The sequence below is a fragment of the Lepidothrix coronata genome, unplaced genomic scaffold (genome assembly GCF_001604755.1).
Source record: "Lepidothrix coronata isolate B3197 unplaced genomic scaffold, Lepidothrix_coronata-1.0 Scaffold46, whole genome shotgun sequence".
Classification (NCBI taxonomy): domain Eukaryota; kingdom Metazoa; phylum Chordata; class Aves; order Passeriformes; family Pipridae; genus Lepidothrix; species Lepidothrix coronata.
The window spans coordinates 2,294,780-2,437,943 of NW_016690226.1; the positions used below are offsets into that span (position 1 = coordinate 2,294,780).

Sequence of the window (143,164 nt, forward strand, 5' to 3'; positions counted from 1 at the left end):
TTGTTCCTACCACAAATACAGCTCAGACATGAATCTGAACCTCTGTGCTGGCAAGCTACTTAGCAACCTGAACTCTTAACATAAATTAGACTGACTGCACTGGTGAGCAGCACTTACAATAAAAATCACGTTAGCTTCCCTTTCTGGCTTCCCATCCAGACAACGTGGCAGCCTGGGAGTCATGTTAGGTCAAGAGGTGTAGAAGTCTGAACTAGCTGCAGCTGCCTCAAACAGCTCTGGAAGGATCTTTTTGTCTTTGTTCAGTTTTGATAGGCAAGAGTAACTGGTTTAAAGCAGCATGCAGAGTCCCTGGGAAACCCACTGCTAAAGCAGACACTTGGCTTTGTCCGGTGCCTGGGCACCTCATGCAGAATGGGGACTTTGTATTTGCTTTTAGAAGATAACCAATTCATATAGGAGGTTCATGAATATTCAGCTTGTGCTTAGCGTTGGGGAGAACAATCCCTAAAACAAAGAGGCAAATTCTTTTACCCTTCATTTGGGGGAATTAATTTTTCAGCCCAAGGGCTGCGAGTAGCCTGCGGTCCCTTTCTGTCACAGTAAGATCCATTAATGATCCATGGTTTTCTAAGCCTGATCCTGCATCACTTGTGAAAAATGGATGCAGTCAGTGAGGGCTTGGGGTTAATGTTTCTGGATGAAGGAGAGTTTGGAGGTGAGTCCAAGAGCATAAGGACCCAGTCTGAGAGACCCAGGCCAGTCAATCAGCTAGTCAGTTTAGCTGTTGTAGCCTCTCTGGCTTTGTCCCCTTTCTGTGGCTGTACTTTCTGCCCTGGGAATCTGTAGCAGAGAAGTCTCCCAGCACTTGTGGACATGGCTTTCTCTGCATAGCTACCATAGTTACTCCTCTGTGCAGTGAAAAACAACCAGTGAAGACTTAGTCTTCCCCGAAGAGGTTTGTCAGTAGCATGCTATTCCCAAAATTGCATATGGCCTCCTCCCCCATTTTCCTTGCACAGCACACATTTTAGAACTTAGACACACTGTCCAAGTATGGTAACAAACTACTAATAAATAATGATTGTACCTTGTTTGTCTATCTGCAATGCCCCTGCACACGTTGGGAACTCGGATGTTCCATCCCAGGCAACATGCAGCTGACGAGCAGGAGTTTGCCACGCCACAGTGATCTGGGTGCATATCCAGTCTCTTGTATATATACTTCTCCATACAAAACAGTTGTTGATGTTGTTTACAGGAACTTCCAAGTGAAATAAGCTTTCCTGTTAAAAGCGCTCCTTTGCAGTATAACTGTACCCATATTAGGGTTGTTACTGCTCTGACAGAGTGCTGTCTTCCCGCCCCTTCCCGGCCCCCTTCCAGAATGATTACACTGGTAACACTTGTAAGTACAGCCTTGTTTTCCTTGTCCTTATCCTCATGGGAACTCTCCTGTAACTGTTCAGTGTTGTACAACCAAAGCAGCAGAACAAGTTGGGTGACTACGGTGTGACTGATCACCACTCTACAATGGGGAAGGCAAACAGTTGTGGCTGGAGCTGGGCAAAGTGGGCACTGCTTGCACCAAATGAAGGTGGTGTCACCTTTGTGGATCTCTGATCTGGTCCCAAAATTCTCCTCCAGCAGTGGCAGGTGAAGACGGTTGCTAACTGGGCACATCAGTGTCCTAGGTGTCCAAGGCACCTGCCTGGAGATGAGTTCTGGGAAAGAAGCTCTGTGTGACCTGTTATCTTTTCCCACTTGCCAGGAAATGTATGCAACACCAGGTCCTACTGGCAGGCCCTCCTCCATACTTCCACCTGTTGTTTTTCTTTTGCAAGCATTTCTGTGTGCTCCTGTCCAGCTCCAGATTTTTCATTCCACCCCTTGCTGCAACCCTTCATTCCCCCTGCCTTCCTTCAACCTTGCCCTACCCCTCTACCACCATTCCTCTTTTTGTTTTCCCAGGTAAGAGGCTGCTCAGTTTGGCCACCTGCTGACCAAGGAGGAGGAACAGGGCCTAAGGAAAGACACAGTCCATGGGCAGCAGGACCTGGTGCAGCATAGCTGCTTTAGCCCCGAGTATTGATGGAGAGGGCTGTCAATGTTATTGTTGTGTTGGCATGGCAAAGGTAGGAGGAAGGAGGCAGGGGATGAAGGGGGAAGGGATTTGAAACTTCAACTGCCCCTTTGTCTTTTCACCTCCTCCAGTTTATCTGGTGCCCTGTGGAATTTATGATCCTCCCCCCTGCAAAGAGCTGTTGCATTTCAAGTCACAGAGTGTCTTCCAGCTGAGTGATAGACTAGCTACCCTGCTCTTTTAACAACTCCAAAGGGCAGAATGAGCAAAAACAAACTTTCTCCCAGCAACAGTTTGGGGAAAATTAATTATGTCTCTTTTACAAGAGGGGAAACAGTGTCAATCCAGTTCAAATTTCTGAGGCAGAGCTGAGTGATGGATACAGCATATGATTTCTCATATGTTTTTCTATGGCTGCTGACAATCCCTTGTCCTTTCTCCCTCTCCATGCTCAGTTGGATATTTGCCTAACTTAGGGAGAATAAGGATATTGACTCATAATTTGAAGAGGCACAGAACAGGTAAAGCAGAGGAGAATGGGACCAAATGTAGAAGTCAGCCAGAAAAATCTCATCTCAGCAGCAGGAGTTGCCATCTAGATATTGCTTTTCAGGTAACCCTAGTGAGAGACTTAAGGAACCTCAGCCTTACTTGTTTCTTGTCTCATTGCTATGGGGTGTTACCAAGAGGACAAGAGGCACAGTTTGGAAGGATGCAGTCCGTGTGACATGCAATTGGAAAACCACAGCTCCCAGAGCAGCTCTGCCAGCAGTGGATTTTACAAACAGTGCAGTGAGACCCCAGTGCTAGCAAGCATGAGGGTCAGCCCCCCCACTCCATCACCCCATGTAGGTGCAGGGTCCACTTCCCCTCTCCTCCAGACAAGATCCTATGTGGGATGGGCCCCAGCACAGGGCAGCCCAGCAGCAGAATCTTTCTGACCACAGCGGCCTTTTCTGATTAAGGGACACACATCTGAGAGGCACAGGGAACTAGAGATATGCCCCAGCACCGGGAGCATGTCTTCTGACAGCCCTGGTGGGAGAGACAGATGAGTGCAGAGATGTGAATTTCACAAGCCCTGTAGTAGGTTTGAGGCACACCCAGCTCTGGAGGATGGAGGTGAGCTCTGAGCAGCTGGGCATGTGGTAGGCTGACCAGAAGCCCTCTGAGGACATGGGTAGTGCTGATGCAGCCACTCACATGCTGGGTGAAGCACCAGGTGCCCCAGCTCCTGAAGCAGGTGCAGGGCTGCAAGGTATCACATGTGTCTGGTGGCTCCACACCCTTTGCCAGCTCAGCCGGGGATGGAAGGACAGAGAGACCTCAGAAAAGCAGGATGCCTGACAGATATTGCTTTCTTCAAACACTACCAGCCCAGTCTGCTTTGCCTGGGTACCTGGGGCAGTTTTACTACAGTGGTACAAAATGCAGCTGCACCGCTGCTGTGTGCTCCCTGAGAGCCCTTCCCAACTACAGAGCACATCAGACATCCGGTAACCCTCCCTTTCTCTACCTACACAGCAGCCTGAGGGCCCATCAATCCATCCCTCCTCTCTGCCTAGGCATGTACTGTGCCTTCAGGCTGTAGTAGGTAGCTGCAAGACTGTTAACGCCCTCCTTTCTGTCCCAAGAGATAAATGCACAGATGCATTCAAGCCAGGCAAAGCTTCTGTGCAGCTGACACCCAGACTGTCTACTTGACAGGAGTGGCCTCCTCTGTGGAGGCATTATAGATGTGTCAGTCTTCCTCCTAGATGCTAAACTTCAGAGGTCAAGCTGCTACCTGTGAGATTCAGCTCTTGCTGTTGCTTTGCTACACATGCTCTCTCAGGTTCTCAGTGACTGAGACAGGGACACGGAAGATGGAAACTCGGGTTTGAATTTATTTTTATATTTATAAAATGTGAAAGGCCTGTTTTCAATAATCTCTGATACAGTGGTACTGATGTCCTCTCAGTGGGATTTGCAACAGGATAGCTGATGGATTGCACGTTTATTGGATCGATTTCAGCTTGCCTTCCTTATGGCTCTACCATGGCTTCTCTGGTTACCACATGTAGATGTGCTGAAACCTAAATCAGTAATGCACACCATGCCTTCTGCTGTCCGTGCTGGTGGGACAGGGAGAAGGAACACCACCTGCAAAGGCTCCTCCACCTCTGCTGCCACAGAGGTCATGCAAGCCTCAGTGCTGAGACCTGTAACTCAATCCGTGGACATGACCTTTTTGGTAAATCAAGCTGAGTGTCCCAAGTTTCTAATTCTCCTGCATTATTAATGTTTTGCCCAGGAATTAATATGGATTGGGTTCTGCTTATGGGCCCATGTGCGCATTTCAAGTGGAAGCTTAACCAGAGTTTAGAGATGGCTAAAGGCAGGATTTTGGTTCAATCTTTTTTTTTTTTTTTTTACAAAAGACTCTGTGAAGTTATGACCCAGTCACAAGGATCCTCACTAAGAGAAGTCCTGCGAAGGAGGATTTGGGGATTCTCGTAGATGAAAAGCTGATTATGACCTGGCAATGTGTGCTTGCAGCCCAGAAAACCATTTGCATTCTGGGCTGCTTCTGAAGAACCATGGCCAACAGGTCGAGGGAAGGTATTCTGCTCCTTTACTCCACTCTGCTGACATCTCACCTGGAACTGCCTTCAGCTCTGGGGCCACCAACATAAGAAGGACATAGACCTGTCAGAGTAAGTCCAGAGGAGGGCCACAAAGATGATCAAAGGTCTGGAGCACCTCTCCTATGAAGACAGGCTGAGAGAGTTGGGGCTATTCAGCCTTGAGAAGAGAAGGCCTTATAGGAATCTTCCAGTACCTAAAGGGGGCCTACAAAAAACCTAGAGAGGAACTTTTCACAAGGGCACATAATGATAGGACAAGGGAGAATGGCTTTAAACTGAAAGAGGGTAGGTTTAGATTAGATATTCAGAAGAAATTTTTCACTATGAGAGTGGTGAGGCACTGGAAGAGGTTACCTAGAGAAGTTGTGGGTGCCCCATCCCTGAAGGTGTTCAAGGCCAGGCTGGATGGGGGTCTGAGCAACCTGGCCTAGTGGAAGGTGTACCTGCCCATGGCAGAGGGGTTGGAACTGATTCATCTTTAAGATCCCTTCCAACCCAAACCATTCTATGATAGATAAATAGGAACCCATGTTTGAGTTTTGTTTCTATTCCCTCAACAGGGAAATTATTCACTTAGGGTCACAAGGAATGTTATGTTGGGGTCAGAATTCAGAAAAAGTTTGCATTATATCAGGTTAAAGGCTTGGAGAGCTTAGTAAAAATTCTAAGAGAAAGCAGCAAGCTGGGCAAAGGGCTCAGAAAACATGACCTATGAGGAAGATGTGATAGACTCCAGAGTGTTTTCCTCTAGATGCAACAACTGAGAGATACCAGAAAACCTGCCCTTTTGTAAAAATTGTGATGCATTTTTCTCCATGTCCACAGAGGCAAGGCAGGCCTGGCTTGATTTACAGTCAGGATGATTTATGGTAGGCATAGGGACAATATTTTCTTGTTTTTAAGGATTGCTAGTCTTCCAGTAAGTACCCACAGACTGTGCTGCTGGGCTACCACCCATCAGTCCTTAACAGTCTGTCTCCAACAATTTGGGCAGGGTGAGGTATCTTTGATCCTGTCTCAGAGCATCGAGTGTCTTAGATGACCATGAGCTAATCGGTGAGGCAATTGGGTATGGCCCATGACCTTTTTCCAAGGAAGATGTCTTTCGGAGAATGCATTCAGTCAGCATCCCCTTCATTCAGCTGGGTGGGGCTGGATGACAAGAACCAGAGATCTCCCAGCTAAGCCATAGGAGAACTGTGGGAGAAAATGTGGAAGGCACCTTGTATATAAATGCATAGTGCAGTGGGGAAATTCAGTTTTCCATTTAGGATGTACTTGGAGTTTCCTAAGTTCCATCATGAATCCTCACCAATTAGCACATGGTGTTTTAGACTTAAATATGGCTAGAAGTGGGGTGATGTCTATGCAGTGAAGCTTACAGCTTAATCTCCTTCTTGGTTCAGCTCTAAACCCTATCCTTTGGATCAAACTTTTCTTTCTCTTTCAGATTTAAGAGTAGGAATCTAGTCTTGCAATCAAACTGGTATAAAGGTCTAGTAAGAGTGAGTAACAGCTACACAGTGCTAAGCACAAAATTAAGTAGTTGGATTACCTTTTTTATTACACTTCAATCTTCCTTCAAGGCATTCCTTTTTATAGTGGCAATAACCTAGTTGATACTCATTAACTTAGATGGACTGACAGTAAGGAGCTTGGCTTTCCTGCCCCAACCACATCAAACAAACAAAAACTAATCCTGCATCAACAGAGACACAAACACTACTTGCCAGCAGGAACCAGAGGTGTAACCTGCATCCACTTGCATGGTTTTTTCCACCCCAGCCTTCTCTGATCATTACATTTGCTAATGGCGTTGCATCTGCATCTGCACTGTTCCTGGGCAGAGGAAATGAGTCTCCACATGGCACAACAGGAGAGCGGAAATTTAAAAAGTTAACAGCACGAGATGGAGTACCATTTATGGCCTGGTCCCTCTGCAAGCCTGAAGACCTTCAGGTGAAGAAAGGGAGCTGACATCTTTCCACTGTGCTCCAGCTTGCCACACCTGCCTCATGGCACCTTGCCTGGAGTCCCCATATCTGATCACACACCCATCATTGTGCTGGGATTTTTTTTTCCTTGCCATAATATAAGCTGATTTGAGGCTTGCTAGATATCCACGGATCAAGAAGGCACCTGTGTTTTGCTATCAAGGACTCTGGAAGCATTGCTAAAATCTAGCTGACCCCTCCACTGCTGCCTGTGTTGGCAATATTGACAAAAAGGATTTCCAAACCTCAAACACAGAGCAGGCTCCCTCATTGGAAGAGCAATAAATAAATGTCCCCTCCTCTTTTACCCAAACAACTTTTTTTTCTTTTTTCCCCCCTCCTACTTCTCAAAGGGTTATGCCTTTTTACCACTCTTCCTGTTCTCTTTCTCCTGGAAGAGGCAGAAACCTCAGCATGACAGATCCATCTTTCTTAGGGTGGAAGCTGTCCCAAAAGCCTCAGCGTACTGACGAAATCCAATACCTCAGAGAACCACCCACCCCCACTTCACTCATGCTAAAACCATTTCGTGAAAGATCACATAAAACAACCTGTTACGCAACTCTCAGAACATCAAATAACCCCCTTATTTATAGTATATACACTTGCAACAATAAACCTCCCTTCTGAACTGCATTGGTCAATATAGATTTAAAAGGCTTTTCCTTTTTCAATCAACATCTCAATTTGTTGTTTAAGCATTCAGTGCTTTGGCTTGAGAGGAGCTGATCTCGTGACTTGCTGTAGGACTAGGTGATCAGGTTTGCAAAAACTTCTGTTTCCTCCACCGTAGTTCTCTGAAAAAAGGTGGTACCGCTCCAATTTTGTAATGCCAGGTTCTTGCTCAGCTTACATCAGGAAGCCTGTGTTTTGCGCTTGGAAGAATATCTGGGAAATGTTGTCCCAAAAATTAAGGAAGAGGAAAAAGGATATTTCTTCAAGCTGTTAAGAAAGATTTAAAAATATCTGTAAAATTCAAGAGACCTTTTCTGCAATAGCTCAAGCCTGTAAAGCATCAACCACTTGTAAGTAGTCCCCTCCATGCCCACCACAGCTCCTTTGGTCAGTCAGCAGAAATAATGTCTTTCTGCCAGTGCCCTGGGCACTAAGCCAGCCCCCAGAAGTCACATATTTCTCTAGGTTCCCTGCACGATGGCCAAGAGAGCCAGACAAGCCCAAGCTCAGGCACAGCGCTTGAGCCACCCCAGTCCTGCCAGTCAGCAGCTGGTCACCAGCACCCTGAGCCCATCCAAGGGCCACCACAGCTGACCAGCTCAGGGTGCACTGAGCCAGGAGGGGAGGCCTCTACCCCATTCCCTGGTCCTGCTGGCCAGCATGGTGGTTTGGGCTTCTCCATCACTCAGCTTGTTTCAGCCTCCTGTTATTTCAGCTAGGGAAGAGCTGATCCCCTCCAGTTCTTCCCCAGTCTTTTCCATCTCTTCTCTTCATTGCCAGTGACTTCCTCAGGGCAAGGAAATATTTTCTTTTACACGTTGGTACAATACTTAGGGAATTATTTGCATACTTTTATGGGCAGTTCATGCCCTTGCCTGGAGACGCAGGAAAAGAGGATTGGATGGGTGTGACGTGCATTAGCTCTTCAGAACATACCTCGGGAAGGCTGTCTGGTGAGTTAGGCAATGCCCTTGGAGAGGTTTGTGTGCACACTCTAAAGGTAATAAGCTTCAAAGAATGAAGACAAGGCTGCTGGTGTTTGTTACTGTTGTCTTCCTACTCATCGGGGTGTAAGCACGAGAGAGGAAGCTCCATCTGTTTATGTAGGAACTGGAAGTTTTCTCATCTGTCCATTGGGATAGACTGGAGATGACTCAGACTGTTTTCCTCATCACTTGTTCGCAATATATATATTTCTATGTATTTACTTCAGTGATGTCTTAGTCTTAAAATTTCCAGGTGTAGGTATTGCAAAAGAGACATCCAAGCAAACCTTCCTTGTGAGAGTACTGCTTTTGCTGTCACAAGAGAGTTCTGTTGGTTTAACTGACTTCAGTAAGTGAAACAAAAATGATTATATATTGGCAAAACGACTTACAAGTGGATTCAACTGCATTGCACTATGGTTCTTGTCATTATGGAAATTTCAACATCTCTGCCAAAAAAAAAAAAAAGGTGGAAATAAAAAAAAAGATGTTCCTTAATAATATTGCTATGCTGGCACAAAAAAACCTTTCACAGACATGCCTTAAAATTAATTTTCCCAGGTATTCACTTAACTTATGATTAGCCTCTACCCACTAAATACTTTCAATTTAGCTAAAGACTGGGCTTGAAACAAGTTAGTGCATCCAGCATCCTTCTGAACATTCGTATATATATGAGAACAAGATCTGAACTCTGACACTGAGCCCTCAAACAAAAATAAAATCCTCAGACTCTTTAGAACTGAGAAAATTCAGCTTTGGAAATGCTGGCTTTGGGTTTTGGTTTTTTTCCTCTTTTATCTGCAACAGAGGAATCTTCTGGATTTGAGCATTAGGTCAGAACATCTTGAGGCTTAAGGGTGGATCTCAATTATCCAGCCCAGGTCTATCACTAACCATAATGGGCTCTCTGAATCGTTTCTTGAGGACATGCCCATGCAGACAATAGCTATGTGCTGGCAAGCCAAGGTCTAAATGTATCTAAACACCATATAATTATTAAAAAACCACACTAGGGGATAGGGAGCTGGGCTGCTGTACTGCATGTACTCAGCTGATACCTGGGCACTGTACAGAGCAATGTCATTGCAGGAGAAAAGCATGTTCTCCTGGGACATGCTATTCCTCAGAGCTGGTCTCCTGGTCTGCCACAGTAATTGCCTCTTGGAGTGCTAGATGTAAACGTTATGGCCCCAGGGAATGCTGCTTTTCAGCAGCCTGTGGGAAAGAACAAAGAGGACAACAAGAGAGTGCCTGGAGCAAAGCACAGGGCTAGACATCTCATTCTTCATCAGGGGAAAACCCAAGCTACAAGTCAGCAGATTTACCACAATTTTAGGTGCTGTTAACCCAGCCTTTAAAGTCCTGGTGCATGTATGTGTTGCATGAAAGTAAATCTGCACTTGCCCAAAAGCAGCCTGTGCCAGAAGGACATTGAAAACAACCATCAGCATTCTGGTGAAGAGCTGATTGATAACCACCTTAAGAGAGGCTGGGCTTTCAGGTTTGCCTGGAACTGTGTGATCCCAAGCAGAATATGGGCAGATCTTTGCCATGAACTTTCCAAGGAGCTGTGGCAAGACTAGTTTTTGTGCAATTCACTGCCCCCAACTTTAGCTTATTGAAAAGTTTGGGTCTTTGAACAGGGCCAAAGTCAGTGGAGAAACATGGGGTCTTCTGACACCTCACTCTAGGATCAGTGGCAGATGTCAGCAGAATGAGTTGCTCTTTGAAGAGGTGCTCTCTAGTGAGTGTGGAAACAGCACAAATCCCACCCTGGCTCCTTTGTGCTGATATCTTTGTCCCTCCAGTACAATGTAGGTAATGAAACTATGAGGTTCTTAGTATGGGACTACAACTGGGAGAGTCAGTTTGCCAGATGGGTAAATCCAAAAGTGGCTAATGCATTGCAACAAAGCAGCTATGAGAGCACAAGTGAGCTCTCAAAAGGGTGTACACGTGCACCTCTTCCTACTCATGGCAAATGGACAGCATCCTGTCCTCAGCCCTGAGCAGCCATGGGAACTGATGCTTTATAATTCATATGATCTTCCCCAGCATGATCTTCTTCCTGTGTGCATTGTATGTGCCTCATCAGCTGCCAGTTTGTACTTTTGCTAATTTGATTAAACACAGGACCACTTTTTTTTAATCTGGGTGTAATCCCTCCGACAGAGCTATTACTGCCTCTGGTCGATGTGCAACTCTTTTATCTAGGACAGCCAGAAGAGTGTGACAGTTGCATGATTGTCTGCCTGGTACAATGGGTGGTCCCTGGTCAGGAAGAAAGGACCTGCCACCCTGTTCCCCTCAGATGCACGGAGGGACTACTGAGGTGCCTTGGTGGTACAGGGGAGTGCCTGAAGCAGCCTGAAAGTTATAACTCACAGGCATATTTGGATAGATAACTTGGAGTGGCCTCCTGCACATCTTAGTGCAGGGCTGTAAATCCCCTTGGCCTGCAAAGCCCCAAGGTCAGAGAGGGTGGAAGAAGAAATGGAGCAGCATCCTCCCCAGAGGTTGCCTTTGAAAGCTGGCTCTGTTCTGCCAGCAGGGACTATGTGACATGCACTCCAAGAGGAGATAATGCAGGTCCTTCCCTGGTTTTAGTCTGAGCCACCGTTGCTCTGCACTAACTTTTGGGAATGTGATGAGCTCCCTGCTGTTCTGCTCTGCTGTCAGACCAAGGCTATGCTCAGCACAAGGTCACGATGGGGTGCTAGGCTAGCAGTGTCAAAACATGCTCCTGTGAGTATGTCATACACCAGTGCCCATTGCCCATTCAAGCCCTTTCTTTGCAACACATGCTGAAGCTGATTAAAGTACAAGAACCTCCATGTCCTCTGGTCTTTACGCAGAGTAAGCAGCAATAGTCAACACTTTGCTAGGACTTTGCTCTAATCTTCACGGATCCAGTGAACTTCATCCACAGGTGAAGCTGCAAGTTTATGCAGGTTCTTTCTGAAACTATAGGAGAACTATATTTTGTCCTTCCCATTGCAGTAAGCAACCATCCTGGTTTATTTAAAATATAAAGCAAACATATATGCATGCATTTGTGTAAAACTCTGCTGGAAAAACTCTGGGCTAGCACTTGTCCTTGTCGACACCAGAAATTCCAAGTAACACCAGTGACAGATAGGGAGTTAGGCAGAGCTCTTTAGCAAAGGACAGAATGGATTTCTAAGTATTTGCTTTTAAGTAGATACTATACCTCTCCACAACACAGAGAAACCCTTCTCAAGATCTCAGTTACTGCTAGCAGAGGCTGCTTTTTAAGATCTCTTATTTGGGTTCTAAACATACAGGCACAAAATTTTTAAAATTACATTTTTGTAAAAGCCAGCAACCTTGTCAGCCATGCCTGTCATCTGAGTTCTCTCTCATTCAGCAATTCTGTTCCTGTAATTAATTTTCTTACTTTTTCCATGGGATAATATTACAGAGTGTTGATAAGAAGCTCTTGTATTTTGCCCCAGAACAGTGATCAGTGCAAACTGGTAGGTTTTAAAAACCTAGAGGAGAAAGATATTCTGCAAACAGGACTTGTTACTGAATTAAAATTGTGTTGCAAGTAAGGAAGACTTGAAGCAAAAATCTATAGCTGGTCAGTACTTTGCTTGCTCATGCCTATTTGAGTTTCTCTGGGCAGTAAACAGTGGGAATATAACACATCCTTGGGCTATAGCCCATCCTCACAGAAAATTCTGCTGCTGAATATGCACTTCTTAATAAGGGTAACTGCTCATCTCAAGACTATAATGATACCAATGCACTCATGCCATGGACTGCAACCCACCGTTCTGGCAGTTCTCTTGTTTTATTTTCCCACCGCAAAAGCTGGAATGAATTGTATTTGTTGGTGAGGCTTATTTTTGCTGGCTTTCCATCTCAGGCAGTGGAAGATTTTATGGAGCTATCTTGTCTGTTTCAAAACCTTTTTTTAATCATCCTTTTTCCCGGCAGTTACATTGTCCTGAAATAGCCCTGTATACAAACATCAATCATGCATATGTGCTTCATGTTTCCCAGGGTACAAAACTCTCTCTGCAAACACCATTTAGGAAAACTACAGTGAGATGTACCTTCTGGCCACCAACTTGGCTGGCTTTGGCTAGTGTAGGTGACATGCTTGCTCTTTCCTAGACTTCTTGTGCATCTCAGCTAAGATGACAAGCAATTTATCTGCATGTAAACTCCAGAAGCCAGGAATACTTCTGAGCATCAAGGATTAGGACCATACTCAGGTTGCCCCAAATCCAGACTGGGGTGAGGCTTGCATGTTTCGTAGCCCCTTCCCCAGCTTTGTCACGTCTGCAGGACCCCAGGGGCATCCTACTTGAGGCCCTACCTCTATGCCTCAGGAAGACATTTCCTTTCTAATTCCAAGTGCTTTTCCTAACTGCTGTGAAGCTCTTGGCCATTATAAGCTATAGAGGAACTACACTTGATTACTAGCAAATCGGGGGGCTCCTGTCTCCCATGTTGGGCTGGCAATGTCGGTTTATGGCAATGCTGCCTTGTGCTGGCACTGCTGTTACTGTGGATCTGGTGCGAGAGCAGATCTCCAAATAAAAGACTCCAAGGAAATAAAATGGGGGATGCTTTCTGCACATTTGTTTCAAGTGGGACCAGTTCTCCAATCTGTTTAACAGTGTTTGTCCATAGCACTTGAGCCCATATAGCTGCTGGGAGAGATGGGAAGTGCCAGGGCAGCTAAAAGAAAGGACAGAGGATTATGGTGGTGAGGCAAAGCTTTTGCCCTCCTAGAGCTGATGGATGTTTCGAGACACCCAGACACAGTCTCAGACCCCTGAATGATGAGATTACCCTCTTTTTCTTACTGAGATGTACCTGGGGGATACGCCTTTTCTCATTTTGGTTTACTCCTTACCACAGGCTGCTTTTTAAAAAATTACATAAAGGCAACAATAAAATGTCTGCTCTGTAGTGTTTGCCTTATCACAATACCTGGCTTTATAGCTTTTTGCAAAAGTCTTCATTGGGGCTGGATTATTCCAAAAGTGAACCTGCACAATGACTGTCTCCATTTCAGAGCCCACTACTTTTCTCTGTTATCCTGAGGCTGTATAGAAGAATTTTGCTGGTTCAGGTAAAAAAAAACAAAACACAAAAAATCAATTGTTCAACAACCAGTGCCTTCCCATAGCTCAAGCACTACCATGACAGTTTGATAACCAGCTGAAAAATGTGTCTGGTGGAAGACCCAGAGTGAGAGTCTGGGCCTTGAGAACAGGGTCCTGATCCATAATCTATTACTGTACACAGTACTTGCCAAGAGAGCCCACACAGTGAGGTAACGTTGCACCATGCTCTCTCCTTCCTTGAATAAAAAGTGCCTGCTCTAATGAGAAGCAAGCCCCTGATTCAGCAAAGCACTTAAGTGTTTTGATGAACCAGGGCCAAACTGAACATCTTGTGCAGAACTCAGCTGTCTAGTGAACAATATCAAATATTTTATTGATGGATGCAGACTTAAATGAAAATTAAAGATGTGGCTATTTAAGGCCTTAGGTGCCCAAACTCATATTGTTCATTTTTTATTGTATTAAAGTAATCATTTGTACGGGAACAGAAGAAACCACCTCCAGAAAATCCATCCCTGTCATGCTGGGAAGAATATTCTCAGTCCTCCCCCAGAACCCTGTCAATTTGATGGCTTATGTAGCTTGCTTAGAAACTGGCCACATTCAAGCTATCTCAGATCCACAAGTTCCAGCCGTATCTTCTCTTTTCCTACCGGGAACACCTAAACTGTAGTACCCCTATTGGCTGCATAAGGCATGGGGAAGTGAGGCACAGCCTCCTGTAGGCCAGGTCAGATATTAGAAGGTATGATTGACACGGTGTAGCACCACTAGACAGGTCTTAATATTCCGCTGCCACCCTTACTTGGCCGTCAGTCAACAGGAAGGGCACTGAGCTCTGTGCTGACCTTGGTCTCTGAGGCTGCAGCCAGCAAGGGTCCCTGTCAGGCTGCTCTCCTCTCCCCCAAAACCTCCGGCCGTCCTGCTAAAAGGGTCTCTCCAATTCACAGAAAATCAGTCTTGGAAAATGAAGCATTTAGCAAGTGAACACAAACCTCAGTCTGTTAAAGCTGGCTCCCTCTCATTCCTTGCGCATTCCTGAAATGCTGGATGCAGCACTGTGCTGTAATTGAAGGCTACACCGCAGTGTATGCAAACAGGTGGAGAGAGCAGAGGTTGGACTTTGCATATCCTGACTTCTCTCAGGGTGTTTCTCTTTGGAAATGTTGTCTTTTTCCAATGAAAATTTTTAGTGGAAAGTTATCAGTGCCTTTTGTATGTTTGAAAATGTATCTGCAGCACAGTAATATGCCAAACAGAGCTGTTTCTAATATGGCAACACATACTTTATTTTTTTCTCCTTGTCCACCCTAGAGCAAAAATATTCAACTCCCTTTTACTTATCAACAATACACCCACTTGTCCTCTCAGTTAGGTAGAAAACATCAAAGTATGGCTTAAAAAAAAGAAATCTGTCACTTTTTCACCAGCTTGTATATACTTAGATGCAACCACCTCCCTGCCATGAAATACAGGCAAATGCAAATGGAAGGAAAATTTAGAAAAAAAAAAAAAAAAAGGAGTACATGGAGACATTTTTGGCTAAATCTTATTCTCTCTTAGATTTATTCCCATACAGCTACTAGTGCTCAAATGATTTCCAGAGCAAGTACAAGTTACATGGCACTCAGTTTATCTGCTCTGGAATGGCAAAGTGCACACATAGATATACACTGTGGTTCCAGGGAGTCTAGGGATTTCAAAGCTGCTTTATCTCCCAGATAACTCACTGGCAAAGAAGGGTGAATTAAAAACAGTGTTGGTATCTAAAAACGGAATGATAGGTTATTAGTATGGGCTTTAAAAAAGAAGTGTAATTTAAGGACATGTTACAGATTTGTTCAGAGCAAGAGCTTAACCCTCTACTTTTTATTTGTGGATTCTTAAACATTTTTCCCGAAGAAGCACAAATACTTAAATTGTGTATTTCAATGTATTGGCTATAGCTTCGCTTTTTGTGCTCTCACAGCATCCCCTCCCTCCAAGTAGTCTTTGGGGATCTGTGAACCCGTAGTAAAACCCCATGTCCTAGCAGTTGGACAGGAACCACACTCTCCTAAATCCCACACATTGATCTGATTCACTGCATGACTCTAGTAAGCCTCCATCCACCTCCTCTCAGGTGAAACACAAAAAAATCCAGAGTTTGTAAGTTCTCGGGCTGAGGCACTTCACGCTTACTACAGAGAAAGGCTGAGCAGCCGAAGTTCCCGCTTATGGAAGTGCCAAGTGCCCAGGAATTTTGTACAGGCATTGCACTGAGGCACTTGAAATCAAGGGAATGCTCTGTATTTGTGCCCTTTGCCTTTGCAGCCCGCAAAGCCATCGCTCTAAAGGAAGGTAATACTATTTATAAGCAATGGCAGAGGCCAGAGCTCTCATTTACACAGGGCCTTTGAGAAGCCTTTGTCATGTTTTTGCAACAGTATTTTAATGACTTGGAGGGCTTCAGAAAAATGCAAAATACTGTCAAAAATGCAAAATGTTTGTATACCTCAGCCAGGGGGAGTAAAAGAAGCACTGGAAGAAGCTTAGCCAAGCCTGACGGGGTATAGTGGATCTTGATCTTTGCTCACACTGTAGTTAGATATTGTTCCCCCCCCCTTTAATCGTCAGTACCTTATCTCTTAAAGTGATCTCATAATAGGCTGGAGACAAGACAGAAGAGGGTGTGACACCTGTACTTACAAAATAGTTTCATACACCTAGTTTTTGTGTTTTCTATCTGAAGGGGGGTGGCCTTCAAAAAGCATGAATCCCTTTTGACCAGTTTTCTGAACCACACTGACAGAGACCTCATGGTGGAGCACATCTCGCTTTATCCACACTGCTGCTGCTTTTGTTGCCTGCTGTAGTTTGCTGTGGGTAACCACGTCCTCTGGAGACTCTTAAGATAAGGTACAAGTGGATGAGGGAAAACAGCTTATTTGGGCCCAACTCCCTTTTTTTGCTAAGTAGGAGCTGCAGGAGCTTTTCTTCTCTGCTGGTAAGGGCACTGTAGTATCCATAGGCAAACTGCCCCAACATGTACGTTGCCGCTGAAGAAGCTGCTGTGGTTTTCAAGGTGAAGGCTTGAAGTGTGGCTCTTGTTGCAACACATCTAAAAGCCTGGTGAACATGGGAGAGGTCACAGAAAGTAAAAACAGGTGGGAGATCACATTCTTTCCTATTCTGGGTACTATCCACTGCTGGCATCTTAGTTTTCTCAGCCAATGCAACCCTAGGCAGTGGCAGTTGTAAAGGGATAAAGAAGATTTGCTTCTCTGTGTCGAGCTACATGTCGTCTGTTACTGGAAGCAGGAATATGCCTGAGTGGAAGCTATCATATCTAGCAGCAAGAGCAAACGGCTTTCAGACCCTTGGACTCTTAAGTGGAACCTCCTAAAGCTTTTCTGCATGCATGCTTCCCTCTCTGTTTTCCTGTTCCTAAAATGGCCATAATAAAACTCCCTGCTGTAAAACAATCCCAGCTTTTTGAAGTAAAAAATGTGGCAGATGGGCCTTGTGATGTCCACAGGTGCAGGCATTCACATAACACTCTGCACTGTTTTAGCTAAGGCCCAGACTTCTCATTTCAACGCATCCCATGCTACCTACTCCTGGAATTCAAATACCATTCAGCAGCCCACAACCACACCAGTGAGTGGTCTGAAGGTAAAAACAATGTATTGATGCAGATCTGCAAAATAACAATTCATGATTATTCCTGGGATGAAGTGAGAGGGAGAAACAGCCAAAGAGGAGTTTTCAGGTATTAAAACCTGATTTGGATCTCACCCGCTGGCAGGAGGTGAAGTTCCCTGTAGGTTATCTCTGTTTGTCTTAGTCACCCTGCCAAGGTATCAAAGAGTTCGTAATTGCTTGTAGATACTGAAAACAGAGCTCTCCTGATTTTTCTTAAAGGTAATCTCACTGATACCTATTACGGAGGGAGAACACAAGCATTTCTAATATGGAATATTACTCTATCCTCTGTGCCTGGTTTGATGTAATAAAATTTCCTTTGATCCGTATGGATTTGCTCTCTGTTTAAATCACTGTCAGTAACAGAACTGAGACACATTTGTCTCCTGAAAGAGACACTAATCTGAGTTTACAGCACCACAGTGGCACGCTACAGTTTCACATGATGAAGAAATGGCAACACATAACTATCCCAAGGCAAAAGATGGATCAAACTGATAGTGTGCCAAATCAACTACGCTGGTTAGGTGGAACTTCAAGGGGCAATATAGTGCAGAAGTCATCTGAAGGTCTTCTTTCAGTGTCCTATTGATGATACTTCACTGCCACAGAGAAAGAGACCCAAGTTTGGTATGCTGAATTGCTCTTAGGGAGTGAAATGCTTTTAAGGAGTGAAAATGAAATAAATAGGTGATTTAAAGTTCTGAAACTTCTACTCAGTTCCTAATGCCTATCCCCTTCTCCCCACCTGCTGGCAAGAGGCAAGCCATTCCTGGGAAGTCTTAAAAGAAAATCTCAAAGGTAATCAATGAGAGCTATCTGAAAGCATTGCCTTGGGGTTAAATCAGTGCAGCTTGGTAGGGAGATGGCTGCCCAGGTGCCATGTTTTTGTAGGTGAACCAAAAGCTTCAGTCTCTCAGTCTGCCAGCACAGTGCCAGATCCCATAAAGACCATCAGAGGCACAAAATGGTGCTTATGCAGAAAACTGAAAAAGCGTCTCTGAAATGCTGGCCTGCTGTCTAAAATTGCATCTGATCTCACTGCTGGTTTTTATTTTCAAGTTCAGTGTGTTCTGTTGCAGAAGCACCTCAGAACTGAGCGGTCAAGCTGTTTGTAAGTCCAGCTGGAGTCACAAAGATGGAGCATCCTGCATGTCTGCAAGTGGCAGATCTTTTAGAAGCTAAAAGCTGGTCTAGGAGGCAGTGATAGGACCAAGCTCCCTGGCCACTATGGTGCCTCCACACACAACTATCTAAAAAAACATGATGGTTGTAGTGGCAAACATTCCTTTTACATACACGGGTCAAACACTTTGATGAGCAAGCTCTTGTGCAGCATGTTTAAGGCTTGAATTCAGTTCTCTTCTCCTGTGGAGGGGAGTTTCAAGCCTTGCTTAGCAGGGAAGTGCTGTAACCATGTTCCTTCTCTGCAAGAAAGTTCACAGCTAATTTTTTCAGCAGGTAAAGACTCCTGAAACACTTGCTCATTTCCAAGTTCATACAGGGTTACTAAGCCATCAAAAGTGAAAAGGAGCATCAGCTGATTTTCTTTGCCAGAGAATCTACACAGAAGTAAAAGCTAAAGTGAACAAACTTTTGCAGGAAAAAAAAAAAAAAACAACAAAATGAGCAAACACAGATTCAGAACTTCTGCATTCCTCTTTCCCAGAATGGAAGGATGGCCCTAACCAGGCTAGGTTCCGTGGCTAAGCTCCCTGAGCAGCGGAGGGCACAGAAAGCTGCCCTGTTACTGCTCAATCACCAAGATCAGTTTCTGGCAAATACACGCACATTTCGCAGCGAACGGAGCGGGCTGTGGCTCCGGCAGGTTTGCAGCTTGGCAGGCGCCATGCCCCCCACAGCTCACCAGCGGGAAGCGTTTGGGTGGAAGGGGACCCCAGGGGGACTTGTGCCTGTCCGTGAGAGGCGGCAGCGACGGCAAGACCCGCGGGAAACCGACAGGCCGGGCCTTGGGGCGGCCACGGGGGACACAGGGCCGAGGCCCCGCAGGGGCAGCGGGGCGGGAGGCGGGCAGGGCGCCCAGCGCGCCCCGGCATGGCGGCGCCGGGGCCCGGGAGGAGCTCTCCCTGGCCGCCGCGGAAGGAGCCCTCGCTCCGGCGCTGAACGGCCGGGGCAGCCGGGGTGAACCCCAAGGTGAACCCCAAGATGCACCCGGGGCATTACTCCCGCCCACAGCCCCTCCCTCCTCCTCCCCCCGCTGCCCCGGTCCCGTCCCCTCCGCGCCTCCCCCGCCGGGATGGGCGGGCGCGGCTCGGCGGGCTTGGGCGGGGCTGTTGGAGCGAGGCTTCTTTATGCGGCGGGAAGCCGGCGGCGCTCGGAGCTTCGGGCGGTTGCGACGACTGAGAGGAGCTACCCCGGCGGGGGTAGAGCGGGGCGAGGCGAAGGAGAGGAGCCGCGAAGGAGGAGGAAGAGGAAGGCGAGCGGCGGCCGGGGCGCTGCTATTGTTCCGCACCTGCCGCCGGCCGGGACACGTGGCGCCGCTGAGCCCCGCTCCTCGCCCCCCGCCGCTTGACCCGCACGCAGTCGCCCGGCACCATGGGCAAGGGGGTGAGCGGCGGGGGCCGGGACGGGGCGGGAGGTGGGAAATCCAGTGGCCGGTGCCCCTTTCCCTTCGACGGGGCTGCGCTTTGTCTGTCCCGGGCTGAGGCGGCCACGTCGGGTGCGAGGGCGGCAGCGGCCGTTCGAGGGCGGCGCCGGTGCCGCCTGTCCCGAGCAACGTGCCCTGGCGGCCGCCACGGTCCCGCCGCCGCCCGAGGGAGGAAGAACCGGGTCGAGGGCGGGGCGGAGCCCAGGGCAAGAGGAGGGTGGCTCAAACCCCCTGGCTCCCCCTTAAGGCCGTGTCCCCCACGGCGAGGGGCCTCCCGCTTGCCCGCCCGCAGCCCCCGGGCTGGTGTTATCTGGTGGCCTTGTGGAGCTGGGGAGGAAGCGTGGCTGCTGCCTTGGCTCCTAAGGGTACTTTAGACTTCTTGAGACACGAGGGCCCCGGTGGGGGGGAAGGCGGGGGAAGGGGAACCGTCAGGATTATTAGGCTAATTTGCCTGTTGGTAGCAGTAAGGATGTGATGGGAGATGGTAGCAGGAGGAAGGTGGGCGCCCCTGACGTTATCCTGTTCATTGGAGTGATAAATCCTCGCAGAAGGCTGTGCGGCAGTTTCTGCCCTGTATCAGCCCTTTATCTACCTTAAAGCCCACGAGGAGAAGTCCTTAATTTAGATTGTATGTTTTAACTAAATAAAGCATATGTGGAGGCTGTTGGAAACGGACAGTAGTGGAAAGCTGTTGGAAACGAACAGTAGTGGCTGTTAAAAGTGGACGGTAGTGGAAGGCTGTTGGAAACGAACAGTAGTGAACACTTTTTAAAGCTGGATGTTGTGATCAAGCACACACGTGTGTGAAGAAGAAACACCTCTTGACTTGCTCCTATTTCATTTTATGTTTAAAAACTAGAGGCAAGTTTCTAGGTTGTATTGTTTGGATGTTTATTTTTTCCTCTTTGAATACTTCCCTGTGTATCTTGTATAGTTGGAGGTGTGTGGACTTATGTTTACAGAACATTCTGAGTTGGAAGGGACCTACAAGGATCAAGTCCAGCTCTTAAGTGAATGGCCCATACAGGGATCGAACCCACAACCTTGCTGTTCTGAGCACCATGCTCTAACCAACTGAGCTAATCTCAGGCTTTACTGAGGTTTAGACACATTCCTGTAAAATTCCCTAATTTCTCTGCTTCTCGAGGAGAAGGTGACTGTGTGGGGTCACGAGACAAAGCGGTGTTAGTGTGTTCCCTGCCTACAGGTGTTCTGTGCTTCCTAAGCGCTGTTCAAACACTGACTTGACTTTGTATTGTCCTCATCTGTGCAGTACAACAGTGGCAATGTTGACATAACCGCATGAATAGGAGGGGAGCTGCAAGAAAGAACACGGCTGTTACTCGGAAAAGGGGATTGAGGAGAGTGTGGTGTGGGTTTTCAGCCTGTGTGTGCGCGTGTTTTTGTTGGGATTTTTTTTAGTGGTATCCTTTTGATGCTTAGCAGCCCAGCCTGATGTGTTTCAGTCCAGTAGACAACAGGCATTGTGCACAATAAGAGTTCACCCAGGAGATGAAACACTGAAGGTGTTGGGGGTGTTGGCAGTATTATGAATCTTCTTTAAAGCGTCAAAGAAGCCTTAGAGTAGTTTATGTGTGTGTGTGTGTTTAGGACTGTAGTGCAAAAGGCTTCAGGGACTTAGTCTGCCTTGGCAGGACTAATAGGAGGTACCAACGCTTTCTTATGTAGAGAGTTGTTAGCTGTCTTGCTTCCATTTCAGATTTCGTAGGTTGCATTGATAATAAAGCAATTAGCCCAGAACTGAAGTACCAACACAAGAGATAATTCAGCAGGGATAACATGGCTGCCTCGTGCTTTCTGGTAGCAAGTCACAAGATTTGTTCATTTAGCAGTGAGAATGCATGCGGATAATTAGGGACCCCCTGAAAAATGGGGATGTGAGAGAGCAAGGCTATGAAAAAGGTGGTGTGTGGATACAACACTGAACAGTATGTGCCTGCCCTGAGTTAGGGTGACCTAAAAGGAAACTTCTTTCCCATGGGAGCATGGGATGGAAGAGAAAATAAGAGCATAAGTGTGACAGGACAATTTTCTTCTCTCTGTGGCTGTGAGGAGAAACTGAGCAGAGCGTCTGTTTTACTTTAAATGGTAACGGGACAAGAGGAGGGCCGTCAGCTGCCTGGGTATGGTGTTCAGCCCAAAAAGCAGATTATCCAAGGGGGTGTGTGTAGTGGAGAAAAGCACTGAGGATTTAATTTCTGTTCAGAGCTGCCTGGAAACTACATGTCTGTAGACAGCAGCATGTTTCACTCCATCTCCCTCACTGCACAGACATAGCTCACAGTCGTTGGTCCATGCTTTGGGTTGCTTCTGGAGATCTGTCCTACCTTATAGCCCACAAAGAGAAGTCCTTAATTCAGATCGTACCTTTTAACTAAAGGAAAGCGTATGTGAAGGCTTTTGGAAACAGTAGTGAAGGCTTTTTGATACTGAATGTTGTGATCAAGCAGCCTATGCGGAGGAGAAACACCTCTTGGCTTGCTCTGATTTCCCTGAATCCCAGTAAAGGGTTTTTTCCCTGTCAGAAACTAGGAAGGCTTATTGCATAATGGACCAACTGAGTGGCAGTTATGCAAATCAAAGCAATCCTTATCTTGGTGCAATTAAAAAAAATTAATATATTATTCTCCCCTCATTTTTTCATTCCTTTATTACTATGGCTATTTTATTACCTTGACTTTTTATTACAGTGGTTAGAGGATAGTCCTTTTGCCAAAGAAAACCCTGGGCCTAGTCAACGCACATTTTTGCAAAAGCAGTGTAACAGGGTGAGGGGTCTCTGGCAAGTGGTATGTACAACCCACAACAATCCTGACCTGCTGAAAGCTGCAGGTCATGCTTCACCCAGGCCTTTCCAAGGGGAAACCCGTCACCATGTCATATTGGGTAAACTCGGTCCAGTCCACTCATCTTCATGTGTTTGTCAACTACTAGAGATGTCTGGATTTACAGTAAAGATGCGCTAATATTACAGGCAAAGAAGTGAGGGAGGTGACTTTCCATAGCTGGGACAGCATGAAAAAAACAGGATGGGCTGCTGAGCTGTGCAGCAGTGGCATTTGGAAAGCCCGCTCTGCACTTGATTCAGCTCCCTGACAAGTAGAGATGTTTGTCATAATACCCAGAGAACGCTTAAGATGTGTGGGTGGTCCTGTTTTTATCTTGGTGATGAAAACCCTCATAGGGTTTAGATCCTTTCTCGTGGGAGAAGAGCTTGTCCATCTGTGATTTGGGAAGCAGCAATCTTGCACAATAAGCAATTACTAGCTATGGAGTAAAAACTGCCTTGTACTGTCCTTGATGTTGAGAGACTGTTCAATTGATGCAGTTGATTAAATTTTTGATTCAGGATAGGAGATTGAACACAGCTCTTGGGAGGGAGTAAGAAGGATCCAAAGAAGCCATTCGCATCCCTTGCTAAGATTACATAGGATCATGGAGTGGAGTTTTCAGTCAATAGGCATAGTCCATTTTATGACACATCTGGTTAATATATTTGCTGAAAACTGTCTCATGAGGCAGCAGGAGAGTAACTTTTCTGTTTTCTCTGCACAATTGATTATAATGACATAAGTAGTAGAACAGACCAGCCCTCCAGGGACGGCATAATTTATTTTGGCTCTTACTTGACATTTCTTGTTGGATTAAGTGATCATAGAATAGGGTACTTCTGAGCTTGTCTGCTGATTTGTACCCTTCCCGTTTCCTGGTCAATCATGGCTTGTGTCGAGAACATCAGGTATGAATGGCTCAATTAGTCCAGAGCGGAAAAGCATAAGCTGTATCTGAAAGACAATAGGATTTTCTGGAGGCTGTATAAAACTTCTTACGCTGGTGTGTACAAATGTTGTGCTTAAGCCAGTGGAAAAAAAAATAAATCTTGCATGGAAAAAAAAAGAAGCTGCGCTGTTTTATTTCTCTGGCAGTTTTGATGAGTCACATGGGTTAAGTCAAGTAACAGGGGTGACATTTCTGATGAGACAGACCTTCCTTTGTGTTCAGGCTCAGTGATTAAATCACGGTAAGATGTGATTCTGGAGTACCGTAGGCCAAGGAGGGGAAAGCAGGGAAATCCTACAGCGCTGAGGTGGGATGAAACTCTCTTTCCCTGGCAACCCAGCCAGCACAAACCTTTGTTGAACAGATTGGGCTCATCTTGCTGGAAGAGAGGCGATGGCCCTGGAGGCACAGAACAGGGGCAGGACTTTGACTCTGATCTGTGTGTCAAGTTCAGATTTGAACGATGGAGCAGGAAGTTCAGACTCTGCATGAAATGATCCTGTATCAAGAGCTGAAACTGATTCTCCTTACTTTTCTGTAAGGTTGAGATGTGGTACTAAAGAAACAGAAGGGAAGATACTATGCTTTTCTCTCTCTTTTTTTTTTTTTTTTTTTTTTAAGCTGAGGAATGCTGAGCTCCTCGGTAAGATGGACTCCATTAAGACCCAAATACTTGGGTGCTTAAAGAAACAAGTAATTCTGTCAGCTCTTTGTTCTGACTGCAGCTGATTGCTGGGGTTTTTTGTTCTTTTTTTTTTTTAAAGCAAATCATGCTTGAACAAGGGCAGTGAGCCTTTTCATGTTTGCCCACTTGTAGATTGTTTCAGCTGCAACTGAAAAAGCTTAAACATTCTTATATTTTTGGTTGTTTACCATTGTCCCAGATAAGCTGAGTGACTCCTCACAGAAGTTTCAAAGAACCGGGAGGTTTTTATATTCACCTGCAAGAGCTTGCCAAGCTTTTCTGAGGAGAAGGGTGAAGCTGAAGGTGATAGACTCCTAGTCAAGCAAGAAGGCACTGGCTCCTTCACCTTTATTAAAAATCATTTCTCATCTCAAGCAGTAATCAGGAAGCATGTGTTTTGTGCAGGGCTGTGTTTGGACTTGTCTGCTATAGCTCTAGAAGAAGTCAAAAGTCGTTTCTTTCAAAGACTGAAGGAGAGTGATGCTTCATGGTGGCTTTTTGTGAATTGCCCTGTGGCAAATTCTTGTGATGCTGGAATGTGAGGACTGTGCTTGTTTAAGTATGCTTTTTAAAGAAGGGAAATGGGAGTTTAGGTGCAGGGAAAAAAATGCCAGGAATGCTGACAGTCTGTAGCACTGTCCTTTTCCTATACCAGTGGAGGCAAATAGCTCGGCTCTGCTCCACTTATTAAAATCTGTTTACATTGCACAGTTCTGTAGTTGCATGCAAGGATATGGGACATGCAAAGCCTGCCTTTACTGAATAGGGTGAGAGAACTGTGCATGACAAACGTGTGACTGGCTGCAGAGTGTTGCACACAGCTTTCTTAAAAACCCATGTCTAGATGTGACTGACAGGTTCTTTTAGATAAGTAAAGATTTTTTTTCTTTTTTTGTGTAGTTTCACTTTTGGTTTCGGTTTCTACTTCTCTCGGAGTTGATAATAAAAATTTCTTGTGCTTGCTGCTGAACAGGACAGTTCTTGGATCCTAACAATAGTTCCTGTTATATAGATCTGTGTCCAGATCGCTCTCAGGAATCCAGTTCCTGGTTTGAGATGCTCATTCAAAGATGGAGCAAGGCAATGCCTTTGAAACCTTTTCTTAATCTTGTTAAAGGTTTGACTCTGGTGCCACTAACTTCTGTTTCATCTCAAAGTTCTTCTCAGGGATCTTATTGGGTGAAAATCTCATCACCTAAAACTTGGCAGGGTGTAGGGAAGTAATAGGCTTTACACAGAAGGGAAGAGAGAGTTGTCTTTTTAAGTGATGTTTATGTGCACTAAGTCATGATTTGTTTGTCCTTAGATGCTTGTTTACTCCATTATGACAAGATCTAAATCTTTACATAATTTCATGTAGAATTAACCATAAAAAAAGTGAATGAAAATCCTACTGAATAAAGGGGTTGTGAGCAAATAATTTGCTCTGTGAAGTGTGAGCGGGACTGAGCACAGATAGAATCTGCGAAAGTGTACTGCTGCTTTGTATACCATTCTTGCTGGTCATACTGCCATAAATTGAAAGCAGATTTGTTGCATAACCAGCCAACTAGTGTGCCAAACTGAGAATGAAAGTGTTGGAACTTAGCCCCCAGATTCGACCAGCCAGAGATACCACCTCGTACTTATCTTCAGTTGATAGGCTGCTCCTCCTTGCCAGGGGATGTGGAGGACTCAGAGGGGGGAGGAGAAGTTAATGCCTTGGAGAAAAAATACGTATGCACTCAGGAATTGGTTTCTTCTGCTCTTCATCACTTTTTCAGCTTGAGCTGGGGCTTGAGCGTCAAGACAGCCTGAATAGCTTGCTTTCCTCCTAGCTAGACTTGCACAATGTCTGGCTATAATCTGTGTATTGGGGATGATGTTGAGCAGAATTGTCTGCTCACTAGCTCATTTTTTTAATTTATTGAAGTGGCATAACATTCATAGAATCATTTAGGCTGGAAAAGACCATTAGAATAATTGAGTCCAAGTATTAACCCATCACTGCCAAATCTATCGCTAAACCATGTCTCCGAGTGCCACACCTACGCATCTTTTAAATACTGCCAGGGGTGATGACTCAACCACTTCCCTGGGCATAGTGTTCCAAGGTTTGACGGCCCTTTCTGTGAAGAAATTTTTCCCAATGTTCAGTCTAAACCTCCCCTGGCACAACTTGAGGCCATTTCCTCTTGGCCTGCCACTTCTTACTTGGAAGAAGAGACCAACCCTCAGCTGGCTACAGCCTCCTTTCAGGTAGTTGTAGAGAGCAATAAGATCCACCCTGAGTCTCCCTTTCTCCAGACACCCCCAGCTCCCTCAGCTGCTCCTCATAGGACTTGTACTCTGGAACCTTCACCAGCTTCATTGCCCTTCTCTGGACAGTCTGCAGCACCTCAGTGTCTGTCTTGTAGTGAAGGGCCCAAAACTGAACACAGGATTGGAGGCGTGGCCTCACCAGTGCCCAGTACAGAGGGACAATCACTTCCCCGGTCCTACTGGCCATGCTTTTTCTGATACAGGCCAGGATGCCACTGGCCTTCTTGGCCACCTGGGCACACTGCTGGCTCGTGTTCAGCCACTGTTGACCAGCACCCCCAGGTTCTTTTCCGCTGGGCAGCTTTCCAGCTACTTTGCCCCAAGCCTGTAGTGCTGCATGGGGTTGTTGTGACCCAAGTGCAGGACCCAGCACTTGGCCTTATTGAACCTCGTACTGTTGGCCTTGGCCCATTGATCCAACCTGTCCAGATCCCTCTGCAGAGCTTTCTACTCTCCAGCAGATTCAACACTCCTGCCCAACTTGGTGTGCCTGAATACTGGCTAAGGGTACACTCAATCCCCTTGTCCAGATCATAGATCAAAATATTTAACAGGACCAGCACCAATACTGAGCCTTGGGGAACACCACGTATGACCGGCCAACAGCTGGATGTAACTCTCTTCACCACTGCTCTCTGGGTCCAACCATCCAGCTGGTTTTGTACCCAGAAAAGAGTGTACCTATCCAAGCTACAAGCAACCTGTTTCCCCAAGAGAATATTGTAGGAAACAGCTCAAAAGCTTTACTAAAGTTTAGGTAGACAACTTTTATAAACTATTATAATTTTGTCTGTCTGGCAGTCTTGTGTGCATACTTCATGTCTACTGCTGTAGAATTTGACAGTGAGATGTTTCTAATGATGCTGTGTCTTCTCTTGCAGGCTGGAAGAGACAAGTATGAGCCCACTGCTACATCAGAGCATGGCGGAAAGAAGAAGAAGGGGAAGAAGGAGAGGGACATGGATGAGCTTAAAAAGGAAGTTACAATGGTAAGAGTGTAGGGCACAGAAAGAGCAGCCTAAAGAACATTTGCTTTGCCCAAAGCCCTGTGCCTTATGAGACTAAAAGAAAAGAGTTGGTGTGCTGTAACTAAAGGCACTGATCGCCCTTTTCCTCCCTTTCCCTCTGTCCCCAAGCCCAACATGCTGCAAGTGTTTGAGCATCAGGATGACCACAGAGTAGACCCTGGAAACATGACTTCTCAAAAGGCACTTCACACAGAACCTGCGTTTCTGCTTGCCTGTATTGCCTGTAGCACAGTATAGTTGTATTTCCTCACCAGGCAAGCGCTATCTGGATAGCAGCATTACAAGCTTTATTGTGCTGTCATGTGAGTGGCACTGCTGTTTTCATTCCAGCTGAGGAGTTGAGGCTGTACAGCTCCATTTACTGCTGGCCTCTGCTCAGAGTGACCTCAGTATTATTCCTTCTAATCATGTTTGAAGCTGTGGGAGGTGTCTCCCATCCTTATCTCTGAATGCTGGATGATGCTATACATCTGTCTGTGAGCATCTGGCTTAGATCTGCTCTCCTTGAAGGCGATGTGGGTTTTGTTTCTGTTCTGTGGATTTGAGACTGTGCTTTCACAGAGGGGTTACTAAAGATTGCTCCAAGATGAGATTTTGCATTCAGTAGTGATATGAACTTAAAGCATCTGCTCCTCCAGTAAAACCTTCTAAGTGAGGCACTGCTCTGCACCGAGTCGATCCAACTGAAAAATAGCCTTTCTGTGAAAAGAAACCTCTCTGGGGGACAACACACTTCTCCCAAAGTAGTGCTTAATCTGGCAGCACTACTTAAAAATGTGTGAAATTGCAGGCTTAATCTTCTGTACATTCCTACCTTCCTTCCCAACTCCTTTTCTTTCCCCTCCTCTCTCACCCCCCCAAAAAAACCCCCACCTGTTGAGGCTTCACAGAATCTGCTGGGGGTGTAAAGACTGCACCGAGATATACTAAGACATTTTTAAAAAAGCTGTCACGTTGTATGCAAATAGTCACAAGAACACTAAAGGTGAGACTGTGCTGAATTCCAGAATGCGCTTGAGATTCTCTTCACAGGGAAGAGGAGCTGGAGTCTTGCTATCTCACCAAGCTGTTACAGATAGGAAACCTGGGGTGTGGGGTGGAATTACTGAGCTCTTGCTGATGAGCCTACAGGTACCGATCATTTCTCTCCCAACTATTTCTTGTCTTTCAGGATGACCACAAGCTGAGCCTTGATGAACTTCATCGTAAATATGGAACAGACTTGAGTCGGGTAGGTAGACGTTGTTTTCCTGCCCCCCTTGCCCTCCTCTGAAAAGAAACATTCTTGGCTCAGAGCATTTCACAAAAGGAGGTCTGGGTGGTCTGGTTGTGTGTTTTTTTGGGTTTTTTTCTCTTTAATCTCCCCTCCTCCAGTTGTTTCCCAGGCTTCCCAGAACTGTTGAATTCACAAATACTTCTCTTCATACTCCCACTGTACAACCTGACTGCAATACTGTTGTGACTTTGCTTCTAACAAAGTCACTGTTATCTGCCTCTGAATTGTTCAAGGTCAAATTGATTCTTGGATTTATTTTTTTTTTCCTGAGGGGCATGTAATGAAGACAAATGCTTGTTCTGTTGCAAATATAGCCTAGTGAGCTAGCACATGCCCAGAGACTTAATGATGGCTAATAGCAGTTATAATTTTGCCTTCCTGTAGTTAGAGGTATGCAAATGTCCAAGGCTACCTCCAAGCCCGGTGCAGAAGCACTGCAGTGATGTTACACCTTTGCTGTTGTTTGCTTTGCTTAATGCATTTTTTGCATGAGTGCACATAGCATCAAGTTTGCTCTTTACAACAGCACAGAGATTTGCATTTTTGTGTCAAAGACCTTGGCTTCTGAAAGCTGAACTTCCTGGAAGGTTGTTCCAAAGTGTCATCACGGTTATGGCCCCCAGCTTTCACGCTTGTTCCGTAATTTGATAGGATGGATTGTGCTGTGCTGTTCCTCAGAGCTCAAAGTCTGCTGCTGTAGCTTTCTTGTCCTGTCCTTCTTCAGTTTTGTAGCCCCATGGCCTGCAGGCTCCTCGAGTAGCATTCAGCATCCTGTAGCTCCTCTTTTGGCATTCAGCTTTCACACCCAGCTCTTGTGTTGTGGAACCCTGGCAGCTGTGGACGTCTGTTAGCAGCTCCTTGTTGCTGTGGTACACCTTGAACAAATTCAGAGCTACCTTCTGTGGTCAGTCTTGCCACAATGCCTAAAAAAAGAAACCTCTCTTGTAGGGTTTGACTTCTGCACGTGCAGCTGAGATTTTGGCTCGTGACGGCCCAAATGCCCTCACCCCTCCACCCACCACTCCTGAATGGGTAAAGTTCTGTCGGCAGCTCTTTGGAGGATTCTCACTCCTGTTGTGGATTGGTGCTATTCTATGTTTTCTGGCTTACGGCATACAAAGTTTGATGGAGGAGGAGGCCAACAAAGATAATGTAAGTAAAAATGTCGGTTTTTACCTCAAAGGCAGGCCGAGCAGCCTGTTTAGCTCAAAGCAGATTAACTTCCTCTAAGCATTCCGTCCAGAAGCTTTTCCCATAAGCACGGGAAATTCAGTGTGAGAGCTTAACATGTCTTGGAGTGCTTCCACATAATGAAATGAACAGCCAACTTCCTTTGTGTTGTGTTAACAACACTAGCTTGTGGATGGCCTTTGTGTACAAAATGTACAGAGACTGCAAGTACCTTCATGCTTGTAATGGGGCACTTAAATGCCAAGCAATTTATCTGGACAAGCTGGAAACCTTTCAGGCAGATCGTCCTCTGACTCATTTTCTCTGCTCTTTGTAGCTGTACCTGGGTGTCGTGTTGGCAGCTGTGGTTATCATTACTGGCTGTTTCTCTTATTACCAAGAAGCAAAAAGTTCCAAGATCATGGAGTCCTTCAAGAACTTGGTGCCTCAGGTATGGAAGAACTCATTTTCCTCAGGTCTGCCAAACCATAGCTTTCTCAAGGTTATTAACAGTTTTAAATATTGGCTTCAGTTGCAAAAGTCCAGGCTGTTACTGTGGGTTACTAGCTCTTAATTTCTGTGGGTCTATAAGACTCCTTCCCCTTTATGCTCCAAGTAATTATGCTAATAGGCCAAAGTAGTTTCTGAAGCCCTGTGAGTTCCACCAGCTTATTAACGATCATAGGACACTTTCTTAATAGTCTGGGGAGCTCAGTAACTGGTGTGATAAGCATTATAACTTGGATTCCTTCATGGACAGTCTATAACATACCTAACTATCAAACTGTCACCTGGGGAGCAAGGAGCTTTAATATCAAAAAAAAACAAAAAATAGCTATTTTTCTTAAATAACATACATATCAGATAAAAACATTTTAGTCCAAGTAGAAACCTTGTGGAACCATATCACAACTATTTTAAGGTACTCAGATCTTCTGAACCCTTTCTTTTGACTTGCTTTTGACCTAGATTGTTTCTTCGCTGTCTTTCAGCAAGCACTTGTAATCAGAAATGGTGAGAAGATGAGCATAAATGCTGAAGGAGTTGTAGTTGGAGATCTAGTGGAGGTGAAAGGAGGAGACAGAATTCCAGCTGACCTTCGGATCATATCTGCACATGGTTGCAAGGTACAGCAATGACAGTGTCTGGAAACTTCATTCTGAAGGAGAATGAATTAGTCTGGCTTTGAAATGTCATAGAATGTCTTCTGTGCAATGAATGGGTGGGGGAGTGAAAGAGAAGGGTGGGGGACGTGCCTAGTGTTTCATCTACTGTCATTGCTGAAGGCATCTGCCTGCTTGTATATGACAAAGTACTCTCTTTCATGTAGGTGGATAACTCCTCACTTACTGGTGAATCAGAGCCTCAGACCAGGTCTCCTGACTTCTCCCATGAGAACCCACTGGAGACCAGGAACATTGCCTTCTTTTCCACCAACTGTGTGGAAGGTATGTGACTCTCCTACTTCCCTGATGTATTAGCAGTGGTAGAGGTTGAACTGTATAGGTAAACAATGCGAATACACCATGAGTTCAGTGTATCAGTTGGTAGCCTACTTCTACCATGCAAAAACAGGCTTGAAGTTCCTAGCAAAGTCTTTGCCTGTTCCAACTGCACTACTGTAGAATCATCAAAGACTCCACAGCACTACTGTTTTTTTTTTTTTAGTTTCTTGCTTCTCCTAGAGGAGCAGCTATGTAGTGTGTCTTTGAGCCTGCCTGCCTTATTACAGCTGTGTTAAAGTGCAGATAACATAATGTAAACCAAAATGGTTAGGCAGAGCTATAAGAAATACTAAGCTGCTGCAGAAAGCAGGAACATAAGTCATATCTGGCAGAACTTTTGTTGCAGCTCTGAGAATGGTGGTAAGCAGTCTTTGCGCTGAAGCCCACCCAGAGCATCTCTTCACCACCCTCACCAGCTGTGACTGGTTTTGTTTTCTAAAACCTGTCTTCTTTTCTAGGCACTGCCCGTGGCATTGTCATTAGCACTGGGGATCGCACTGTGATGGGCCGTATTGCCAGTCTGGCTTCTGGACTGGAAGGGGGGAAAACTCCAATTGCCATGGAGATCGAGCACTTTATCCACCTCATCACTGGTGTGGCTGTGTTCCTGGGTGTTTCCTTCTTCATCCTTTCACTCATCCTTGAGTACACATGGCTGGAGGCTGTCATCTTCCTCATTGGGATCATTGTTGCCAATGTTCCTGAAGGGCTGCTTGCAACGGTTACGGTGAGTGAAGTTGGAAAAAAAGATTGTATTTGTTACATATATGGTTCTTAAAGAAGTGGAGTGCTTCATGCTCAGTGTGCACTCACAGAGGTAAACACTGTGAGTGTGTAGGGCTCAGCTTTGAGTTCAGCATACTCGGACTAGTTGCTGAAATAAGTGTCAAGTTCTGCAGCAATTTACTCAATAAAGATTCTTCCCTAAGTCAGACCTGCACAGAGGCTTGGCAATGTACAGCTGAAGTGAGCAAGACCAAAAGTTCCGGACTTGTCTTGCCTTTTTCTGTGGCAAGAAAGGGCCCTCCTGTTACAACTCCATGCAGCTTTAGGAAGCAGAGCAGCAACTGAGCCAGGCAATGGACAGTTGGAAGCTGGAACTAGATAAGAGCTTCTGGCAAGAAAGGGGTAGCTGGAGCTGCTCACTTCCTACACCAGTAAGTTGCAGCCCTATCACAAGAGCTATTTTGGGTCATCTCATATGTGGCCTGCCTTCACCTATTTTGAGAGTTCCTCTGATTAGGAGGTGGCAACTTGAACTGAAATGTTAGTCTGGGACTTGTCATTTCCTTCCTAATGCACTGAGAAGCAGAAGACTGAAGCCTTATGAGTCCTTTTCTGAAGGTTTTATGATGAGGAAAGTATGTTATTTAAACCTACCACCTGGGCCTAAGTGTTGCTGTTTATTTTGGAGTGGCAGGGTGAGCAAGAGGTTAGGGAATCACTGCAGGGCATGTAAGCTGGTTGTAATTCCGTGTGCACGCTAACTTGGATAGCAGTATTATTACTGCACAACTACATCTAACCTGTCATCTTCTTTCTTGTCTCCAGGTATGTCTGACACTAACAGCCAAGCGTATGGCTCGTAAGAACTGCTTGGTGAAGAACCTCGAAGCTGTGGAAACCCTGGGTTCCACATCCACCATCTGCTCTGACAAAACAGGCACTCTGACACAGAATCGCATGACAGTTGCGCACATGTGGTTTGACAATCAGATTCATGAGGCCGATACTACAGAGAACCAGAGTGGTAAGACCATATCTTTGCACTTGAGGCATTTCATTAAAAAATGGCTTTTTCTGGAACTGCCTGTGTGCTGGTATTTCTAAGAACCTGCATTTATAACTCTCCAGCCCGAGTGAAGTTCACAGTGCAAGGACTTCTAACATATGATCTACAGTGAGCATAAAAACCCTTGAAATGACACATAGAAAGCTTTTCACAGTGCCACATTTCTGTTTGATCCTTTAATTCCATGTAGCCTGCTTTTTGCTCAAAATTACTCCATTGGAATTTGAGCCTCTTGAATGTTCAGCCCCGTATGTTTGTTCTGTACGTAGAAATACTTGCAACGTACTTGACTATCTTTGCCGAAATGTATCTGATTAAATTGCTCCATCTGAAGTCTGCTGAAAGTGTGGACAGCAGAGGTGTTGGCCCTGATAATAATTACTTGAGGCTGGACATAGATGAAAAGTTCCATGTGGAACTAGATGGCTGCCTTTGGACAAGGGTTTTCCTGAAACATCCAGGTGGTGTTTGCAGAGCAGTAGCATGAATGTAAGACCTTAGCAGGAAGTGTCTCCTTGATATTGATAAAAATCTGAAATCTCAGTATGCTATGCAACTGGGAGAGTTACTTACCTCTGCAGAACTCTTCAATCCAACCAAACTCAGGAGTTTCCTAGCTGTCATCTACCTTGTGAAATGTTGTGCTTGCAACACATTGTTAGCATAAACGTTTTACCAGTGGTGCTGTTGCACCCTGTCCCAGACACTCCAAAACACTGTGCTTGTCTGAACCACTTTAAAAAGGTGCTTTGCTTAACACTAGTGCCAAGCAACAAGCTATAAATAGCTCTTTGGAAGCCCTCAGACCGGCAATGATTGAATAAACTTAGAAGATGTCTCTTCGTGGAAAGTATATTAGCTTGTCAGTTAACAGTCGGTTCAATTCATCTCCCTTGAAGCCAACTTAAGAGCTGCCATGAGAGAAGTAGTATCTTTATTGTAACTTTGTTCTTTTGGGAACTATTTCATCCAGTTCCTGTGTTGGTGGATAAAGTGAGACAAGCTGGAGGTAGAACCCAGCATTCCTTACTCAACCCGCTCTGAATGAATGTTAACCTGTCCAAAATTCTGTAGCTTTATCAGCAAGTCTTCTGCTACTGCTGGATGCAGCCATTACTGGAATCTTGAAAGCAAAGTGTTGTCTTGCACTGTTGCTATTTCACCCTCTGGTCTTAAAATAATCAGCTATTCATCGAGTACCTGGGAAGGGAGAAGGAATGAAAGAGATGTACTGTGCTAACATGCTCTAAGTGTTTCCTGTTTCTGAGCTAAAGGCTTCTTGCTTTTAAGTGTGTGGGATTTTGCACTTATGTGTTTGGTTGTTTGAGTTTTTTTCAAGGGGAAGGCTTTTTGACATTTTCCCTCTGCTTTCAGGTGCTTCCTTTGACAAGAGCTCGGCCACTTGGAGTGCTTTGTCCAGAATTGCAGGTCTCTGTAACCGTGCTGTATTTCAGGCCAACCAGGAAAATGTACCAATTCTTAAGGTGAGTTTCTAAAAAAGATTTTTGTCCTGTTCCTCACCACTGCTCTCTCATAGTGAGACTACATCCTGTGGGTCACAGGAACCTGCAAAGTAGAGGTATCTGCCACTTTTCATCTTTTCTACAGTCTAGCACTCTTAGAGAAGGTATGCTCTGAGCAGCAGAGATGAGACTGGGAAGACATTTCTCCTACAGCAGACTCCCTGCCATCCACGGGCATCTACACTCTCTTTGGGAGGTCAGATACTTCAGACAGGGCTAGGAAAGACCAGAAGGCTTTCCTAGGCATTTCCCAATATCTGGTTGTTCCAAGAATTGCTATCTCTGGCATTTGTGCACTTAAAAGCTACAAGCACCTGGTGCTGAGATAAGTAGACATCAGAGCTGGGAGAGCAGCAGTTGTAGGAGAGTGTCTCTAGCCAGTCTGTTCTCACTGGCAAGTCTTTTTAAGCTTTTGCTGGTTCAGTACTGGTGCAAATACTGGCATAAAACCAGTTCACATTCCTGATTCTGAACTGTGACCCAACCAGGGCTGAAATTAATTGTACAGTGCTTATAATCTGTCAAATATTAGTCATGTTGCTTAGTAAACTTCTTCCCGAGGGTGTTCTGATGCTGTGGTAATAGAGATGATGGAAGAAGCTATTTTTTCCCAGCACTCCTCTGACTGTATCTTAGGTCTACAAAACAGGACCTGAAGTTAGAGAGCTCAAGTTCTTCCTGTCTGAGGAAGGCCTGGGGAGAGGAGGAGTTTTGAGAAGTCTTTAGATGCCAAAAAACAGCATAGAAATGAAAAAAAAATAAATTCTAATAGACAAAGAGACCAGAAGGGCAAGAAATACTTGACTTTAGTTGCAGCAGAGGAAACTCCAACAGGACATTGAGCACACACAGATCTCCAGGGCTGAGAACCCCCATCTCCAATCTCTATTAGTGCTAACCTTATGGGGAAGGGAAGTATGGACAAATCAAATCCCTGCCAAAGGCTCAATAAGCTGATCTTTTACTGTAGCAGGAGAGCACATACAAGTGTTTCTGGGTTCATGTCATAAGTCTTCATCTTGTATTTGCTGTTCTTCATAGCAAGCAACTTACATTAGTCCTTCTGAAAGTTTACCCTCTAGCCTCACTTAGGCTGACTGTACCTGTTTGTTACTTTCTCTGCCCTTTGAAAGGGCTTCTTGTCTTTGGCACCAGAAGACCACTGCTCTCTCAGGCTGGAAGGCCTGGTGTTCTGAAATGCAGTGTTTGTCAGTACTAGATAATAGAATTATTTATTCTTTACTGCTATATCATGTCATGTAGAAGCTGGAACTGGGCTGAGATGAATACACTTTTTTTTTTCTTTCAATATCTGATCTTCTGTGGTGAGTCCACTGGGATGCATGTTTTGATAGTTGTCTCTTTCCTTAGAGAGCAGTGGCAGGAGATGCCTCTGAGTCTGCACTTCTGAAATGCATTGAATTGTGCTGTGGTTCTGTCAAGGAGATGAGAGAAAGGAATCCCAAAGTGGTGGAAATACCATTTAATTCTACCAACAAGTACCAGGTGAGCATGTATCCTCTTGAAGGAGAGCTGCTGTGTGAAGCACCTGTGTAAATTTGCACACAGTGTGCCTGAAAACTTGTTTTGGCACCAAAATCTTGTCTAGCTATTACTTGTTTGAACTCTGCTCAAGACTATAAATTTAAGTTAACAGACCATGCTTTGTTATACTACGTAAGAGCTTCTGGAGCTGCACTGACACTGAGGTGTCAGCTGCTAACAAAAGACCAGATGTGCGTCTGACCTGTATACCAGCAGTGCATGGAGAGTGGAATAACTTAAATCTTGGAATAGGAAAGAACTGCTGGGAAATTACCTTAACAGGTGCAACGTGGATTCAAAAAAGACCACTGTGGTTATATGTTAGTGTTACAGAACACATGGATTCCTTAGTTTGTGAACCTCTTTAAGGTGTGGGTAAATGAAAACTAGAGCAGAATATCACAAAGCGTCCTGAGCTACTGTAGTCACAAAACACTGAGTGCTTGTGACCTTCACAGCAGATGTCTATAGCAGATGTTCCATTTCTTCCACCCATAGCTGTCTATCCACAAAAATGCAAATCCGTCAGAATCCCGTTACTTGCTGGTGATGAAGGGAGCTCCAGAGAGGATCTTAGATCGCTGCAGCACCATTCTCATTCATGGCAAAGAGCAACCACTGGATGAGGAAATGAAAGATGCTTTTCAGAATGCCTACCTTGAATTGGGAGGCCTCGGGGAGAGAGTGTTAGGTAAGGAAAAGCAGCCTTAATACATTGAAAAAGGTTTGTCCCTCATGTTCCTAAGCAGTCCCCACAGATTAAGTAGAGGGTTACTCTGTTCCTGCACTGTAATCATAATGCTGAGTCAAGGTCACTTCAGCAATTCATATAGGAACAGTCCTACCTTTAATCTTTAATGCAAAAGGGAGCCTGCAGGGTCTTGTCATGCCCAGCATCTGGGTCACCAAGATGAAAATGCAGCAAAGCATTTGGGACCTTCGGTCTCCATGGACCACATGTGGTATTAGATTTGCTCCACTGCATGTGAACCAAACTGTGTCTGGGCACCTAGCAACAGCTATTAGTTATCAGAATACAAGCGTAACTCCTGCCTCAATAGCGCTGGCTAAACCTCTGATGCTGCCCTGTTATTCTTGTGTAGTTGTTTGCAGAAGCAGTAAGTGTTCACTTTCTCTGCCTCCTGATAAGTAGGAACAGACTAAATGTGAGTTTTGTGTGTTACAGGATTCTGTCACTTGGCTCTGCCTGATGATCAGTTCCCTGAAGGCTTCCAGTTCGATACTGATGACCTGAACTTTCCTGTAGACAAACTCTGCTTTGTAGGACTCATGTCTATGATTGACCCTCCTCGTGCTGCTGTGCCAGATGCTGTTGGCAAATGCAGAAGTGCTGGGATCAAGGTAGTTTACTCCTGGACTGCAAATTGCCTCACTCTATTCCCAGGCATATAAAGGATTTCCCTTTACTCTTTGTATTGCTGTAATGTGGGTGGATGAAGCATCAATCAGGATTTAAGTAGTACTACTCCAGGCTTAATTTCTAACCTAAATACAAATGACTGTATGTTAATGGACTGAAAAACGAGTTAAACTCCAAACTGCTAGGGCACTGACAGGTGCAGACAGCATGGTGTCCCAAAGCAAGTGATTTGGCTCAGGGTGTGTTCTGCATGTCCCACAATACTAAGATAAGAATGAAGCACAGCTGGAAAGGGAGCTGGCTCCGTTAACTCAGGATTAACAATTTTCCTTGTCTTCTATCCCACTCAATCCATTGCATACTGGTGGTAGGTTACTGCCTGTACCTCAGACTTGTTCTGTGCCAGTGCTCACGTGGCCTTTTCAGTCTAAGAGACCGTGCCTTTGGGGCAGTGTTGCTCTGCAGTAAAGGCAAGGCTTTCATAGCAGTCTGTTTGCACTTCAGGTTATCATGGTTACTGGAGACCATCCGATCACAGCCAAAGCCATTGCCAAGGGTGTCGGCATCATCTCTGAGGGCAATGAAACGGTAGAAGATATTGCTGCTCGACTCAACATTCCTGTCAGCCAGGTCAACCCTAGGTAACGACTGGTGGGAAAAGCTAGAGCTGCTCAAAGAATTAAGCATTTGCCTCTCTCCTCGCCTTGGATAATCCCTCATCATCTTTCCCTGGACATGAAAAGCTTGGCATTTACTTAGCTCAGCATATTGTGGCTCTTTAATGATCATGAATTATGTGAAGAATGCACTAGGCTGTCTTAAATGTGCATCTCCTGTGTGTGGGAAGTAGTTAAGAGTAAGACTGTAGGTGGGCAAAGGGAGCAGCACTTAGGCTACGTAGAGGAGTTGACACTAGTCCATAGCTACAAGCAGAATAAATGTAAAAATAGAACTCCTTCCTCTTAAGGGTTAATGTTTGCCTTCATAGCCTAGTGCAGAATTGAGGCATCCTCAGAAAATGTGCTTTGGCATAAGCAGGCTGTTTGCAGAATGGCTGGGCTGTCTACATTGCTTAGCTTGACCCAGCCTGTGTTTGGGCTGGAGGGTAGCCATGTAGCTTATGAACTGTGAATAGAGACACCCTGTGAAATGAAATTGCTTGGGGAAGACAAGTACTGTGACTGAATTCCTTTTTTCTTTTTTTTTTTTTTTTTGTAATTTTTTGTTTGAGGGTAACTTCACAACCCAGCAGTGTAGGCTGGGAATTGCTGGGCTGTGTGACTGAGCAGCTCAGCAGCTGGCTCTAAGGGTGGGGAAGGAATTTCCCTGTCTAAACTGGATGATGTCAAGGGCTGTGTGGATAGTCTCCTAGACCTATAAGGGATGGTATGCTGGGTTAGAGAGATGGTATTTTGTTGTAGCATGCAGGGTACCAAACCAGTCTAAATATAACATTGTGTGCTTTTGTTGCCAAAGAATGTAAATTAGTCTGAACTGGCATAGTGTGAGCACTCTCTGTGAAGGGCCACATGTAGATCATCAGTCTGTTACAGAAAGGATTGCCTGCAGAAGACTGCAGCACCTCTTTCAGTGTTGGAAGCTAACCACAGAGAGGCCAAGAGCTGTAGAAACAACTAGTCTTTGCCTTGATGCACTTTAGAAAGCTATAGAAAGAATTGGTTTGCTCATGAGGCATTTTGTCAGTTACTTGGCTCTGTTTGTCTTTTCTTTGTGTTCCCCATTTACCTTTTAAATTTTGAGCATCAAACTTTTGTGGAGAGGCTGGCTGGATTAGTATTTGGTCACATCAGGAGTTGGTCTTTCCCAAGAGCACTGAAGAGCCATAGTTTTATAAGGCAAATACAGCTAATGAGAAACTTGTTGTGAAGTAAAACATATTATTGTCTCTTGTTTGCAGGGATGCCAAAGCTTGTGTTGTTCATGGCTCAGATTTGAAGGACATGACTAGTGAGCAACTGGATGACATCCTGATTCATCATACAGAAATTGTCTTTGCCAGGACATCTCCTCAGCAGAAGCTTATAATTGTGGAAGGCTGTCAGCGACAGGTAAAGAGAGGGATGTAATATTGGAAAAATCCCCAGACAGATATATATAAACTACTAGCCAGTTCTGCTTCTGAAGAGGCAAGGCTTAAAACTAAGTGCCCTCACGTAAAGGGCCAGACTAGATCTCAATCTGTGAACAGCCTTCAGGTGCTGATGTCAGGCTGGTTTACAGTACATAAATATAAGGGTTTGGCAGGAAAACATCTTCAGTTTGTACTGAGGCTTTCTTATCCTAGGAAGTGTGTTAGCACACTTAATTCTTAAATGCTCTGGATGTGCTTGGGAGAGGAGGATTCAACATGTTTACATGTTGTCCAGCATCTCCTTTGGAGAGAGCAGCATGATTTGCCTTATCAGAACAGGAAAAGGGTGAGCGGAGAACAAGGAAGAACTGAGGTCTCTTTATAGCAAAGTGAAATAGTTTTTTGTGCTTCATCTCCTGAAAGATAGGAGGAAGCTTTTCTGCTCAAAACCTCTTACATGATGATTTCAGTCTTGCTGTTCCTCTCTTTGTGACTAGGGTGCCATTGTAGCAGTCACAGGTGATGGTGTGAATGATTCCCCAGCCCTGAAGAAGGCTGACATTGGTGTCGCTATGGGTATTGCTGGCTCAGACGTCTCCAAGCAGGCAGCTGACATGATTCTGCTGGATGACAACTTTGCCTCCATTGTCACTGGGGTTGAAGAAGGTGAGTTTATAACTTGGGTGCAATGGTGATGAAATAATATGCTTCAGCAATGTTACTTACTGACTCCCTCTGAAATAGTGGCATCTGGAGGACTCTCTTCTATTTGAGCTTGTCTCCGTGTCAAGTGTTTTCAAGGAGAGCAGCACTTTTCTTCTCCCTTCAGAGTCTTGTTCCTTCCATGGGTTCAGCATGACCCTTTGGGATGGATAACAGTAGGAAGCCGCTGAGTAACAAAAGCTACTTTGTCCTTTTGCCTAACACGTGACCCTATAGTCATCTTTGCCAGCTGAGTCTGACACATTTTCTTCCCTGATGGAGCAATAGCTCTCAAAGAGGAGCAGAACAGAGGGTATCTCCAGGGGCTCTTGATCTCCAGGAACCAGGGCTTAGTATCCTGCTGCTGTATGCAGTGAGCTCTGATTGCTGTGACCAAAAATGTTGCTCTCTTTAGGTGATGCTGTGCACGGAGCACAGTCTCACCCTTACATGCAAGAGAACTCCTTCATTTGCTGCACTAGCATTTTGGTTTCCAGTGTTACCTCTGAAGCTGTCTATGAGCTACTTGGCTGCCTTGTGCTGATAAGTGAGAGTTACCTCGTTCTCTCTTCCTTGCCCCAGGGCGTCTGATCTTTGATAACCTGAAGAAGTCTATTGCTTACACCTTGACCAGTAACATTCCTGAAATCACGCCGTTCCTGATCTTCATCATTGCAAACATACCCCTTCCACTGGGAACAGTAACCATCCTCTGCATTGACTTGGGCACTGATATGGTGAATGTCTTTTTTTTTTTTTGTCTCAAGAAGAAATGAGAGTGTTCTTAGGTACCCTAGAGAAAGGACAGATGGAAGGAAAATGCTTAAATACAGTTTTTTCTAATGTTTGCATTTAAAATAAGCAACCATTTGATATTCCCTTAATCTACACTCTCCATCTCACAGCTCTCTCAAGTCTGAGGATCCTTCAGTTCTATATAAGGACAAATTGGGGATGGGGAGGTCCTTTCTGAATACTACAGCTAGGGCTTTTGGGCAGTGCTGTTTCTCAAACTGAAAACGGGGCAGGGAAGACTCTATACAGTGGAAAATTGAAACGGTTCTAACAGCAGTCCTGCCACCTCCAAAGGTCCCTGCAATCTCCCTGGCCTATGAGCAAGCAGAGAGTGACATCATGAAGAGACAGCCCAGAAATCCCAAAACAGACAAGCTGGTGAATGAGCGGCTGATCAGCATGGCCTATGGGCAGATTGGTAAGCTGCTGTTTTCTCTGGCACCAATTTGAACTCAGTGGTAGCAGGGTTGTACACCATCCTGAGTCAGTGACTGCTCTGCTTATTTTGGTAGGATTGAGGTTTGGGGTGTGTAAACCAGAACCTCAGGCTGTTAAGAACTTGCCATGATTCTTCCCCTATGGCTTATAGTGGTGGCTTATGCAGCTTGGTCCATTGAATCGCTTTCACAGTAATTTTGTTTAATTGCACAGTGCTGTAAAGGAACTGGCTGACAACCAGCTCTCCTCTGGTTCAGACTTGTTCAGCAAGAACATAGATCCCATTGTTAGTTTAATTAGAAGTAAAGGATTCTCTCCAGCGTATCCCTAAACACACAGTATTAGGAGCCGTGATTAAAGGCAGCTACAGAGACGTGCCCAATTCACAGGATGGGAGCTCATGCTTAATTGCAGCAGACCTTGGGAACCTTCTTGACTGTATTTTGCAAAGGTTGGGGGTGGGCAAGGCTAATGATAATACAAAGGGAGTTTTATCTTGTGTCCTTGAGTACAGTGCCATCACAGCACAGGGCAGAACAGAAGTAACTCTGTACAAAGTTGGGAGCAGAAGCTGCTCAACAAAAAGGCTGAAGCTGAGTTTGATGTTAGTGTGAACTATTTCTATAGCTGCTGCTTGGGACACTGAGCCCCATGAGGACTAATTTTTAAGGTGGTTGGGGTTTCCTGCAAACTGCTCTCTGTTATGATTGCTCTCTGCAGTAGCTTCAGTAGCTTCATTAGTTTTATCATTCTTTCTTATCTGTTCAGGTATGATCCAGGCCCTTGGAGGTTTCTTCACCTACTTTGTAATCATGGCAGAAAATGGATGGTGGCCTTCTGGCTTGTTAGGGCTCAGAATTCAGTGGGATGACCGATGGGTTAATGATGTGGAAGACAGCTATGGACAGCAGTGGGTAAGTTTTGAGGCACAGCGTAGATAGAGGCTGGCAGTCAGAATACTAATGCCTGCTGGACTGGGTGTGAGCACCAGAGAACCAAAGGCAGTGTGTCTGAATGAATGCTCTCTGCTTTCCTTCCTAGACCTACGAACAGAGGAAAATAGTGGAGTTCACTTGCCATACAGCCTTCTTTGTCAGCATTGTGGTTGTGCAGTGGGCAGACTTGATTATTTGTAAGACCCGAAGAAACTCTGTCTTCCAGCAGGGGATGAAGTAAGTCAGGCTGTCCATGGAAGATGTAGAATTGGACTCTGTGTTCTCCAGCACATAGCATTCTAGTTCTTCATCCCAGCAGTGTCTGAGCATCATAAGTCCTGAACAGTCTGGTGCCTTAGTAATGGATAAAAAAGGTGTGGGTGCTCTTTTTCTTGTAGTACTTGCTACAGTCATAGGCTGAGACAAAGAGAAATGCTGGCTTCTGTTGGCGATGTCTGTGGGAGCTAGCCCACTTCAAAGGACACTGACGTACTCCAGCACACAGCCTTGGTTTCCGGATCTCATACATCAAGAGATCTGGTGGCATGAACCCCCCAGCCTCCTTCTGAATTTGTGATGAAAGCAATTGCTGATTGACTTAGTCATGAACTGGTGTATCTCCATCTAGAGACATAAAAGACCCTCATGGCAACTGTGCCTGATAGTTCCCACCTGACAAACTTCTGGGCTAGACTGGAATGCCTGTTTTCCATTCACTCCCATGTGGCAACTAGGTGTTTTTTAGGATCTCATCTCTGAAGGTACTTTGTCCCTGACTGTGTTCCTGTTTCTTCTAGGAACAAGATCTTGATATTTGGTCTCTTTGAGGAGACTGCTCTGGCTGCCTTCCTGTCCTACTGCCCTGGGATGGATGTTGCTCTAAGGATGTATCCTCTAAAGTAGGTTGCATTATGCTTTTTGTGCACGGACTGTACCATAGAACAATAGTGCTTAGATTGGGAGATGGTTAAAAGTAGTTGGTGAGCTTGTGGAGCATGAGACCTGGTCTTAACCCAGAAGAGTTCAGACTGGAGGGTGTGAATGATCCTTGGCTGAAGTGTGGCATACCAGGGTTTTCTTCACTGTATAGGGAATGTTTATGGGGAGCCTGCAGTTCAGTGCCCCACAAAAAATTATCAATACAACTTCAGTACCAGTGTGCTCTAGTACAGCTGCCTCTTGTACTTACTTTCATGGAGTATTTTTATGGGTGGGGGACTGCATCTGCAAAGAAAGCCAGTTGAAATGCTCTAAATCATAGGCCAGATAATTCTTCTGTACTAAAGAACTGCTGATGACATCTTGTGCCTTTTCTTGCCTTTCTCAGAAACAGCCCAAGTAGTAGTCTTTTCCTAACAGTTGGGAGGGTGCCAACATCTCAGGCTTGCTCAACAGCATTGCAACATTTCATGGCAGGGTTTAAACTTTGAACAGTTTGGAGCGTCATGAAATTTTCATGGCAAAAAAGTCCTGGTACATCTTGTGTTCCATTCAGAAATGTTGTCTGGAGTTTGGTGCTGAAGTGTGAGCATTTCCTAACAAGAAGGCTGGCCTCTGCCCAGTGCCTGGAGCAGCTGGATGTTAGCACGTGTAAATTATAAGGGAAACATTGCAGTTCCAGTGGGCAAGGCTGTGGGCACAAAGGTTATGTGTACTTAGAGCAAATACTGCCAGATTAATAGGTGGGGAGGGGTTGGCACAGAGATGAGCAAAGGTGGTATGACACACCTTTGTGTTGGAATTATTATACAAAAGTGGATTGACCTATTGCAGAAGAAAACCTGGTGGTAACTCTTGGCTTGGAGGGTTTTTGACTGAACTGCAGCCATGTGGGAGGTGTCACACTGGCAAGCTGGGACATGCCAGCCTTCCTGCACTTGTATGTGCCATCAAGTCAGAGCTCTGCCAAGCAAAGAGCATCTCTTCAGCTTGTGTCCTCACTGTCTTCTCTCCCAAACAGGCCGAGTTGGTGGTTCTGTGCTTTCCCATACTCCCTCCTCATATTCGTGTATGATGAAGTCAGGAAGCTCATTATCAGACACAACCCTGGTGGTAAGAATATGCTGCTCATCTGTGTTTCCTTCCCCACCTCTTCATGCTACTGAGTTCTCTAGAAGCCTTGACAAAGCTTGAGGACCTCCAAGTACTGTGCAGGGGTGTATTTTGCTGTGTTTTCCCTTCCTCAACATTAATAGTGCAGTTAGTTCAAATTAAGGACTTCTTGCTGTTCCTTCATTCTCTCCCAGTATATGAAAGTACCAATGTGCTGAAGTAGGTGGAAAAGACTGAGTAATGCCTGGGCAGTTCTAGAAAGATGGAAGAGATTCTATACTGAAAGCCATAGAACATCAACAGTTTGTCAGGATTTTTTCATTGTGAAAGGTTACTTATTAGCTCAGGTGCTACAGCGCAAGTTTTCAGAGCCTAAAAGCAACTGTCGTGAACATCATAATCATACTTGGTCTGCCTTAAGACTAACTCTGCTTTCTCCCTCCTTTTCCTTTTAGGCTGGGTGGAAAGAGAGACCTACTACTAAAAAGCGCCTGTAAAACATTCCACGCACAGCCCATGCCACCTCTCCACCATCTCCCCTGTGTGCATACTTCCATCTTTGCAAGAGCAGAACTGTGCCTGGGCAGGAGTGAGCTGAAACTAAAGGAAACATGAAGAAACATGGACTGGAGGAGAAAGCAAGGGGGAGGTTGGGGTGGGGGGGAGTGTCCGACCATCAGTCCAGGGGGATGAGAGTTTGAGTAGTTTTATGTGCCTTTATGTTTTTGTAAAAGGAAACCGAAGATTTTATATGTGGATTTTTACAAATAAAGATGGATTATAAGAGGATGCCCCCACATGGTCTTAGGTGGATGTTTTTCTCAAGGCAAAAACTGGTTCAGGGCAGCTTCCCCCATGGCTTAGGGTGTGGATGTGAGTGCAAGGATTAGTCCCTGGCTTCCAATTTTTGTAGCAGGGAAGCTGAGTTGCTTGACCTGCAGACAACAGCATGTGTGAAAGTGCATCTTACTCTATAGCTCAGCGCTTAATGTGACAAACTACTTGCAAAGACTTGCATTTCAAAGCCTAAAGCTCAGGAATGCTTCCTGGCTTCCACTGACTGGCACTGGGATCCAAGCAGACTTTTCTCAAAATTCTGAGACTGATTTTCCTTCTTGCTTTCCCAAGTGAAGGGATAGTGTTTCCTAGTGTCCTCTGTGCATGCACATACTTGTTACAGCATGGCACTTGCATCCTGATACTGGCTTGTGCCTCCTGTGGAGTGAGGTCATAGGCTCATCATGGATTCTACATCCTCCACTTTTGAGGAAGGCATTGCTGTTGTCTGGGGTCCAAGCTGTCTCTGGGCTGAAGTGAGTCATGCTGCTTCCCTCTGAATATCTAGCCATTTTCTGTATGTTTTAATTTACTGTTAATGCCTGTATGGCTTGCTTCTGTGAGGACTTGCTGAGAGAGTTGGCCCTTTGCATGTGGACAGTCACCATGAAGTCCTGACTATTCATTGCTCCTAGTGCTGTTGTGCTAAAGATATCTGGAGATGCTTGTTCAAGCCCTTGGTCCTATTCCTGAACTACTGGTCTGTGTCGCTCTTAAGATATGTGTCTACCTCTGCAAAGGAACACTAAACCACAGCACTGAAAGGCTCTGCAATTAAAACTCCATCTTGTCATCCCTCCTTCCTCATTAACTTTTGTTTTTTTAAGGTGTTTGAAAGCCGGGTCACTTCATTCATGTACCTCATGTACTGAACAATATAAGCTCAAATAGCAAAGAGAGCACAAGGAAGGGAAAAAATGAGAGGCTGAAACTGGTGACTGTTTTAATTTGTCTTGGATACTCTAATGTGGAACCCCCAATCGGAGATAATTAAAAAATAAAGTCTTCCAAGTGTTGGAGTCTGCCCATGCTAACAGTTACGTGATACAACCGGACTTGAGGTGATCCTAGTTGGGAAAGGGAAATGAGGAATTGCATTAAGGGAGGAAGGAAAAAAGAAGGTGGGATGCATTTTACTGTATCTGATGATGACTGAGGAAGAGTGATGCAGAAATGGCAGTTAGTCCACCCAGGCATGACCCTTAGTTGAACTTTTTGATTAGTGCCTGAGTCCCGCTGCAATGAAGTTGCAAAATCAGTATTTTCTGATGCAGGAAGTAAAAAAAAAAAAAAAAAAAAGGGTCCCTGTCATTTCAGCTTTAAACAGCCTTAGCAGTGGGCTTCTTGCTAGGATAAAAGATGTAGGTGAGGAGAGAAGATCCTGAAGATCCAGCTGCCTGCTCAGAATGCAGCCATTTTCAAAGCGTGGTCAGGTTGCTGATGGCCTGGTTGAGCTTAGATCTAAATATTGGCAGGGAGGACTGGGGTTCCGTGCCTCTGAGCATCTAGGCCAGAGCTGAACCCATGCCCTGTGAGTTTACAGTGCTCCTCTTTGGGCTGTCCCTCTGCTGTAGTGTAGCTGAGGCTCCTTTGCAGCCAGGTCCAACCACATCTTCCAGGAATGCTTTTTGGCTACAGCTGCTGCTCAGGAGTAACACCTCACCTGGACATCTCACACCAGACCAGGAGCATTTCTTGCATTTCATGCTGTGACTCAGTAGTGCATCTTCCAAAAGAAAATACTCTGAAGCCATGACTGGAGCAAGCACTGAATAATGTTAAAGGAAAGTTTCACCCCACTGTGACAGCTTTAACATCCTTGTCTGGATAAGGGACTGAGGGAGCTGTGACTGGGATGAATGAGGCTCTGATACTTGGGGAAGGGAGCAGGTAACCAGGGTGGTGAAAACAACGTAAGATGTTTTATATTGGCCCTAGATGTTTGATATTCACAGGGTAGGTAATATGCAGTAATTAGAGACAGCATTTACAGCAGCTTCTCCTTAGCGCAATGAGCTCTTGTCACATGGTGAACTCATCCTGACTTTTTTTTCCACCCTCAAAGGGCAGGATGTGCTGGTGGCAACAGCGTCTCCTTTAACCTAAAATTACAAGGAAGATTTTGCATGAGGGGCCCATGACTCACCTCCACGTGGCCAGCAAAGGGACCTGAAATAGCATCAGTCCCTGAGCAGATGGGCACAGAAGGGCTCCCAGAAGAGAAAGTTCACAGGGGATGGATGGACACCAGACATGTGTGCCCAATTCATGCATATCCTTTGCTGGAGGTGGGGGCCTGAGTTAGAAGGATAAGGTCAGGACATAGGACCAGCTGGGGATGGTACCCATTAGGATTTGGGAGCCTCAGCAGACCTCTACAGAGCAGTTACCTCAGTGCTAGGCTCTTGCAGAGGTGTTTTTTTCCCCGGTAATCCTTCATTTTCATGAGACCTGCCAATTAGCAAGAAGAAAGGCACTGGTCTCTCCTGGAGACCTGCTCTCCAGCACCATTCCTCAAGGGATAAAGCACTTTTCTGCCAGATTTGACAGCAGGCAACTCTGAGCCCCTCCACAGTGCTCACTCGCCCCTGACTTCATGGCCTGAAAACAGGAGGAGGGCAAAACATCCCCCTCCAACCTATTAGGCCTCTGAACCAGCTGATTAGCCAAAGCAGAAAGCAGATTAACCCCAATTAGGTGGAAATGTATAAACAAATATATTCAGTAAAGCCTTTTGGATAGGTTCCCCAGGAGACTGGCTTTGAACATACCTCCCAGGGACCTTCCATAGCTTACACTCACAGCTTCATACTCCATCAGCTCCTAAATTGTGCCAGTGCTTGGGGCCCCTTCTGTGCTCTCACAGAGCTCCTGCTGCACTTGCTTCAGATATTGCTGTGCTCCTGTCCCTCATGCTCTGCCTCACCTCCAGCCTCTGCAGTCCTTCTCCTTCTCTCTCCCCGTCACTTCATGCACCATCCCAAGAGTGTCTGGACTCCTGGGCTTTGCTGATGAAAAGTATGGCAGAAGGTCTGTATCCATGGAAAGTTTTACTTCCTACATGGAATGATAGAAACCCCTCTCATCACACTCATCTTTGCTCCCATGAGGTCATTCATCTCCCTGCTTCTTTCATCTGGCTTCCCAAGCACAATAACATCTTCACTTGTGTTAATCTTTGAACCCTCTTGCTCTCCAGAAGTCTGGAAAATGGCTGGTTTGCTCAGCTTTGGTAACAGCAGCCATAGGATCCTGTATTTCTATGCTCTCTTTCACTTCAGAAGGCCCCAAATTTCCCATATGGTACACAAAAAATTCTCTCTGCCTCTGGGAGGCCTGTGCTGCTGTCAGGCAAACAGCCAGTTCAAACAGCCCAGAGGGGAGATCTGATCAGGAAGGAGATACCGAAAAACTCTCCAGTGAAATGCCACTGGAACTTTCCTACTATAGCTTGAAAACAGCTGTGCTTCCTAAGCATGCCTGGGAAGGTTGGTGTCACCTCCCAGAGGTTTGCCCAGCCAGCGCCCCTATGTCCTGTGCACTTGCTGAAATGGATCCCTGATGCACAGAAACAGCCAGAAAGTGAAGGATGGTTAGAAAATCTTCAGCCATGAGGAATGGGAAACCTTTCCACAGGCAGAGCAGTTCAGCTTCTCCCCTTACTGCTTCAGAGAGGAGGTTGAACAGCCAGCAGAAAAAAACTCTCACAGTAGTTTTTCTAAATGTTAAAGGAAAAAAAAAAAGGGATCCTTGACAGCGTGTCACATGCATGGACTGGGACCCGCAGCTGACAGGAATGAGAGCTAAAAATAGATATCAGTGCTAATGGGCTCAGAGCTGCCTTCGGTGAATGAGTCCCAAGGTGAATTATGAAATCTAATACACGTTCTCTCCCTAACAAGTGTGGTTTCTATCAAGGCTTATTTACTTTGGTCTTCATTCCTGCCGGACATAGGATACTACTCTCAGGTTTCACAACGAAACAGATCTGGGCCTGATGGGGAGACAGCCAAGAAGTCAACAGGAGCACTGTTATGGAGGATCCAGCTCCACACATCTCAGCAACAGCACTGGCCAAAGGAGCTTCTGGTTGTGACCCTTGCCTAGACAAACTGACCCAGCTAAATTGTGATGCCCCTCGGTGACCTGGCTTTCAAATAATCTCCTGAAATCCTGTATTCGAACAACACCTGCAAGTCTATACCCATGCTTATATTGGTGATATATATTCGGGGGTGAGGATCTGATTGCTTTCATCCAACCGATGCCCACCTGCATCCCTATAAATCTGGTCTGGCTGAGGCATGGTAACAGAGCTCACTTCTGTTGAATGGTGCTTATTATGGCTTTGTCCCATGTGTTGGGAGGATGGACAGCACCTGATCCAGAAGAAAAAACAGAGCAGCACAGGCATGAAGCCTGACTGTGCATGAATTGTTGTCTCAAAAATTCACTAAATATTTTGAAAGAACAAGTTTATACTTACCTACTCTGTGCATGGCATGGCCAGGGTGTGTTTGATCTGATGGCAGGAGCCCTACTGTGAGGTTTACCACATCATCCAGCTACAGCCTGAAATGGCTGGGAATAGTCTCCCCACAGCTCAGTGCTGCCCCAGCAGACAAAGTTGGGCCTATGGGTAAAGGAGTGGAGGAAGGGGGTGCCTTAATAGGCAATTGGAGTTTTTCTCTCCAGCTAGGATATTTTCTCCTGTTGTTTTCAGCTGTAACTACAGCTTGTTATCCAGGAACATTTTTTCTGTTCCTCCCCCCTCCGCTTCTTAAAAAATGCTTTCAGAAAGCAAATCTGTGCAACAGCCAGTCTGAAACACAGTTGTCCCCAGCCTACTTCTTATCACACGTGCTTGCCTGCATGCTGTTACTTCTCTGCTCTTCCAGGGTTTTTTTAGGAGGCAATTAATCCCCAGAGGGATTAAAATAGAAATGAAGAGTGTTTTTCCTTGGAGAGAACATTTCCGAATGACCTTCCTTCTCCTCTGCAGTGAAAACTGACCATCTTGGATGAATCGCTCCCAAAGCAACAGATTCCCCTTGAAGGTTTCCGGCAAAGTCTTCTCATTATCATAGGCCAAGGATCAGGAACAGCTCAGCTGCACTGTCGGCATCCAGCACGAGTTAATGGAAACAGCGTGATCACCTGGAAATAATGAAGGTATGATAGGAAAGAAAACTTAATACTGGGATGAGCACCCTCAGGATCTGCTGGGGAAGGTCTATTTTTGTCACATACAGAGCAGTCAGGGTAGGATCCTCACTAACTCCTCTGGAAGCAGTAAGATAGCTACAGTTTGCTCAATCCTTCCTCTTTTTTATTCTGGGTTTCAATGTGTTTTTGTAACCAGCTGTCTGAAGTCATCAACATCCGTAAACTCCCATGTGCCATTACTGGAATCAAGGAACTTGCACTGGTGTCAGCAGGGTCCCTTCTCATGCCTGCATGTGAAATTCCCAAATTACTACCAAATTTGGAAGAAGCACTAAGAACCTCTTCTTCCTCTCTATGCCTTATCTTTGAGTTACTCCCTTGCGTGAAGCTCTCCACTCATACTGCTGTATTCACATGGTTGCTGGATCCTCAGCCAACATACATGAATCCATCTCCCCAACACACACACATGGGGTATGTAACAACCACGTTAGGGCTCTTCTATTCATATTATCCTTAACGATTGTCCTGTCTTCACTCATATCAGTGGAATATTAACATCTGGACAATCAGGCAAGATCTAGATGTTTAAATATATGACCACAGATATCTTACAGCTGTATAAATACAGCTACATAAATACTCTTTTGCCTGACCACCTTTCAGGCTTGAATAGGCTTGTCCTGCTGTCTAAGGAGAGCTCAGCAACACTATTGCTCCCAGGGTGTCTCTGGGGCTTGAGCTGTGCCCTAAAGAAGAGTAGGGAGCTGGCTCTGGATGCTCTCCAGCAGCAGACTGGGAAGGGTGCAGCAGCCCCCAGGTACAGGGCTTGGATGCTATGCTCAACAACACAGGGAGAGGCATGTATTTGCCCAAGGTTTAGTGGAGATTAACTGAATAGCCAGCAGATCTGGGGAGCAGTTTAGGACATGCCTTGTGGTGCCATAAGTATGTGATGGTTCAAAATGGATGAGAGAAGCAAAGCCTCCCAGGCCAGCTTTGAGAAAGGCACCCTGCTAGAGTCAAGCTTGAGGAAGGAAGGAGTAAAGAAAAGCCTTTTTTTCACAGTTTCACTCCTAGAGCCTTGAGCAGGAAAAGGGAGGTCAGTCCCTCTCTGAATTTCAGGCTAACGTCTGTGATCCCACCCTAACAAGGCCTATCCCACCTTACTGAGGAATAAAGGTGTCCTCAGATGCCATGTGTTGTGTTGCTGTTAAACAAACAGCTCTTCACAGGTCTGTGGGATGAATTTCTGCACCCACTGAGTATGGTAGTAACACAACTCTCCAGTCCCACAGAGGTGAGGTGGGAGTTGTACACTCCCAGGAGGGCACGGTCAGAGAGGTAGGTTTGATGGAACGGGATATGGCATGGCAGGAGAAGAAAAGCCCTTGAGCCCTGTATGGTGTGTCCCACCTCAGCCCATTGGTTTCCCTTGAAGCTGTTCCTCTTCCTGGTGCCTGTCCCTGACAGCTGGTAGGACATCACCACTGTATCTTGGACAGTTGTGGCATAGACGGAGACTGTTCAGCAACCCACAGCTTGCATCCCCTTTCTTGCCAGAATAAATGAGAAAGGGGATTTTTGCTTCCCTTCACTGTAAAGCACTTGGAGGCAGAAAGATTTTGCTATAAATGGGAACTTTTTGGTGCTCTGTGGGGAAAACTATGTCACCCTTGGAACAGGAGTGCAGAGCTAGCCAAATCAGAGGTATTCCTCTGTATTCACATCATTCCCAGCTCCTTAAACTTCCCATCACCAGCCAAGGCTATGAGTTAGGGAACATAGGACGGGGGGTGAGAGGCAGGAGGAGAAGGGGTTCTTAGGAGAAGATCAAATCTCAAAACATCATATTTGCACTCATTGGAAGGCAGTAAAGAAGCTAGGCAAGCAGGACAATTAGAGATAAGGGTAAGCAACACAGTGTTCCCAGCCTGATGTCCTGCCTGCTGGTAAAAGTGGGGGTGCAGCCCAATGCATTCTTGACATTTTGTTCTCCCAACTGATGCCAGCTCAGTTCTTATCAGATATCTCCATGGCCAATGATTTTTCACAGTGGATAACACCACTGCATAGGAAACAGTCATAAACCTCTGTCCAGGCAGCTGAGCAGAATGTTCCCTTCCTGGCCTTCATATGGGGATATTTGTGGCTTTACCTTTTCCCCTCTTCCTCACTTAGCCTCTGCCTTGCACATTCACAGCTCTGACCCACCCTGAGTTACACAAAGGCAGTGAACCTCAGACCAGATCTTTCCTCCACTCTTTGGATCCAGTACGACTTCCTCTTCCACAAACAATGCAGACTTACCTCTAAGATTGAACATACTCTTTGGCTGTTCCCTGTTGGCCAAACCAATCTTAAATTGCAGGGACAGTACGGCCAGGATGCAGACTCAGAGCTGGGGCAGGATGGCACATCTGGAGCAAGGCTGCCATCAGGAACCAGCACGGCAGCAGGAGAGGCTATGCTTTGCTCCAGATTCCTCAACTCTCCACAGCAAGAGGATGCCCCTGTCCACCCTCCCCACTGAGGAAAGTAATTTCCATGCTCAAGGATGCTCCCAGCTTTATAGTTTCCATGAGGAAAAATTCCATAATCTTTGCAGTACCGGACAAGGTGGAGGTGCATCAGCTGACCAACACCACTTCAGGCTTAACATGGGAATCACCTTGCAGCCAACAGAGCCACCTCTGACAGAAATCTGACCTTGAGCATGCTGGCCTGACTTTGCAGCTGAAGTGGCACCTGAGTTTCCCTCTAAAGCAGATTTTTGGCCAAATCTCAAGGATGCTTTGGCTGCTGTTCTTCTTTATGCTGAACTGTGTGAAACTGGGCTTGGTGTCACAGCACTGTGCAAGAGAGACACTCTCCTTGTTCTGCTCTGTGTCCAACTCTCTGCTAAAGCAATGTTTGGGGAGCTCAGTTATGTGTGCCAAAGCCAGGGGAGCTGAGGATGCAATCCAGCTGCTTCCCTTTAGATTTTGTAATCCAGGATAAGAAAGCTTTCCATTAAGCACTCACACCCTAGTGATAATGGTGACAAAAGCACGCCCTTGCCTAGGTTAACACATGATGATACTGTTAACGTGCGCACCACAGCTTGAGACTTTTTCAGGACTCTCTGGGATGAGTCCTCACAGATTAGGCAACAAGGAGTATGTTAATTTTGGCCAAGCAGAGCTAACTTTGATTTACCTTGGGCTGCTCTGCCCTTGGCTATGTGTCCCAGGGGCTCCCACTTTGCAGTGCCCTCACTCCCAGGGCACAGAGCCTGTCCCTCTGGGGCTATCAGAAACCCTGGGGCTGTTCAGAGCCTCAGGCTCTTTGCAAGAGATTTCTGCAAGGCATACATACATATACAAATACACATATGTTAACACATATCTCTGTGCTATATGTCTGTTTTTACACACGTGACACTATACTTGCACATCACTAGTGGTTCTGCAGCGCTTTGCAATGGAAGGATTCTTGAAACTGCGAGAGCAGAGTTTCTGGGAGATGAGCTCTGTGGCTAGTTCCTGAGCCAGTTTAGGCCCTTTCTGAGGTATTTTTCAGAATAAGCAGGATAATTTTCCATTTTTTTCATTCCTCCATTGTACTGGCAATGATAGGTATCAACAGCCATCAGTCTGAATCTCTTTTGTGCAGACTGCTTTACCACAGACCCACAGAACTGTAGTCACTCTCATGCACTATCATATTATGGCATCAGCTGTATCCAGCCATGTTAAGATTTTCATGGCTCATGTGGCTTGCCTAGAGCCTACAGGTCTGTGTGCAGTAATCCTTTACCCACACACCTTGCTCTGACAGATCCTAGCTCCTTTTCTTCCAGTGTTGTGGATTCCCAGCTCTGCAAACCATTTCAGGACACTATTCACCCAGTCATAGCCATGGTTTTGGAGGGGATGTGCTGTGTTGCTTGGCACAGGCAGAGTTAGTCCTGGCTCTCCAGCAGTCCTTGTTTTCAGTTCCAGCCATGGGCTGGTCTCCTCTAAAGGAGTTGGCTATGCTCCTCTTTTCCTTTCTCCTCTCCTAAAACTACCAAACCTATCAAGCACATCAGAGCCAGCTGGTGTAAAAAGTAGGACTGTTTCTCAAGGTCTTCTTATTTGCTCACACCTTGTGCAGGCACTGAGTGAAACAGTCTTTGACTTTCTTCTGCTGCTTCTCATGGCCCCAGAGCTCCAGTGGAGCTTTAAGTGCTCCATTCTTCTGCTCTGAAGTCTTCTTGGTATGTCTGGCACTGTGTGACCATTAGAGATTACTCAGTAATTCAGGTATTAATTTGCAGGACAGAGGCCTGCCTGTGGTCAATAAGGCGGTGCCCTTCTGTTTATTATATGAAAACCGTGCCCCTTCTCTGTCCCAAGAAATGCTTACCACCACCTATAACTGATGGGAACCTTTCCAAACAAAAGCCTGTTAGCACAGAACTGCCAGTTCCCAGCTCCTTGCAATAGTAGGACTATATCTGCCAGATGAAATCCTGGAGGACCAAATCAGATGCCCACAATTCTTGCCCACTGGACTAGAAAAAAGATCTTTTCCTAGCTTTGATCTGGACACTGGCTCACTTTTGAATTCATGAACAAGACACACCACAGAGATCCTTGAGAGGTTTTCCAGGTCAACCTGTACACATCCCAGCTGGTCCCTCTATCTGTGGCCAGTCTCTAGCACTTCAGAGAGTCAGCTAGAACTGTCCTGATTTTACAGGAATATGCAGGAATGGGGGGCAGTTAAGCAAGTGGCTTGCAGACAGAGACAAAATCTAGCCAAACAGCATGCCTTCCTCCTGACCATGCAGACAGTAAGCACATCTACGGTGGATTAGTGGGATCTGGGGAGACCTCCAGGCCTTAGGATGCTGGCCCCATAACCTGCGAGGTGAATGCCCTTCCCCCTGCCCCTGCACGTGGCCCGGCGACCCCGCAAGGAGCACACAAACCACCAGGGAGGGAAGGACGGACGAAAGAGAGAGTTTATTGTGGGGAAGGGGTTTATAAAGCTTTTAGGAGGGTCAAAGGGGACCAATCAGAAGTTCAGGGTCACACAGAAAAAACCATCAGGTAAAGGGTCAACAACCAATAGAAAGGGGTTAACAAGGGACCAATGAGAAACACCTCAGGACACCTTCCCAGGACACCTTGTGTGAGACAATAGCTTCACAGGGGGTGTCGGGAAGAGGGAGACAGTGACACTGCAGAAAATACAAAAAGCCATTTTGAAACATGTTTAAACCACAGTAAAAACTTCTGTCTCCATAACGTTTGAGCTGTTTTCCTCACCAATCCATCTCTGACAGGACTTTTTCCACCCTGCATATGGCAAATCCATTGCCACACACATCTGTGATGGGGAAGGAAACTTTAGAGAGTGCTCTTTGCACCTGGATCACAGCTCAAGAGAAAAGAGAATCTGTAGCTCAGCACCTGCTTCAGGGCACCAAGCATGCACTGCTATAGGTGCCACAAAGTGTGAGCATACCAGCAGTCAGATGGTTCTGCGACCTGGCCCCTCTCCCTCACTCCACCAGCTGCATGGGGCCCTGCCGGTGTAAGCCACGTGGTCAGGATTTCCTTTTTCAGCAGATAGGGGAAGGCAGCCTATTGCCAAGAGTGGGTGGGTGGTGAGGGCAGGGACAGCTCACCTAGGCTAGCTGCTGCACATGGAGCTCCCAGCTGGCTCTTGTTCCAGGGGTTATCTACTGACAACACAAGGTCATCAGCCAGCAGCCAAGCTACATTGCTCCACAACCTTGCTTCCTTGTCTGTGTTCTCTGCTGAGACCAACCCCCAGCAGGGACTGGCTGTGGCCTCTCTCCCAATCTCAGATGAAACTTGCTGGAAGACCCTGATCCAGTGTCTACCCAGGATACTGGCAAAGGCAGCCTGAAAGAGTAAGGGGCACCATCCCACTCTTTTGGATGGACATGACACTGCTGGTGCACACCGATGCTGATTTCAATGGTTAACACTGTTTGCTTCTCTGAGGGCTGTTTTGGCAAAAACATTTCATCTCCCTAGTGATATAAATACACAGCTGCTTCCTCCAAAATAGGAGGTAAATGGAAGTGTGAAGAGTGAAAGTGTGTGCGGCATCTGTGGTGTTTGTGCTACAAAGAAAAAAGGGAGAGGAAATGAGGCTTAGTGCAAAATACAGGAAGTGGGAGAAAAACAGCACAAAGCAAATGCTACATCCATTGAATGGGACTTGAATTGGTATCTTGGCTGCTGTTTGACTAACTTATGGTATCACTAAATCCCATTCTCCTCACAGGGAAAGAAACCCTGCAACTGTGCATTGTCAGTGTGACGGAAGAAACAACGGCAGCTGATGCTGGTTGGGTCAGTATTACTGTCTGTCTCACAGACCAGTCTTTGTTCTCAGAGTGGTGACAAAGGGCTCCCTTCTTTCCTTCACCTCCCTCGTCTTGTTCATAGGCGTGTTGGAACAGTGAATGTTTTAAGACTATATCAGCTATGGGTGACATGCCTTGGCAAGCTCCCATCAGGACCTCTGCCACCCCTGCCCCCTGGGAGGTGTCCCTCTCATGCTCCGGTGCCCTCCATGGACTGTGCTGGAAAAGGCTCATTCCCTTATCGCCTGGTGGAGCTTGGAGCTGCGTGCTGCTGGAGTCTGTTAGTAGTAAACATGACTACAAGCTCTGAGCCAGCAGGTCCACAGGATATCAGGAGCACGCATGGTGCTTCTATCACTTTCTTGTTCACCTCTGTTACTCTCAGAGCCTCCTAAACTTGTTACTTGGGCACTCTGCTTCCTGTCTCTCTTGGAAGATGAGTGCAGGGGAAAGGGAGCTGATGTTGGTGAGTCTTAGCTGGCATCACCAGGGTAATCTCTGTCTCCCTCTGCATGGAAAAAGAGACTTCAGAAGGTTTGGCCAGTTCCTGAGAAGGGGCAAGTTACTGCTGCTGGTATAATCCCAACCTGTAGTGCATGCTTTTCCAAGAAGAGGTAGCCTCTCAGCCAGTGACTTTTGACAAGTGGCTGTGCCCAGTATCTGGCAGAAGGAGAGAGTTTGCAGGGCATTGCGGTGAGTGGCAGAGCTCTTCCAGAAAAGGGACTCAACTGGAAGACACACTTCCCACATTCAGCCATCCTCTGACTGATGCTCTCTGCCACCCCACTGCCAGGCAGTGAAAGGCTCCTCTCCCAGCATCTGCATGTTGCAAATGGAGACGGCGCATAGCAGGGCAATATCTAAGAGAAGACCTAAGAGTGCACCTTCAAGGCCCTTTGATATCATCCCAGTATTCCCAGTCTACGCACTCTGAACAGTTCTTGTCTTAGCTATCAGAGTGGCAGAATTATTTCAGCCACTTTTCTAGTGCTCTTTATCTTGGCAGCCTAAGGACTTCACCTTCGTTACATTTCTCGTATTCTTGGTACAGAGGGTTGAACCTGCACAGAGACATACAGAGTTACAAAATAGGGCCCATGCCTTGATGCACACAGGTCCTAACATAAAAAAAGACACATTCAGAGGCATAAACACAGACATCCACTTGCCAAATGATCCTGTGACCTTGCACGGACAAGTGGAACAGTACATCGAGATCATGACAGTGCTCTACAAGAAATCCTAAGTGTTACTGTCCCCTATGGGAACCTGGAAAAAGCAGCATAGTACATTAGGTTAGAATGGATGTTTCAGTGTTTCCCTTTCAGAAAACAGGGAAATAATTTTCAACTTCTGAGAGCATCAAACAGCAGTGTGTGGAAGAGTCAACATAGGAGCCACTGCCTCTGCCGTACTTTTGATGCATGAAAGGACCTCAGCAGGAACATCACATGCTGGCCACCATGTCTGCACACAGGTCTCACCACTGGGAGATGCCTGCAGTCAAGCAATCCCAAATCTGTCTTTGGAAGGTGTGTTTCCAGGTCCAATTTTTACAGGCCAGCACAACTACAAGGAGTGGTCTTCCTTGAACAAAAGATGAACATTTCTGAGTGGAAGTCAAACAGGTGGAGTTGACCACATCAGCCACAACAAAGGGTTCATGACCAATGTTCTCCTCCTCTCTCCTTATGCTTCCCTGGAGCTAATTTTTCCCCTTAGGCTTCCCCTGTCTGATGCCAGGCAACACAACTCTGTCACGAGGCCTCCACAGGCAGCCCAGGAACACAGCTCAGACTCTCCTGTGGAGTTCGGGTCTCGGGTCCTGGATCATTGTTTTTTTATAGTAGGGATAAGCCAGATGACTCTTTATTAAAGTAAGTTCAAGAGAAAACTGAAAAGGGAAGATAAAGATGCTTTGGGATGCAAGACATCTTATGCTGTGTTTATTTCCCTTCCCCCCCATCCCGTAATACGGTTCAGAGCAACATGAGGAGCTGTGGTAACATGGATGTGGTAACTTGTATCAGAGGGTGCCCAACGGCAAAAACTGTGCAAATATGCACATTTTTGGGGAGGTCAGCAACAAAGCTTCTTTATGCTAATATCAGCCAACTATGCATCCAGATCTCAGGAGCAATGAGACCAGGGACTGTACTTCATAGTTCAAGTGAAGCTGGGCAAAAACCCATGACCTTGAGTCTATGGCGTTTGAGGAGGAGGGGGGGGAATTGACCTGCAGCAGAAATTACGAGTTGCCTACAGCATGGCTTAGCTAACATTTCCCACAGCAGAGCAGGGGGAAGAGCTTAAGCTTGTTTGAGATTGTTTGAGGAAGAGACAGAGTTTGTCTCCAGAGTTGTTTTTTATGGCATGCATCTGAAAACAGTTTACAGGTGGCTAGAAGGAAGCCTCTTTGTTATTGTGGTTAAAATGACCTCTCAGTACCTAGCCTCTATTTTAAGCAGGTGATGCATACATGTTCTCATGCCAGTACTCTTCAGTATTTTAGCTGAAATAGCAGTTCTCTTTCATTGGGGTTTACCCATCTGGTGTATTAATAGGCAGCAATCATATGCCCTCTTAACATTCCTTTTGCTAGGCTAAAAAAAGCAAAGACCGTCTAGACTTCTACAATCACCTCTCTCTTTTTGTCGGGATCACTCTAGTGCCATTCTTTCCACTTGTTAGAATTTTCTCTTTTCCAACTCTTCTGGAAGGTACTTTTCTCCTCCATACTGGCAGCGCTTCCTTGTTTTGTCTCTTCAGCTAACATTTACGTTTTTCCTCCAAGGTCATCAGTGAAGATATGAAATTCGCTGGTGCCAAAACCAGTCTCTAAGGAATTTCATTAGCAATTGCCTACTACTTTGAGTTTCAGGGTCTTTTTATTAAGCAGTTTGTTACCCACTTTTCAGTTCAAGTGTGAATCCCTGCACTCCCCTGCTTTCACAGCTTCTCAACCATCCTCTGTAAAACCCAAATATCTTTCATATACCACATAACCAATGTTTTAAAAAATATTTATTCTCCTCCCCAAGTATAAAAATAATAAAAAATACTCTATCTTTCATACAGCCACATTGAATTTTGTCTAATTATCTGTGCACTTCCATATCTCTAATTATTCTCATTTTGTTCTAGGACAAAAAGAAAAGCTGTTCTAAACTCTTGGGCTGTAAATAACTACATCCCTTTTTTTGTTCCTTAATTAAATTTAGGTAAAATTGTTGATACTAGGCAACTCTCTGGTCCCCATCCAACCTCCATTTGCACAGGTTGATTGTATATCAGTGCTATTGGATTTACTACTTGATCTGTCTCCAGGCACCTTCTGATCTAAATAAACCTTGTGAATTTTGCCTTGAGCTCTGATGGGATTTCCAGACACTTTTAGCCATCAACTTGTAATCCCCTTCTTCTGCACCATCTTTCCTGCAAAATGAGGCAAAACTTCTGGTTTATAGAGCATGCCTTGATCTTAGCTGCACTGCGCAGAGGTCTGATATCTTGCCTTGTTCTTTTTACCTTTACAAAGAACTTTATTCAGCACCTCTGCCAGATCTATCTCACCTTGATTTCTGGTGACTGACATGTCTATTTTTCTAAACTTTGTGACCTCTGCCATGTAGATTTCTTTGCTGACCACTCCCATCTTTCCAGGAGGATTATTTTTCAACAGTAAGTCAATTTTCTATATGTTCTCTGTTGCCATGCTGAGTCTGAATGCCTTCCACATACAAATACTTAAGACTTTTAACTCAAGTTGTTCATCACTTCAGTTCCATAACTTCTCTGACCACTAACGTTTTGAGGCTGAAAAATCTTAGCTGTGGCCCCATGGTATTTACTCTTCCATTTAATTTAAACAGAATCAGCCTCTGTACAGTCAAGGTTAAAAGTTATCTTCAGCCACATTACTCTGCAATGTCTCACTGGTTAACAAGACCAGGTCAAACACAATGGCAGCTGTGGTTAGGTTGCTGCCTCTTTAGTGAAGAAACATAAGCCAGTGCATCCCAGAATACCTGGGCCCAGCCTATGGTAGTAGCACTTTATTCTCCATGTAAAAAGTTAAAACCTGTAGTAATGACAATCCCTGGTTATGCATATCATTCTAAAACCATGAAAGAAAGTCATCAACATCAAGGCACAACCTTGGATAACCACAGCAGAACTACAGCTGTCTTTCCTCAAGGTAATTTGAACACAGACAGAATCTGCTTATCACCTCTGTTCCTGCTTGTTTCTTCACACTCAACAATATCATGAACAGGCAATACTACCACAGGCCCCACTTGTCTTTGCTCTTCTGAGCAGCATAAATCTTTCAGTCTCAGTGGTCCAGCCATGCCAGCTGTCCATCCTGACTCTGAAAGTCCTGGCATACACAGCCTGCATATTGCTCATGAGGTCCTTGCCTTAGCAATCAGGCACTTCCATTGTTTCTCCTAGTTTCCCATATATACTGGCTATATAATCTTGGATGGAGTTTCAGTTTTCTGCTCTAATAACTATTACGCTCCTGCTCTCTTATGTTCCTTTAGTCATTGCTGTATTTTAATATCTATGCTCCTCCTTCAACTACACATCAAAAACCAGTATGGAAACCACACGAGTCCCTACTAAAAATCCCACACAAAATACCAAGTCCTCCACCCTATATCTTAGTCTAAAGCCTGTCTCGGGTGTCTCGCTGTGTTCTTCCACACCCGTACTCAAGCTGCCAAGGAGAGTCCTCTTTCTTTGGATGCCTTCAAAGAGACAACACACTGCTGGCAGGAGTTCCCAAGGAATCTGTAATGTCTGGACCATGGATTTGCCCTTCTCTTAGGACATGTTTCACTGAGGTATGTAAAGTGCCTTGAGCAGTATCTGTAGTCATCCTTCTTCCATTTCAGTGGGAATCTAGCTCCCTCATTTGTCTCAACATGAAGGGAATCGCTGGATTATTCTCTTTTCCTGAAGACACATTTTCAATTCAGATCCCCTTTTGTAACAGGAATTGTCTTAAAGTGTTCCCATTCACACAGACCTATCTTTCCTGGTACTTCTGGTAGTCTCTTCCCCTTGCCCTTTGCAGTACTTCCTCCAGCCTCTTCTCCTTTCCAGGTTCTTGGACTCATGTTTCCATGGCCTCTGACCTCAAGCCGTCCCCATCTCTTCTCTTCATTCTCTGCTGGGTTCACTTTTTCCTTTTCTGTTCTTGTTGCTTTTCCTTCTCATTTCCAGTCCACAAGCTTTTTCTCAAACTTCAAATGAAGCAGAAGCAGGGAAGAACTTGCACGTGCCTGATAAACTCTGCTCTGATCCTTGCTCAGAAGTTATGGTAGGGATGACCGGAGTGCATTCCTCTCTATGCTGAAAACTTGAACTCATGAAAAGGGCTGAGAGATTTCAGCAGCACAGAAACTGTAATCCTAATTCAAGTTTACCCAGATCCCACCTCTGAAATGGCCTGATGATTCAAAGCAGCAGACTGCAGCAGCATGAGGCCAGAACACACAACAGCCTTACCTCCAGACAGCAATTCCCATTACAAGTGTGAGTTGAGAATCTCATTTCCCCAGGAGGTAGGCAGCTACTACTCCTCACATCACACATCATGGTGACAGATAGAGGTTAAGTAACCTGTTTCTTGCTATTGACAACTAGAAGACAGCTCTAGACACTGCTGTTGCCTGCCCCTTGGCACTGGGTGAGAGTTGCCAGGGAGGTGGGGGACTCAGGCAATGTGCCTCTATGGTAGATATCTCCATCTGACTGTGTTGCCTAGAATCCATTAAACAGCACAGGTGGAGGCAGAAATGATGGATATATCTTCAGCACCCTAGTCCAAGTGCCATTACCTCCTGCTCCATTCTGCTAACATCTGAACCACAGTTTGGGTACTGCACTGTTCAGCACAGCACCACTGGGTAGCATTGCTCAGGTGGAATATGTGTGTTTCCTCCACTAACTTTATATCCCGGATATAAAGAGGGTTGTGTTGTCTAAGGTGACTGACATGATGCTCCCTCTTGCTGAGTTGAGAAGCAAACTGTCATAGCACAGCAAAGGATGTTGTCACAGAACCATCTCCCCTCACCTCCCATTGGCCTTGCTCAAGGTCATTCTGTATGGCAGCAACAGGAATAGAGCGTGTGAATTCCACCTCCTTATCCCGCTTGACCCAGGGCTAGGATCAGCTGGGAAAAAGCAATATCTGTCCAAGCATGACAGCAGTGCTCGGGTGTTGTTGTGCAGCTCGAGAACTCGTGCTGAAGCCCCTGCCACACACACAGTAGGCATCAAGAGGTGCCAGCTCTGGAAGCTGGAGGCCTGGGGACATGTTGTGCTGGAAACACTGGGGCCCCATCCAGCTGCACCAGCACTCCCTCGCCCGTGGGACTGTGAGTTCCTCCCTGGGAAAGCAGCAACGCCCAACTGACTGCACTCCAGCCCCGGCAGGAAAAGGCTAACTACGGACAATGCCCAGACGGGGTGATTAAGCCCCGATCAGCGAAGCATGGTCCCACGCATGATCTGTGTGTGCCCCACGGAGCACACCTCCACTCCAGGCTGTATTTTGGGCTTCTTTTTTGGAACATTCTGCACATTAGGGATGCTTTCTCCCACAGAGACAAGAGAGTAGCAAGATGTTTCCCCCTGCCTGCCAGGCAGTTTTAGCTCTGTCCCAGAGGCATCCTGAAAGAGGATGTGAGGTTGTTTACCCTCAATGAGACAGCTATCAAATCGGATAGCATGGACCCTAGAGGTTAAAGGATTTGGGCACCAAATCACTAGGGAGTAAAATGTGCTGCTCTGACTTTGTAAAATGTGCTGCTTTGACTGCGGTGGAAAAGGTCACACATCACAGGTTACTGCCAGCTAATGAGAAATGAGTCTGGACAATTAATCGATACATAATCTCCTCCGCTAATCATATTGATGGAAGATGAGCTCCTTCCCCCAGGAAGGGCAAAGGCCATTGAGCTAAGCCATTTAGAGGCATTTATTTATATCCTTGGTGGCTCAATAATTTGAGTCTTTCCCCTGAGGGCTAGGCAATATTGTCCAGGTGAAAAAAAAAAATCCAACACAACAGGTATTACTTAGCAGAAAAATAGTCTTTTAATAGAAATGAACACTTTCAAAGGAAAATGCATTCCTTTTCTTTACATTTTCAACCACACACATGTGAGGACAAAAACCCTTCTGAAATATTCTATGTAAATGGTCATAAAAATATCATTTTCTAAGGGGAATACTCAAAGAAATTGTCAAGATCTCAGGGCGCGTGCTACTCTCAGTTGCATCAGAATGCTTTTCTTCAGCAGCCTACAATGAAGCATTAAAAGAGAATTTGTCCTTCACTCATCCTAAAACCATGCCTTTCGTCTGGCAGGCACAAACTGCTTTTTAAGAAACCTGGCCCTGTGGGTAAGGTGAGTTCATGCTTGTGTAATTAAAGCCTATGTTGAAACACATACGCACCAAGGGACAAAGATGATGTCATGGCACAGCTGTTTCTGCAACACAGCTGGTTTCCTGGCTCCCTGACACAAATCCCGCTCTTGCTGAGCTGCAGCAAAGCAGGTGGTAAAACTGTCAATTGGAAGTTGCAGGTCATCCCTGCCAGTTGTGTGTGGTGCTCAGACTGCCCCTGCAAAAGCTAACAGAGCCCTTCCGTTGCACTACGTAAACTGTGGAGAAAGGCAGTGGTGCTCACAAAGAAGCTGTTTACTTACACAGTTGCCTGCTGGGACTTATTTACAGAGTACTACTGACAGCCACCAAATCTGCTTGTATAGCTCTGGAGACGGTTCAAATCCTCTGTTCCCAGACAAGTGATTAATGCTGTATGGAGAGAAGTTCGGACTGAGGATAAAACTGAGCTTTCAAAACAAGAGCCTCTGATCTCAAACTGAACAAACATTTTCCCTTGCCTGTGTCAGCTAGTTTGATTTCCAACAAAAGAGCAGATTGCTTGGGAAACCACAGTCACACCAGTGAATTACTTTCCTACTAGCCAGAGAGAGCTCCCTCAAGCATCCTGTCCTGCTCTCTCAAATCAAGCTGAAGGCAGAACTTCCTCTGCAAGCAGCTAGTGAAAATGAAGCTCAGAGGTGAGTCTCCCAGCTCAGCCCTTGTAAGGAACAAGACTACACTCCTTAGAGCCCCAGCTCCTTATTAACCCTCATTTACAAGTAGCCATAGGGCCAATGTGTGCTCAGAAGATGTACTTGATCCTGCCAGCAGCAGATCTAAACACAAAGGCATCAGTGGAACAGTTAACTCATCTGTTGAAAGGACTGCAGAAGTGAGAGCGGGATTTTCTCACAGTTTGAAAACCTCTCTGAACAGGAAAGACTTAATGGCATTGACAAAGGTGTGCTCCATGCAAACAGATCTCTGGCAGCAACACACTGAGCGAGCGCTCTGATAGCAACAGCTCAAGCCACAGTATCTGGATAGTATGGTCTTCCATAAGACAAGACCAGCCCTCCCCTGTGCCCCATCCACAGAATGTATAAAAAGTAGTGAATGATTGTTAACAGCTATTAGAGTCTATGGCTTTTAACCTACACATAACAGAATTTGCATGCAATTATATATATGCATGCACATACCATCATGCATATATTTGTGCTGTGGAAAGCCCATTCAACATGCAGTCATTGCCTCGGGCATTGCCAATGACTGATGAGTTCTTGCTGAAAAGTGCTCTAAGCCTGCCTGCACTCAGGTTTAACTTCGTGCAAGCCTCTCCCAGCTGAGCCCACGGAGAATGCCGCTATTGTGAGGGCCAGAGCCTTTCTGCCATGCCAGCACACGCAAAGGCTGACGTTTCATAAGCTGCCTGCCATCATGAGGACAAAGTCCCGTTGAGTGGGCATTGGCTCTGCCTTCCCTTGCAGATAGCAAGGGATCAGCTGAACTCAAGTTTGGCAGCCTCCCAGGGTATGGCACAAGGCTAGCCAATCATGTGAGGCAGAGCCATTATCGGTGCCCTGTTCCTAACAAAGTGAAGACATTCTCTTTCATCTCAAACTAATATTTGTTCCTGCTCTTTCCAAGCAGAGGAAGACAGACATACACTGTGCCAGATCCCCTGCTGTGATATGTATCTACTAATCTCTAGCTTGTATGGTTGCAGGGAGGCTGCAAGCATGGGAAAACACTTAAACATCCAAATTCAGGATAACATCCTGAAGTCATGGTGTAAAGTAAAAACAATAAATAAAGGTTCTTTGGGAAGGAGGGAAGACAAAATTACTTAATTTTATGTGTTTTCCCATCACAGTAGTTAAAGAAGCTAAGGTTTACAGAGGGCAAGTGAAAAAGGCCTGTCCAGTCCACTTTAGAAGGAAGAAGGTGTTGGCTGCCCAGAACCAGTATCCAGAGCCCTGCTATCTCCTCAATCACCTTTAACACCAGAGGCAGGGAAGATGAAGTTCTCAGAGCTTTCTTGCCACTGTAGTCCTGATTTAGGGCACAGACAAGTCAGACTCATGAGTTAGCCAAGGTCCTGAGCACCTGAAGGCACTTCTCTCTGCAAAGAGTTATCCTAATTCAGAATGACATCTGTGTATTTTCTTTATAACTTACCCTATCCATGAACTACGTTCACTTGCATTTCTAATTAAAAATAATCCGTTTGTTAACAGTGACTTCTGGCTAAGCTTAACCCAAGTGATATGACATGTGATATGACACCTTGCTCCTGCTGGGATGCTGAATATTTTATGCAGAGCTGCCCTGAGAAGATGCTTGGCCATGACGTAGTGAAGATACTGAGTCCACAATGCACTGAGTTGCGAGGTCCTGGTTCTAGGTAGTCAAGACAGGCTGTCTGGCTACAAAGGGGTGTCTATCCCTCTGCAAGGGTTAGACTGAGACTCTGACAAGCAGGGAGGCAGGGGAGAGGCACAGCTCAGAGGGTCACTGAGAACCAGTCCAGAATGACCTGAGAGCGACCAGCCTGCTCTCCTCAGCCAGCTGAACTACCAAGAAATCCCAATGGGGAAGGCACTAAAGGGGATTTTCCTGTGTGTACTTGCAGCTTTTTGGATCAGCCGATTTTGGAAATAGAGGACTAACATTCATTTAACACAATTTGCAGTTAGGTCTTGTCCAGAACTGGTTGGTGACACATGACCTCTGTGTTGTTCAGAGGGAGACAGAGAGGAAAAAGAGATGAAAGCTCCTTTATGTCTCATGCTAACAGTAAAGATAGGGAATCAGAAAGCAAGTGGACTACAGAAACCAAGAGGCAGGGTTCAGCTCAGTCACAGGTCTTTTGCACCTATATCTCCCCTGAACTGGAGCTATTTCACATCCAGTCAACTCAGAGCACAGGCAAGGAAGTGGGCTTTGCCCCTGCTTCCTGTGAAGGGATATTCCCTTGCTTGCTTCAGGGAGGAATGAAAGAGTGCAGTGACCCTGAAGCAGGTCAGACTTTCAGCTGTGCCTTTTATTCATGTCCAGGCTTTTCCCAGTCTTTGCAGATACGGGTCTCTTCATGCCATCTCCCTGTGATGCTGTCTGGAAAAGGGGGCGGGAGAGCAGAGTGAAGGAGAGTCGGTGATAAAATGGACCACACAGCCCTGGAGTGCCAGGTGTCAGCTCCTTTTCTCACCAGCTTTTCTTTTCTCAGCAGCCCGCTGAACATTCTTTTCAGGTTACTTCAGAGCTCTCACACAGCATCTGCATCCCTGAAGCAAAGGCAGTGTATGGTTGGGTGGCTCTGGAGGTGAGAGCCATCAGTGAAGCAGGTGCCTCATCAGGCACACAGCAACAGCCAGCACCACACAGGGGATGAAGCCCAACATCACAGCCAAGAGGTTACCGGGCAAGCTGGGCCACCATGTGCAGCCCGTGGATCACAGATGAGGGAGTTGGACACAGCACAGCACTGCTAAAGTGTGCAAGATGTGCAAGGAGTGGGATAGGACCTCATTGCATGCCTCACATCCAGTCATGGCTGGGCATCAGCGGGCCTGCAAGCACAGCTAGCCAGTTCCGGAGCGTGCACATTTCTTGACTCCTCAGTCTACTCCAGGCGCTCCTTCTGCATCCAGGGGACAAGGGTCACTGCAGTCCTTTCACAGGGTGCCAGTGAAGCAGTAGGGAAAGAGCCAAGGTAAACTCTTGAAGAAAAGCAAGAGCCACCACAAACACAGCTGACTGAGCCCAGCAGGAGCAACCGTGTGCTCTGTGTTGTCCCTTTAAACAACATTCAGAGAAGTAATATTGTAAGCCAGTGGCTGTTTCCCAAGAGGCAGGAGTCCTGGCTGCCATGGTCAGCCTTGCCAATCCCTTTGCTTTTTGGCTTTGCCTAGGCCACAGAACCTCTATGTTTCTGTTTCCCTGCTATTACAGCATGTGGCAAAGGGGAGGGACTCCTTCCAAAGCATCTGCTGTTTTTGACTAGAGCAGCAAAGGACCAACTCAGCTTGGCACTGGCCAGCGAAGAGAGGGACAGCATAATGCCTTGAGTCAAGTACAGAGGCTGCCTGCAAAAGTGCTTGGAGCACAGATCCTCGGGAATTAAATTCCCAGGGAAACGGCCAGTGTTGCCCATGTGTTTCCTCCCAGCCACCCTGCCCTGCTCTGTCTCCACAGGGCCATTATGCCAAGTGGTGAAAGGTGGACACTCAGGCCTCTGTCTCCACATAGTACCCGAACACCACATTATGGGCACAAGCCAAATATCTAAGATACACCTGTGTCCCTTGGCCTGACCCACCCCACTGTCAGCATCTCCACTCCTACCCCTCAACCAGGGCCTTCCTGCAGCCTGTGGACACATCAGAAGTCTGCTGGAGACTCAGACCTTACACTCTTTTTACCACAGCACATGCCCTTCCTAGGTCTCCCAAGCCTGCCAGGCTTAGCAGCCACAGAGGAGAGACCCTTCCCCCACTGTGTAATAGAAGGAGTTTCAGAGAGGCTTCACAGCAGAGAAACCAGAATGGCTCTCTACTATCCCCTTCCAGAGCTGAGGTGACCAGCTATTTCAGCTAAGAGGACTCCTTCCCTGGCTGTTGGCATCTGTGGATCTTACCTCTAAGTCTTCGTTTTTTCTTGTGTGTCAGTCAAGTGAAACTAATCACAGATGAGTTTTAAAGTATTGGATGTTATCTCACCATCTCTGTCCCAGAGTCTGTCTCCTTAACTGTGTTACTGTTTGACAGCCTGCAGGGCCTCTACACCTCGTCCAGGAGTTAATATTTTATCTAGACGTTCAAGGGAAGCTTGGTGGATATTGTGCTAGCCTTGAAATGCCAAAGGTAACTTTAAAATATTTCTTTCCGGACTCTGAAATGTTGCTAGTAGAAATGTATTCTCTAAAAGGAAATAGCTCCAAACCTAGGCTAACAGCTGGGGAGATTATTCATGGAAATCAGTGCCCTGAGGCTCTGTATCACTTTCATTTGTCTTTCCCAAACCCCCCACCTTTATGGAGGCCAAGTGCATCACTCTTCTAGCTCCAGGGAGGTGAAGTGGAAGCAGCTCTCCAGCAGAGGAAAATGTGTTCATCCTGAAAACATTTCTTTGTTCTCATTGCACAGGATCATTTATCTACCGTGCAGCAGATTTATGTGAGGAACAGCAGTGACACAGGGCATAATGACTCCATTTTGTTTAATAATTAACTCACATGTTCTCCTGGTGCCACACGTTCCAGCAGACACTGTAAGGCAGTCAGGCTGTGCTGGCTGGAGAGCTAAGCAGCAGGTGGGCAGTAAGGAAAAACTGATTTCTCCTTCTGCTCACTGATGTTGTGCCCTAACTAGTGCTGGGGTCTTCTTACCTGAGGTGTGCTGTCCCAACAGCTCTTCAAACGCTGCAGACTCTGCACGCTCTGAGTATTTTACCAAAACAACAGGCACTGTGGTGTATTATTTCGACAGGGGTCATATAGGACCTATTTCAAAGAGCAAACCTGAACTATGTAGCAAGAATGAGAATGGAAGCCAAAATTCATCTGAGTTCTCCCACTACCAACAAGAAGCTCCATCTTGCAACCCGCCACTGTTTGGTTTGCAAATGGCCAGGAATTGTTTTACAGGTTTTAGGAGAATTTGCTGGAAACTTTTCGCCAAATTTTTCTCAAATTTTAACGACTGTTCCTCACAATCAAATAATTTCTGGGGAAGAGATGCTTTCAAAGAACTTGTCACCTTGAAATACTGCTGAGGGCATCCCTTTTCTAAGTATTTAGACTTTTTTTTTAAGAAAAAAAATTTCACCACAATTTACAATACTCAGTCGTTCAAATACAGAAGGTTAGATATATTGAAAAGGTTCTAAATACATCATTTTAAGGTTACTGAAATAAAATATTTCAAAAATATTTCAAAAAGGGCTTTTTTCCCCACTAGCAAGATATCAATTCTTTGAAAAGTTAGAGACTAGCTTTTTTTCCAAATTCAAGATACATCTCTTTCCACAATATCTCAAATCTTTGGGAAAGGGCGAATCTATTACTCCCTTAGCTTGTTTTTTAGAGAGGTAGAAAACAATAAAACAGAAAGGAATTTATCAGGAAAAAAAAATCTCAACTAGAATCCTTTGCTTAAGTGAAAACAACCCTAGATTTATCAGGGACACTTGTAGTCAAGGCTGAGGCAGTTGCAGTTTTAGCAGCACTTCCCTTCCTGAACAAACGCCTGAGATGCCATCAAGTTCTCTCTGCCTCCGACCTGAACTCTGTTTCTATATCTCTGTCTATTTTAAGGCATATCCCATACACAGTCCTTTCAGCTCCTCACAGTCAGGAATGTGGCTCTTCCTGGAAACCATCTGCTCAGGGAGACAGCTGAGCTTTTACTGAGGACTGAATCTGTACCCTGCACTGCAGCACCACCCCAATGGGTTAGGGTGTCCTCCTCGCAGCATGTTTCCATGGTTTCAGGTGGGTTAGGGTGTCCTCTCCACAGCAGGTTTCCAGGGTTTCACGATTTCAGCACTCAGGGAAGACCAGCAAATGTGGGAGGGACTTTGGTTTGCAGGATTACACCTTATCACCAGTCCTCAGGCATCGAACTATGATTTGGGTGCAACCTGACAGCCACATTCTCCCTACCTGCCCCACATGAGTTTTCTTTCCAGGCCTCCTCTGCACTCATCAGGCCATGAGTCCTACTGATAGCTTGTGCCAGATGACTGCTGCTCCATGTCCCGTGGAGGCTGCCAACCAAGCCTTGCTGCCCTGCTAGTCCAATGGTCTGAAATGACCTTCAAGAGATTGGCTGCAAGGTGAAAGTACACAAGCAGGTTGAAGCTGGTTATTCAGCATCCAGGGATTAGAGCAAACAAGAGCAAACAAAGCTGATTTCATTGTCTTCTGCAAGACATCATTGTCTAAGTCAGATCTGCAAGCCCCAAAGCAGAAGCTGAGAAGAGCCAAGGGGCCAAGGTAACCCAGATTCAGGGGACTGGAGGACTCCTGATTGGGCTACAGGGGGAGAGGATGAGATCCAGTGAGAACTGGGAGAATATTATTCCAGATCACATCTAACTGAGTACTGAAGTGCGGATCCCAATCAGTGCCCTATCTTTTCTCCTACAGTCAGTCCCAGTGAAATTCTGTATGATGGCATCATCTTTGATTCAAAGTGGGAGAGACAACAGTCCAAACCACTTTGGTAATGGGCAAGTTTCAGAAGGGATCCTTGAAAATCTTCCCCCAGCTGAATGTCCTACTAACATTCTAGTAGTTCCTGAGAGCCCTAATACAGATTTTTATCTTCCCTGTCACTATTGAATTGTATTATGTTCTTTTACTTACCCTCTGAGTGCTTCCGGAGCAGATGAGCTGGGGGGATGCACAACAGCACATTTGCACCCTAAAATCATCAGGTGGTTGCTTAATTCCTTCAGAGGAGGGTTGAGTAATTTGGGAAGAGGAAGGTGGGGAGGACCTCAACAGACTTCAACTCCCTATTTTCTGGTTAACATCACCAGATGCCTCCTGCAATGCCTAGTCTGTAAAGGGGGTGCCGAAGCTCAGGGGGTAGTGAGGAATTACGGCTAAAGTTCTCCCTCTTCAGTCCTTGAACACACAAAGAGTGGCTCCACATTTCCTCCCAGGGCCATCCAGCTCAATGATGTGTGACTAACTCTTTCATTGACCAAAGACCAACCACTTTCCTCACATGACCTTACATAACTGCTCATCTATTTTGTTAATGAATGGAGCTTGAGAAAATTTCCATTGCCTAAGGCCCTTGGGGGAAAATGCATGAGCACCATCTCCACCTTTTGTGTGCTGATTTGGGATTTTCCTATGGATTAACTGAGTACAGTAGTATTATTTTTTGGTTGCTGTCATTGGTGACTGAAATGTTAAGCTAATAGCAGGGTGCCATGGGGGTGAAGAAAAAAAAGAAAAGGAGCCCCTGCCTGAGCCAGAGGAAGCAGGAGACTCCTTCTGCCAGGAGGAGCAACAGGGACATCACTGCCATCAGTACCTTAGTCAGGGACTACACCTATTCCCAGGAAAAAGCTGTTGTGTTTACTCAGCCTGGAACGGAGCCAAAACACCTCCTGGCTTCTCTTCACTCCCCGCCACAGATCCAGCAGTGCCAACCTGCTGGTGTCCCAGGGGCCAGACCCAGTGCTGGGGCTGGCAAACAGTTCTCTCTGGCCTGCCATGGTCAGGATGGAGCAGTCTGACACTGAGCAGCAGTGGAGAGGGGTGATATGTAGCTGTTGGGTATATTGGCATGTCAGAGGTACACCCCCCAGCATTTACAGCAGGTAGGAACTGGTGGGAAGGTAGGTATATCCCAGTATTTCTAAAAGCTCCTATCAGTGTTTCAGATTTTCTCATTTCAACCACTTCACTGCAGTGCTAAGATAGAAATTACTTTTACCATAAAACTCCTTCTGCCAGTGGAAGACTGGGGAGGGAGGAGCTCGACCTCTCAGAAAGCAATGCCATGCAAAGGCATTTGTAAGTGCTAGAGACACATTATTTTCAGAAATGGGATTTATGCCATGTCCTTGGAACCGAAGAATCTGTTGGATGTGCAATGTGGGCTCCCCGTGGTGCGGGCTACAAATCTCATGGTTTAGGAATGTTGCTGAAGCTAACAGGATAGCGAAGTTGAACAGGGCATGACTGGACTACCACCAAGGATGGAAGTGGCAGCACTAAAATACTAGAGGATGATCCTTTTAATTTCAATTGATGGGAAGAAAATGCAAATGCTGCCCAGGCTTCTGTAATGCCTGGTCTATGCGCAGTGATGAGTAAATATTTAACTGCAGAAAGAACATTCCCTTCCAGAGATTGAAGGAACCAAGTTAATCAGTTCCAGACTATATTCAAGTCATGGGTGTCAAGAGGACAACACAAGTTCAAAACCTTGAGGATGTTCAAAGTCTGCTACTACACCTGGGCAGTTGCCATGTCTTCCCTGGGATGCTAAAAACGAGGATCTTTTCATCTGCTGAGAAAGCAGGATAGTTAACTGACTCAAAGACATGCTTCACAGAGAGGGGGAAGGGTTGGAGATGTGGCAAACAGAGTTTGAAAATCTTCCTGTTGCATCCAGATGGTGCTTCAGAAACTCAGGAGATGAGGCTGCTGCAGCAACTAGGCTGGGCAAGTCCTCAGGCAGGTCTGGAGATGTTCCCTGCCCTGGCAGACCACTGGGCGTTCACTGGCAGGGCTGATGACAGAATTCACCACTGATAGTAGCTCCCAGGCTTTAGAAAGTGCTCAATTTCTGTCAGACCCTCCTCTTACACAACAACATATTTCCAGTTGTTCTTTTACCCCAGTACAGTTAATTTGCCCTCAGTGTGGTTAATTTGCCTTCATCTGTCTCTCCCTTACAAAGCCAGTCTGTTCTCTTCAGAGATTACGGAGTGATGTTGTTAGTACTCATGTCTATAATAAAGCAAGTTCCTCCAGGCATGATATAGTTCATATTTTCATATAATGTCTGTAGGGCTTGCACTGCACTCCCTGAGCATTGGAAAGAGACTCAGGTATCGGCATAGTTTCTACCACGAGTAGGAGTGGCTGACCAGCTGATGAGCTGGGGTCTTGGCTGCTTGTGGCTGCTCATTCATCTCTGACTTTTCCTGGTGCCTTGGAGTAGAGATGTCTCTCTGTGGAGAAAAAAAACACTCCAAGAATACATGTCTCTTTAGATCCAACTTCCTCTGATATCTCCCCAACAAAACCCCCAGAGGTTCAAGACAAATATTTCTAGTCTCCTGCACTATACACTATTCTCTCCCCTACAGCCCATTTTGTTTGAAAGGACCTCATTTAGAGCTCAGAGGAGAAAGGAGGGAAGTGATTCAGTGTCCGAGTCCATTTGGATGACTGAACATCTCTTAAGTTCTTCAGCCAAAGCACTCATCATTTACTATCTAGGGTGTTTTTTTGTTAAGAGTCAAAAGAGTCAAATATTTTACCATGCAACTGAAACTTTTGCCTGTTATTCAAAGCGCAACTCCTCCTAGAGAAATCACAAATCAGAATAATGGTAAACTGAGTTCTGGCTACAAAATAAAAAAGCAAAAGTCTGTGTTGCTATTTCTCACTTTGGATTTAAATCCTCTGGACTGAACAGCCCTTACCAGGCACTGTGTAAAGTCTTCTCCTAAAATAAGATGACAGGGGTCAGGGGCCCAAGCTAAGCTGATTAGCACAACTAAAGCTGTATCACATTGCTACAGTAGGGTCATATGATTGATCACTGGGATAAATATTTAGGAAGCTTCCCAAGGGAAGTGGAATAGATGGGACTGACCATAGAAGCCAGGGAAAATGGGCAGCTGGGATGTGGCTAACACAGGGTCTGATACCATTCACTTGTCATAATACAGATCAAAAAAGCAGGAGTTGTTTTGCAATGGAATTTGCATCTCCCATCAGCTTACCCTCTGAGTATGTGTTCTGCTCCACAGCATTCTGGATCACCTTCACTGAAAGGCAGCATTTTTAGCAGGCAGACCATGTCACTCTGCAACCACATGCCACCATTCTGCCAGGCTTTGCTGGCACAGGTCAGTCCTGCTCCTGTCTCCCAGCAGCTAGGAACAACACAGTGCCCACTGCAGAAGGGCAGCATGCTCATCAGTGAATCAAATGGGCTTTCCATGGGCTTTGACTTTCCCAGAGGCAGCGTGGAATCCTCCCTTGAAGGGGCTCTGAGCAGCCAACAAACCGTGACAGTATGTGAGTGGTGTGTGTGGGAGTAGTACTCAGCTTGACTCAGACCCTGAGTTCTCCTCTATGGGCAAGTTGCACCCCTCGTTCTGCTGGGGCTCTGTTAGCAGGGTGCTGACTGGCCTCAGGAGCTTTGTCCCCGTTCAGCAGGGACAGAGAGTCCTCTGGACCTCCTCTTCCCACCACAAATGATGGACGATATCGTGGGCTGGATTCCAGCCTTCATAAGCAAGGCCAGAGTCTGGCTCAGCCACCAACCCACTCACCCTGAGGCACCCAGAGCCACGACGTGAAAGTTCCTGAGCTCCATACAAAACTCACGGCAACCAAAGTGGTCACTGGGAGGGCTGAGGGGCAGGCAGGAGGGAGGTACTGCCCCAGTGACCACCCTGGGGTCCCACTGCAGCACCCAGGGAGGCTCCTTTGTCCTGCTGAGACCTGGGTGCTTGGGGAGCAAAGGCGAAGCCCAAGGATTTAAAAGGATAAGCATGAAGGCAAGGAGGCTGTGAGCGACGGAAAATGAGCGCACAGCCATTCTGGAGAACCTGTATTATTAAACAGGTTGTGAATGCCAGCTGCCACCTGCCCTCGAGGGGGTGGAGGGAGTGTGCTTTCCACACATGCAGTGCCTATACAAAACCTTTCTCACGTCAAACTCAGCGGTGAAAAAAAGAAGCCACCAGAAGTTAACCTTCTCCTCTAACCCCAGCTTTACTAGCTCTCATTTCTTCACTGTTTGTCTTTCCTGCCTTGTTGCAGACTGAGGTTGTTTGCCAGAAAATAAGACAAAGGCTTGTTGGTGCCAGAATCTGCCCTTCCAACAACAAGGAATAGCAGTAAGTGAGCAAGTAGGGGCACACAGAGCTGTACAGAGAGCAGAAGAGAATAGCTCCTATTATTTTGGTAAGTTGCTGTTGACTTTGAGGCAGGACTCTCAGGGAAAGGTAACAGCTGGTGTTAGACAAATGATACGGCTAGAAAAAAAACAGAAGAGCTTTTAGACACACAAATCCTTTTGAGCTGAAGCAAAGGGCTATAAACGTCAGCCTAAGCACATATTGGAAAAGTTACCTCTAAATCTCTCTCTTTGGTGAAAAATAAGGCTTCATGGGGAAAGAACTTGCCCCTCCTCAGGGAGCAAAATAGAGGCATGACTGGATCACTAATCCCAGCTCTTCTACAATAAGATGGTGTTTCTCTACCTGTAGAAGCCACTGCTGTTGCTGAATCCACCAAACAAATCCTGTTATGTTACTGCAATAGCACCCTAGTACTTGTGGGCACTGGCAGATGCTCTGCCCCACTACATTGCTGCACATGAGCAGTTTGCAAGTGCCACTCAGACACAGCCTTGTGATGTTGAGCTCTGGTTTGTGATTTACATTGACCTCAGAGATGTCAGGTCAGTTTATGCAACTGCTCAACTCAGTCTTTGCTGCAAACATTCATTGTATTTTGGAAAAAAAAAAAGGACCAGTGTGCAGGCCCTGGGGAGAGGCAGAGAGGCAGCAGGGTTGAGCAGAGCTCAAAAACTGCATTAGCACTAAAAGAAGTGGGTAAATTAGAAGAGACACAGCATGAAAATGCTGTTGAGCTGAGGCACGGTGATGGTCAGTGAAGCAAACTACGCTCTGCTAAGTTGCAGGGTCAAGCAGAAGTAGTATATTGTTTAGTGATGTCAAAGAAGACTGGTCTCAGATACAGCAGACAGTTCACATTGCATTGCGGGTACTGTATGTCTGCTTGATTTGAACAGCAGTGCCATTTGTCCTTGGACAGATGCCTTGGCTTTGATATAGCACAACGAGGTTTGCACAAGAGACTGCATTCAAGTATAACCTCAGTAAGTGTCACAGGAGAAACCCAGACTACGGGTGGCAAACTCTGTTCCTGTGACTGGCGCTCAGCGACGCAATTTCCTATTGCATGGTGTGGAAGTTTTCCTACTTGCTGTCTCAGACCAGCCTCACCCTCTGCTTTCCCCCTGTTATGAAACTCTAGAGATGCTTCCCCAGCAACAACACTATTTTGTTCAGGAGGGAAAAACCTAGGCCTGATCTACCCTGCTATCAACAAGCAGGTGTCTCAGATAGCAACAAAAGAACCAGCATCAATAATGGAGAGGGGAGAGAGAGATAGAGATGCAATGAAGTGGAGAGAGGGAAGCCAATCAACTTAATGAAATAAGGTGCAAGGTTAGCGAAGGGCTATTTATAGACTCCAGCTGGTTCAGCCCTGTGCACTTAGAGGCTGGTTCAAACTGGCTCCTTAACAGCAGTAATAATCATTACCGAAAAGAAAGAGAAAAAAAAGTGAAAGCTTGGAAAATTCACTGCCGGAGGTAAAGCTTTAGAGCCGGGTCTGGCTGGAGTCAGAAGTAACTGCATTACTGAGAGATTGAAAGGTTAATAGGAAACCAGCTGACACTGAAAGAGAACAATTAGAGAGGTTAAGGGGCTTAATATTAGATTAATGGTTGCCTGGAGGAGCAAAAGCAGAGATTTCAGGAAAATGGGAGAATGGTGAGCAGAAGGCTGGGTTTTTTTCATGGATGGAGAGCCCCAGGTCTGCTTCTGCCACTCCCTGGATAAACCCGAAGAAGATGGCTCTGCCATTCCTTGCCTGTCTTGCTCAGTCTCCTGTTTCCATCTTTCTTCCTCTTCTCCCATTTGTTTGTCTCTGGAAGTCTCTTTGGGTTTGTACTCTCCACCTTAAGCACTGTCCATGTGGTTTTATATTGTCTTGCTTGTGTTCCTCCTCCATTCTCCCACTGTCTCTGTAAAGGTCATAATAAAATGATGCTTAGTATTCCCAATGGCCCTTCATTCCTCTTCAGTGTGCTGCTTTCCAGAGACAGGGATGGTGGGAATGGACACTTTTATCTGCATTAACCATAACCAAGACTCAAAGCTTCAAAAGAAAGGGTTGTCAAAGATCAGATGACAGGTCTGTTTCCTAATGTATTCTCCCCAGCTAGATGGACAATATTGACATTGAGGTCCCTGACTATCAGCAGCCATTTAAAAGACTTTTTAGCAAGAAAATATTGGACATACTGCAAAGAGGACTGATTCAGCAACATATGAACTAGCATGGATCAGTGTCATCTCCTAACCTTAAAGGGAGGTTGAAAATACTAAGGAGGGGACATTCAGCACCAGGAATGCATTCCTACCAGATGAAGAGCCTTCTGTGTGGCTGAGAACTGAGCAGACAGAAGATTAGGTCATGCCTTTTACATGAAGACTACAAAAGACCAGAGGATGTTCTGTAGAGGTGCTGGATGTTCTGAAACCTTGTACAGCAGAGAGGAGATATGCTGCGCTCCCTTCCCCCACAGTAGCAAAGTATTTGGTATGAGTAGCAAAGGATTTGGGATAGACTCGCTGTATCTGTTCAGTTAAGATCCGTCAGCATAACATGCCCTCCATTTTCCCATGGCCACTGCAGTTGCTAACATAGTCAGTACCCTGACAGTCCCTGTACCTCAGTGTCAGGAGAGCCTTGTCACACAGCACCACCAGCTGCTGCTCTGGACAATGCTGGGAGCCTTGAACTGCTCCCCGCACCACTCCAAGGGACTTCTGTGACCCAGAGAGAGATTCTTCCCTCCTGCACCATTAGTGGCTGCTGCACTCAAGGATCATTACAAATGCACATGCTTCTCCCATGGGACAGGGAGAACTTTCCCCAAGTACCTGGCCCTTGACAGCTGCTTGTGTAGTCAGACAAGTGAAAGCTGGCTGGATCCTTCTGTATCTTATACTGTCTCCCAGAGCACAGCTTCCCCACTAAAAATCTCTGCAGCAAGATTAGAAAACAATACATTTGGCACTTCCTTCTAGAGCTGTAAAAGCCAGGCTGGGACTCCAACACTTTGCAGGCACCCGACAGAAAAGTTTCCTCACTCATGATAATGATAGCAAATGTCCCAGCTCAGAGAAGCTGAGGTCGTTCATGGCATATTAGCCCCAAAACACCTGAAATGCGGTGCTCTGGCTTAATGCAAATGGGGTCCTCAGGAGAAAAGTCCGAGGAAACTCTGGCTGGCATCAGAAGGCAGCTCAAGCTGTTTTCTTCTTACATCTGTGACAGCTGAGCACTGACTTCTTACCAGCTGGGACACTGCTGATCAACAGAAAGACCAGAAAGATGGCTAGAGAAACATTCACGGGATGTATTATTCCTTGGGTCTCTCTTTCAAACAGGCACATCTGCTTAAAAGCAGTGAGCCTGAAGGGACAGGCTCTCCACATTACCTTCCCATTCTACATAGGAGCATTTCTCAGGTCTAAAATAAGCCTCCCCCATGAGTCTGGCCATCCACATTCCTGGAGCTGCATGTCTGCTTCAAAAGATCTGATATCCTCTGAGTGTTGACCTCTGCCAGACCCTGGGGGTACCCATCACCTGCAGCCTGAAATGCCCAGAGTTCAAAGCACATTTCAGCTAAGCATCTTGAAGTGCTGTACAAACAGCCATTAATCCTCAAACCATTCCTAGGAGCCAGGCTGTAATTATTTGGCTGACCATTTATCTCTGGAACTCACTGTACCCGTTCCCCCGGCCTGGGGATGAAGGAAGGTAAAACAATACCTACCATTTCATAACAAATTGCAAATTAAATCGACTTCAGCTCAGCCGTTAAGGGAAATGTTACCTTTTCCATAATCACCTCCTGCAGGCAAGTGCAACAGCTATACTTTAACAGTTAGGTAAACTTTGACAAAAACATGTAAGTGACAAGCTCCGAGTGAGACAACCAACAAGTGGCAGAAGATTTTCAAGAGCAGAAATCAGGAATCCTACCTCTTGGTTTCTTGATTTATCAACTGAATTGTCTCTGCTCCCCCTCTCGCCACCCTTAAAGATGACCATCAAAGGAAAAGAAATGCCACTTATGCCCTCTATGTGCCTTTGTAATAGATTAAGGAACCTGTAGGATTTCAATGGAAAAAGATTAAGCATTTTTCCACTTGTTTTCTTACATTAGAAATGCAGGTCTTCAGGAGCCTAAAAGTCTCCAGTCTGTCTAGATCATGACAAAACCAGGACCAAACAAAGACAAGAGGGCAAGAACAGGGCGGCGGAGGATTGGAGAGGGGAGGGGAAATGGAGCCAAACTCACAACGTGCTGTTTGCAAGCAACAACTGCATAAACACAGTAACAAAATGACGCACAAAATATCAGTAAGAAATTATGTGCTATTCAAGAGCTGATTTTCCCCCAGCTCCAGCCAGGGTGTGAGAATCCACAGAGGTCAAACTCTGAGTACCCCAGGAGATATGCACAGGAAGAAGAAAAGAAAAAAAGATCCTCGTACCTTTTTCATCTTCTCAAACAGAAGCCGTAAGTGGCATGAGATTTGAAATAAGACAGACCCAACCTACAGGAATGGGGAGGACTAGGCAACAAAAGCAGAGGAATGGCTGTTCTTTCTGTGTCTCCTGAGTTGGCCAGATTCATGCAGAGGAATCCCTAGAGAGGAGATGCTGAAGGGAAGAAGGATGGGGAGGGGTGGAGTAAACCAACAAAACAAAAGGCAGTTACAAAGTGAAGCAGAGGTGAAGAAAGCAGCAGAAGGACAAGGCTGTAGCAAATGTCAGCACATAGAGGAAATGGTCCCACTTCAGTCCAAAAAGCAGAAAGGTCACTCAGTTTCTAGCTGACAAAATTGTCCCTTCTCTGCCCTCTTCCTACAGCTCCCTCTCCTACCTGCTCCAGGGAGGCAGCAGCACTCCTGCTCTGGTCTAAGACCAGAAGGCAGTAAAGAAAAATTTCAGTAATTTCCAGCTGTACCTGTTTAAACTAATTCTGTGACTGGGAGGTTTAATTACAGCTAGACTGCAATATGCAGGCTTTGCATTGCCTTAATAGCCTGGGATCAAAACCTGTATGATGAGAAGGTGGAGGGAAGGGTGACAGGGAGTGGGAGGGGGGAACAGGGGGTCAGGGTGTTGTTGCAGCTGTACTGAAAGACATGTAATCGAAAAGGTCATGTCTACATGTGGCTGAGGGGTACACAAACCATGTTTGCACAAGGGTTGCAAGTCGCTGGATACTTCAAGGGCTAAATCCAATTCAGTAAGCAAAAGCCTTTCCTCAGGAAATCTGTTTTCCTAATTCTTAGGAGGTAGCTCCTCCAGAAATCTCCAAGCACCAAGATTGGAGATTAATTAATAATCTGTTAAGATTAAATTTTTTAAAGATTAAATAGTAATCTATTAAAATTACCTCCCTCCTGTCAAACTGTCTGCCAGCAATGCTTCATTGCCATATCTGGGTGTCCTGAAACCCAGCAGAAGCCCAAGAACTGCTTGCAGTAACCAAGCTTAAATCTTGTGGCAACCTCTTCCCTGTATCAGGAAGCAGGTAAATACACACACTCCCCAGCTCACAGCCCCCTGAGGCCTTGCCTGAACTTTCTAGGCCAGGTGAACTGGTGCCTTGAGGTTGCCTTGAACTATCACAACACCATTCACCCGTAAAAGGGAGTGGGAAGGGACTGCAAGGAGCTTTGTCAGATTCCACAGCAGCCAAGCAATTGCTGATCCTAGAGCGGTGCCTGCTGGCTGGTCATATCATAAGCACTTGGAAATATTTCCACAGGCATTGAAGTTCCAGTCAAGTTCAGGAAAACATTTCGAGGGAAGAGCTGCGTGTCCAGCTCTGCCATGTTTCTGCCAGGGAGCTGTCATCCAAGCTCCCACCCACTGCAAACAAGCTGCCCTAATTTTGTGAATCAGTCTGGTATTTATTTCTATCAAATCTCCAGCCCCCTGCTGTTTCTCATCTTTCTTTACTCTTTGAGGTTTTATGATTTTTAAGCCAATCTCAAGGTAATTGATGACTTTATTACTTTGGTATAACTGATGCTGTCTTGATAATGCAATTCCCTGTGAAAGTTAAGCTTCTTTACAGTGTATTCCTATCAAGATCCTTAACATGTCTAATGTTGGATGCTAAGAACATAAGGCACCTCTAATCACTTAGAACTTTTGAAAAGTCTGACATTTTACATACTTTTGACATATAGAATCATGCTCGAAATTCTAACAGCCTGTTGTGCAGGCTGGGGGAAATGGCTGCTAAAACCACTGTTCTTTTATTGTCCTTATGATGTGCTGGAGAAAGAAATGATGCTATGGATGAAACAGTTCTCATCACAGAGGCAGTGTCTTGCATGCTCACAAGCTGATGAATACAAAAAAGATGAAATCACAAAGAAATTATCTTCAGAGATAAAATGTAGCACTCTTAGGCCATGCCACAGATGTATAACAAAGTATTATACTGGAATTCATCATCATCCTGAGGGTCTGGAGACAATTTAGATATGAACAATAGAAAATAGGTAGTGTATTTTGTATGCCTGAATTTAGAGAGTGAAAGAAAATAGAGTTCTATCAGAAGATAGGAATTATGTCCCCTCAAGCCCACAGCTCTTCATGTAACAACACACACTTATCTATATACAAACACATACACACAGCCCTGCTTCTAAGGCAGGAGTTTAAAATGGCTAAGACTGGTAATGGCAAAGGGTTGCATCCATTGTCATGGGTCTTCCAGAGGCTGAAACAGTATAGCAAACTCTCTTTTGGATCCATATTTTCTCAGTGATGGAAGGTGGTGCCATGTTAGGCAGCCTCAGATGGAGATTTCCCATTATTCACATTTTTTTGGTATTTTGCCACATTTGAACTGTCAGGTTGACATTTTACATCCTCAGCATAAACAAGGCAGATGTAGGTGGGAGGTGGGCAGGCAGACAGAAACAATGGTAAAGCTGTTAAATGCCTTTCTGAAAAACTGAATGTTATCTGTAAAGCTGTTTGAGCTCCCCCATGCTGTACATAAACCAAAACATTCAGTTGAATATGTATTTAAGGTAGACACCAGCCAAATGTCTGTGTTGAACCAGCAGCAACTGAAGGTGAACAGAGCTCCACCTTAGCCGTATGAAGGCCCCAGGACTACACAAACATGTGGGGAAGCCAAGGCTCGGTCATGAATACTCCCTAATCAGTGAATACATCTGACAGACTTGGCCATAACCTCACTGTGCACCAGTTTGCCCATCTGTAAGAAGGGGATAGTACCACTGCCTGCCTTAGGCCACAGAAAATTTGTTTGGGAAATGGTCAGATGCTATGGTGTGGACATTATAACATCTGAAAGAAAGTGAATTATTCAAAAGTAAATCTCGGGTTATACTCAAAATAGAACGCCAGGGGGCCACACAAAGTTAATGCAAAAAAATTAAAAAAAAAATGTTGAAGCAGAAACTATTTACTACCAGTTACAGGATCTGCTGGAAAGTCTTATTTTGAGAATGGGGGAATAAGGGAAGACTGTGCAGAAAGTATTGAATTCAGCAATCTCTAGCCTTTCATTGTTTGATTTTGCTGCTACAAAGAACTTCTGCCATAATTTATTTGGCTTCAGAAAGAAGGAATTGAAAAACAACCGGATAATAACCGTAGTTACCACTGTGCTACTATACTGATTAGAAGAAGCATATTAAATGAGTTCTGGTTAATATATGGCAGAGTTGACCAGAGGACTTTCTTATTTAACCAGCGCTGTTGGGCAAAACTCGTGATTCAGAGCCATGACAGAACCTAAGAACAGTAGTCAGGCTGCATTCCATGCACTGATTTATCTGGGGATCATATAACAGTGGTCCCAAATTAGGTATTATTTTCCATGACCTTCTTGCCTGCTAGGTTGGCCACAGGAACCAAACAGGTCCACACCATTGGAAGCCAGCAAAACTTCTCAGGATGCTGGCATGCTTCAGAGTAGATGTAATTTATCAACTGTGAAAGGACATTGAGCAATAAAGCGCTGCATGGAACCTGCTCAACTCCTCAGTGGCAAAATTGTGGTGCCTTGGTAAAGATTTTCTCTTCTTGCTCTTGAGGAGGAAAAGAAAAGCAGTGGAGATGGGAAACAGAAGGGTCCTCAGAGCCCAGCACAGAAGCACAGGACACTATCAGTCTATGTGTAAAGGGAAATGTGATCCACAGCATCCCTGAGTCCCAACATCTTTTTACAGGTAACAAGTACCCCACCCCCATGGGCTGGCCCTCAGCCATGAAGGCCTTCAAACTCAAAGTCCCACTGCCACTTACTTATAGTTTTCTTATTAAATCCAAATTTTGGGCCATCCTGCCTGCTGGCTTTGCATTACCCTAAATCATAATGATTGCTGAGATCTTTTCCCCCAAGGGTCCAAGCTCCTGTTTATAATGTCCTAAAGATATGATAAGATGTTGCATGTCTTAGCCAATTTCTAATTTCTTTAGGAAAAAAAATATTGGCCCTTGGAAACATCTACAATAAACCAATCCACAGTGCAAGTCACCCCCACACTCCCCAAATGCCCTTTCTCTGAGTAAGTGGGCAGCAACCTGCCTCCGACAGCTCTTAACGCAAAAAATGCAAAACAGCTAATCCATAGGTGATTCACCTTCAGGAGCCTTTTTCTCTCCCTCCCCTTCCTTGGAAAACTTCCCACTCCACACAGCAGAAAGAACCTGGGAGTAATTCCCTGCACTGCTGGATCTAAGTCCTGCCCCAGCAGAGCAATGCCACCCAGACACACAGAGTTTCAGGCTGCCATTTGGACATCTAAAGCTCCTTGCCTCTTTTAAGTATTGTCTCCCTAAGACAGTCCTCCAGCTTAAATAGCAGGTACCATCATCACCAAGGACTTCTTTTTTATTAGTTTAGTTAAATTAGTTATTTAGTTTAGCTTAACACTCAAAACTAAGAACTTGCAACTGGAAGTGAAACCTCTGAAAATGTATTTCTCAACCAGACCTAGCAGGGAAATGCTGATATCAATGGAAAGGCACGGCTCCTCTGTTGCCAAGACTGCAAGACACAACCTACTGCATAAGGCAAGCATTTCAAAAGATTGTTCTGGTATTAATTTATCCTGGTAGCCCTAAAATAGTCTGTTTTGCAGTACGCTGCACAGAATTTCTGCACCTTCTTTGCCCTTATCCACCTACCATTCATCACTCAGTCTCCCTCCATTCTGTCCACCTCTACACTCTTTTCCCCCCCTCTTCCCCAGGAACCAAACAAATATCCAAAATGCATATTCAAAGCATCCTGATTCTCCCCAGTGAAAAGGAATGGTAAACAAACACAACTGGACATGATAGAAGAGGAAAACACATTCTAAATGGGAAAGAAACTTGCGATTTATAAGGCTAGGAATTATTTTTTCTAGGTAGCGAGGCACAGCTGCTAGAAAAAATTGACATGTTTTGGGATCACAGGCATATCCTCAGATACCCAACAGGAATGAAGAAGAAGCTGTATTATACTCAAGTTTTGACCCAAGTTTTATACGTGACTGAGTAGAAACCTGGATGAATCCCCGGGCACAAGATGCACTGATTTTTCCCATGGCTAAACTAGTTAAGCCACAGTGGTTAACACGGTGCCCCACAGTCAAGTCCACCCATCATCTTTTAAGGAGGAAAGTTCTCTTGAGGTCAACTGTATAGCAAAGTTCCTCCAAATTTTGTTCATATTCTCATTGGGGTGCACAGAAATGTTTCATGTCCTTGTAACTACACCACAGTGCAAACTGCACCCAGAGGTAGTCGAGCAAACAAGTTCACATCCCCCATGCTGCTTCAGGTGTCAGTAAATTAACCTGCTGGGGGCCTCTAGTGGTCTAGTGGTTAGGGTGCAGGACTCTCACCGCTGCGACCCGGGTTCGATTCCCAGCCCCCCGGGCAGATGGAGCTCGTTAGCCCTGTAAGGCAATCCATCTAAGAGAAGGTCACTCTAAACAAACCTACGTCCTGAGACCCTCACTGCCACTGTCCAAGCTTGCTCGGCCCCGGCAGATGAACCTCAGGATTAAAGGGTGGGCTCAGTTCAGCGCACGCTGTGTCTCACCTAAAAAATCCACTGCGCAGGCTCGAAGGGTCAATGACCTTTCCCAAATCTTCGCTCGCGAAGACTGGCCATTATTAAATTAACCTGCTACTGCTTGGAGTGTTGCAAACCTAGGTTGCAGCAGCAGCATGACACATAGGGTGTGTGTCAACTTCCTGCAGACTGCCTGGCGTAATCAATACCTTCGTTTAAGGCACAGCTAAGTCTGCTCAAAGACAAGATATTGCCTGTTGGTGTTCCTGCTGTCCCTAGCTTTCTGCTCCTGGAAGCCAGTCTTCACAACTCTGTCTGTGTAGCTACATATGAAGTTAGCTCTTGGGCACTGATGAAGGCTCTTACAACTCACAGGACTGCTTTCACACTGTAATCTGTTAGAGATCATTCCCAACAATTGCACAGCCAATGATTAAGTGTGGAAAGTGCAACTTTTCAACCAGCACTGCTAAATCCAGCACAGGGAGCTTGCAAACAACTGAAAGCTAGCCTGAGCATGTCAGCACAACACAAAGCTGCCTGAACAACTGTGGTTTGAGTTTGATGCCCTAAATTCATACAATCAGTTCTACAGTATAATCGAGCTCTGATCCCACTTATTCTGGGATTAATGAAGAGCAACATCTCCTGCAGGCACTGCTTTCATAGGTAAAGCTAGAATAGAGAAAAGAGATTCAGGACCAAGAAATTAATCAGGATGTGTCTTGTGAGCACAAGCACTTGTAAGGGTCTAATAAAGCTATCACAATCCCAGCTATGGGAGCAAAAAATGGAATGATTTATTGAACACACGAATGCTATTTAAGGGTCTTGGGGGCTTAACATGCTAATGAGGAGTCAGGGTTATTCCAAACAGGGGTTTCCACAATCCATTAGAATAACGGGGGTGATATAAGGGGAAACATGGATTTACATTTCTCAGATCCAGTATTTACATTTGGGGAAAAAGCAAGATTATACTGGGGAAGGGTGGTCAGCTTTTCCTGAAATAAGGATTTACACAGGGAGGGAGAAAACAATGAGATAGCTGATAGCATCATGCAAAGTCTCTCTACTTCCTGCTGGGGGAGATCAGGACAATCCACATGAAATGAATGTCAATGGATCTTGTCTGGTCTTTTAGACAATTTTTTTTCCCCAGTCCCTGTGGCCCAAGGTTTCCTGTTTAATCCTAGCAGTTCCTTTCCTGTTGGTATTCAAATTTTGGACCGCAACAAGCACTTAGCAACAGCTTCTACTCCCTGTGAGTTTTTCTTACTGGCAAAAATGCGGTCTCAACATCAGCATGTGCTGGGACTCAGGGACGTCAGGGGGCAGGCTCACTTCCTGGATTACAGTCAGCATTTCCTGGATTCAAGTCGTACACAGGCCAGAAATAACTCTTTGCATCTTGAGTGAGCTTCTGCTATTGCAAATGGCCTATTTTTGCATTCACTGCAAGATAAGATTGGACACAAGCTTTTCGCAGGAAAAAAAAATGTTTCTTCTGCTTCAGTTATTTATTGTTCAGGAGACATTTGAGAGAGGAACACAGGGAATGGCACTGCAAATGCTATCACCAAAACTAACAGGAAGTCAAGTCTCCTAAATGTCTGACTTCACATCCCTATAGAAAAAAAAAACCAAATCTACCCCTAATAAAAATCAAAGGAACAACAATAGCAGTAAAAAAACCCTTCACTGTTGCTTTGAAACCTGCAAAGTCTACACTTCTACCAGAAATTTCTCATGTACAGAAGACACTGCAAAGTGAATGGGTGCAAGCAGGCAGTTAGAGACTGTAAAGCCTGTAGTTCTTGGCCTTATGTCAGCCTGATATAAAAGTGGGGTTTTCTACTTCTGATAAAAAGCTCCAAAATTCTGTGAACTAAGCTGAAGACTTCCAGCAGCTGTGGTTAATTAATTGCTTACTATTTTTGAGGCCATTGTTTTTTGCTTTGGAAACAATGTCAATTGTATCAGGTGTCAAGGAATTTTCAAAACCACACTCTATGTGAGACTTTTGCTTGCTGTTTAACATTAAATTGCATAGGATGAATGGAGAGACCATTAAGTGGACCGGTATAGTTTCTGGGAGCAATTTCAGACTGTTCCTCCAGACAATCATTTTTTTACCATTATTTCTCACATTAATAACAGAAAACAAGCCTTTGTCCAAAAAGGAAAACAAGCTACAGGTTTACTCTTACCACAATACACATGACAAAGGACATCTTTCTCTGGAGACTTGTTAAAAAAGTTACTAAGAAGCAGACAGCATTATCCTGATAAATTCATTGATGGAGCAATTGAGGACAGTTGGCTTAGGAACAGTGACTTCAAAATAATCTTAATCTGAATTGATTATATATATATATATATATATATATATATATATATATTTGGGATCAGATGCTGACTCCTAAGGTTAAATAAAAAGTGTATGTATATATCACAAAAAAGACAAAGTTTTTTACATCTTAAGTATTTTTTTAATAAATTACAAACAAATATTTACAGACAACAGTAGAGGTAAGGTATCTAGTTCTACAAAAAGATCATGTGAAATGCAGTGCAGTTCCTGTAAAATGCTTAAGTGGTATGTGTAGTAATAAGCAAAAAGTTCATTTTCTGTAGGGTCTGTATTTCCTAGCATAGGATATGGTAAGGGCACAAGTTACCTGTGATCCTTCTCATACTGTTAGTTAAGAAGTAGAGGATAAAGGTCTGAAGGGTACAGGGTCATAGAAACAAAACAGACCTCAGAAAGAAAAAAATTGGCAGAAGGGGCCAGAAGATACATGCACAAATGCATGCAGTGTAGAAAGCAAGGAGGCAGAATTTTAGCCCTCCACGAGTTCACAGAACTACATGAGCTTGGAGACTATCAGGCCATGCTGATAGTCAGGAAAATACGCAGGCAAATCAGAAGATTCAGCTTGGCTAAGCAGTTGTGGATGCCCCATTACTGGCAGCGTTCAAGGTCAAGTTGGATGGGGTTTTCAGCAACCTGGTCTACTGAATGACGTCCTTGTCCATGGCGCTAGATAATCTTTAAGTCAAGTTTGCAGATGACACCAAATTGTGGACAGTCAGTCAACATACTAAAGGACTGCCCGACAGAGAGACCTAGACAGGTTAAAATTAAAAAACGGCAAATGTAAAGCTCTTGGAAAGAGGATCCACTTGCAATAATACAAGCCAGGATGTGGTTGGCAGGGGAGCAGTTCTGTTGAAAAGCAGCAGAGGGACATCAATAAGCAGCAAGTAGAACATGAGCCAGCAGTGTTCCCTGGCAGCAAAGGCGGACAACAGCATCCTGGTCTGTATTAACAGGAGCTTAGCCAGTAGATTGAGAGTAGTGATTATCCTCCTCTACTCAGCATACATTGATTAGACTGCATTTAGAATACTGCATACAGTTTTGGACCCCTTCAAGAAGGCAGAGATCAATTAAATTGGAGCAAGTTCAGTGAAGGGCTACCAAGATGGTCAGAGCACTTGTCCTGCAAAGAAGGAGAAGCTGAAGGCACTGTACTTGTTCAAGCATGTAGAAGAGTAGGCTTTGGGAGGGTACTTAGCAGCATCCTTCCCATACTTACTGATCATTAAACTGATCATCAAGAAGATGGAGACAGTAGTTCCAGTTGGGAGAATGGAAGATAATGGGCATAAGTTGCAACAAGGAGAAAGATGAAAGGTAACATCGTGCAAAAATTATAAAAAGCTTTAGATAAAAAATAAACCACTACTAATAGTAGTGCAACTTTCTTCCAGTGCAACAACAAACTGAAATGTAGTTTAATCACAAAGTGAACCACTGTCAGGAGATGATCAGTTTGCCAGGCTTCTGCCAACTCCAGGAGACAGCTTTGTCTGGAGCACTGAGTTCTTGTTGCATAACCAAGACTAGAAAATGCAACTTCCATCCATCTGGGTCTGCTGAAGGATGAGCTGTCTTTCTTCTGACTATAAAAAGGTACTGATCAAAAATTGCATAGAAAGCTGAGCAGTTAGGCCTTAGCTCTTACATTCTGTGTTAGTAGAGCACTAAAAACTGCATACAAAACAACCCAAGAGACTTTTTCCACGATTCAGTCTATTTATCTTCACACAGTAACACTAGAAAAGGAGGCTGTCCCTTTTGAGAAAAGAAAAATAGGCACTGGAAACTGCTCAACTAGTCTTGAAAGTGGTTCTTTATGAAGCTCTGATAACTTCATTGCATGTGGAAGACCTTCAAGGGAAGAGGTAGCAGCTTCTTCACCACTGAATTTTACAGCTTCTCTTCCATCTTTCTTTGCTCCAAAAAGCAATTATTTGCTTATGATTTAAGATCTGAAACAAAAGAATAAGAAAAGCACACAGGTAAATTACTGTCTTTTCTTCTAGAAATTTAAGGAATTATATGAGAATACCGCAAGCTTTAAATACTACTAAAGCGTGAAGATGAATTAAGACACTGTCACATGACTTACAATAATCCAATTAGAGCAGCCATGTGACCCATGGTATCTGATAGCCACTAGATGTTTTACCCAAATTATCTGTTTATGATTAGACATGTTCCTCTGCAACTGGAACATGTTAAGAGCATTTATTGCTTACAGCCAGCCACCTGCTATGCTGGTAATCTGTGAAGCTGTTCTGATTTGGTGACTTTGGATCACACAAGCAGGCAATTAAGACCACTTCTATGCAAAGGTTTTATGCCTGTAATGTCAGTATCAGTTGTGCATCACAAATACACGTGATGTTGCTGCTATTTCTTCCACACAGTATATGCCAAGTGCTTTTGGAGTTTTCTCTTTTGACAATTGCAAATACAGCTCTTATTTGACAAGGAGGAAACTGAAGGCAAAGGGAAGTTGCAGTACAGGAAGTCAGCATCCAGCAAGTCCAATACTACGTGCCCAACCTAACTCACCACACGCAACATGCATCACCCTCTAACCAGGCTGATTTCCACTAAAGCATACATAAGCCCACTTACATCGGTGTTTCCACCTTCGTGCACACACAGCAACTCTATAAGAGTAACCACCTGGATGTGCCAAGGCACTATGCCCTTCAGTCTTTGCTTCTATTTTGATAGCACTATCCGCCCCTCTCACTAATCTCTAGCTCAGCACCACTCCAACCTAGGATAAGATAATGGTAACATATGATACTTCCTCTGTAGACAATGAGGAAAAAAAAAAAGATGTCTCTAGTCTGGTCCTCACAGTGTTCCTAGATCAGCCTGAAGTATTTTTGTGATTTCTATGTTTAAAATCCAAGCAGGTTTACTGCTTTACCTTCTAGCTGACTTATGCCAGCTTGATGACAAGACTAAAGAACACGACCAAAATGCCAGCTGGGGCAGATGTGGGTGCGTGTGAAATACTTCCTTGTGTCTATGCAGTGAGAGGGTCTAAACATGAAAAGGGGTTCTCTCATTTTATAGTTGTGGTCTTAAGCATCAGGTTTCATACTTCCCACAAACCATGCAAAATGTTCTGTTCTCACATGGCTTGCAAACAGCACTAAAGCAGGCACAGCTACATCTGACGTCATGGCACGATGTAACAACAGAACCATTTCAGATGTTAAACCTTTAAGTGTGACATAGGGGCACAGTTCAGCCAAGGACACAGCCTGTGCAAAGCAGCACATCACATAGGCCAGGAATAATACACTGACTTACTTCATCTGGTCTTCAGTATTACTCCTTGGTAACTAACAGGACATGACTCAGTTATTAGGAGACGTCACAGTTTCCTCTACAGTTGTACAGCCCTGTTTCAAGTCTGCTTCCTTGTTTCAAGACAGTTTCATCAGCAGCTTTGTCCACATCACAGAGTCAGGTTTCTTATACTCAGTCCTAACTGCCTCCCACCCTTCCACTTATCCATGTTTCTTCACATTCAGAGATTTTTTTCCCTTTTCAGCATTGTTTTCAGCAAATATCAGAATGTGATTGCTCGGCTGGTAATTCAACAGAAGTATCAAACCTGGCAGAACAAAAAACTCTGCAGCAGTAAGGTGCCACTTGCTTCCACATCACTGCCCATTTTGAGAATCTTTAAATGGATTATCTGTATCAGCAGGCTCCTAAGTGGGTGTGTACAAGGCAACCCATTGTGGTGCAGGAAAAACATATTTTTGCACCATTAATAAAATTTAAAAATTAAAAACACTGCTTATTTTATCCCTATAATTTTTAATTTTAATTTTTGTGCATATTTTAGAATGCATATAATAATTATGGTAGTAATCATATATCATTTATAAATAAATATGTATAAATTGTGTGTATATGTTCAAAGTATTTTACTGATGTGGTGCACCATCAAAAAAGTTTGGGGACACTGATGTACAACACAAAAAGCAGAAACCAGTATGAGATACTCATAGTTACACCATTCAAATAAGGACTGTATGACAGACAAAACATCATCTGATTTTTCTTTCCTGGAAAGAAAAGGAAATTCACAGTCAATCTGCAAACTTAGTTTCTTAACAAATAAAAATGCTTTGATACACACTAGCTTATAGTACACATTTTTAAAAAACTTCTTAAATTTTCTTTTTCAACATTTAAGTCAGATAAAAAAAATTTCAAAAGAAGAAGTTTCTGGTGTCTCAGTTAATCAGTTTGGAGACAAAACCAATCTCAAGTTGGAAGGCATCCGTAAGGATCATGAAGTCCAACTCCCTGCTTTTCTTGGGACTACCTAAAACTAAACCACATGACTAAGAGAACAATGACTACACTCTAATTTTGGCTTCCAAAGCACCTGGTAGCGTAGCAGAAAATAGCAATGAAGATTTATCTGTAGAAAATCCAAAATTCCTATCTGTGAAACAGGAAGTTTCCAGACAGATTAGTCATGGTGCTAGATCTCAAAGTCTTTGATCCTTGTGACAGCCAGGTGGTAACCATAGAAGTAATTTCCTCAACCTGGCAGATTCAATGGTAGCATGGAGAAGTGAAATCATCTGCCATCAATAACTGTGAATGTCTCAATTTCCCAAGGGTATAGTTGAAGTGCGTGATCTGCTTAGAAGTAATTTCACTGCAGTTGTGTAAGATTTTTTCAGAAGTCCAAACCAAACCATTCTGTGATTCTAAGCAAAACTGTGCATAAATATGTAATAGAACTTTCTCAATGCTGGTGTGTCTGCAAAGCTTACATGGACTAAGATGGTACTAAGAACCATTGCTGGACTTTGAATTGAGGGCAATAAACATACTACCTTACTGACTTCTCAGACTATAAGCCTTTATCACTTGTTAAGGCATGGAATAACGTCAAAGTGCAAGCATGAGCAAGAGATGAGTTATTAATGAATATCAGTAACAGTTAATCCTGCAGTTTTAAACTGTGTCCTGCTCTGGGCCCCCCAACACAAGAAAAAACCTGGACCTGTTGGAACAAGTCCAGAGGAGGGCCACAAAGATGATCAAAGGGCTGGAACACCTCTCCTATGAAGACAGGCTGAGGGAGTTGGGGCTGTTCAGCCTGGAGAAGGGAAGTCTCTGGGGAGACCTTGTAGAAGCATTCCAGTATCTTCCAGCTTACAAGAAGGCCGGAGAAGGACTTTTCACAAAGGCATGGAGTGATAGGACAAGGGGAAATGGCCTTAAGCTCAAAGAGGGTAGGTTTAGATTAGATATTAGGAAGAAATTCTTTACTATGAGGGTGATGAGGCACTGGAACAGGTTGATCAGAGGGGCTGTGGATGCCCCATTCCTGAAGGTGTCCAAGGCCAGGTTGGATGGGGCTTTGAGTAATCCATCTAGTGGAATGTTCCCTGCTCATGGCAGGGGGGGTGGCACTAGATGATCTTAAAGGTCCCTTCCAAACCAAACCATTCTGTGATTCTAAACTGGCTAAATTGGCCAGTCTTCTGTACACTTCCATCACAAACATCTGATTCCCTATCACATATCACACAGGGACATGCCCACCACACACACGCCACTTCCCTCCTACTAATTCTCACTCTTGTTTTCTACCTGAGTATAAAGGGGTCAGAGAGTCATACATAGCCTGACCCAGCATTGCCACTCCCAACCTCTGTGCCAGTCAGAACACTCTTCCAAGACACAGGAAGATTCACTCTCACATACCTTCTTAGCTGGGAGAGTTGTTCAGGTGCTCCTCATTTCCACCTTCTGCAACCTGCATCAGTTCTGCAAGCACAAAGGCAATATTCAGACAATTCTGGCCCTCACAACACTCTGCCTCTCTGGCCCAGATGGATCAAGGATAATCTGATTGAGATCTGGGACATTCATTTGGCATGAATAATAACCCTGGCCAACATGCCCCATCCCCATGGGACCACCATTCAACACCTCCCCTCTCACCTCCATACTTGACTCTGCACTGTCTTCATGATCCTTTACAGATCCTGCGAAAGCCAAGCATGGGAGGCACTCAGCACCCATGGTGCCACCCATAACTGCACATCAGGAAGCACTAGGCAAAAGTCACAATGAATAAAGACTGTTCCACAGTACAGGCTCTTACCGCCTTCATTTATGCTATAGCCATCTGCATGGTAGGCCAGCATGCTAATATTCTCATTAAAGACATATGCACAGAGATCAGAAGACAACTACAGTCCCCTGCCTTGCTCAGCTTCAAGCTATGACTCTATTGCCTAAGACTGAGTTGCTAGTTACAACTCAACATGTTGCCAACATCATCAGCTAACACCAAAACCCAACACTTTTCCCCCCAGGAGAGCTTCCCATCTCTGAACAGGCACTCACCTTCCTCAGTTACACCATCATCAACTGCACACTTGGATCTCAGGGTGCTGCTCTGCATGGCAGACAGTTCTGAAAAAAGAGATCACAGTAGAGCTACAGCTCTCAGGAGTATCTCACTGCTTAACTTCACAGTGGTGTCAGTCATTGCTTAGAGATGTGTGGAGGAGCAAGAATCAGAGTGGGAACGGTTCCAGGCGTGGAAAAAGATATACAGCAATTGAAAAAGGACTTTATTATATGGACTTTACAGTTATTATGTGGTTTTAAATATGTGCACTGTATGTTACCCCTACAGTTGTAACTGCCCAGGCGTGCCCAGACATGGCTCTCCCTGCTTCCCTCCTTCTCCCTCTGACTGGCTGAAGAAGCTGCAGTGAGGAGAGAGCTACCATTCGTCCTTTCTTCCCAGTTCCTCCCTCTTCTCCTGAGTCCCTACTCCTATTCGTTTCCCTGGCTGTCCTTCTCATGCTCCACCCCACTTTCTGGCCCTTTCTACGCCAGAGCTTATATAAACCCCGCACACTTTCACTGCCATTGCACCTTCTACCTCGCTCGGACCTCTTTGTGCAGTGTCACGGTCCCACACCCCTCCCCCTCGGACCGTGCCAGAGATGAGTCACCAGGTACAACTCATAAGACAAACAGAAACTCTTAAGACAAACAACTCATAGGACAAACAGACAGGCCGCTCAAGACCTTCTCCAATCAGGTCTTAAAAACCTTCAGTGGTAGAAACTCCATGATGACCCTGTGTAGACTGTCCTAGTGATTAGTTATACTTAGAGACAGAAATCTTTTTCATCATATCCACACAGAATCTCTACTGCTTCAATTTTGGACCATCACCTTGATACCCTACTAATACACCTTAGTAAACACGGTGGCTCAGCCTTCTTATCAACATCCCAATAGGTATTGGCAGTGCTGTTAAGTAGCCTGAAAGCCTGCTCTTCTCTGTGGTTGAACAAGCTCAATTTCTTCAGCCTCCTCTCAGAGGAGGAATTGTGCTCCAGACTGGTGGCACTCTTCCAGCACTGGGTGGGCCACAAACTAGATGCAATACTTCACAAGTGACATCTAACAAGTGACAAGTGAAAATAACCACTTTCTTCAATCCACTGGCACTCCTTAGAACAGCCTAGGATGCTCTCAGCCTTCTCTGTTTCCAGGGAGCACTGCTGACTCATTGTGTACTGTCCATTAGGACTCACAGGTACCTTTCAGCAGAGCTGCTCCTCAGCCTGCACGAGTGTAGGGTGTTGGTCCATCCAAGTGCAGGACTTTGTGTGGCTTCTGCAGAATTTCATAAGGTTTACACAGCCCTTTACTCTGCCCTTATACTGATTGACTGCACTGCACATTTTGCTGTCATCTATAAACTCCATGACACTGTTTCCTCTCCTTTGTCCAGATCACCAAAATACACAGACCTCTGCAGTATTTCACTTGCCACTGGCATCCATGTAGAGTACAAACCATTAACCATGACCTGCAGGCTTGAGAAGCTGGCAATTTTTCTGCCCATGTAGATAGACATCACTTCAGACTAGGATATCCCAGCTTAGGACTCCAACAATGCTGGGGACACTGCATAAAAAGCCTTGCTAAAGTCAAGTTATATGACACCCATTGTTCTTCCCTCATCTGCAAATCTAGTAATTTCATCCACAAAAGGCTGACAACTTGGACATCTGCAACTTACACGTACTCCCCAATCTCCAGCTTTTTTCTCTGACCAGAAACACATTGCAAGAAAATTCGTCCCAGGATTCTCCCAGGGACAAAAGTGAGCCTGACCGACCTTCATCATTAATGAAGATGTTAAAGAGGACTGGACCCAGTATGGACCCCTGAAGCACACTACTATATACTGGCCTCCAACTAGACTTCATACCAGTGATCACATCCCTCTGAACTCAGCAACCCAGCCAGTTTTCAGTCCAACTCACTGTCTGCTCACCTAGCCTATACTTCATCAGCATTAGAGAGCTCTAAATCAATCTCCTGGTCAACAAAGGCCCACATTTTTGTTGTTTATTCTTTTAAAGACAACTTAACAGCAGATGTTCTCATTATAATGGCCATTCCATAGTGGTTTCAAGCCTCCCTGAGCTTTGGCTTTCCTAATATCCTGCTTACCTGCCTAGGTAGTGTTCCTAAATTCCTCCATTGTAGTCTGTCCCTGCCTTCACATTGAGCATAAGCAACTTTTGCACTGGAACCCTGTCAGGAGGTCCCTGATTAGCCAAGATGATTTTCTGATTTTCCTGTTTTCCTGACCATCAGCATGGCCTGTGCTCATGCTTGGAGAAAGTCCTCCTTAAAGGCCTGATGGCTCTCTTGAGTTCCTTTGCTCTTCAGAACTGTCTCCCACAAGATCCTGCCTACTCTCTTCCTGAATAAGTGGAAACCTGCTCTCCGTAAGCACAGGGCCTGTACTCTGATGTGCACTTTCTCCACTCCTCTCAGTATCTGGAGCTGTTTCTTGGTCACTACAGCCAAGGTGGCCATTTGTGACCAATCCCCATCCAATCCTTCTCTGCAAATGAGTAGCAGATACAGCTGTACCCCACCCCTTGCTAGCACATGCAGTATCCTGTGTGAAGTTGTCCCTGATGCTGCTCAGAAATCTTCCTGACAGCTTGAATTCTTGTGTTGCCTTTCCAGCAGAGGTCAGGGAGGTTGAAGACAGACAGACACAGAGAGTACTGTGTTCCACCACAGACAATGAAGGACAGCCTGACTACATTTCACAAAGCAATCTCTCCAAATCAAGCTTCCCCTTGGCAAACCTTCCTCTTGGTTACATCAATTCCTGTTCCTCACTTAAGTGCTTCATGTGCACACACTGGAGAAATGAGGGCCTCTTTGCAGAGAATTCCCAACACGCAGCATTAAACAGAAGCCAGCCCTTAGCAGGGACTGTCACTTGATCTGTATTCTCATCTCACTCTGACTGGGACTATTTTTTTTTATTTCTTTTTTTAAATCTCAATCATCTCCCAAATATACACCCTTCAAGTCCTTATGCTCTGCTGGGGTTATTTCTAAAGGTGATAAAAATACAGGAGTCACTCTGCCCTTAACTACAGCCTGAAAGCTGGTTAACTCTTCTCCTGACACTGCACAATGTTCATGGCACAATCCCACCCAATACTTCCAATAGGAAGCATTATATAGAAGTCACTCTGAGCCTTCAACTCCAAGCTGACAACAAACACCAAACTGGGAGGAGCTGTCAACTCCCTCAAGGGCAGGGAGGGTTAGGGCTAGGCTCTCAGGCACTTGGTGCGAGACTCTTGGGGTGTCCTGTGCAGGGCCAGGAGTCAGACTTGATGATCCTGATGGGTCCCTTCCAAATCAGCATACTCTGCGATTCTATGATGGGATCCTGGTCTCTTTGCCTGCTGGGTCATTATCACTGACTGCTCCACAGAACAGGCACTTACCTTCCTTATTTACACCATTGTTAACTGTCTGCTCATCTTTCAGGGCGCTGTCTTCCTCGTTCAATTCTCTGTCTGAAAAGAGATCAGAGTATAGTTTCAGTCCCTCAGGAGCACACTCCATTGCTTTTTCCCCCTCACCAGCACAGGTCACTGCTCTGTGCTGCCCAGGGCTCAGCAGCTGCTATCAGCAGAAGCTCTGTTTAAAATTTCTTTGTACACACACTTCAGAGAACATCATAGCCTTGCCTACTATTTCACACCAGAAGAGTAGTGACTGCCTGTTACTTAAGTGCTGCAGGGTGTCCTGTGCAGAGGTGCACTAACTCCCCTTCATGATGTTCCCACTATATAGTGCTACAAAATAAAGTATTTTATTTTCTTTAATTCCTTTAGTGTCCAAACTGACAACCTTTATCTATGAATCTGATTCTCTTTTGCCTGAACTGTATGTTTCCCTCCTTTCTACTTTACGACAGGCATAAAATAAACCTCCTTCTCCTATATCCACGTCTATGTATGTAGAAAAAGTTACACAAGTGATAAGACAATCCCACAGTGCACCACACCTTCACCATCAGCTACACAATCCCTGTTTCTTCATATGAAGGAAGCTGTTCTACACCCATTACAACTCATGCAGGAGAATAAGCGGCAAAACCCAGGAGGTTCTGGGTTTTCTTTTCCTTACTGTTAGCATTAGGGATTTTTTCCTTAATAGGAAAAAATTCTGCCTTCTCCAACCCCCACATTATCAGCTACTTGTGGAAAATGGTGGAAGAGTTAGTGAGTGAATGAATCAGTAGTCTAACAGACTGGGGAAAAAAACACATTTTTTTTCTGACTTGAACAATAATGATCAATTTCCCTAACCTTTGAGTAAAAAGAACTTTTAGAAAAAATACAGGTCCCCAAATTTCCTTGGAATTTACACTGACTGTATTAAGAAGACAAAACTGGAGCTTTTCTTAACTGCCAGATGAATGAAGTCAAAAGACTGTCCTAGAGCATAAAAAAGCAAGTGGAAGATACTGCATCTAAAAATGGTGCTTCTCTAAGGAAAGAAGCCTGCTGTATCTCCCAAATAAGAATTTTGCAAGTTTGGAAGCATCCCATCTCTAAATTGGTGTGCTGATCTATTTGCCATCAACACAAAGCTTTGAAGCCAGAGCATTTTATTGTCTCGGGTCCTGTTTGAGGGTTTCTTTCCATCAGAAAGCAAAGCCCACCTACTCATCATGATATCCTATGAAAATACCCTTGCACTCTTTTGCCTGTAAATAAAAGGTGACATTAGACAAAAGGGTAATTTGCTTATTTACTCTAAAAAGGGGTTCCCTCATATACGCTTAGTTCTTCTTCCCACAGTGGAAGTGGTTTCCAAACACAGCATGCAGCATCAGTCTCATTGTATCAAAAGGGAAGGTAAAGCCCCAAGAAGGTATTTGTTTTGTGCTGTTTACCAAACGCAAGGTTCCAGGTCTTTTTGACTTCTCATCTAGTGATCTACCCATCCACATTTACTGTTCCTAAGGCAACAGGTCCTTCTAGGCCAACAGGGGAATGGTAAACTCTATACTGAGAACATGCTAATACGTTTAGGACTGCAAAAGGTCATGTGCAAAATAATTTCCTCCCTCCAAGTTCTCCTGTTTTAGGGCACCATCTCACTTGTTACCTGCTTCAGGCCTTTCATTCTCACAATGAACAGGTTGTGAAAATGTAACTGCAAGGAAACAGAAATCTTTTTTAGAAATATGTATGGAGACAGCACAGTAGTCTGCAAAATGTGCAACTCAGTCTTAAAGTGACAATTTCATTATAACACTTTTAGCAGCTACTTCTGAAAACTAGTATGTTATGCCACTTAAAGGACTCACAATTAATTTCAGCTTTTCTCCAGCAACCACTTAAGGTCCCAGACCATGACCAACATTGTCTATACTTATGCCTACAGCTTTACAAAATCTTTCTGAAGTCAGTTTACTTAAGGTGATAAAGCTGCAGATTTGCCATAAAAAGCCAGAGAGAAGAGAATACACATTTGCTTTTTTTACTTCATTTATGTGTTGCACTAACGCTGTGACTTTAAACTCTTTCTCTCTGTAGAACTTAAAGAACCTCTAATAGAAACATTCTAAAGCAAATTTAAGTGCAGTACCAAAATGAGGGGCTTGGGGGGGCTTGGTTTTTTTTCTTCATACCCATCTTTCTTTTTTAACCTTCAGATTCACCTGTAGTCTCTAGACTTTAGTGATCTCTGAACCATGGTCTAGAAGCACAGCTTTAACAAATGTTTGAGAATATCAAATGAAGTTTTTTACTTAAAATCCTGCTAAACAGCTCATAAGGGAGGTAGAAAGGGAGGAAAAAATCCCAAACAAACCCAACGACAAAAAAAATCCAAACCCTTGCTTTCATAGTGCTACCTCTCTACCTGTAGCAGCTTTTCCAGGCTCATCACCATCACATTTTTTAAATCCCCAAACTATAAAAACATTAAGAAACTTCGGAAATTAAATTAAAGAACAAATCAAGAAATTAAATCAAATATAAAGAAAACCTCTGCAAAGCGACACAGTAGTTTGCAATTCAAGAAACATCCTGCTCCAGGATGCTGACTGCAGCAGCTCATGTGAGATACCAGACCGAGCATCCCACATGAAGACACTGTTAATTCAACACCAGAACACTCCAACAGGGCACTTGACCCTGCACCTGATGGTGGGAGCTTTGACCATTCCCCACTGAAACAGTGTTTGGTCTCGCAATAAAGTGTTTTTCAATAGTCTTCCCCTGTTCTCCCTAATCTGCTTAACTGTTTTGGGGTTTAATTTAGTTTAGTTCCTAAAAACAGGCCGCAGTGCTCCTGGCAACAAGAATCATACATGTTAAAGCTGGAACACGTTAGCCAAATTCACCCTTGAGAAAGGAGCACAGACTAAAGAAGTTGTCTGTCCCCTTCCTTCTCTGCTCATCATATGGAGCAATTTCCATACTCCAACACACAGACCCAGAAGCCAGAGAACAGAATAATATTGCAGCAAATAAAAAGAGAAATAAAAAACAAACAAACAAACAACCAAAACCACCCAAACAAAACACCAAGAAAAAAACCAAACAAAAAGCCCAATGCAGATTAGAATGGACAGCAGAAGCTCAAGTGAAGATCTGGGCAGGAAGACAGGAATGCAGACCACCCTGAGACTCTGTACTGCCTGGGGAACAGACTGGCAACTAACAGAGGTGAGAAGTTCCTCCACTGACTGTCTCCTTCCCTCATCCTGGCTGTTACAAGAAGAAGGCAGGCCTGCAAAATGAAGTAAGAGTCAATCAAACATACTGCTAGCAGGTTTTTTTTCTGAAACAACTGCAAGAGGTTAGAGAAGGCAAAGGAGACAACTGCAGCTTGACCCAACGGGTGCAGGCACGCTCCAGAATCACACACCAAAAGCAAGGACCATAGTTCTGCACATCAGACTAACAACGAGCCAAGCTAAATTAACAGCAAACTCCTGCTAGTCTTATTTGATAAGAAATTTCCATGGGGAACACTGGGAATAAGCAATGCACTACATTCATATTCAGCCCTAAACACTTGATACGAATACTTAGAAAAGTTTAGAAAAATAATTACCAAATTTCTCCAAGAATTTTGTATCACAGAATATGCTGAGCTGGAAGGGACCCACAAAAATCATTGATCCAACCCTTAGCCCTGCACAGGACCACTCCCAAAAGTCTGAGATTATCATCCAAACACTTCTTGAACTCTGTCAGGCTTGGTGCTGTGACCACTTCCCTGGGGAACCTGTTTCAGTGCCCAAACACCCTCTGGGTGAAGAACCCTTTTCTAATATCCAACCTAAACCTCCCCTGACATAACTTCAGGCCATTCCCTCAGGCCCTGTCACTGGTCACCACAGAGAAGAGATCAGTGCCTGTCCCTCCTCTTCCCCTCACGAGGAAGTTGTAGACTGCACAAGCATGTAAGAATAAAAGAGACAGATAATATTAACCTCATTTCAGCATGTAAATCAGCCCTAGTTCTTCATTGTTTGAGAGGGAATTCATCTCCAAAGACAGCTGCTGACCAGGGAAATCTGAGGTGATTCACTGTCTGTAACTCTGCCAGCCCCAATAACACATTCACTAAGTGCAGGTTCCTATAATTATCCCATATTGGACCTCAGCTGAGACTTTAAGTCTACATGTGCCCACACTGAAAATCAATTCAAAAGCTTAGATCCTGCAAAAAAGTAAAGAGCAAATCAGAGTCCCTGCTCCAAACAATAGCAGATGTCCAAAAACATTAATACAGCAATACAGGTTTCTTACCTTTGTCTGAGTTATGCTGTTCCCAGCTGTCCACAGAGGAAAGTTGCTCACATTCTCCTATAATGAAATTTATTTATTTTAGAAAGTATGTACTAGTCACTAGAAAAAAATAAGTATACTCTAAGAAAACTTACTCCTTTACCTCTCCAATGAAAGACTATACTGACACAGAATAAAAACTGACAAGCCTAGACCAAATAAAAGCAACGGTCTGATTTCCAGACATCTGTGACTCCGCCTTACCTGAACCATGCACTGGACTGTTCTTCTGCGCAACTTTTATTCTTTCGAATTTATCGCTACCTGCACCCAAACAAACAGAACACCCGGAGAAATGACTCAGAAATAAAGTTTCTTTGGAAACTCATTGACAGCCTCCATTCATTCCATCCCCTCCCCTATCCCCAAAGCAAAAAAAAAAATAAAAATAAAAACTTCACTGAGAACATGCAACTGAATACTTGACTTGGAGAAAGAACAAAGAATGAAATATAGTTTTAGGGGAAAGACAATTAGTGAAAGATAAACAGAATGGGCCTCTCGCAACAAGAAGTCAGAACACATCTAATCAAATCTAAGGTAGAGCTTAATTTATGATTCTGAGTCTTGTACTTAAATCGGCAAATCTCTTTTGCTGTTTGATTATACCTGTGCACTGCTTATCCTACCAAGGTATAACAAGTTTCTTTTCTAGCATATTCAAACCTTCATTGTTTCAAGGGAAGTAACAGAATTGTTTTGATTCTACCTGATAGCCAGTTACAAGCAATTAAATGCATGCTGAAAGAGACTGGGGAATTTCCATCCTTGGAACTATACAAAGTTTGCCTGGACAAGGCCTTAAGCAACCTGATCTAGCCTTTGAAGTTAGTCGTGCTTTGAGCAGCAAGTTGGATGAAATTTCCAGAGATATCTTTCAACCTAGTTTATGATTCCATGCCAACTAAATGGAGAATGAGCAGGAAAACATAAGGTCCACATACAACATATATATGTTTAAGTTCTGATCAGAGCCTTCCTCAAGAATATCATCAATTAGTCCTTCCCCATACTCCTCATCCTACAGCCACCCCATCTGGAAGCCAACAGGAATTTTCCAAGCAGAGCATGCATAGGATGAAGAAATGTATTCCTGTTTGGAACCCTCTCAAACACAAAGAGGTGTGCACCTCTTTTTCAAACCAGAAGACAATCTGACACATCAACCCAAAAAGGTGGCAGGAGGAGATACGGACCTCCAAGATGATGGCAACACTGTTGGTGTATTGAAATTGTGTGAAAAATTTCCATTGCATTTCCATGAGTATTGCCTTGGCATATTTAGGTGTGAACAGTAAAACTAACTGCGTACTTAAAATGGCTTCAGCCTTGAGGCTAGAACAAAAGAGGCTTTCTGCCAAAGTCAAGGAGGAGTTTTTGGCAGGTGAACAAGTTTTCTCATCTCCTATGGACACCTGTTGTTATCCAATTAGCGCTGTACAACAGAGTACGTTTTCCTTATGTATTCAATCTTGTGTGAACAAGAAACACACGTCTGAGTGTCATAAGCAGTATATAAGGTGTCTTTCTTCTAATAAAGCGGACATTTTGCCGATCATAATGATCTGTGAGCATCTGTCCATACCCCTCCATCAATACAACACAGGCTGACAGGAGGCACAGAAGTCCCCATTTATCAGTTGATCACACTGAGTTGTCAGATTAGACTCAGTATTCAACAGGCTGTGGTATAAGCCTGTCCTAACAATAAATCTGATCTTGAGGGCAGCTTTACAATGTGCTCAAAAAGGGCTGTCAAAAGACTCTCAGGTAGGAACAGGAGAGGCTACAAACACTTGGTAAGTAGAAACAAACAGTAAATGAAACACCCAGTCTAAAGGAGAAATATGCAAATGCAAACTGCAGTGCTTCCCAGCACTCAGAGCCCAGTGCCCAAATGCAAGGAAGTTCAGTACATCGTTTCCTTCAAATCTACTAGCCTTTGCCTAAATTGTACTTGTTTCTATTACTGTTTTTACAAAATATCCCGTGGTTAGAAACTTTCATATGTTCCACAGTTCCTTAGATGAGCATAATCTTGAAGCACGTAAAACTCAATTAGGAAATGCTCTACATACCTCTTGCATGTAGGAATACTAGGATTCCCAGAAGCAGCATAAAGAGGGAAAAAAGCACAATAAGAATAATTCTGTTTCTTTTGTGAGAGCCGTATCCTTTAAAAAAAAATAAAAATGATTGGTTATTTATAAAGCAACAGTTCAGTAGAAACATAACCCTGAGTACGTTTTATAGCCTATTTGTTTTTTAAAAAGTAGCCTCAATAAATTAATGCACAAGAGTCAGTTAGTAGCAAAACCCTAAGCCAACTCCAGCACAGTTATGTGTTAAGTACCTCAGTTCAGTGAAGGTACATCACCCCTTGAAAGGCAATGGCTATTCCACTTTTTGGCATATGAAAGTCAGAGCCAGATTTCAGCCAAATGAAATTTCAGCAAATATCTTGTATTTGGTTTCTGTGGCAAGGTTTTGATGGCTTCTGTGATTAGATGCCAGAAGCTGCCCCCATGCTGGATAGAGCCAATGCCAACTGGCTCCAATATGGATCTGTTGCTGGTCAAGGCAGAGCCCACCAGTGACCGTGGTAGTGTCTCTGGGATAACACATCTAAGAAAGGGGGAAAACTGCTAGACAATAGCAGCAGGGAAAGAGGACTGAGAATATGTGATAGAAACAGCCCTGCAGACATCAGGGTCAGTGGAGAAGGAGGGGTAGGAGGTGCTCCAGTCACCAGAGTAGAGATTCCCCTGTAGCCCATGATGCCCCATAGTGAGGCAGGTCGTCCCCCTTCAGCCCTTGGAGGTCCACAGGGAAGCAGAGATCCACCTGCAGCCCGTGGAGGACCCCACACTGGAATGGGTGGATGCCTGAAGGATGCTGTGACCCCATGGGAAGCCCACACTGGAGCAGGCTCCTCGCAGAACCTGTGGCCCCATGGAGCTCCACGGCTCCATGGCCACCCTGGAGCATTTTTGCTGGCAGGACTTGTGACCCTGTGGGGGATCCACACAGGAGCAATTTGTGAAGAACTGTAGCCCTTGGGAAGGACTCACATTGGAAAAGTTCAGGGAGGGCTGTCTCCTGTGAGAGGGATGCCACATTGGAGCAGGGGAAGAGTGTGAGGAGTTCTTCCCCTGAGGAGGAAGGAGCAGCAGAGACAACGTGTGATGAGCTGACTGCAACTCCCATTCCCCATCCCCCTGCGCAGCTCAGGGTGGAAAGGTAGAGATATTGGGAGCGAAACTGAGTCTGGGAATAAGGGAGGGGTTTGGGGGAAGTGTTTTAGACTTGTTCTTGTTTTTCATTATCCTACTCTGATTTTGATTTACAATAAATAAAATTAATTTTTCCGAAGTTGAGTCTGTTTTGCCTGTGACAGTAATGGCTGAATGATCTCTCCCTGTCCTTACCTCAACCCATGAGGCTTTTGTCCTTCTTTTCCCCCGTCCTGCAGAGGAGGGGGAGTGACAGAGCAGCCTGAAGGGCACCTGGCAGCCAACCAAGGTCAACCCACCACATGTCTCATTTCTAACAAGTTTCTAACACAGAACTCCAGTGAAGGAAGAAGAATTCTACACCAGTAAACCACGAAAATTACTTTTGCACAGAAATGAGAAACTGTGTCAGTTAGGGACTGCTTTACACACCCTACAAAAGAGATGATTCCAAACATGTTCTAACTCTGTTTAAAAAAGAAAAAAACACAAGCCTCAAGTTGAAGGCTTTCCCAAAGCAATAAGCAACAGGAGGAGAACTCTTTCTTCTAATTTTGATATCTCTCTGTGAAGGGGGAAAGAAGTATGTTCATTGATTCATGCAGATGATGCTAGATGAGAAATTATTTTATCTAATGCTGCTAGATATCTCACTTGAAATGACTGAACAGTTTCAATCCAATTCATGGAGAGTAGTACATAGAGCACAAGTCATCAGCATTAGTTACAGGAAACCAGAAGGTTCAAAAGAGATCTTTTAAGTTGGTCTCCTTCTGTTATTACTCAGTCCAGTTTTTTGGGGGGATCAAACTGTCAATCTCATACCTTCCATCAACCTTATACACACTTTTAGCAGACAAATCACTTCTGATGCTTTTTACTCTTTAAATCCAACTCCCCTAGAAGTCAGGAGAAATCTTACAAAGTTCATGCTGCTTCCCATCCAAGCCCCTCAGACCTGTGTTTGCAACCTGACACATTCATTACCTTTTTCATCTGAAATGCATTGAATCAAAGAGATTTCAGAGCTTCTTTCCGTTTGTGAGAATGTAATGAAACATGTAGCGTTCTTGGTAGCATCAATATTCTTTATAGGGATGGAAAATTCCTGGCTCCAATGGCTGCGTGGATCATTACTGAGTTTCCAAGTGTAATTCACAGGCCTCTGGAAATCTGATGTACAGTTTAACACAAGGTTATCACCCTTGATGCTGTAATTTATTTTAGGTTCTGAAGGGGGATCTAAAAGGAGAGAAAACATTGAGTTTAATTATAAACTGCCTTGAATTTTAGCACAGTACAAGGACTGGAGCAACAAAAGCAGCAGGAGAGTGCAGAGACAAAAGTGTTCATGTAAGGTTTGTGTGTGCACATGCACACATGAGCAAGAGAGAAATGTGTTTCTAAAAGGAACCTGTAAACCACCTCTTTGGGGTTCTTTGATGCCTAGTTCAAGCCTTCTCGTGGCTCACTGTCAATAGGACTAATATACCCACTGGTCAAACGTATTTGCCAAAGAGTGCTAGTGAAGATGAGTAGATGTGCACCGGATGATGCCACAGATATTCAAGCACATAATGCCTGGGATAACATGGTCAGCTTGCTCAAAGGGTTTGGTTGTCTACCTGGAAGTACAGCATGCCATCTAAAAGTCATTCCATGGTGAGTAATGATTGGCACACAAATTAGATGCCACCTTTGAAAATATGTTCAAAGTGCCTAAGCAACTTAACAACAGAGCCAAAGAACAGCCCCCCATTGTTTCTATTTGCTTTGTTGAGAAATAAACAATCCTCTTTCTAGATTTTTTAATGTGAATGAAGTGGTGCATGTTCTTTATGCAGTTCTTCCTCTACTTACCTAATACCTCAAGAACGAATTCTAAACAACCATCTTTCCCAGAAGTCCGGTAGACTAACTCATATGTGCCAGCATCACTCTTCTTCAAGTTAAATATAGTCAAATTCCCATTCTCCTTAAGCACACTCCTGCCTTGGAGATGAGTTAAATATGTCGGTGGATTTTGCCCATCCCATTCAGCCACTATATCCTTGTTTTTGTTCCAAGTAATATCCTCTATTCTTTGCTTTATTTCTACTGGAAAAGTAAAATTTTCTCCCACAATGCCAGACACATCCTCAGAGTAGATGAGCGCTACAAGAGAAAAAAAAAAAACAAGTTACTTTAACAATTGTTTTATAAAATACTGCTTGACTAACACTGTATGCAGTATAAGACACATTCAAATTTAGGTTAAAATCACATCACAATGTTGCAAACTAAGGCATGTGTTAGTTTAGAATTACCCAAACACAGGCTGTCAGCACAATCATATGACAGGCACTACAAAGAGATCCAATTTCCACGTTCTGGTCCCAGGTAGAATCATTGTCCCAATCTTCTTCCCTATCCTAAGACCCTCTATCCTCAGTACTTTCCCTCTGTTCACCTGAATTGGGTCTCCTGCCCATGGTCTGGTGAAAAAGATGAAATTGTCGCCAGTAAAATCTATTTTAGCATCTTGTTTCAGAACACCCAGACTGAAGTTCCCTATGAGTAAATAAATTTTTTCCAGCATGAATATTCACAGTTATTAAAAAGCACACTTCTGACATAAAATTACTACTCAGTTCAAAGCACCTGCTCTGAAATCATGGAGGTATTAGGGATTTCCCTTGGAAATGTCACTCAAACAAGCTTATTTCACAGACAACATATGTGAAATAACATCCAAACCTCTGAGATCTAGCAGAGCTGTCAGCAAGAAATGGAGCTGTCCAGAAACCTGAACTGCTAAAAAGGCCCAGATATTCAATGTAATTAAACACATAAGAACAGAAGAGGAATAAGAGATTTTCCCTAATTTTTATTAAAAACAGCTACATTTATAAGAAAAAAAATATCTACTGATGTAACAGACAAAATTTTGCTGTGGGGAGGGGATACTGTAAACCATTAGCATCTCTGCATCCCTGCTTCTGTCTTCAGGAATCAACTTCCAAAGAGCTCTAAAACAACCACAAGATTACTGCCACGGCAGTAATAGACAAAAACATGTTGATATCGAGTTCAAGTTACACTTGCATTAAAGACTCTATTCCAGAGACTACAGCTGGTAGGTGGTAATTTTTTACTACTAAGTTGAAGGAAGGGCATGATTAAGTTATAAATGAGGTCTCATATTAAGGCGAGATTCCCAATACGCACCATGTAAAACTTCCCTTTAAATAGTAACTGTGCATGACGAAACAGAAATACTTCTACTCCTCAAGCCAACCAGTTGCAAGTGACAGCTACTATTTTGAGTTTGTTTTGGTTTTGATTTTTTTATTTATTTGTTCGTCAAAGGCATCAAGTTAAGAACCCACCAATTCTTGTATCATTCCGGGCTTCCCTTGCTTCTGGTGTCATCATTGTTACGTCAATGTTACATCATTACTACTGTTCACAAATCAGTGTGGATACTACAGCTTTATCACACCAAGTCACTTCCCTTCACTGTGTACAAGTCCAGAAAACAAACTATAACCCATCTTGCTCCACGTCCTATCTCCTTTCCATATGAAAGCAGACAGAAGGTCCTTTCCCATCGGCAAAGAACAGTGCTAGTCAGTGTACTGTGGCAGCAGCTCCTCTGCTTGCTGCCAGACCAGAGAATCAAGGACTTTCTCAGACAGGATACTGAAGCAATGAGAAACACACTTCTGTGTGCTTGGGTAGAGAACTGCACACACAGGTCTTCTCCATGCCTTATTTTTTATGGAATATCCAATTTGTTTGCAGTTTACCCATGAAACTACTCTTCTTGTGCCATTACAGGTGCTACTTCTTGATGTCTGCACTGGAGGTCTTTTCCAGGCACAGGAAATGTAAAAGCAAACAGGGTAAGCTCTCACTCCCACATCTTTTCAACACAACCTACGTGCTTTCTTTGTCTTCTATCCTGTTCAGGCAGATTTAAACATCTCACTTGCTCCCACTACCCCAGTATGAGCATCTCTTTCCACTCATCTCAATTAACGATTTCCAGAAAAGAAAAGAACACAGGGGAGCTCCAACACTTGTGTGAAGACCACAGGAAATCAAGATGCTGGGCAGGGTGGAACACTGTTTTGATCTGATGAAGCTTGGAGTCTTGTTAGAGACTTTTGTTTCATAAAGACAATTTCTAGGAGCGTATATTCCTCAACAAGTCATCTCTCACTGCCTAAGGACCCATAGTATTCCTAGCATGGAGGAAAACTCCCTGCTCTACCCACTGCGAAATTCTACCTCTCGGTATCTTCGGCTCACAGACACAAACAAGCTGTGGTGGCTTAATATCAGCACGCATAAGCCAAGCCATGGTGGCTGCTGACAAGAGCAAGGTGACATGACTTCCTGAAGGAAAGGAAGCAGCCATTTGCTGGGGACTAAGAACACAAGCAAGGACAGCCACCACTGCTCAGCCAACCGCTAATAACTTCCTAAGCTTGGGGGTCGATCCAGGTAAACTCTCCACGTCTTTACTCCCTTTAAGTTAGTCATAAGAGCTAGGCTGAAGGTATAAGGGAAAACCTGTTGCTCCTTCAAGCCCAGAAATGAGAAAGAAATGAGAAAGAAGAGTTGAAAAGAAAACACGTTTTCTCTCCACAGGTTCTGCTTGGCACAGGGGAGCACTGCTCTCTTCAGCACACTCTCCTCTTGCTCAAAGATGAAATGAAAGTTTCACAGCAAGGAGCTGAAGAGTTCCTGCCTAAGGAAACTCGAGGCTTCCAGCAGCAGAACAACGAAAAGTTTATTCTTCGGATAACCGTCATCTCCCGCCATCTAAAAATGTCCAAATTTTATTGGACATTTTGGTTTTATTTATATTGGTTTTATTTCCCTGCTTTATTGGTCTAGTGAAAATTTGAAGAAATCTCCCACTCAATCTGTCAGCTTCCTTTTTTTCAAGGAAATCATACAGAAATGTCGCATAAGGTCACAACCACGTCTCTTTGAGCTTCTGAAGAAAGCGTGTGTCATGACATGTTTTCTAAATTTCCAAGGAACCCTTCCCCTTCTTTTCTACGTAATTTTATAGGGAAATAGATTTCACAGCACTTTGCTTCTCTGGTGTGAGCAAAGAGGGAGAAATGACAGCCAAACACTCTCTCATACAATCTTTTTGGAAGGCTAGAAATAAGAATCATATTTCTCTGCTTTCTCCCTCTCTCCTTATTGTAGCCTGTTATTCCAACATAAAGTTTACACAACAAAGTAGTGGGGTGCTACGGCCTTCAGTAGCCTCCACAGAAACCACCAGACCACCTGCTCCTGTATCTCCTAAAACCCACTCCAAATTCCTTCTTATGCCAAGCCTTTTTGTTCTTCCCTTCCAAACAAATCACATGATGAAAGTGCCACAGATAAAGAGAAGGTAACATTGTGTGGGCAAAGCCTCTTCTGCAAACCCACCACCTCATCTTCTGCTCCCACTTCTCCTGCAGCCAGACCCATGCAACCCAGTGTGCTGTACTTGAATCTTAATATTCACTTGACTAATTCTGACTGAGCATTTCAGCAGGCTAAAGGTATCCATGTTGTGTTCAGAGTGAGTAAGCAGAACTTAGTACTCCATTTATCAGCAACAAATACTTCATTACTATATTTGTCTACCTGGTTTGACTTTCTTCACTAGTTTTCTTGGAGCTGATGTAAGGCTTAGTTACTTTGGAGAAACATCCGTAAGCTAATTCCCTTTTTATTTTTAATACTATCATTATTTTTTTGGGTTTCAAGTACCTATTTGAAATGCATATATGTCTATATTAGGTCTACAAAAGCAGCAGTTAGACTCTCCTATTACCATTAAGACACTAACACTCCACCTGCTAAAGCTAAGTGGAAAAGTCCTTACTGGTTAACTTATAGCAAGGAACTGTTTGCCTCAGGAGATGGGTTTTTTAAATAGTGGATATTTGTTTTATTTTTTGTAATTTCCCAACTACCCCTTTTCTAGGCTTTTTTAAAATTGTGAATTCCCCCAGCAACTGTAAGCAGCAGATAGTTATGTTCCCTCCTAACCCTCAAAACGTCTCAACATGGATACTGATTGTGCAGCTCTGGCTTCTTAACCTTTAAAACTTTGACTCTTGATACAAAAGCAACTCTGAGGAGATGACGCCAAATAAACTTAATGTTAGAAGTACCCATTGGGCTGTATTTCCAAGTTGGAAAGAATATTCCTTTTTCTGAATGTAAATATATGGGCTCTTATTTTTGTGGCACCTTCTTGATTTGGGTGTTTTCCTTTTTCCAAAGCATTGCTTTAGGTTAGTTTCAGGTAAGTCTATTCATCCCATAGTAACCAAACATCAACAAAAATATTCCATCTCTAGCAAGTCTGCCTGTTTGTACACCAGGATGAAGGTGTGTGTACAGTGTCACAAGGGCCACACTAAAGGTAGCGGCAAGAGAAAAAGCTTCACAAAATTACTCCTCCATTAGTAGCAAGAGGAAATTTCTGATGTAACGGTCTAGATACACACGACATTATTAGCAAACATTGCCTACTCACAGCTCTCATCATCACCCTGGTTGAAGCAGAGTTTTCACTTTTGCTAAGCAAACCACATGCAGTTTTGTTAGGCCGCTTCTTACTACTCACGTAGCACAAATTTGAGTTTCCATCACTCCTGTCATTCACATATCAGTGCAGCCCTAAAATCCAAGTACTTTAGCTTTGTATATTCCTTCTACTGTCTGAGTCCCCAGAAATTACCTCTGAGCAGCATTATGACTTTATTAATAATTATTCAGTCACAAATTATTGATTTAATTATTGATTTAACCGGTCTTATTATAGAAGAAAGATTGATCCCTGCCTTACAAGAGTCTTTCTTACTTGGTTCTACAGTGGGGAAACTTCATCTATTCTGTGGCAGCCTGAGTCTATCAGGGCAGTCTGTACTACCAGGGCAGTACAACAGGGAACTCAACACACAGAGAGGGAGTTACTGCAGGACCATAGTATCCAAATCTTCTTTTGCTGTGGAGGCACTATATGGGGCATTGATGGGAAGAGAACATGCAAAAACATACCTGTATGTTCCATAACACAGACAAATTTAGGATAACCTTAACACTTCAGCTTCAGAAGGGTTTATGTACTAAACTATTATTGCCTGTACTTTGAGGTAACCTAGATTTATCTAGTTCTCTTGTCAAGAACTTAAACAATGAAGCCTTCCTTTCAGGAGAGAGCTGCAATATGAGAACTCCTATTCTAAGAATTTTGTGCCCCCTGCCCCAGACAACTGATTAGCTCAGGGCAATTAAGCAAACACCAGATCCCACACATGGGTAGGTGTGCATGGACATCCCACTTTCCCTCCCCTCCACCTGCTTTTGCCCTCCTGCTCTGCTGGACTGAGCCAACACTCTTCAATAAATTTATACAGTTGGAGGTTTTTGACAACTAATGCAATTAGCTAAATCCAGTGAATGCCCAGGCCAACACATGGCCTCCCAGCATAAAGCGAGGGAGGGAGGGGGAGGACTGGAAATCACCACTTTTAGCAGTGGTGAACTATTAGGGAGGGTTGCAGAATATTGATGATCCTGGCTTTCTAAGGTCTAAGACCATTAATTACATTAAGCCGAGAAACTATCAGTGACATTTTTCACTCTGTGTTCACACTTCCATCCTGCAGTGTTAAATAGCAATGGCAAAAAAATTTTTATTTCTTTTTGGTTTTAATATAATATAACAGCCTCAGCTCTTATCAAGAGTTTTTAAGCAGGGGGCAGATGTTTGGTTTGATTTTTTTTTCCTTTGTGAAACATTCCTACCTTTCTCTGTTTATTCAGGAAGATTCAAGATTAAGGCTAAAGGACAACAAAAGCAGGTGTCAGTTTCATAAAGCTGATGACTGATTTTTCCATTGGTATCATTGAAAACTGTTTAATATTTCTATTAGCAGCCTATGAACTAACCACATTCTACAAGTAACCTGAGTTTTTTAGGAGTACAGATTTTCCACCATTCATCCCAATGCCTTGTAATGTAGTTCTCATAACATTTCCCATGGAGTGGAGAGACACAGGAGAAAACACTGAGCAATATCAGTGTTTTTGTGATCAACAAAAATGTAGAAAAGAGCATATATTTCTGTGTGTAGAGAAGAAAAGACAGAAAATTTTAAAATAAAAACAAAAGCCAGCCCAAACCTGTCAAACGGCCTAATGAGAAAGTAACAAAAAGCCACACTGAGGTATGTTTAGTTTCTATGCTGGAGATTCAGAAGAAGTTTGAAAGAAAACCTGAGAGATGCTAAAAATTATTTGTCAGTCTATGCTCAGTACTGTACATGATAACCTCTGCTTTTAGATCAAATAAGTCTTCTCCGCTTAACTCAATTTTTATAAATAAGCTGAATTGGTAAATGAAGCATTAAGGAACCCAGAAGGTCGAAATACTGCATAAAATTGATTTGATGCTCAGAACATTGAAAGAGTTGCCTGGCTTTCATATGAGCCGCACTACGGATGCAGAATGCTTCTAGGTGTTCTACTTCACATATTCAGCTTAATTCCCATATCTCCTCTGCTTTTGGGGTGAAGTCCTGGCTCTGCTAAAGTTACTAGAAGTTTGGCCGCTGTCTGCAATGGAGCAGAACATCCCTACTGGTGTGGTATTATTTATTCATCTCATCCAGGGAGGATGCAAAGACTTCTCTGTGGGTTCCCTCAATAAACTTGGTCACAGATAACACATTGAATTTTTTTTCCCACCCACATACAATCTCCAGGATCCCAAATCTGAGCACAGTTTTGCCTTGAATTTCCAAGGACTGAAGGAACATGCTCTTGGGTATGTCTCAAAGTCCTTCCACAGCCTCACGGTGAGACTTTGCATTCTAATTTGCAAGTCTGAGGTTTTATCAGACAAAAACCTGACCCAGCAGAGCATTGTGAAGAGCAGGAATCCCTATTTGTTGAGTAGGAATTCTGAAGACGCCAAAGCTACACTGCAGCTTCTGTGTGTCACAGGCTCCCACAAGAGAATGGAGAAGCACATCTCCCACCCCATTCCAGACGTTCAGCAACACAACTGGGATAAGTGCAGTGCTTTGAATTTGGATGGAGAAGGCAGGGATTCAGAACGGGAAGACTGAAGGAGGATGAGAATCTACCAACAGCATCCTGGTGTTTACAACGGGTATTTGCAAGGCTAGAAACTTGCATGCCAAGTCAAACTGGTACTGGTCTACTTTATGCACTTGGGCAGATCAGTCTGACTTTCAGGGTCTTGATTTTCTCATACAGAAATGATAGATTATTTTACCTTGTTAAAATTAACATGAAACATTTACGCGTAGTCAACACACATAATAGCAATAATGCAAGCATACAAACAAAAACATGGTGTGAAAGCTTGCCTGTTTAGTTTAGTGAACAACAGTAAAGAGTTTGCAGTCCTTATCTCCTGCCCTAATCAACCACTTCAGAATCAAAGACCCTCAATGCTCTCTTAGAGAACATCTCTCAATTAAACAAAACAAGCTGAAGACTTCTAGAATAGTATGAGGAGGAAATTCGAGGGAGTTGCTCTGAACACTCAGTAGCAGAACCAGCTGCTTAAAGCTTTCAGGAAAAGCAAGAGGAGACTGTTAATTTTTTAAACAGGGGATACAATAGCTCCTATTTTAGGCATATCCAGGAAACTCCCAAAGCAAAAAAAAAAAAAGTCACCAAGAAATCCCTCAGACTAGAGGAATAATAAGAAGATCTTCATAGATTAAACCATGCTCCTTATCCCATTGGCCCATCTAGCAATAGCAGCTACCTCTATTGACAACAAGAACGTTTGTACATACATCTTCAATTTCAAAAAATGAGTGGTTTTTTTTTATACTTCTCACGTTCACAGCCCAGGGCAAGGGTTATGGGTGTGAGGGTATTGCTCCTCAGACACACAGGTGGAACTTGGACTAAGAAGGCCTTTGATTAGTATTTCACCAGAAGTTAACAGCAATAATTTACTTCTACGGGGAAAAAAAAAAAGAAAGAAAAAAAGTACAGTAATTAAAAAAAAAAAACAAACCAAACACAAAACCTTTGACAACTTTGATGGTTTTTCCTTGAGCAAGAGGGAAGAACACAGTATAAACAGCACTTTGATATACAGGGGTGACAAAAATATTTCTACAATAGAAGCTTGCTTCCTGAGCTCCTTAACATCTCAGGAACAGGGGGGAATTAACTCACCGTAGGCGGGTGCCATAATATCACACCCACTTCCTACCATAACCTTCCTTTACATAAGTTTGAGAGAAACGGCACAGAAGAACAGGGCGGGGAGTTCCTAAGAGTGCTGACCGCTGGCATGAAATTCTAGAGTTAGATGAGGGAGGCACGCAGCCGCCTGCTTCTGCCCGCTATGCCTTGGAAGGACAGGGAGCAGGCGGCAGGACCGCTCCCGCCGCGCTGGGACCGGGCCAGGAGTCCAGGGCGGTCACGGCCCCCTGGAGAAGCAGCCGTCCCCCTGGAGAAGCAGCCCCCCCCGGAGCAACTTCCCAGGCCGCAACCCACTGCCAGAGCCCGCCAAAATTCCAGCAGCGGGCTGCGCAGTCCTGTCCACGCCGCTCCCCGGGGGCGGCACAAGCCCGTCCGGCCGCGTGGGGAGCAGAGGGCAAGGATGCCCCGCTCCCGCCGCCCACGATATCGCGGACGGCAAGGAGTGAGGCAGAAAGGCGAAGGGCTCGGGAAGGGTCCCCACCGTGCCCCTTCACGGCTTACCCAAGAGGGACGCGAAGCACAGGAGCCATGCCAGCAGCCCCATCGCTGCCCAACCCATCGGAAGTCGCAGCGAAACCAGCTCACGCCCGCCGTGCTACAGGCGGCTCGTCCCGCCCTGCGGCCCCGCCCTTCTCTCGGCGGGAGGAGGTTCTCTGTGAGTCTGACTAACCGGCTTCTTCTGGAAACTCCAAGCCCCTGTTAGGAAAGGGGATTTTTAGACGCGGTGGCCGCCTCCGCTGTGCTCTGGTGGGTCGCGGCTGCCGGAAAGGGGTTTGGGGTGCTGGGTGATGCTGCGAAGGGAGTTTCTGGTTCATGGGGCGCAAGTCCAGGAGGGAGTTTCTGTTATATTTCTGTCGACAGAAACTGTCGTGTTGCTCTTACAGAAGGGAGGTATCAGCTCTACTAATTGAAAAACTGAAATTAAATCAATTTAATGTGGAGTGAAAGCCCCACAGGTTAGGGGAAGAAGGAATTTCAGCAGGTAGCACGCAGCTCGCTGCCTCAGAAAATGACCACGGAATGGTTCGGGTCGGAAGGGATCTTAAAGACCATCCCAGTTTCAACCCCTCTGCCATGGGCTGGGACACCTTCCACTCCTAGTATTCCCTGGAACCTGGTGTTTGACACCTATGCTCCCAAAAATGTCCACTTCTCTCTTTGAGTGACACCTGCCAACATCTCATTTTGAGGAGTGGGCTTGAGGCTAAGCCTGGCCATGCTCACCTCTTCCCCCCAAGGCTAGGCTGGTCTCTGTGGAGCTGCCCCTTCTGCCTGAGTGAAGCAAGAGAAATGTAATAGAAACTAACTGACTTCTAGGGGTTTCCTTTGACACCAGCTGCTCAGAAGCCCATTCACGAAACTAAAACACATTTAGATTCTGTTTTATGAGGATGATTGGCCTCTTGGCACTATGAAGCGTTTTTGAGGAAGAAAGGGAAAATACGCAACAGTTTGGGGAACATAAGTACTCAGCAGCTGCTGAAAAAATGCTACTCTGCAAAATACTCCAGTGGCAGCTGGGAGTCAGCTTTCCTCCCATAGCAGTGAGCTGCTGCAAGTGAATAATGCAACCCCCTTCATCTGCATCCCTCTCACAGTGCATTAGCCTGGCTGAGGAGAGTCCAGCTGCAGACCTTACAGCCTCAAAGCATACTCAGCTCCCAGGACCTTGACTGCCTGTCTGGGAGGCACCAGCACAGCACTAGTGTCATCCAGGGATGCTCTTGCTGCAGGTTTTTCCCTCACTTGGCTCTCCCCAGTGCATGTGGCCCACACACTCACTGATGAGCAGCTGTGTTGGACTATTCACCCCCACTTTGAGTGACCTCAGCTTTTTTCTTCACATAACAGATTCAGAAAAAAAAAAAAATGGCAGCCATGGAGATCTCTAACCAAAATGAACACTGAATATATTCCAATGCCAACTGATTTTTTTTTCCCCCTTTCTTCTAGGAATCACTGTAAGCTCCCTTAACTCATCACTGAAGGCTGCAGCATGAGCTAGAATGACACTGCACCCTGGGCTGAGCAATGCTGTCTCATTCAGTTCTTACAAAAATAGAATAATATTGACCCATTTTCCATAGCTATATTAGAATGCCATGACGCATAACTCACAAGTGGAGTCAGGCCCATCCTATAAATTCCTTTTGCTCAGTGATAGAAATTCACACCAAGCTTTTCTGTCTCTCTGTTCTCAATCTCTGTCAAGTGTTAAAGGGAACTCCTTACCCTGTAAAGGCTCCAAGTCACAGCATTTACGTGTTACAGAAATGCAACATGGCCATCTTTCTGCAGTATCCTCATGGCAGGAGCACATGTTCTCTGCTGCTGACTAGTCCTCTTGTAAGGTAAAATGTCCTCTGAAAATGTCAGAGACTTTGGATTGAATCTTGTTGCTGGGAGGATGCTTGCACACTGCAGCTTGCCTGTAGGTTATGAAATCTTTGGGGTTAGGAGAGAAAAATCTGAAGCAGACAGATGCTTTCACTTTGAAACAGGTTATTTTAGGGTGGAAGGAACCACAGGAGGTTCCTCACGTGCATTTAAGGCAGGCCTAAGTTTTTCCTACTGAGCTGCTCTGTGTTGTAGAGGATGATTAGGGCTTCACAGGGCAGAGAAAGTGAGAGAAACTTGAACCTGGTGGCTGGTGCCCTCACCTAGGCTCCTCTACCTTTGGGAAGCTACAGAAATACGTGGCAAGGGTGTATTCTCCCTTCTTTTGCCTATTTATACAGTCATACCAGATAGAAGATCCATAAAGTACTCAAGAAAAGACACAAGAAAATGGCTGGTTTTCCTCCTTTCCTGACTGAGTACCCAATCAGTTTTCCCTTCCTCAGTTGCCAAGATTATCTTTAATGTTTTCTTCCTGCTCTGTCATAGTTATAGTTATAACACTCTTCTGAAAGTCAGGAGTTTGAATTTCTTTTTGTTTAAGTGAGAACTAAACACAATTCCTCTCTCAATCCTGGGAACAATACACAGGAGCCTACATGCTTAACATAGAGCCATGATTCCTACTCCACGGAAAAAGGACAGAAAATACAGGAGCTGTAAGACCAAGTATTCCAGCAGTAAAGGTGGATCCAGGCCTTAATGGATAGTGAGCTAAGCTCTGTGTGTATTTCACACCCTCCCTCAAACCAAAGGCCCCAGGGAGAGGTTTTAAATAGTTATCATTTGTTTAACTCACAGTTGGCTTCCCCCAAGGTCCCACACTGCTACCCCAACTGCATTGTTTCCAGTATCAAAAAACCAGTTTTCCAGTGTAAGTGAATTTTCCTGTGATCAGATTTCCGCTTGATTTCTGGGTATTTACAGTGCTTATGTTCCTCTGCCAGTTGTTGTTTTGTGGGTGAGGAGACAACATTTTCAGCTGAGTTGGGCACTTTCAGCATTTGCTTGAATGTGCAGACAGCACAATTTTTATTTTTTTAATTAAAAGAATTTGTGCATAGAATCATATTTGTTTGTTTTCATTATCCCTCATTCATTCTCAAGAGAATCACACTGTGCTTTATGATTGTACACTGTAATGGACTGTTAAAAGAAATCTAAAGTGGTTTGAAAGTCTTTGCAACAATGATCCTATTGCCATTATAATCACTCCCATTGGAAAGTAAAATAAGTGGCATTAAATTTCTGAATTAATATAACTGTAATTACTCAGTAATTAGGTTCACAAGCAATAAAAAGAAAACCCTTCATACCAAAATAGTTTTCCTGGTAACAGCATTTGAAGCACAGAGAAACTGAATGGCTTTTGCTGTTTGCATAAGGAACCACCACAGTGTGCCAATATAATAAAAAAAAAAATCCTGGGATTACTAAATCTGAGATCACAGAAAAAAACCTGCTCAGGAAACAGAATTTTCAATTTCATGAAGACATTTCCTTTTTAAAAACCACCAGTTTTGTATATTTGCAGAGTTGTTAAATACCAGAATGCTGTTTAACAGCTCTGTAAATACACAAAACTAAGCCAGAGCTGCACATCTTGGCCATAGTTTTGCTTTACTCTAGGGCTGTAAGTACAATAATTATAATGCCTTATGTAATGTAATTATAATAAATCATAATGCCTTATATTATAAGATATTTCATAATTTCCATAGGATTTGGCAAAGAGTAATATTTGCATCCTGCTACAAAGAGTAGTGCTTATTGCCATAATTTTAAATTAAAAAAAATGGAAAGAAGGATTTGCTTGTTTTCTTTATGTGCTCCAATTTGTTTTTTTATTTTAAGAAATTTGTCATTTTCACAATTACACTGTTCCTCTGAAGGCCTGCATGGACATGTCACTGCCTAATGGTATGATTTCACAAATTTCTTTCTTTCTTTCTTTAGAAAAGTGGAATCAGATCAGTGGAATTTCTGGGTATAATGGAAAGGAGTGGGCCCATTGCAGTCCACATGCTTTTATCTTACAGTCTGTGAATCAACTTGAGTCTAGTGCTGGGGATGGGTAGATGAAGAGTGGGCTGGAAGCCAGGCACTGGCTATTCATATTGCAGCTTTCAATCTTGGAAAATTGATTGAGCTGGCAAACTCAATCACATAATAGTGATTGACAAAGGACACTTAGAACCTACTTCTGTGACAGTAAGCCAGTTTGAGCCTGGGGGCAAGTATTTCAGGATCAGAATGTACCTGTATATGTATCTCTGGGAGGATGCAGATGGGGCAGGGCTTCAATATTCCTCCAGGGCAGGCAGCTGATGCTCCCTAACTTCACAGTGAACACTGAAGAAATTTATCTCAGGAGACTTGGAAATAACATTGTCTTCTGCGTAAAACAGTCCCAAAGCCTTCAGCTGAAGCAAACTGGGATAAGGAAATTACTGCTATCACTAATAACTGTAAAGAAAAGTAATGTCAGATGCTTTTTGAAATGTCTTTGGCCATTCTTCTGATCAGACTGAAGCAATTTCTTCATTTTGTTGTTCAGATAAAGTCGTTGTGAATAATGCCTGGACAGGGAACGTTCCTTCGCTCATTACCCCTCCTGCCATTTAACACAATCAGGGGCAAAGCTGCCTTGTTCAGCAAGGTGGACCAACACACACTGATGAGACTTAAGAAACAGGTGTGTCCTCAGCTTAAAATCCTTCACAGCCAGGGAGATGGTAACACCATATCATGAGTGTCATGTGACCGACTCCTGGTTACGTTTGGTTGTGCACTTATGCTTCTCCATCTGTATACATCAAAGCAGTAAATTTTTTTATTCAAAGGTCTTTTTAAAGTGTTTGCATGTTTATGATACTGATGCATTACTGAGGTCATCTTTTTATTTCCTTTAGTACCTGAAATGCAAACCAAAGGAAAAATGAAGGCTGTCCCTGCCCTAAGAAATGTACAGTCTGGGCTTATTATGGTGATATGGCCACCGTAACATTTTAGACCATTTTCCCCCTCACTTTTCAGAAGTAGTCCACTGCTTTGCCTTCTTTTGACTATTATGGGTATGTGACCAAAAGTAGAAATACAGCAGAGAGAGAGTAATGCAAAAGGAAGAAACACAGATGCAAGGCTGGTATGAATCTTCCTGACATGGACTGATTGTAAAGCCCTCTGAAAAACCAGCATCCCTAGTCAGAATTTGGCAGAAAAGTCTGACAAAGCACTCTAACGCTATCACTTGCTCCGACTGGTTTCACTAGCTAATTCCTGAAGGAGGAATTTTGCCTCAAGGAAGGAAAGGAGTGTCAGCATCCTTTTTAACCAAAAAGTCAGTGAAACCTCTGCTTCACACTTTGGCTTATGGTCAAGTAAGAGCAGAGGTAGTTGTCCCTTTGCTTTTTTCCCGAAAGATCACAGGCTGGTTGATCATTAACAGAGTCAAGCTGATCGAGCAACCCACTATAGCTGTTTTTCCCCTGTACAATCCTTGTACTTGTAGTTAATTACCAGGAAGATGGTTGAGGATCTGAAGAGGCTACTGCTTGTTGTTCTTGCTGTCCTCTGGCTGCTCAGCTCAGCACAAGCAGGTAAGAAAAACATGACTCTCTGGCAAGGGATTGAAAGTTTTACATAGAAGGATCTGAATTCAATTCTCCCAAAACAACCCGTGTGTCAAGAGGTCCTTGAAATAATCTTGTTAACTGCCAGGGAACAGGCAATGCAAGAATGGTCCTTTCTTCTCCTGTGCTTTGAATCAATCAGTCTCAGTGATTTAATTCCACTAACCTGATTTACAAGAAAGATCCAGGTTTACCTGAAGTATAAGGAAGCAGAAAAGGGACCATTTGACCTCTGGCACTGGCATCTCCTGCTTTGAAAGCTTAGCAAGTGTAATCTGCAGTAGCTGGGAGGAAATAAACAAACACCAGGCTTCCATTTCTTTCTTTAACTGTACTGTCAGTTAAACTCCTTTTGTGATCACCACTACAGTCCCACATCACCTTCAGCTTCACTGCAATCCACCCCCTGCCTTACCTTTGCTCATGATCCCCCTCATCCTACCTATTCTGACACACCCTGTGCTTGCACTAAACCTGCCTTTGCTAGTTAAACTGGCTCACGACTTTCATCTTTTTCAAGCTGGTTTCTAAGAATGCCACTTTCTCTGTTGCCTTCGGTACACAGGAAGACCAAAGTAAACAGTAAGGAATAGTCATGTCCCATAGTGAATCTCACCCCTTTGTGCTGCACCTTAGGCCATGTTCTGCCTAGCTGGTGTAAAGTATCTTCTAAGAGAAATTAGGAAGAGCTGGTTGTTTGATTTTAAACAAATAAAATGTTTTATTGTATGTGCTGATTCAAGGCTGTTTCACTTCCTCCAGTCCAGAAAAGGGAAGGTGCATGCATTGTATTGCAGAAGGATGTAACTAGGCCAGTTCATAAAGTGGCACACATACTGCTAGTCATACATACTGCTAAACTTCTATGTTTGCTTTCTAGCCTAAATTTGCTGAGATTTTTACTAGCTACAGGTCTGAGATTTTTTTCCATCTAGAACAAAGTGTCTTCCAGCAGCTGCCTTCTCTTTCTCATAAAGCATTTTAATCCAGTAAATGAATCAATCTGGAAATTATCATTGACACTTTTTTTTCATCAGCATTTTCATATTTATTTCTGGATTTTTGAAACAACTGTCAGTTAGACTTGTACCTTCTACTAAGCCTACCTGAATCTGAATAGAAATATCCCCATTCAGTGGTGCCTACCTGTTGGCAACCATTTTTTTAAAGATCTAATAGCCACCTCAAAAATGGAATTAGTGCCTGGTCTGTGTGGCCAATTTGCAAAAAAAACTCAACAGGATGTTATTCACCTTTTGGTAAAACAAGTCTCAGAAGTCAAAGCTACTATGAGATCCATGGTTATCTTCTCCAGCCAGTGCCAGAATTCCATTAAGGGACAAAGAAACCACTTGTCAGTCAGGTAAAATTTCCAAAATAGACTCATTTTAATTTATGTTCTAACTTTTTAATCTTTATCAATAGAGGTGAAATTGTTACCTTCATTTTCCTAATGAATTAGAATGAGGGTTGTTTTTTTTTCCATTACACAGAACACAGACTAAATGTTCTACTCACTCCCTCTTGTTGCAGGGAATACAGACAGACTCTCAGAGCACCACTGCACTGACAAATTTCCTACGGGGCAGTAAACTTAAGGTCCAGTTTCTTCTGTTCACCTCCTCAAGCCCCAGCTGTGGAGAACTGATTTTAGCTGATGATGGCATCAAGAATGGCAGCTTCAATAGCAGCTCAGAAACCAAGATCATAATCCATGGCTTCAGGTGAGAGGAAGAAGAGCACTGTGACTAAATTTTTACTGGGAAATTAAACACTGCTGGGGCATTCCCAAGCACTGGGTGGGGCTGGTATGGAACTCTCCTGTTTGTATCACCGTCTTCGTTTTCTCAGCAGAGTGGCTGCATGCAGAACACCTGCTAAGAACAGAAGCTGGGGTGCTCAGCCCCAATTGGACTTGGGAATTGTCTGGGAGGCTATTGGTAGGCTGAGGCCAAAGGCATGGAACGTGCTCCTGGCACCCCTCATTACACCACCACTTGAAGTCCTTTAGTTTGTGATCAGTTGCCTATTTTGTGTGTGCTTCACTTTTTTGGGGTCTAAAAAAAGTTAGAAATTAGAATCAATCTCTTTCTTATTTTCTCCTGCCATCTCACTCTCTTTCTCATTCTCTCACTGTCTTTTTCTTTACCTTTTCCTATTTCTTTCCTTTTCTCAACTTTTTAATTAAAAAGTCTTTTATTCAAGATTCTTGTCACTTTAAATTGTGTTCTTGGAGTTCATGTCCAATAGCTTGGATTAATGAGCCACTTAGAAGCCCCAGCAGATACATTATACTTCTATTCTTGAAACTGCCATCATTCTGCAAGCTTATTTCACTGTGCCATTTTTCACTCACATGTGACCATATAACATTATTTGTTTTGAAATGCAAATGCCTAAATATAAAGTGCATAAAAGACCAGGATGAAACCACAGCAGATGTTGCAGGGTCTTTTCAGAAAACCAGCTGTTGCCTCCACATGACATACCACACACTTCACCAGATGGTATTAGGAAAAGTGGGTAGAACATAGCCTCCTCAGTTGGCCTTGAATTCTTGAATATTGATTTTTTTTTTAAACTGTCTAGAGATCACAAAACATAGCAGTGAATGACTAGGTGATTTGGCCAAGGACTTCCTGCGAGTTGGTATCAGAGAAGGATCCCGGTGTTTCTGGTCAGCTCACTTACTCCAGGTGGGCTCTGTGGTGGCTGAATGAAGCACCACAGCAAGACTGAGATCTCAGCCTGAACCCTGCAAATATTATATCATTCATTAAAATATCTGGTTACCTCCTGAATCAGTGCATTCTGGAAAGTATTATTACACTACCACAAAAAAAAATTCCAGATGTGGCTGTCTAACACCAGAAATAACTTTCAGCAACTGTCTGGCAGCCTCCTCTGAGACATGTGAAGCTCCAGCACCAGTGAACAACATACTGGCACGTGCCCTTCTTTGGAAACACCTAACATACTTGTTTCTGATGTTTCCACAGGGCTTTGGGTACCAAGCCCTCCTGGATTGAAGGGCTTGTCCAAGCCATACTGAACACAAGCTGGGTGAACGTGATCGCAGTAGACTGGGTTTATGGGTCTACGGGAGCCTATCCTTCCGCAGTGGAAAATGTCACAGAGCTGGCCCTTTCCATCTCACAATTCATCAACAAGCTCCTGGTAAGGCTACTACGCATTTCCAGTGTGTGGGTTCACGGCCGGAGGACATCATTCATGCCAACAATCCAGAGAACTGCTCCCAATCTGCCGTCTCCAGGAGCTGGCCAAGTGGGCTTTTTATTCCAGAGTTTTCTTTTTTTCCCCTCTCTTAGTCCAGGCTTGAGCGTGACACCCTTTTTCTTCTTTCTCTTGAGTTCTGACATTTGCTGGAAAAAATCCCAGTTGTCAGCTGCCTCTCCAGCCCAAGACAAACCTAAAGCATGCCTTGGGTTTTCTCAGATCCATACTTCACTGGGCAGTCTTCTGCTCAGAAATTTTGTCCAGAAAGCTGGAGGGAATGAGATTTGAGGCTGTATTATATTTGCTTTGGGCTTCAGATATACACCTGAGCAGCTGGAAATACCCAGATGTGCCCCACCCAGTTTGTTCCTGCACAGCATGGCTGAACAACACTTTTGCAGTGAGGATGATAAATCTTTGTGTTAACCCTTACCTATTTGGTTTTCCATTGTACAGCTCACAAGTAATTCTACATTAGAAGAATTACAGAGCTGCTGTGTGGGCTGGGACAGGGTATTTCACCTTTCTGCTACAGAAACATTAATTTGTATTTTTGTAAATCTACAGGCCCTGGGGGTCTCAAGGACATCTATCCACATCATTGGGGTAAGCCTTGGTGCGCACGTTGGGGGCCTGGTGGGGCACTTCCATGGCGGTCAGCTGGGACGGATAACAGGTATCATAAAACTGAGTCTTGGATCCTCACATGTTCTTCAAGAGGGAGAATGAAAGAGCGAGGAAAGGGGGGTCATTCGGAGTGGCCTTTTAATTACATAAGGGCTCATTAGGTTTGAGCTTATGGGCTTCTTCCCAGCTCCAGAAGACTCTAACAGTGACTTTCCAGTCGTCAGTCCCCTCCACGATGCCAGAAGAATGCATGTATTTGCAAAAGGGTCCTTCCAACTCTGCTCCACTCTTCAAATTGGTGCCAGCTTAGAAGAATATGAGGTCTCATGACCAGTGAAAACCCACAACACCCACATGCCTTGCTTCCAAATTATAGCATGTACACCTGTATGATTCTAAAAATTAAAGCCCACAATGCAATTCATTGTGGGGGAAGCAGCAAGAGTGAGCCGCTCTGCAGGAAAACGTGAGCTGAGAGCCAAGGGGACAGCAAGGTAGGCAGTGGCAGTGGCCTCACTGCCAAGGGACACAGTCCTACTATGTCCAGGCAAGAAGAGCCGAGCAGGTCCAGTGACAGGAGCCAGGGCTATCCACAGTCCAGTGATCACTAGGCAAGTTTGTAGTGATAGGACAAGCCCAAGGTCAAGCTGGGAAGTCAAGTCAGCAAGATAAAAGCAGGACCAGCAGGACACAGGGCTGGGCATGGCATTCCTACAACACAGCTCAGCCAAGGAACACAGTCAAGAGCCTGAGCCAATGTTGGGAGGACCTAGATGAGGCTTCTTGCTGTTCTCTCCCACAAGTCTGCTGTTTTCACAGTAGGCTGGTCTGAGGCCACACAGCTGTACCAAGTCAGAGCTGACCTTAAACACAGAGAGCCAGGCTTCTGGGTGTGAGGAAGAGGTTGAAGTGGGGGAATTACAGAGCAAGATGGTTATAGGCTGATCCTGCCATTTGGAGTTTTTGATCCACTCAGGGCCTTGTCAGCCTTTAGTTATAAAGCATAAATTGACTCACAGAATTATTTAGGTAAGAAGTGACCTTGAAAAGTCTCTAGTCCACACACCATAACCACCACCCCTCCCTCCTTCTCAAAGTGTGGCTGCCTTGTAAGTCATATCGGGTTGTCTAGGGTTTTGTTAAATTCTGGGAATCCCCAAGGACAGAGATTCATTTTGATAGGAGGGAAAATGCCACCAAGAAGGAGCAGACATAAAGTCTGCAGTAGTGTGACCACAGCTCCCAGTCTGCCTCAGCCCTTGCTAGTCTGTCTCACAGAGGTATCCTCAAGAAGGATCTCACTGCACACTTGGCAGGGCAGTCCCAGGAAATGTTGGCTCAGCCTTCACGTGTCATAACTACCCACACTGTATGAAATACAGGCATTTCTTAAGAGGACTTGAGTTTCATGTTGGGCCCTTTTTTAAGCTGTGAATCAAAGTTTACATTAGGAGGAAATTGGAGTAGCCACTGTCCTGCACCAGGATTTTATGATCAGCAACATCTTCAGATGAGCAGAAGCAGACACATTCCCACGAAACCACGGTAATTAACTTCAAAGTTAAGGACTTTTTCCCTTTATGTTGTCTAATGTAATAAAAGCTCTGTAAATTTATTTATTCTGTTCATTTTTAACTCTACTAGAATACAATCCCTTTTCCTCATTTCTGTTTGTCCTATGATTTCACAGGCACACTGAGCATTGCAGATTCCAATTCAGATTTAAGAACCTGAAGATAGGTGCGATTAGATCCAAGATACGTGTGATCTCATCTCCTGCCTCTTCATACACATGCATACACTCACAGGGGAATGTGATCCCAGAGCCACAATTAGCTGATGTATTTTCAGTCACGTAAGAAATGCTGTGTGGAGCAAAACCAGAGCAAGTCTTGGGGATTAGAGCACAGACTTTATTTTTGTGAAGTGAGTTTCTTTAACACATGCCTGTTCTAGTGGATATCTCTGTGTGCAAGAAAGCAAATTATATAGGAGCTGGATTAAATGGCCCTTATCCAAAAGCAAGCACTCAGAAAAGAGCAATTTGTTTCAATACTCGCAGAGGAAATGAAAAAGCCCAAAGGAATTTGTTTGCATACTGTTTAGCTTCAGTGAATAGTTTTCTTAGCTGCTGAGGATGTACATCTCAGTGGAGTTTGTGCATGTGCTTGGAGGAGGTAGGGATGGAGAATAGAGGATAGAAAGGTGCTTACCCTGGAGCTCTGTTGGAATTGACTGGTGCTCGTATTAGGCATTTCTCCCTCTTCAGGAAGAAATTTAGGCTATAGCAAATAACATCTTTCAGTATCTTTGAAAGCTTTTAAGTGCAACTTGTTCTGTAGAAATGGGTGGGGAACCTCTCAGCTTTTGGTATGTATCAAGATTAAAGAACATTAAAGATCCATTGTTAGCTATTATTTATAGAAAGAATAGGAAATAATGTTTTTTCCTTCTTTTCCTTTTCCTCCTTCTCTCTGCCTTCAAAAACACAGAGACATCAGTTTGGGTACTGTTGATATTGCCTTCTCCATAGAGAATTAAGGGGACTGAGTCAAAGCAGTGAAACCAACCAGCTCTGAGGCTAAGTGGCATGTGGAGCAGAGCTGCTTCTTGAACTGTTGTTGCCTGGGGAGGGAAAAAAAAATCTTGTGAGGTTACTTTTCTGTAAAAAGTGAATAGGATAAACCTCAGAAAAAATTACCTCTAACCTGTTCCTTGGTATTGCCAAGGATAATTTTAAACTGTTTTCCTTTGAATCCCTAGAAGTTCCTCTAGGAGCAAGCTTTAGGCAAAAACGTAGATGATTGCTAAAGACTCAATTTTATTTGTGGGGAGAGGGCTCAGAAGCCTCTGTTTTAAAATTGTTTGATAGTATGAAACTTTGGTAGTGCTTGGGTTGGCTAATGCCTGGGGTGCTGAATTCATCACCTAACTGCTGATCTTCAGTGCCATTTCTCAGACAGTAGTGCTAATACAGATGACATTACAATTAGGGAAGGTATTAAAAGTTTGATTCTCTTTCATCAAAAATCAAAAAAACACCATGCACTCACTCTGACAGAGGTATTTGAAGCTCAGTCCTGGCTTTATAGCCTAGAAACTTGAGACACAACACTGCTAAAGGGGTGTGGAATACTGCATGACAAGGCAATGAAGCTGCAATGGAAGTTAGAGATGGCAGATACTATTTTGGAGCATGGGAGAGTTGGGATTAAATGATCTTTAAGGTCCATTCCAACCTCTTAATAGTATATGATTCAGTAATTAGTGTGACCTGGGAATAATTTATTACTGCTGCCTAGCAACATCTTTAACATTTTGGATAAAATAACTGGTCCAGAAACAAGAAAGAGGGGGCTGAAGAGTACTTGTTGTTGAGATGTTTGATTTTGTTACAGCCCTGGATCCTGCAGGCCCTAAGTACACCAGAGCCAGCCCTGAGGAACGCCTGGATCCTGGGGATGCCCTCTTTGTGGAAGCCATTCATACCGATGCTGACAGTAAGCTGGCTTCCATCTTCTTCAGCCTGGGATTCTGTTCCTCCTGACATCATTATTGCTAAGGAGTCTGTAGGTCATTGTCCCTTTTTTGCCAGACTACCATGAGTTCAGGTTCACTATAAGGAAGTTTCTTGTTTAGATAGGCTTAAGATGAATTTATACCCCAGAGCACTTCAAGCAACAGACAAGTGGAGATTGCTACAGCAGAGTCAGTTTATGCAGAACTGGTTTGGCATGACTTCTACCACCTGGAAGGAATTTATATATCTAGTCTTACTCTGCCTTTTCCCACCTGATGTAAAAGAGGTACCACGGAGAGTGCTTATCAGAAAGTAACAGAGCCAAACCAGCAGCTGGTGCAACAGCAAAGTAGCTTCTCTAAAGCACTTAAGGTCTTCGTAGGCAGAACCTGTGCTGAAGAATAATGTGGTGTCTTTTAGTCACGCCTTTTGTCTGGAGATCAGGGAAACCTCTACCAACATAACTCTCAATTACGCTACATAATCCCACATTAAGGTTGTGGTCAGTTTTGTTCTCCTTTACATAGAATCAAGAACCAGAGTAGCTGAGGTGGTGGTTAAGCCACTGTTCCCAGTCACTTTAATGGCAGGGGCTGGAGCACTCTCTGCTCCATGCAGCAAACCTGTGCAATGTAGGCATGCAGAAGCAGGAAATCTGGCCTTGATGTCTCCAGCACTGGAGCTGGCTCCAGCACTACTGATGTTCAACCAGTTATTGGGACCTGTCATAAACATGTAGGGTAAAGCCTACAGAAGAGCCAAGTCTGAGAATGAAGCAGCATTTCACCTCCTTTCAGATTTCGGGATCCGGATTCCTGTAGGCCACATCGATTATTTTGTCAATGGAGGCAAAGATCAGCCAGGATGCCCCCGATTCATCTCTGCAGGTGAGAACATTCTCTGGCCAAGTAAAAGGCCATTTAGCACACTGTGAAAATGCTGTTTGGCAAGCAGCTCCTGCTACAGCCAGGGCAGACAGCAAAGCGAGAGAAATGTATTCATGGCCCACATCTCAGCAGTACAAGAACCAGCTGAAATTAAAATCACATACAGATCAAGCATCTTGGCAGCACCCCTGTAAAGAGATGTGATTTTAGTGACACTTCTCTAAGCCAAAACCCTGGCATCAGTAGAGATGACACTTTTGTTAGAAAGGCTGTTAGGTACCACTAGAAAAAGCTTCTTTTTGTTTTCATGCTGCAAGCTGTGTCAATTTTTGGGCAGCTTGTACAATTACTGCCCTCTCCTTCTAGAGAATAGGACATTACGTAGTAAATGGTGTGGATTCATTCAACATTCAAATGTGTTCTGTATGAGTCAGCTGCACTGAGGGTCATGTTACATGGGACATCTATGGTACCTCACTTCCCATAGCTGGGGTTCCAGTGCAGGTGGGAATCAAAGCTACTTTACTGCTTTGCAGAGAGTTTGGGACCTCATCAATGGTACACTGATGGAGATATGCCAGCCCTGTGGTCCTCCTCTTTGGAGGGACTCCATTAATCTGGGAGGTGCACTTCTAACTTCCTGCATAACTTCTCTTGCAGTGGGATCTGAGCTTGTAGTCATAGAGATGCTCTGCGAAATTTTATTAATGGAAAGGGATCATTACAGAATCAGTAAGAGTGTTCCTTGCCTCTCAGTTCCTTGGGAATGTGCAAAAAGACTGAAGCCATCAGAAGGGCTCATGGCTGCTTCTCTTTGATTGAAGTTTTCCTTGCAGGCTATAACTACCTGATCTGTGATCACATGCGGGCTGTACATCTCTATATCAGCGCTTTGAAACATTCCTGTCCAATCGTGGGGTTTCCCTGTGCAAGTCATCAAGAGTTTTTAAATGGTCATTGCCTGGACTGTGCAGAACGCTTCCTGTCCTCCTGTCCCAGAATAGGTACAGTAATAGCATGAGACTTTCTTGGAGCAGATGACAATGCATTCCTGATGGGTATCAGTGCAGAGCACAGTATGCAGTTCAGATTTCTCTGAGCAGGATTTGCTTTAGATCTCTTTGGAAAGAGTGAGAAGCTGTTTCATTTTCAGGCTTCTATAGAGACATTATAAAAGCTCATATATTGCCTGAGGTAGAACACCAAAATCTTGAACATTTCATAGGCCCCACAGATGAGTTGAAAAAGAGTTTCCAGAATCACCTGCCTAATAAGTGGGCAATTACCTCAAAAAAATGTCTTGTTTAGAGAAGCAGCTGGAAATTTTAGCTCAAGCCTGAAGTCCCATTCTTCTACACCACTCGTTGCTGAGCCACCTCCTTTTCATAAACTTCTGCCATGGTTACCCAAAGATGAGCTCCCTGGACTGGGAGAAGGTAATAGATGCCTCTTTTAGGCTTCTGAAACTGGACTGTGGAATGACAGCAGAAAGTGTCCTCTGGTGCTATTTGCAGCATGGTACCAGAGGAACACAAAGAGAAGCCTCTTTTGGCATAAATTCCCTCATATCAGCCACCCTTTCCCCACCTCACCAAGCCCTATTGCCAGCTAGCCAGTGGTGCAGGCCTCAAGTTATGGTGGTCTTCTCACTTGACCAAATTAAATTTCCCCACACCTTGCGTTTGCACTGTCATTTACATCTGCACTAAGTTTCCTGACTTGGTAGTCTTTAGTCCTGCTAATTTTGCACAGACGCAACTGATAGCACAGTTCGTTAGCAGAATAATGAAAAAAAGCCACCAAGAAGTTCTCTGGTGATGATTACAGGGGTAGACAGAATAGGTTTTCTGCGGGAATCTGTCAGACACCACAATCTTGTACTTGCTCTGATTTGCACTGGTATGAAAAAGGGATCCATTCCCCAAGACAGGGGAGTTGGGCAGGGTGAGTGGATTTATAGATTATATTTCTGTTCTGTGTCATTCATGGCTTTTCCTGCACTGGCTTTAATTCTTCCTACAGGCCTGCTGGAGCAGGCAGGTGTCAACATGAGTAAGCTGCCCAAGGAAGTGAAAGTTTATTTAATGACCAGTCCTTCAGCCCCATTCTGCGGTAAGTAGAATGAGAAAAAAATGTCAGAAGGGTGTTGACCAAATAAGGCAGATCCTCTGGGGAGCCCAGGTAGTTACAACACACTATCTCCATCAGTCAGCTGCTGTGGCCCAGAGAGTCTGAGACGCACAGCTGAAGAGCAATAACCTTGCATATCTCTCCCATAAAGCCCTTTCAACAGATTTATCAAGTGGGCACAGCCCTGGGCTAACAGAGCCACATGGCTTCAGGAGTAAAGTAAAGGGGATTGAAAATACCTGTCTGTTCACACTGGACTATACAGACATGCCCCCTGTGCCTCACATAGCACAGAGAGTAGATTCCTTCTTATGTCTGTTGAACCTTCTTTCTGCTGGTGGGGCCAGGGAATGAGTGCTAGAGCCCCTCTTTTGGCATGGGTAGGCCCAAGTGGTAGTACCTGCCCTCACTCCCACACACTTTGCTTTTTGCTCAGTCTATCACAGCCTGGTTGAGTTCCACTTGCAGAAGAAAAGAAGCACAGTCACCAGCATTGAGATCACTTTCTTCAGCAACAGCACCAAGGACACAGCAGAGATCACCATGTGAGTGACCGTGCATGCTTCTCTGGCCTGTTTTTTCCTGGCTCCATGTGTAAGGATATTCATCCTGGTCCAGGAAAGACACAATAACAGCATATTTCCCTGAGTGATGAACCACAATCTTTCTTCTTGAGACCCTACACATTTACCTTAAATGCCCTGAAGAATCAGGCACGTGCTACCATTACTCAGTAACCTTGACTAGGTCCACGCCTTCCCTGACTGTACAAAGCAGTAGGAATACTCTGGGATCCCCAGATTTGTATACTTCTGTGTGGCTATACAGGTTCCTTTTCTACACCATACCCTTACCTGGTGCCAATTTTAACCCCAGTCACTGTCAGATAGTTATTAACCCTATTCTACCTGACAGAGAGGACTACAGCAAGACACATCCACCAGAGCGTCCAGATTGATGAACTTGGTGGCTTAGACATTTCTCTTGACACCTGATAGGACAGAGGTTGCAAAGAGGAAAGTGCATTTCTGCAGAAATGTCTTCAGTAGCTTGTTGCCTCTGCAGTGATGCAGCAATGCTCTCAGGCTCCTGTTGCAGGGAAAAGTCCGGGGGCAGGGGACCTGCGTAGGCAGAAAAATCTCTCTTGAAAGCACCATCCTTCTCCAAACTATCTGAATTAAAGGACCACACTCCTGTTCCGCAGCTCTTACCACAGGGGATTCTCCCCACCACAGAGGAACTCCCTCTTCACTTCTTCCTACACCTTCCTGCCCACTACTGTGGACTGGGAACCACAATGCAGCTGACACTTGCTGCTGGCTGCCTCAGGAAGCAGGAAAGCAGCCTGTTAAAGAGCCTCAGCCATCTCTCCTGGGATCAGAGGGGTTCCAATGCTGACTCCCACACAGTCCCTACTGCTAAGCCAAAACATTGTGACCTGAAGCTAATTGCCCCAGCATCAGTCCTGGAGCACCAGGAGGTAGGGATGAGAAACGGGGAAGGAGAAGCAACGCTCTAGGGTACTCTCCAGTGTGAGCTTGGTCACAGATTTCCGTTCAGGCACTGCAATATGGAGTTTGTACTCCAGCCTGGTGGAGCTCAGTCTGTTCAACTCCTCCCTGCTTGGAAGCCAAATCTGCCTTTTCCACAGATGCAGGAGGGAGGAAATAGTAACACCTAGTTTAGGTCAGGATCCGTACAGCACTTCTGCAGTTATCAGACACAGGGTTTGGTGTGTGTGTCCAGCAGGAGGCATGGGAGCACTGGAGGGAAAGGCTGCCCGAGGAAGTGAGCCAGGCAGGCAATCCCGAGGCTTTGCTGTACCCTCCGGTTTTAATGAGGCAGTGGAGTTTAGGAGGGTAAACTATCCAGAGAAACCCTGGGGGAAGAGTAGCTCTGTTTCATTTAAATGCCTTCCTAAGAAGCACATGGCTAAACTGAAAAATTTGCTTACATCAATAAACCTGCCGATTTGAGAGTATAAAATTTTAATTCCCACTAGTAGCAAAGGGCAAATTTCCCCACCCTAGGCAAAGCTCAGTCTTCCAGTGCAGTCAAGCTCAGAGTATCAAATGGGCATCTAAACATAGATCCTCACACTGCAGTTCAGACACTGATCGATCACTGACTTATTTCAGATAATCTGACATGTATATCATCCTGCTGTTTCCTAGAAGTGCAGAGGGACTTACAGCTAGTCTCAAATCTTCAACAACTCACATGGTTGTGACTTTCCTCACATTGCTCTTCTCCTCTCCCAAATATCAATTCCAATCTCACTCTTCAGGATGCTGTTACCCCACACAGTGCACAGAGTGCCCCAAGAGACATGTCCTCAAGCTTCAATAGCTGACACGGGGCTGATGAGTAAGGAACTTGTAACACAGAACACTTCCCAACTGCATTTACTATTTTCTTACACATCATATGACATTATCCCCTATATCCAAGAAAACATACTTCTGAAGCCAGCCAAGACTCCTACATCCATCCAAAGGTTTTGCAGGGTTGGACCAAGTGTCAGTCCTGAGAGTGACTTCTTCAACTTGCTTAGCTGTACTGTGTTCCTCTGCCCTAGGGCAGGGCTGGGTCCTGCCCATGGATAATACGCAGTAGAGAGATGGCCTCCTTTTGCTATCTGTTTACTATCCATTTTTCACTTTTATAACCATAATCTTGTGATGCTTCCTATTTTAAGCAACTTCAAGGCAGACACAGTCAGACACACAAAACCTGCAGCAACTACTACTGCAGTCTAAGGGAGGGACTGGATGCACTGGTGTGGGTTGGCTGGAGGATGCTGTGAGTGCAGCTGTCAGCCCACTCCCGGGAGCTACTTTGGGTAGCAGAATTGTAGGCTCTTCCTGACCCTTTCGTCATCTCTCCCCTTTTCCTACCATCAGGCAGCCACCCAGGTGCTTCTGGGATCGTGCCAAGTCAGCTACACACATATTCTTCATGAGCACAGGGAAATCAATTATCTCCAGGCTCTCAGAGGTCCCAGGCAGATCAAGTGTAAGGCCCATTGGATGGACTCCACAGAAGGGACTTAAAATGTCTGGGCAGCACACTTCTGTAACACATGACCAGCTGGGTTCTGATCATTGTCTGTTCACCAAGCCTCTGTCACTGCTCAGTTCACATTACCTCAGTAAGAGCATAGGGACAGACAAAGGTCCCTCTACCAAGCATCCCACCTTCAACATGATCAAAAGCAAATACCTAGAGAAGAGTATAAAAAATGTTAGTGTAAGCAGGTAGCAATACTTCCCCAAAGAGTTTCCTGTTGTCTCACTACATCTCAGGGACTTTCAGAGCAAAAGGTGAGATCTTTATCGTTACTAGCTTTTGTCTTCCACAAACTTGTCCAGTCCCCCTCCCATGACTTGTACAGCCACGTAAACTTTCTAGCATTCATAACGTCCTACAGCAAGGATTTTAACAGCTGAAATTGTACTCTGCGTGTGCAATCTTTTTGAGCCTGCCACTTCTTAGCTTTCTTTGATGACCCTTAGTTTGTGTATTGGAAGAAATGGTGAACAACTGGCCCCTATCCATGCCATTCACAATTTCATGGATGTTGATCTATGTAGCACTTACCTCTCTGTAGCAAGCTGAGCAATGTTTCAATCTACATGCAACAGCTAGAAGAGTGGTTGTAATTGTGTGATGGAAGGAAGGATATTTATATAGAAATATTTCTATACATACAAAGATAAAACATGGAGAGACAGCCCGTAAAATGCTCATGCAATGCCCTGTTTTGACAGATGAGTCTTCTCACTCCGTTTTATTATGTGAGTGCTTCACAATAATACTGCAGGTTCCTCCAGTGTTTCCATGGATCTGCACGTGGCTTGCACCTGCAGGTTGATTGAACGTTCTCCCTCACATCTCTCACCCCGCCTTGCAGACCTGCGTACCAGGACATGGGCAAACGGCTGCTGGCCCACCAAGTTCCCCTCTGCCAAATAAACAGCGTGACACTGAAGTATATCCCAAAAAAACGGTTTTGGAGAAGGGATGAGCCGTCCATTGTTGGCAAGTTTTGTGTGGCGCCGCTGCCTCTCAATAGTAGGTGAGTCAGAGGAATATCTTACGGGGAGACACTAAGCCTTATGGATGCAGCCTGTGGTTTGAAACAATGCATTCTTTCTCCCTTTTGGATAAACAAGTAAAGAGGTTTCTCCCATCACCTCTGTGTCCCTATGTAACTCGTTTTCTGTCTGTGAAAGAGAAAAGCTACCAAGCTAGTTTTCTAAAATTCTTCCCCCAGGATAGAAGCATTGTACCATGGAAGGAAAATGGCTGCAACTCACATCACCTTGAAGCTACTTAAGTCACAAACCATGGCAAAAGCTTGTACTAACTAGAATTTATTCCTTTTGTCCTTCTTTGCCCTCTCCATCTTCCCCTGTCTAAAATGGGCCCCCATCTGAAACATGACAGGTGAACATTTTTCAGGATGAGACAGCAGAAGACCAGTAATATATTTCTGCTTCTTATACAGGAAGGTTTAAAAGCCCTAAGGCTATAGACAACCGTTTTGGCATCTTCTAGGCCAGACATTGTAGAGTATATACCTTCAGCTACAGTTACCCTTTCTGGAGTAAATGCAGCCAAGTCCTTCTCATCCTGAGAGAGATAATGGTCTTCTCCATAATATAGTATTCTTGCCAGGCATTTTGCAGGTCCAAAGTTCTTGCAGGCAGGACAAAATAGCTGGGTCAATACTGACACATTAAACTCTGTCCACATTGCTTCTGAGATGCTGACTCCAGGCTGAAGCAAGCTACTGGGTACTTCAAAGCAGGGAAAACCAGAAGGCAAATTGGGCTCACATTGAAATTCTGTTTTGATGGGCAGTAAGGAGCCTCAAGGTCTCGGCAGTAAAAATACATCCAGTAGGCCCAGGGGAAAAAAAGCATTCCTATGTAAATACCAGGCACTTCCTTGAGTATAAGGACTATTCCTTACTAGCATGTTTTCACCCCAAAGTTGGGATGGATGTGCAGATGCATGGCTTTTATCACTTATGAATGGGACAGCAAGCCATATTGCCTTAAGGATGTGCTAACCTGCACCCCTGGAAGCACTGCACTTGGCTTTGACAGAGGTAGAAAGCTGTAGAGTTGCACAGGTTTAAACTGCTCCCATCACTAAACTGGAAGCACTCAGAGCAACAATGGTGCTGCTAGGAGGGGGCGGTGGAAAGGTGAAGGACACAACCTCATATGTACCCTTCCAGCCAATTTATCCCAGCCAGGGCACAGCACCCTGTTCACTATATCCTTGCAAAGCAGAACCAGGTCCACCAGCACCTTGCTTGGTTCTGTGTTAGGATAGCAACCTCCACCTGCTGATGCCCAGCCTGACTTCTTTGTGCTCTTCCCACAGCCGGACAATGTCATGCCTGCCCTGGAACCTCACTCTCCCCAGCAAAACAGACATCTCCTATGACCTACCCACTGCTTGTGCCTAGCACTGCCTTTGGGATACAGAAAACCAGAAAGGAGTCCTAAACCTATTGCTGCTCTCTGCTCACAGGTGATACTTTCACCATAAATCTGGATGGGTGTCTTGCTCCCTGCATGGGGACAGGATATCAAGAAAAAGAAGTGTGTGGAATGTCAGCAAGTACAAGGTTAACTGGTTACAGCAAAACCTCTCAGTTAAAAGACTGGATTGAACTTTTATCTCCCAGGTTCTGTAGCCAGCTCTGAAAGTGAGACAGGCAAGTCATTTATCTCAATGTTTGTATCTATGTGAAAGAAGGAGGAGATAATATACTCTTTGTACAGTGGGAGTATTGGTATGATTCATTTGTGTTTTATAAGAAAATGTCCTGAAATCTTCATACTAAAGGTGAGAGGTAGTATTTTTCCTCAGCAAGAGAAAAAAGGTGGGGTTTAAGTTTGGCACAGGAAGGAGTCATTCTTACCCAGCACTCCAATGGGAAACTCACTAGTCCCATCTCTAAGACCCTTTCAGAGTGAGACCGTATTGATTTTATGTTAGTGCTTCAGTAAGTAATCAGAATGCATCTCCTTACCTGACAAGCCTGGAGCAACTCTTTTGGTGGTTGGCTTGTTCTCCCTGAAGCTCACATGAAGTGAAGCAGACACCAGGAGCACCACAGTGCTCTCACATCCAATTTTGCACTGCTTTGACCATCTGCCCAGAATAGAAGGTAAGAGGAGAATGGAGTAGCTGTGGGGCCACCTAACACAAATTAGTCCCAGGAACTCAGCACAGCCTTTCAGACCTGCAAAAGTAGTTGAGGTCTGGAAATAATTGGTGAAAGATTACAATCAGATGCACAACCATAGGAAGAGCCCTCACCCACCCACACCTTTTCCACCACCATGATATGTATGCAAATTAAAGAGGTGACAAGTCTTTCATCACTTCTGCCAACAAATCACACTTTCTATTAACCATTTTCTCTGGTTCCCTGTACTGGCTTCACTGAGTGATAGGAAAGTGCACCAGGAACTCTGTGATCAGGAGAGAGGGTCATGCTAAAGGCATTTCTGCCATGAAGAAGCCTCAAGTCATTTGTCGTGATCTGTCACTACTGCTTCACTAAACAGTGTCACAGCAGGGTTAGCTCCTGCTTTCAGCTCACGTCCAAGCTTTTGGGCCTTGGCATGTGGCTGTTTGGAAGGCCAGCTAGCAAACACCATCTCCAACACACACTCAGGAGAGGGATAGAGCTGGGCTCTGCCAACCTGATAGAGATCCATGTTAGCTGGTTCCATGACTGAAGAGTTTCCAGGGAGCTTGTTGCTGAAGACTGGATTATAAGCTCAGCAGGCAGCTGTGAAGGGCAGTGTCTAATTCCGGTCCACTGCTTCAGGCAAGTGTGTAAAGCACCACGACAGGTGGCCCCAGTTTCATTGTGCATTTCAGTTCCTTTGCAGAAGAGACCCCAGCAGCTCTCATATCAATCTGCCAGAGACACTTCCTAGCTGTGAAGGGCAGTGGGGTCAGGCTGAACACAAATGTATCAACAGAGCATGGGGACAACCATCAGCAGAATGATTCCCTGGCCTGGGGCAGCCCCATTCCTCTGCCCTGGTGTGACAGCAAAGGCGAGCAGTGCAAGGAGCTGTGTACACCACGGATCCCACGCATCTGTGGCCTCTGGGCCACAGCCCCTGTGTGAGCAGGGCAAGGTGTGTGGGGCTGCCTCCACCAGCCCAGGGCTAACACAAAGCCAGCCCCACGGGCAGAATGGCTGTGTCCCTGCGTGTCTGTGCCAAGAGGCACTGAAGAATGCCCTGCCCTGTGCTGAGGGAGGGATGGGTGGATGCTCCTTGCTCTTTCCCCGAATATCTGCCCTGGAGAGGCTCCTCACTGCACAGCTTGGTTGTACCTTGGTCCTCCACCCGTACTTCCATCTCCAATTTCCCTGGATGAGGAAATGGCTGGGGAAGCTCATCATAAAAATCCTGTTGCAGCTGAACTTGGAAGAGGCCTTCCATCTCCACACGATTTTCATTAAGACACTGTACTTCCTAACAGTGGTTGTTCTCCCTACAGATATTTTGTATTCATTCATTTTTTCACTTGGTATGTGTGCAACCGGAGGTGATTCCCCTTTGAGTACAAAAAAAAAAAAGGGTTCCTGCTCTTTTTCTTGCCTACACCTGTTCCCAGTCCCAATTCCTCCCCTTTCTTATTCCAGATGATTTAATGCAAACAAACAACCTTTCCTTTTTTCACCAACTTCTTTGAGAAGTGGTGCTTTTCATAAATGATAAATCCTAACTCCTGGAAAAGTAATTTCTGGTCTTACAAGAGTGGATTCCCAGTGAGATGCATATCATCAAACTGTCCATTGCAAGCACATTAACAAAGCCACCAGGCAGCCAATTTTCCCTTGCCCTTTCCACTCAGTGCCTTGAGATCACCTCAAGGGATCTTTCTCTTCAAATCCTCCCTCCCACTGTTATCTCCCTCTTCAAATCTTCAAACACCAGTAGTTTCATTTCTGACTTTAATGGGAATCATTAATCAAAGGGAACACAGATTCTGCACCTTGGTAGCAGAGCTGCCGACACACCTCAGAGAGGGAGGGCTAAAAAACAAACCATGGAAGCACACTGGGGAAGGCAGCTCTGGTGAACAACCATGGGGTGGGAGGTGCTGGAGTGTCACACTGCAGTCTTAAGCATGTGCTTCATGTGCTCCTGAGTGTAAATGTCTGCTGGCAGACATCTCTGCGTGCTAAAGAGTGTGTCTCTGGTCAAAAACCTGTGTGAGCATCTGTGCCCTTGCAGAGGCTTCGGGATCAAAACAGCCTGTTGTTCCCTAGAGTTCAGGAGTCTGAGTGGGAGCCAGAGGGGCTCGTCCTTTGCAGAGAGGGTGAGGAGAACTCCGGAGAAGGTTTCCAGAGGCTGCAGAAGGAAAGCAGAGGAGGAGGAAGGAAAATGAGAACAGAGAGGTGGGGGAGGGAAGAGAGAGAGAGAAAGAGAACACCATTACTATTACAGGAATAAATCTTACTTCCAAACTTTTCCAAACAAACCTCACTGTTATCTGTCCTTCCTCCCTCCCCTCCTGAATGAGCATGCAAAAGTATGTAATTCTTCAACATGTGATAAACCAGAAAACGGGGTTATGCACCCATTCTGAGATGGCAAAAACAACCCCCTCCAAAGCACCTTCTGTGATATCAGTGAAACAAAGTCCACAGCTCCTTTGATTTTGCTCTCAAAGTAGGTATAAAATGTTTCCTACTAACTTAGATACCAAGCTACAGGCCATAAAGCATCCATCCATCCACCTTATCCACCAAATAGAAAGGAAGCCCCAGGATGTAATTGTGTAAAACCAGGTAGCAACAGCTACATATCTTGCAAGCAGCAAACTCGAACAAATGCAATATGAAGAGGAGAAAAATCAAGAGCGTTTTGGTTGTTTGAACTTCCATGCAAGAAATAAAGCTTTGTTTGCTCTGTAGCATTGAGCTATACACCAGTACACTGTTAAAGCAAGTTTTGAATAGAACCTTGGAAACTGCCTCCTTTAAACAGGCAGCTTCCTCCTCAGAGAAAGAATGTGTTCATCAGTGGGATATTACAGTCTGTCTTACTCTTAAGCAAACTAGAAACTCTTTCAAGGAACTAGATGATAAGAATAGTAGGCTAATATATCTCCCAGGAATATTTTCTTCTGTATGACCTTGGTAGCACTTTGGGCATTCAAGAATTGCCCTCCTGCACTGTGGTATTGCAAGGTGGCTATTGTAATGACAGAAAAGGAACATGACCCATAGAAGCACTTCAGTATGGGGAATTTAGAGAGCTGGGAGGTGATTTGCCATGTTGGAAGTTGCTGGAGAAGGAAATGAAAGCACAGACCAGGGGAAAGCCCCAGGGGAGCTCTGGCATCAGGAACTGCAGCTATTGCTTACTTTGAACAGTGACACTGCAGGGAATATTCCTGTTTATTATGGATGTTTTTACCACTTCCAAGGGAAAAGTTATGAAAGTGCTTTCCCTGAGCCATGTCCAACCTGCTCGGATTATTTGCTGAGCTGTGACAAGTGTCTGGCCAGAAGGAAAAACTGCAGCCCCACTGTATCACTAGTTTTTGTGGTGAGGTGCTCGAGTCACTGTGGAATACTGTCCAGATGTGACAATAGCTGTTGTGCTACTGGGATGTGATGCGAGTAGGATACACCACTGGTGAGCAGGGTAACAGGAAAGTGCTCATTCCACCATTATGAACACACTAAATGGCATTTCTCTTTCCTTGTCTAATTACCTTAAAAATTAAAATACCACACTGGCTATTGTCTCCAGACTGACAGGCAAGGAAGATCATCCTCCCCTCCCACACCAAATACCACCCTCTAAACATCTGCACTTTTATTGCAGGTCTCTACTGCAAATATCAGCACTCCTTGATACTGTCTTAGTCACAAGATCTAGAAAGACAAAAGCTTCCGGCTTACAGCATGTTTTAAAAGGATCGTGTGAAGGAAAAATAGCTTCATGCTGTGTTGCACAAGCTTTCCCCAACACACACACCTCTCATGTGCATGTTCATAGTATTGACTCATTTTTTGAGTTCCTAGAATTGACTCTTTTTTTTTTTAATGAAAAGCTATGGTGTTCCTTGCCTCTTCCCTTTTTTAATTGCATTTGAAATTCTGGTTTTATTGAGTTTGATCAACTAGGAGAATTCTACCAATTACCTGTGAAAGGATATCCCTCTTCTGAGAAGGCAAAATACAAGCAAAGCACAGGCAAAATGACTTCACTACATTTATAACACTATCTGCATTCATTTGTGATTGCATGTATTCAACAGACACTCCTGACAGCTAGAAGGATGGCTGTCTCATAAGGGATTCAGTGTTCCTGCCTCTCCAGGGAAGGACTGAAAAAGCTGCAAATTCATATCTCCAGCAGCCTACCAGCAAAACCAGAAATTTCACATT

The 143,164-nt window shown here is 44.7% G+C and overlaps 4 protein-coding genes and 1 long non-coding RNA gene across 9 annotated transcripts in view; 2 read left to right on the plus strand and 3 right to left on the minus strand.

Annotated features, from left to right (window-relative positions):
* Window positions 1-19,457: 19,457 nt before the first annotated feature.
* Window positions 19,458-46,376, plus strand: ATP1A1 (ATPase Na+/K+ transporting subunit alpha 1). Its single transcript, XM_017814727.1, has 23 exons — window positions 19,458-19,683; window positions 27,392-27,499; window positions 28,710-28,769; window positions 29,763-29,966; window positions 30,322-30,435; window positions 30,977-31,111; window positions 31,315-31,432; window positions 31,948-32,216; window positions 33,041-33,239; window positions 34,656-34,765; window positions 36,176-36,310; window positions 36,848-37,040; window positions 37,536-37,711; window positions 38,235-38,371; window positions 39,649-39,799; window positions 40,320-40,488; window positions 41,107-41,261; window positions 41,614-41,737; window positions 42,526-42,671; window positions 42,799-42,929; window positions 43,490-43,591; window positions 44,653-44,744; window positions 45,200-46,376. Exons 1-23 carry the CDS (start codon window positions 19,672-19,674, stop codon window positions 45,226-45,228), a joined length of 3,069 nt encoding a protein of 1,022 aa, XP_017670216.1. The 5' UTR covers window positions 19,458-19,671; the 3' UTR covers window positions 45,229-46,376.
* Window positions 46,377-46,889: 513 nt separating this feature from the next.
* Window positions 46,890-72,311, minus strand: LOC108497286. The gene is made up of 4 exons (XR_001874732.1): window positions 71,897-72,311; window positions 71,192-71,357; window positions 50,068-50,738; window positions 46,890-49,960 (listed from the first exon to the last, which is right to left on the minus strand). It is a non-coding gene; the product is annotated as an uncharacterized LOC108497286 (long non-coding RNA).
* A 16,362-nt stretch (window positions 72,312-88,673) lies between these two features.
* On the minus strand, window positions 88,674-116,912 carry LOC108497285 (SLAM family member 5-like). 5 transcript variants are annotated; one of them, XM_017814790.1, is made up of 11 exons: window positions 116,783-116,912; window positions 107,879-108,172; window positions 107,006-107,260; window positions 104,864-104,959; window positions 102,990-103,049; window positions 102,747-102,803; window positions 100,087-100,134; window positions 98,412-98,483; window positions 94,963-95,031; window positions 94,315-94,377; window positions 88,674-90,536 (listed from the first exon to the last, which is right to left on the minus strand). In XM_017814790.1, exons 1-10 carry the CDS (start codon window positions 116,838-116,840, stop codon window positions 94,319-94,321), a joined length of 1,068 nt encoding a protein of 355 aa, XP_017670279.1. In that variant the 5' UTR covers window positions 116,841-116,912; the 3' UTR covers window positions 88,674-90,536; window positions 94,315-94,318. The 5 variants fall into 5 exon arrangements, 4 of the variants coding, with proteins under 4 accessions (XP_017670279.1, XP_017670280.1, XP_017670282.1 ...); XM_017814791.1 differs by having other exon boundaries at window positions 102,990-103,045; window positions 104,860-104,959; XM_017814792.1 differs by lacking the exon at window positions 88,674-90,536 and adding an exon at window positions 92,498-92,553.
* A 5,198-nt stretch (window positions 116,913-122,110) lies between these two features.
* Window positions 122,111-139,081, plus strand: PLA1A (phospholipase A1 member A). The gene is given in 12 exon segments (XM_017814821.1): window positions 122,111-122,277; window positions 123,844-123,880; window positions 123,882-124,034; window positions 125,310-125,487; window positions 126,115-126,223; window positions 129,573-129,674; window positions 130,492-130,581; window positions 131,418-131,585; window positions 132,604-132,693; window positions 133,148-133,256; window positions 136,625-136,789; window positions 138,109-139,081. Coding segments are annotated over 12 exon segments (1,359 nt in total). The 5' UTR covers window positions 122,111-122,204; the 3' UTR covers window positions 138,194-139,081.
* Window positions 139,082-140,696: 1,615 nt separating this feature from the next.
* Window positions 140,697-143,164, minus strand: part of POPDC2 (popeye domain containing 2) — an 11,340-nt gene continuing 8,872 nt past the window's right edge. Inside the window, exon 4 of the mRNA XM_017814822.1 lies at window positions 140,697-141,113. The gene's annotated coding sequence lies outside the window, so the exon portion shown is untranslated. The remainder of the gene's footprint in view (window positions 141,114-143,164) is intronic.

Excerpts from the sequence above, each read along its gene's own strand:
- ATP1A1 (XM_017814727.1), top strand. Across the intron at positions 27,500-28,709 it reads TTAAAAAGGAAGTTACAATG|GATGACCACAAGCTGAGCCT; the intron begins GTAAGAGTGTAG and ends CTTGTCTTTCAG. Across the intron at positions 29,967-30,321 it reads AGGAGGCCAACAAAGATAAT|CTGTACCTGGGTGTCGTGTT; the intron begins GTAAGTAAAAAT and ends TGCTCTTTGTAG.
- LOC108497285 (XM_017814790.1), bottom strand. The coding sequence starts at position 116,840 with ATGGGTTGGGCAGCGATGGGGCTGCTGGCATGGCTCCTGTGCTTCGCG. Across the intron at positions 103,050-104,863 it reads AGTATTCCTACATGCAAGAG|GTAGCGATAAATTCGAAAGA; the intron begins GTATGTAGAGCA and ends GTTTGGGTGCAG. Across the intron at positions 95,032-98,411 it reads CAATGGTGTAAATAAGGAAG|AACTGTCTGCCATGCAGAGC; the intron begins GTAAGTGCCTGT and ends CTCTTTTTTCAG.